The 144,179-nt window shown below is 31.3% G+C and overlaps 5 protein-coding genes, 3 long non-coding RNA genes and 1 pseudogene across 24 annotated transcripts in view; 5 read left to right on the top strand and 4 right to left on the bottom strand.

The window, feature by feature from the left end:
• LOC125370121 overlaps nt 1-10,424 on the top strand; it is an 11,426-nt gene extending 1,002 nt beyond the window's left edge. The window contains exons 1-5 of one of the 6 annotated variants that reach the window (XR_007216001.1): nt 113-164; nt 774-857; nt 4,761-4,877; nt 5,118-5,201; nt 9,178-10,424. This is a non-coding gene — a long non-coding RNA (uncharacterized LOC125370121). Of the gene's footprint in view, nt 1-112; nt 165-661; nt 858-3,681; nt 3,745-4,429; nt 4,497-4,542; nt 4,878-5,117; nt 5,202-9,177 lie in introns of those variants that run through there. The other 5 variants (XR_007215998.1, XR_007215997.1, XR_007216000.1 and 2 more) reach the window with 5 other exon arrangements.
• Nucleotides 10,425-16,182: 5,758 nt separating this feature from the next.
• LOC125370122 lies at nt 16,183-32,481 on the top strand. 3 transcript variants are annotated; one of them, XR_007216003.1, is made up of 4 exons: nt 16,183-16,409; nt 16,682-18,576; nt 19,115-19,198; nt 32,160-32,481. It is a non-coding gene; the product is annotated as an uncharacterized LOC125370122 (long non-coding RNA). The 3 variants fall into 3 exon arrangements; XR_007216004.1 differs by lacking the exon at nt 32,160-32,481 and adding an exon at nt 19,891-19,942; XR_007216002.1 differs by lacking the exon at nt 32,160-32,481 and having other exon boundaries at nt 19,115-19,523.
• A 7,215-nt stretch (nt 32,482-39,696) lies between these two features.
• LOC125370125 lies at nt 39,697-43,021 on the top strand. The gene is made up of 3 exons (XR_007216008.1): nt 39,697-40,048; nt 42,120-42,165; nt 42,721-43,021. It is a non-coding gene; the product is annotated as an uncharacterized LOC125370125 (long non-coding RNA).
• A 6,650-nt stretch (nt 43,022-49,671) lies between these two features.
• LOC107262579 lies at nt 49,672-52,898 on the top strand (annotated as a pseudogene).
• Nucleotides 52,899-74,088: 21,190 nt separating this feature from the next.
• On the top strand, nt 74,089-89,788 carry LOC8258911 (mediator of RNA polymerase II transcription subunit 23). 4 transcript variants are annotated; one of them, XM_015728290.3, is made up of 21 exons: nt 74,089-74,517; nt 74,636-74,679; nt 75,032-75,131; nt 75,211-76,194; nt 77,255-77,489; nt 77,793-78,010; nt 78,247-78,454; nt 79,259-79,536; nt 80,210-80,293; nt 81,714-81,808; nt 82,179-82,341; nt 82,432-82,677; nt 83,715-83,885; nt 84,243-84,356; nt 84,472-84,597; nt 85,465-85,613; nt 87,119-87,359; nt 87,476-88,250; nt 88,613-88,794; nt 88,917-89,020; nt 89,118-89,788. In XM_015728290.3, exons 1-21 carry the CDS (start codon nt 74,410-74,412, stop codon nt 89,317-89,319), a joined length of 4,827 nt encoding a protein of 1,608 aa, XP_015583776.2. In that variant the 5' UTR covers nt 74,089-74,409; the 3' UTR covers nt 89,320-89,788. The 4 variants fall into 4 exon arrangements, with proteins under 4 accessions (XP_015583776.2, XP_015583777.2, XP_015583780.2 ...); XM_015728291.3 differs by lacking the exon at nt 75,211-76,194 and having other exon boundaries at nt 74,101-74,517; XM_015728294.3 differs by lacking the exons at nt 74,089-74,517; nt 74,636-74,679; nt 75,032-75,131 and having other exon boundaries at nt 75,231-75,332; nt 75,451-75,619.
• Nucleotides 89,789-94,847: 5,059 nt separating this feature from the next.
• LOC125370101 lies at nt 94,848-95,669 on the bottom strand. Its single transcript, XM_048374143.1, has 2 exons — nt 95,099-95,669; nt 94,848-94,910 (listed from the first exon to the last, which is right to left on the bottom strand). The coding sequence occupies exons 1-2, from the start codon at nt 95,667-95,669 to the stop codon at nt 94,861-94,863; spliced, it is 621 nt and encodes a 206-aa protein (XP_048230100.1). The 3' UTR covers nt 94,848-94,860.
• Nucleotides 95,670-98,681: 3,012 nt separating this feature from the next.
• On the bottom strand, nt 98,682-102,034 carry LOC8258910 (protein TIFY 6B). The gene is given in 8 exon segments (XM_015728295.3): nt 98,682-99,073; nt 99,076-99,125; nt 99,370-99,427; nt 99,596-99,932; nt 100,028-100,112; nt 100,201-100,490; nt 100,757-100,953; nt 101,722-102,034. Coding segments are annotated over 8 exon segments (1,239 nt in total). The 5' UTR covers nt 101,810-102,034; the 3' UTR covers nt 98,682-98,939.
• A 16,004-nt stretch (nt 102,035-118,038) lies between these two features.
• LOC8276140 (probable isoprenylcysteine alpha-carbonyl methylesterase ICMEL2) lies at nt 118,039-123,656 on the bottom strand. Of its 4 annotated transcripts, XM_015728032.3 has the most exons (12): nt 123,530-123,656; nt 123,072-123,371; nt 122,283-122,359; nt 122,058-122,136; nt 121,863-121,943; nt 120,802-120,876; nt 120,347-120,448; nt 120,128-120,268; nt 119,393-119,458; nt 119,127-119,270; nt 118,720-118,810; nt 118,039-118,394 (listed from the first exon to the last, which is right to left on the bottom strand). In XM_015728032.3, exons 2-12 carry the CDS (start codon nt 123,350-123,352, stop codon nt 118,233-118,235), a joined length of 1,299 nt encoding a protein of 432 aa, XP_015583518.1. In that variant the 5' UTR covers nt 123,353-123,371; nt 123,530-123,656; the 3' UTR covers nt 118,039-118,232. The 4 variants fall into 4 exon arrangements, with proteins under 4 accessions (XP_015583518.1, XP_002533641.1, XP_015583519.1 ...); XM_002533595.4 differs by lacking the exon at nt 123,530-123,656 and having other exon boundaries at nt 122,058-122,127; nt 123,072-123,487; XM_015728033.3 differs by lacking the exons at nt 121,863-121,943; nt 123,530-123,656 and having other exon boundaries at nt 123,072-123,489.
• A 12,750-nt stretch (nt 123,657-136,406) lies between these two features.
• On the bottom strand, nt 136,407-142,504 carry LOC8276139 (transmembrane protein 33 homolog). Of its 4 annotated transcripts, none has more exons than XM_002533594.4 (9): nt 141,995-142,504; nt 141,074-141,191; nt 140,817-140,923; nt 140,178-140,303; nt 139,965-140,085; nt 139,754-139,838; nt 137,816-137,929; nt 137,681-137,720; nt 136,407-136,872 (listed from the first exon to the last, which is right to left on the bottom strand). In XM_002533594.4, the coding sequence occupies exons 1-9, from the start codon at nt 142,169-142,171 to the stop codon at nt 136,720-136,722; spliced, it is 1,041 nt and encodes a 346-aa protein (XP_002533640.2). In that variant the 5' UTR covers nt 142,172-142,504; the 3' UTR covers nt 136,407-136,719. The 4 variants fall into 4 exon arrangements, with proteins under 4 accessions (XP_002533640.2, XP_015583521.2, XP_048230351.1 ...); XM_015728035.3 differs by having other exon boundaries at nt 140,817-140,917; nt 141,995-142,469; XM_048374394.1 differs by having other exon boundaries at nt 141,969-142,106.
• Between the last annotated feature and the right edge of the window lie 1,675 nt (nt 142,505-144,179).

The following is a 144,179-nucleotide window of genomic DNA, read 5'->3' as shown; positions in this document are numbered from 1 at the left end:
TTGTAATTTAGTGTGATGATTGTTAATTAGAAATAGAAAGTTTATAAACTCTAATTTGTTAAAATGTTATGTGCTTGAAGGTTGGAGCTCGAAGAACATAGGGTTTGCGTCGGCACAAGTTAAGTTGAAAAACTTATGATCAGTTAGAAGCTGATACTTGAAAGGTTAAATTCTTTATTCTTTAACTAAATATGACTTTTTAATTTTCTTATTTTGTTTACTATTTCAATTTTTATTTCAAAGGTTAGTACCTCTACCTCGTCTTTAAATAATTCCATGATAGGGTTAGTAGCTAATTTTTAATTTTATTAAGTTGCATGGTGGTGTTCCTTCAAAAGTCATGTTGGGTTATTTTACTTCTTTTGTTTGCTAATTAGAAATAGAAAATTTATAAACTCTAATTTTTGAAAAATGGCATACGCTTGAAGGTTGGAAATCGAAGAACATAAGGTTTGCGTCGGCACAAGTTAAGTTGAAAACTTATGATCGCTAGAAGCGATACTTGAAAGGTTAAGTTCTTTATTCTTTAGCTAAATATGACTTTTTGATTTTCTTATTTTGTTTACTATTTCAATATCTATTTCTAAGATTAGTACCTCTACCTCGTCTTTAAATAATTCCATGATAGGCTCAGTAGCTAATTTTTAATTTTATTAAGTTGCATGCTAGTGTTCCTTCAAAAGTCATGTTCGGTTATTTTCCTTCTATTGTTTGCTAATTAGAAATTGAAAATTTATAAACTCTAATTTCTGAAAAATGGCATGCGCTTGAAGGTTGGAGCTTGAAGAACATGAGGTTTACGTCGGCACAAGTTAAGTTGAAGAACTGATGATTAGTTAGAAGCCGATACTTGAAAAGTTAAGTTATTTATTCTTTAGCTAAATATAACTTTTTAATTTCATTATTATGTTCACTATCTCAATATCTATTTCTATGGTTAGTAGCTCTACCTAATCTCTTAATAATTTCATGATAGGGTTAGTAGCTAATCTTTAATTTTATTAAGTTGCATGGTGGAGTCAATCCAAAAGTCATGTTGGGTTTTTTTAATATTTTTGTTTGAATAACTTCTTTTGTTTGATGTTTGAACTGAATTGTTTGTAATATAGTGTGATGATTGTTAATTACAAATAGAAAATTTATAAACTCTAATTTGTTAAAATGTTATGTGCTTGAAAGTTGGAGCTCGAAGAACATAAGGTTTGCGTCGGCACAGGTTAAGTTGAAAATCTTATGATCAGTTAGAAGCTGATACTTAAAAGGTTAGGTTCTTTATTCTTTAGCTAAATATGAATTTTTAATTTTCTTATTTTGTTTACTATTTCAATTTTTATTTCAAAGGTTAGTACCTCTACCTCGTTTTTAAATAATTCGATGATAGGGTTAGTAGCTAATTTTTTATTTTATTAAGTTACATGGTGGTGTTCTTTCAAAAGTCATATTGGGTTATTTTACTTCTTTTGTTTGCTAATTAGAAATAGAAAATTTATAAACTCTAATTTATGAAAATTGGCATGCGCTTGAACGTTGGAGCTCGAAGAACATAAGGTTTGCTTCGGCACAAGTTAAGTTGAAAACTTATGATCGCCATGTCGATACTTGAAAGGTTAAGTTCTTTATTCTTTAGCTAAATATGACTTTTTAATTTTCTTATTTTGTTTACTATTTCAATATATATTTCCAAGGTTAATACCTCTACCTCGTCTTTAGATAATTTCATGATAGGGTTAGTAGCTAATTTTTAATTTTATTAAGTTGAATGGTGGTGTTCCTTCAAAAGTCATGTTGGGTTATTTTACTTCTTTTGTTTGCTAATTAGAAATAGAAAATTTATAAACTCTAATTTTTGAAAAATGGCATACGCTTGAAGGTTGGAAATCGAAGAACATAAGGTTTGCGTCGGCACAAGTTAAGTTGAAAAACTTATGATCAGTTAGAAGCTGATACTTGAAAGGTTAAGTTCTTTATTCTTTAGCTAAATATGACTTTTTGATTTTCTTATTTTGTTTACTATTTCAATATCTATTTCTAAGATTAGTACCTCTACCTCGTCTTTAAATAATTCCATGATAGGCTCAGTAGCTAATTTTTAATTTTATTAAGTTGCATGCTAGTGTTCCTTCAAAAGTCATGTTCGGTTATTTTCCTTCTTTTGTTTGCTAATTAGAAATTGAAAATTTATAAACTCTAATTTTTGGAAAATGGCATGCGCTTGAAGGTTGGAGCTCGGAAGAACATGAGGTTTACGAAGTTAAGTTGAAGAACTGATGATTAGTTAGAAGCCGATACTTGAAAAGTTAAGTTATTTATTCTTTAGCTAAATATAACTTTTAATTTCCTTTTATGTTCACTATCTCAATATCTATTTCTAAAGTTAGTAGCTCAACCTAAGCTCTTAATAATTTCATGATAGGGTTAGTAGCTAATCTTTAATTTTATTAAGTTGCATGGTGGAGTCACTCCAAAAGTCATGTTGGGCTTTTTAATATTTTGTTTGAATAACTTCTTTTGTTTGATGTATGAATTGAATTTTGTAATTTAGTGTGATGATTGTTAATTAGAAATAGAAAGTTTATAAACTCTAATTTGTTAAAATGTTATGTGCTTGAAGGTTGGAGCTCGAAGAACATAGGGTTGCGTTAAGTTGAAAACTTATGATCAGTTAGAAGTCGATACTTGAAAGGTTAAATTCTTTATTCTTTAACTAAATATGACTTTTAATTTTCTTATTTTATTTATTATTTGAATTTCTATTTCAAGGTTAGTACCTCTACCTCGTCTTTAAATAATTCCATGATAGGGTTAGTAGCTAATTTTTAATTTTATTAAGTTGCATGGTGGTGTTCCTTCAAAAGTCTTGTTGGGTTATTTTACTTCTTTTGTTTGCTAATTAGAAATAGAAAATTTATAAACTCTAATTTTTGAAAAATGGCATAAGGTTGGAAATCAAGAACATAAGGTTTGTTGTTGAAAACTTATGATCGCTGTCGATACTTGAAAGGTTAAGTTCTTTATTCTTTAGCTAAATATGACTTTTGATTTTCTTATTTTGTTTACTATTTCAATATCTATTTCTAAGATTAGTACCTCTACCGTCTTTAAATAATTCCATGATAGGCTCAGTAGCTAATTTTTAATTTTATTAAGTTGCATGCTAGTGTTCCTTCAAAAGTCATGTTCGGTTATTTTCCTTCTTTTGTTTGCTAATTAGAAATTGAAAATTTATAAACTCTAATTTTTGAAAAATGGCATGCGCTTGAAGGTTGGAGCTGGAAGAATATGAGGTTTACGCAAGTTAAGTTGAAGAACCGATGATTAGTTAGAAGCCGATACTTGAAAAGTTAAGTTATTTATTCTTTAGCTAAATATAACTTTTTAATTTCCTTATTATGTTCACTATCTCAATATCTATTTCTAAAGTTAGTAGCTCAACCTAAGCTCTTAATAATTTCATGATAGGGTTAGTAGCTAATCTTTAATTTTATTAAGTTGCATGGTGGAGTCACTCCAAAAGTCATGTTGGGCTTTTTTAATATTTTTGTTTGAATAACTTCTTTTGTTTGATGTATGAATTGAATTTTTGTAATTTAGTGTGATGATTGTTAATTAGAAATAGAAAGTTTATAAACTCTAATTTGTTAAAATGTTATGTGCTTGAAGGTTGGAGCTCGAAGAACATAGGGTTTGCGTCGGCACAAGTTAAGTTGAAAAACTTATGATCAGTTAGAAGCTGATACTTGAAAGGTTAAATTCTTTATTCTTTAACTAAATATGACTTTTCAATTTTCTTATTTTATTTATTATTTGAATTTCTATTTCTAAGGTTAGTACCTCTACCTCGTCTTTAAATAATTCCATGATAGGGTTAGTAGCTAATTTTTAATTTTATTAAGTTGCATGGTGGTGTTCCTTCAAAAGTCTTGTTGGGTTATTTTACTTCTTTTGTTTGGTAATTAGAAATAGAAAATCTATAAACTCTAATTTTTGAAAAATGGCATGAGCTTAAAGGTTGGAGCTCGAAGAACAAAAGGTTTGTGTCGGCACAAGTTAAGTTGAAGAACTGATGATTAGTTAGAAGCTGATACTTGAAAAGTTAAGTTATTTATTCTTTAGCTAAATATAACTTTTTAATTTCCTTATTATGTTCACTATCTTAATATCTTTTTCTAAGGTTAGTAGCTCTACCTCATCTCTAAATAATTTCATGATAGGGTTAGTAGCTAATCTTTAATGTTATTAAGTTGCATGATGGAGTCACTCCAAAAGTATTGTTGGGTTTTTTTAATATTTTTGTTTGAATAACTTCTTTTGTTTGATGTTTTAATTGAATTTTTATAATATAGTGTGATGATTGTTAATTAGAAATAGAAATTTTATAAACTCTAATTTGTTAAAATGTTATGTGCTTGAAGGTTGGAGCTCGAAGAACATACGGTTTGCGTCGGGATAAGTTAAGTTGAAAAACTTATGATCAGTTAGAAGCTGATACTTGAAAGGTTAAGTTCTTTATTCTTTAGCTAAATATGACTTTTTAATTTTCTTATTTTGTTTACTATTTCAATATCTATTTCTAAGATTAGTACCTCTACCTCGTCTTTAAATAATTCCATGATAGGCTTAGTAGCTAATTTTTAATTTTATTAAGTTGCATGCTAGTGTTCCTTAAAAAGTCATGTTCGGTTATTTTACTTCTTATGTTTGCTAATTAGAAATAGAAAATTTATAAACTCTAATTTGTGGAAAATGGCATTCGCTTGAAGGTTGGAGCTCGAAGAACATAAGGTTTGCGTCGGCACAAGTTAAGTTGAAGAACTGATGATTAGTTAGAAGCTGACACTTGAAAAGTTATGTTCACTATCTCAATATCTATTTCTAAGGTTAGTAGCTCTACCTAATCTCTAAATAATTTCATGATAGGGTTAGTAGCTAATCTTTAATTTTATTAGGTTGCATGGTGGAGTCAATCCAAAAGTCATGTTGGGTTTTTTTAATATTTTTGTTTGAATAACTTCTTTTGTTTGATGTTTGAACTGAATTGTTTGTAATAGTGTGATTATTGTTAATTAGAAATAGAAAATTTATAAACTCTAATTTGTTAAAATGTTATGTGCTTGAAGGTTGGAGCTCGAAGAACATAAGGTTTGCGTCGGCACAAGTTAAGTTGAAAATCTTATAATCAGTTAGAAGCTGATACTTAAAAGGTTAGGTTCTTTATTCTTTAGCTAAATATCACTTTTTAATTTTCTTATTTTGTTTACTATTTTAATTTTTATTTAAAAGGTTAGTACCTCTACCTCGTCTTTAAATAATTCCATGATAGGGTTAGTAGCTAATTTTTTATTTTATTAAGTTACATGGTGGTGTTCCTTCAAAACTCATGTTGGGTTATTTTACTTCTTTTGTTTGCTAATTAGAAATAGAAAATTTATAAACTCTAATTTATGAAAATTGGCATGCGCTTGAAGGTTGGAGCTCGAAGAACATAAGGTTTGCTTCGGCACAAGTTAAGTTGAAAAACTTATGATCAGTTACAAGCTGATACTTGAAAGGTTAAGTTCTTTATTCTTTAGCTAAATATGACTTTTTAATTTTCTTATTTTGTTTACTATTTCAATATCTATTTCCAAGGTTAATACCTCTACCTCGTCTTTAAATAATTTCATGATAGGGTTAGTAGCTAATTTTTAATTTTATTAAGTTGAATGGTGGTGTTCCTCCAAAAGTCATGTTGGGTTATTTTAATTCTTTTGTTTGCTAATTAGAAATAGAAAATTTATAAACTCTAATTTTTGAAAAATGGCATACGCTTGAAGGTTGGAAATCGAAGAACATAAGGTTTGCGTCGGCACAAGTTAAGTTGAAAAACTTATGATCAGTTAGAAGCTGATACTTGAAAGGTTAAGTTCTTTATTCTTTAGCTAAATATGACTTTTTGATTTTCTTATTTTGTTTACTATTTCAATATCTATTTCTAAGATTAGTACCTCTACCTCGTCTTTAAATAATTCCATGATAGGCTTAGTAGCTAATTTTTAATTTTATTAAGTTGCATGGTGGAGTCACTCCAAAAGTCATGTTGGGTTTTTTTAATATTTTTGTTTGAATAACTTCTTTTGTTTGATGTTTGAATTGAATTTTTGTAATTTAGGGTGAAGATTGTTAATTAGAAATAGAAATTTTATAAACTCTAATTTGTTAAAATGTTATGTGCTTGAATGTTGGAGCTCGAAGAACATAAGGTTTGCGTCGGCACAAGTTAAGTTGAAAAACTTATGATCAGTTAGAAGCTAATACTTGAAAGGTTAAGTTCTTTATTCTTTAGATAAAGATGACTTTTTAATTTTCTTATTTTGTTTACTATTTCGGTTTATATTTCTAAGGTTAGTACCTCTACCTCGTCTTTAAATAATTCCATTATAGGGTTAGTAGCTAATTTTTAATTTTATTAAGTTGCATGGTGGTGATCCTTCAAAAGTCTTGTTGGGTTATTTTACTTCTTTTGTTTGGTAATTAGAAATAGAAAATCTATAAACTCTAATTTCTGAAAAATGGCATGAGCTTGAAGGTTGGAGCTCGAAGAACATAAGGTTTGCGTCGGCACAAGTTAAGTTGAAGAACTGATTATTAGTTAGAAGCTGATACTTGAAAATTTAAGTTATTTATTCTTTAGCTAAATATAACTTTTTAATTTCCTTATTATGTTCACTATCTCAATATCTATTTCTAAGGTTAGTAGCTCTACCTAATCTCTTAATAATTTCATGATAGGGTTAGTAGCTAATCTTTAATTTTATTAAGTTGCATGGTGGAGTCACTCCAAAAGTCATGTTGGGTTTTTTTAATATTTTTGTTTGAATAACTTCTTTTGTTTGATGTATGAATTGAATTTTTGTAATTTAGTGTGATGATTGTTAATTAGAAATCGAAAGTTTATAAAGTCTAATTTGTTAAAATGTTATGTGCTTGAAGGTTGAAGCTCGGAGAACATAGAGTTTGCGTCGGCACAAGTTAAGTTGAAAAACTTATGATCAGTTAGAAGCTGATACTTGAAAGGTTAAATTCTTTATTCTTTAACTAAATATGACTTTTTAATTTTCTTATTTTGTTTACTATTTGAATTTCTATTTCTAAGGTTAGTACCTCTACCTCGTCTTTAAATAATTCCATGATAGGGTTAGTAGCTAATTTTTAATTTTATTAAGTTACATGGTGGTGATCCTTCAAAAGTCTTGTTGGGTTATTTTACTTCTTTTGTTTGGTAATTAGAAATAGAGAATCTATAAACTTTAATTTTTGAAAAATGGCATGAGCTTGAAGGTTGGAGCTCGAAGAACATAAGGTTTGCGTCGGCACAAGTTAAGTTGAAGAACTGATTATTAGTTAGAAGCTGATACTTGAAAGGTTAAGTTATTTATTCTTTAGCTAAATATGACTTTTTGATTTTCTTATTTTGTTTACTATTTCAATATCTATTTCTAAGATTAGTACCTCTACCTCGTCTTTAAATAATTCCATGATAGGCTTAGTAGCTAATTTTTAATTTTATTAAGTTGCATGCTAGTGTTCCTTCAAAAGTCATGTTCGGTTATTTTACTTCTTTTGTTTGCTAATTAGAAATTGAAAATTTATAAACTCTAATTTCTGAAAAATGGCTTGCGCTTGAAGGTTGGAGCTCGAACAACATGAGGTTTCCATCGGCACAAGTTAAGTTGAAGAACTGATGATTAGTTAGAAGCTGATACTTGAAAAGTTAAGTTATTTATTCTTTAGCTAAATATAACATTTTAATTTCCTTGTTATGTTCACTATCTCAATATCTATTTCTAAGGTTAGTAGCTCTACCTAATCTCTTAATAATTTCATGATAGGGATAGTAGCTAATATTTAATTTTATTAAGTTGTATGGTGGAGTCACTCCAAAAGTCATGTTGGGTTTTTTTAATACTTTTGTCTGAATAACTTCTTTTGTTTGGTGTTTGAATTGAATTTTTGTAATTTAGTGTGATGATTGTTAATTAGAAATAGAAACTTTATAAACTCTAATTTGTTAAAATGTTATGTGCTTGAAAGTTGGAGCTCGAAGAACATAAGGTTTGCGTCGGCACAAGTTAAGTTGAAAAACTTATGATCAGTTAGAAGCTGATACTTGAAAGGTTAAGTTCTTTATTCTTTAGATAAAGATGACTTTTTAATTTTCTTATTTTGTTTACTATTTCAATTTCTATTTCTAAGCTTAGTACCTCTACCTCGTCTTTAAATAATTCCATTATAGGGTTAGTAGCTAATTTTTAATTTTATTAAGTTGCATGGTGGTGTTCCTTCAAAAGTCATGTTGGGTTATTTTACTTCTTTTGTTTGCTAATTAGAAATAGAAAATTTATAAACTGTAATTTGTGGAAAATGGCATTTGCTTGAAGGTTGGAGCTCGAAGAACATAAGGTTTACGTCGGCACAAGTTAAGTTGAAGAACTGATTATTAGTTAGAATCTGACACTTGAGAAGTTAAGTTATTTATTCTTTAACTAAATATAACTTTTTAATTTCCTTATTATGTTTATTATCTCAATATCTATTTCTAAGGTTAGTAGCTCTACCTAATCTCTAAATAATTTCATGATAGGGTTAGTAGCTAATCTTTAATTTTATTAAGTTGCATGGTGGATTCACTCCAAAAGTCATGTTGAGTTTTTTTAATATTTTTGTTTGAATAACTTCTTTTGTTTGATGTTTGAATTGAATTTTTGTAATTTAGTGTGATGATTGTTAATTAGAAATAGAAAATTTGTAAACTCTAATTTGTTAAAATGTTATGTGCTTGAAGGTTGGAGCTCGAAGAACATAGGGTTTGCGTCGGCACAAGTTAAGTTGAAAAACTTATAATCAGTTAGAAGCTGATACTTAAAAGGTTAAATTCTTTATTCTTTAGCTAAATATTTCTATGTCACTACTTCTACCTAATCTCTACCAAACATTACTTTTGAAGTAACTCCACCATGCAACTTAATAAAATTAAAGATTAGCTACTAACCCTATCATGAAATTATTTAGAGTTGAGGTAGAGGTACGGACCTAGGAAATAGAAATTGGTACAGTGAACAAAATATAGTTTGATGATTGTTAATTAGAAATATAAAATTTATTAAACTCTAATTTATTAAAAATGGTATGTGCTTGAAGATTGGAGCTCGAAGAACATAAGATTTGCCTCGGCACATGTTAAGTTGAAGAACTGATCATCAGTTAGAAACCGATACTTGAAAAGCTAAGTTGTCTATTCTTGAGCTAAACATAACTTTTTTTATTTTCTTGTTTTGTTAACTTTCTCATTTTCTATTTCTATGTTAGCACTTCTACCTCATCTCTACCAAACATTACGTTTGAAGTAACTCCACCATGGAACTTAATAAAATTAAAGATTAGCTACTAACCGTATCATGAAATTATTTAGAGTTGAGGTAGAGGTACGTACTAGGAAATAGAAATTGAGACAGTGAACAAAATATAGTTTGATGATTGTTAATTAGAAATAGAAAATTTATAAACTCTAATTTGTATATTTGTGACTAGATAACCCGGAGTCATTAAGTGCGGCGGATGGAGGTTAGCTCTAGAGCGTCTTACTGTGAGTAGTATATTAGACATATGTATGTATATGCTTTTTCTCCTCTCTCCTTTGCAATATGCATGCGTTTTAATGCGAATGAGAATGACCAAACTTAGTGATTAAGATGATATGCCCGCAGGCATTATGTGAAAAAGTAGATTTTAACTGCATAACTAGATTGAGTTAGAACGTCCTAGACGATGGGGTAATCATCGGACATAAGCGCATATGCTTGACACGTGATATTAGGCTTAGAGTGCTTTGTTATTGTTATTTTGATCAGTATTGCTAGGTGTTTATTGATGTTGATGTGATTGTCTGTGTTTGCATCTTTATTATGATCTCAATCACCGTCAGAAAGAAATGCCGCCACTATCCAAATAGACTGATTGGGTTAGTAGCTAATACTTAATTTTGTTAAGTTGCATGGGGGAGTTACTTCATAGTTCTTGTTGGGTTATTTTAGTTTTTTTGTCTGAATTACTTTTTTTGTTTGATGTTTGAATTGCATTGTTTCTAATATTGTCTGATGATTGTTTAATTAGAAATATAAATTTTATTAAACTCTAATTTATTAAAAATGGTATGTGCTTGAAGATTGGAGCTCGAAGAACATAAGATTTGCCTCGGCACATGTTAAGTTGAAGAACTGATCATCAGTTAGAAGCCGATACTTGAAAAGCTAAGTTGTCTATTCTTGAGCTAAATTTAACTTTTTTTTATTTTCTAATTTTGTTAACTTTCTCAATTTCTGTTTCTATTTTAGTACTTCAACCTCATCTCTACCAAACATTACTTTTGAAGTAACTCCACCATGCAACTTAATAAAATTAAAGATTAGCTACTTTTGAAGTAACTCCACCATGCAACTTAATAAAATTAAAGATTAGCTACTTTTGAAGTAACTCCACCATGCAACTTAATAAAATTAAAGATTAGCTACTAAGCCTATCATGAAATTATTTAGAGTTGAGGTAGAGGTACGGACCGAGGAAATAGAAATTGGGACAGTGAACAAAATATAGTTTGATGATTGTTAATTAGAAATATAAAATTTGTTAAACTCTAATTTGTTAAAACTGGTATGTGCTTGAAGATTGGAGCTCGAAGAACATAAGATTTGCCTCGGCACATGTTAAGTTGAAGAATTGATCATCAGTTAGAAGCCGATACTTGAAAAGCTAAGTTGCCTATTCTTCAGCTAAATATAACTTTTTTTATTTTCTTATTTTGTTAACTATCTCAATTTCATTTCTATGTCAGTACTTCTACCTAATCTCTACCAAACATTACTTTTGAAGTAACTCCACCATGCAACTTAATAAGATTAAAGATTAGCTACTAACCCTATCATGAAATTATTTAGAGTTGAGGTATAGGTACGGACCTAGGAAATAGAAATTGGGACAGTGAACAAAATATAGTTTGATGATTGTTAATTAGAAATATAAAATTTGTTAAACTCTAATTTGTTAAAAATGGTATGTGCTTGAAGATTGGAGCTCGAAGAACATAAGATTTGCCTCGGCACATGTTAAGTTGAAGAACTGAGCATCAGTTAGAAGCCGATACTTGAGAAGCTAAGTTGTCTATTCTTGAGCTAAATATAACTTTTTCTATTTTCATATTTTGTTAACTTTCTCAATCTCTATTTCTATGTTAGTACTTCTACCTCATCTCTACCAAACATTACTTTTGAAGTAACTCCACCATGCAACTTAATAAAATTAAAGATTAGCTACTAACCCTATCATGAAATTATTTAGAGTTGAGGTAGAGGTACGGATCCAGGAAATAGAAATTAAGACAGTGAACAAAATATAGTTTGATGATTGTTAATTAGAAATAGAAAATTTATAAACTCTAATTTGTATATTTGTGACTAGGTAACCCGGAGTCATTAAGTGCGCCGGATGGAGGTTAGCTCTGGAGCGTCTTACTGTGAGTGGTATATTACACATATATGTATGTATATGCTTTTTCTCCTCTCTCCTTTGCAATATGCATGCGTTTAAATGCGAATGAGAATGACCAAACTTAGTGATTAAGATGATATGCCCGCAGGCATTATGTGAAAAAGTAGATTTTAACTGCATAACTAGATTGAGTTAGAACCTCGTAGGCGATGGGGTAATCATCGGACATAGGCGCATATGCTTGACAAGTGATATTAGGCTTAAAGTGCTTTGTTATTGTTATTTTGATCAGTATTGCTAGGTGTTTATTGATGTTGATGTGATTGTCTGTGTTTGCATCTTTATTATGATCTCAATCAGCCGTCAGAAAGAAATGCCGCCACTATCCAAATAGACCGATTGGCTTAGTAGCTAATACTTAATTTTGTTAAGTTGCATGGCGGAGTTACTTCATAGTTCTTGCTGGGTTATTTTAGTTTTTTTGTCTGAATTATTTTTTTTGTTTGACGTTTGAATTTCATTGTCTCTAATATTGTCTGATGATTGTTTAATTAGAAATATAAAATTTATTAAACTCTAATTTGTTAAAAGTGGTATGTGCTTGAAGATTGGAGCTCGAAGAACATAAGATTTGTCTCGGCACATGTTAAGTTGATGAACTGATCATCAGTTAGAAGCTGATACTTGAAAAGCTAAGTTGCCTATTCTTCAGCTAAATATAACTTTTTTTTCTCTTATTTTGTTAACTATCTCAATTTCAATTTCTATGTCAGTACTTCTACCTAATCTCTACCAAACATTACTTTTGAAGTAACTCCACCATGCAACTTAATAAAATTAAAGATTAGCTACTAACCCTATCATGAAATTATTTAGAGTTGAGGTAGAGGTACGGACCTAGGAAATAGAAATTGGGACAGTGAACAAAATATAGTTTGATGATTGTTAATTAGAAATATAAAATTTGTTAAACTCTAATTTGTTAAAAATGGTATGTGCTTGAAGATTGGAGCTCGAAGAACATAAGATTTGCCTCGGCACATGTTAAGATTTGCCTCGAAGAACATAAGATTTGCCTCGGCACATGTTAAGATTGTAGCTAATCTTTAATTTTATTAAGTTGCATGGTGGAGTCACTCCAAAAGTCATGTTGGATTTTTTTAATATTTTATTTTAATAACCTTTTTTGTTTGATATTTGAATTGAATTGTTTGAAATATAGTGTGATGATTGTTAATTAGAAATGAAAAATTTATAAACTCAAAGTTGTGAAGGTTGGAGCTTGAAGAACATAAAGTTTGCGTCGGCACAAGTTAAGTTGAAAAACTTATGATGAGTTAGAAGCTGATACTTGAAAGGTTAGGTTGTTTATTCTTTAGCTAAATATGACTTTTTAATTTTCTTATTTTGTTTAATATTTCAATATCTATTTCTAAGGTTAGTACCTCTACCTCGTCTTTAAATAATTCCATGATAGGGTTAGTAGCTAATTTTTAATTTTATTAAGTTGCATTGTGGTGTTCCTTCAAAAGTCATGTTGAATTACTTTACTTCATTTGTTTGCTAATTAGAAATAGAAAATTTATAAACTCTAATTTGTGAAAAATGGCATGCGCTGGAAGGTTGGAGCTGGAATAGCATAAGGTTTGCGTCGGCACAAGTTAAGTTAAAGAACTTATGATTAGTTAGAATCTGATACTTAAAAAGTTAAGTTATTTATTCTTTAGCTAAATATAACTTTTTAATTTCCTTATTATGTTCACTATCTAAATTTCTATTTCTAAGGTTAGTAGCTCTACCTCATCTCTAAATAATTTCATGATAGGGTTAGTAGCTAATCTTTAATTTTATTAAGTTGCATGGTGAAGTCAATCCAAAAGTCATGTTGGGTTTTTTTAATATTTTTGTTTGAATAACTTCTTTTGTTTGATGTTTGAATTGAATTTTTGTAATTTAGTGTGATGATTGTTAATTAGAAATAGAAAATTTCTAAACTCTAATTTGTTAAAATGTTATGTGCTTGGAGCTCGAAGAACATAGGGTTTGCGTCGGCACAAGTTAAGTTGAAAAACTTAAGATCAGTTAGAAGCTGATACTTGAAAGGTTAAGTTCTTTATTCTTTTGCTAAATATGACTTTTTAATTTTCTTGTTTTGTTTACTATTTCAATTTCTATTTCTAAGTTTAGTACCTCTACCTCGTCTTTAAATAATTCCATGATAGGGTTAGTAGCTAATTTTTAATTTTATTAAGTTGCATGGTGGTGTTCCTTCAAAAGTCATGTTGAGTTACTTTGCTTGTTTTGTTTGTTAATTAGAAATAGAAAATCTATAAACTCTAATTTTTGAAAAATGGCATGTGATTGAAGGTTGGAGCTCGAAGAACATAAGGTTTGCGTCGGCACAAATTAAGTTGAAGAACTGATGATTAGTTAGAAGCTGATACTTGAAAAGTTAAGTTATTTATTTTTTATCTAAATATAACTTTTTAATTTCCTTATTATGTTCACTATCTCAATATCTATTTCTAAGGTTAGTAGCTCTACCTAATCTCTAAATAATTTCATGATAGGGTTTGTAGCTAATCTTTAATTTTATTAAGTTGCATGGTGGAGTCACTCCAAAAGTCATGTTGGATTTTTTTAATATTTTTATTTTAATAACCTTTTTTGTTTGATATTTGAATTGAATTGTTTGAAATATAGTGTGATGATTGTTAATTAGAAATGAAAAATTTATAAACTCAAAGTTGTGAAGTTTGGAGCTTGAAGAACATAAAGTTTGCGTCGGCACAAGTTAAGTTGAAAAACTTATGATAAGTTAGAAGCTGATACTTGAAAGGTTAGTTTGTTTATTCTTTAGCTAAATATGACTTTTTAATTTTCTTATTTTGTTTAATATTTCAATATCTATTTCTAAGGTTAGTACCTCTACCTCGTCTTTAAATAATTCCATGATAGGGTTAGTAGCTAATTTTTAATTTTATTAAGTTGCATTGTGGTGTTCCTTCAAAAGTCATGTTGAATTACTTTACTTCTTTTGTTTGCTAATTAGAAATAGAAAATTTATAAACTCTAATTTGTGAAAAATGGCATGCGCTTGAAGGTTGGAGCTGGAATAGCATAAGGTTTGCGTCGGCACAAGTTAAGTTAAAGAACTGATGATTAGTTAGAATCTGATACTTAAAAAGTTAAGTTATTTATTCTTTAGCTAAATATAACTTTTTAATTTCCTTATTATGTTCACTATCTCAATATCTATTTCTAAGGTTAGTAGCTCTACCTAATCTCTAAATAATTTCATGATAGGGTTTGTAGCTAATTTTTAATTTTATTAAGTTGCATGGTGTAGTCACTCCAAAAGTCATGTTGCGTTTTTTTTAATATTTTTGTTTGAATAACTTGTTTTGTTTAATGTTTGAATTGAATTTTTGTAATTTAGTGTGATGATTGTTTATTCTTTATCTAAATATGACTTTTTAATTTTCTTATTTTGTTTACTATTTCAATTTTTATTTCAAAGGTTAGTACCTCTACCTCGTCTTTAAATAATTCCATGATAGGGTTAGTAGCTAATTTTTTATTTTATTAAGTTGCATGGTGGTGTTCCTTCAAAAGTCATGTTGGGTTATTTTACTTCTTTTGTTTGCTAATCAGAAATAGAAAATTTATAAACTCTAATTTGAGAAAATTGGCATGCGCTTGAAGGTTGGAGCTCGAAGAACATAAGGTTTGCTGCGGCACAAGTTAAGTTGAAAAACTTATGATCAGTTACAAGCTGATACTTGAAAGGTTAAGTTCTTTATTCTTTAGCTAAATATGACTTTTTAATTTTCTTATTTTGTTTACTATTTTAATTTCTATTTCCAAGGTTAATACCTCTACCTCGTCTTCAAATAATTTCATGATAGGGTTAGTAGCTAATCTTTAATTTTATTAAGTTGAATGGCGGTGTTCCTTCAAAAGTCATGTTGGGTTATTTTACTTCTATTGTTTGCTAATTAGAAATAGAAAATTTATAAACTCTAATTTTTGAAAAATGGCATGCGCTTGAAGGTTGGAAATCGAAGAACATAAGGTTTGCGTCGACACAAGTTAAGTTGAAAAACTTATGATCAGTTAGAAGCTGATACTTGAAAGGTTAAGTTCTTTATTCTTTAGCTAAATATGACTTTTTGATTTTCTTATTTTGTTTACTATTTCAATATCTATTTCTAAGATTAGTACCTCTACCTCGTCTTTAAATAATTCCATGATAGGCTTAGTTGCTAATTTTTAATTTAATTGAGTTGCATGGTAGTGTTCCTTCAAAAGTCATGTTCGGTTATTTTACTTCTTTTGTTTGCTAATTAGAAATAGAAAATTTATAAACTCTAATTTCTGAAAAATGGCATGCGCTTGAAGGTTGGAGGTCGAAGAACATGAGGTTTACGTCGGCACAAGTTAAGTTAAAGAACTGATGATGAGTTAGAAGCTGATACTTGAAAAGTTAAGTTATTTATTCCTTAGCTAAATATAACTTTTTAATTTCCTTATTATGTTCACTATCTCAATTTCTATTTCTAAGGTTAGTAGCTCTACCTAATCTCTAAATAATTTCATGATAGGGTTAGTAGCTAATTTTTAATTTTATTAAGTTGCATGATGGAGTCACTCCAAAAGTCATGTTGGGTTTTTTTAATATTTTTGTTTGAATAACTTCTTTTGTTTGATGTTTGAATTGAATTTTTGTAATTTAGTGTGATGATTGTTAATTAGAAATAGAAAATTTATAAACTCTAATTTGTTAAAATGTTATGTGCTTGAAGGTTGGAACTCGAAGAACATAGGGTTTGCGTCGGCACAAGTTAAGTTGATAAACTAATGATCAGTTAGAAGCTGATACTTGAAAGGTTAAATTCTTTATTCTTTAGCTAAATATTTCTATGTCAGTACTTCTACCTAATCTCTACCAAACATTACTTTTGAAGTAACTCCACCATGCAACTTAATAAAATTAAAGATTAGCTACTAACCCTATCATGAATTTATTTAAAGTTGAGGTAGAGGTACGGACCTAGGAAATAGAAATTAGGACAGTGAACAAAATATAGTTTGATGATTGTTAATTAGAAATATAAAATTTATTAAACTCTAACTTGTTAAAAATGGTATGTGCTTGAAGATTGGAGCTCGAAGAACATAAGATTTGCCTCGGCACATGTTAAGTTGAAAACTGATCATCAGTTAGAAGCTGATACTTGAAAAGCTAAGTTGTCTATTCTTGAGCTAAATATAACTTTTTTTATTTTCTTATTTTGTTAACTTTCTCAACTTCTATTTCTATGTTAGCACTTCTACCTAATCTCTACCAAACATTACTTTTGAAGTAACTCCACCATGCAACTTAATAAAATTAAAGATTAGCTACTAACCGTATCATGAAATTATTTAGAGTTGAGGTAGAGGTACGGACCTAGGAAATAGAAATTGAGACGGTGAACAAAATATAGTTTGATGATTGTTAATTAAAAATAGAAAATTTATAAACTCTAATTTGTATATTTGTGACTAGATAACCCGGAGTCATTAAGTGCGGCGGATGAAGGTTAGCTCTGGAGCGTCTTACTGTGAGTAGTATATTAGACATATGTATGTATATGCTTTTTCTCCTATCTCCTTTGCAATATGCATGCGTTTAAATGCGAATGAGAATGACCAAACTTAGTGATTAAGATGATATGCCCGCAGGCATTATGTGAAAAAGTAGATTTTAACTGCATAACTAGATTGAGTTAGAACGTCCTAGACGATGGGGTAATCATCGGACATAGGCGCATATGCTTGACACGTGATATTAGGCTTAGAGTGCTTTGTTATTGTTATTTTGATCAGTATTGCTAGGTGTTTATTGATGTTGATGTGATTGTCTGTGTTTACATCTTTATTATGATCTCAATCAGCCGTCAGAAAGAAATGCCGCCACTATCCAAATAGACTGATTGGGTTAGTAGCTAATACTTAATTTTGTTAAGTTGCATGGCGGAGTTACTTCATAGTTCTTATTGGGTTATTTTAGTGTTTTTGTCTGAATTACTTTTTTTGTTTGATGTTTGAATTGCATTGTTTCTAATATTGTCTGATGATTGTTAATTAGAAATATAAAATTTATTAAACTCTAATTTATTAAAAATGGTATGTGCTTGAAGATTGGAGCTCGAAGAACATAAGATTTGCCTCGGCACATGTTAAGTTGATGAACTGATCATCAGTTAGAAGCTGATACTTGAAAAGCTAAGTTGTCTATTCTTGAGCTAAATATAACTTTTTTTATTTTCTTATTTTGTTAACTTTCTCCATTTCTATTTCTATGTTAGTACTTCTACCTTATCTCTACCAAACATTACTTTTGAAGTAACTCCACCATGCAACTTAATAAAAATTAAAGATTAGCTACTGACCCTATCATGAAATTATTTAGAGTTGAGGTAGAGGTACGGACCTAGGTAATAGAAATTGGTACAGTGAACAAAATATAGTTTGATGATTGTTAATTAGAAATATAAAATTTGTTAAACTCTAATTTGTTAAAAATGGTATGTGCTTGAAGATTGGAGCTCGAAGAACATAAGATTTGCCTCGGCACATGTTAAGTTGAAGAACTGATCATCAGTTAAAAGCTGATACTTGAAAAGTTAAGTTGTCTATTCTTGAGCTAAATATAACTTTTTTTATTTCCTTATTTTGTTAACTTTCTCAATTTCAATTTCTATGTTAGTACTTCTACCTCATCTCTACCAAACATTACTTTTGAAGTAACTCCACCATGCAGCTTAATAAAATTAAAGATTAGATACTAACCCTATCATGAAATTATTTAGAGTTGAGGTAGAGGTACGGACCTAGGAAATAGAAATTGAGATAGTGAACAAAATATAGTTTGATGATTGTTAATTAGAAATAGAAAATTTATAAACTCTAATTTGTATATTTGTGACTAGATAACCAGGAGTGATTAAGTTCTACAAATAGAGGATAGCTCTTGAGCGCCTTCCTGTGAGTGGTATATTATACATATATGTATGTATATTCTTTTTCTCCTCTCTCCTTTGCAGTATGCATGCGCTTAAATGCGAATGAGAATGACCAAACTTAGTGATTAAGATGATAAGCCCGCAGGCATTATGTGAAAAAGTAGATTTTAACTGCATAACTAGATTGAGTTAGAACCTCGTAGGCGATGTGGTAATCATCGGACATAGGCGCATATGCTTGACAAGTAATATTAGGCTACATGTGCTTTGTTATTGTTATTTTGATTAGTGTTGCTTGGTGTTTGTTGATGTTGATGTGATTGACTGTGTTTGCATATCAGTCGCTAGAAAGAAATGGTGCCACTATCCAAATAGACTGATTGGGTTAGTAGCTAATATTTAGTTTTATTAAGTTGCATGGCAGAGTTACTTCAATATTCGTGTTGGGTTGTTTCAATTTTTTTTTGAATGACTTTTTTTATTGGATGTTTGGATTGAATTGTTTGTAATATAGTTTGATGGTTGTTAATTTTAGATAGAAAATTTATAAACTCTAATTTATTAAAAATGGTCTGTGCTTGAAGGTTGGAGCTCGAAAAACATAAGGTTTGCGTCGGCACAAGTTAAGCTGAAAAACTGATGATTAGTTAGAAGCTAATACTTGAAAGGTTAAGTTCCTTATTCTTGAGCTAAGTATAACTTTTTAATTTCCTTATTTTGTTTACTATCTCAACTTCTACTTTAAAGGTTAGTACATCTACCTCGTCTTTAAATAATTCCATGATAGGGTTAGTAGCTGATTTTTAATTTTATTATGTTGCATGGTAGAGCTCCTTTAAAAGTCATGTTGGGTTATTTTACTTCTTTTGTTTGATTCTTGAATTCAATCGTTTGCAATATAGTATGATGATTGTTAATTAGAAATATAAAATTTATAAACTCTAATTTGTTAAAAATGGTATGTGCTTGAAGATTGGAGCTCGAAGAACATAAGATTTGCATTGGCACAAGTTAAGTTGAAGAACTGATTATTAGTTAGAAGCTGATACTTGAAAAGTTAAGTTATTTATTCTTTAGCTAAATATAACTTTTTAATTTTCTTATTATGTTCACTATCTAAATTTCTATTTCTAAGGTTAGTAGCTCTACCTCATCTCTAAATAATTTCATGATAGGGTTAGTAGCTAATCTTTAATTTTATTAACTTGCATGGTGGAGTCAATCCAAAAGTCAGGTTGGGCTTTTTTTAATATTTTTGTTTGATGTTTTAACTGAATTGTTTGTAATATAGTGTGATGATTGTTAATTAGAAATAGAAAATTTATAAACTCTAATTTGTTAAAATGTTATGTGCTTGAAGGTTGGAGCTCGAAGAACATAAGGTTTGCGTCGGCACAAGTTAAGTTGAAAAACTTATGCTCAGTTAGAAGCTGATACTTGAAAGGTTAAGCTTTTTATTCTTTAGCTAAATATGATTTTTTAATTTTCTTATTTTGTTTACTATTTCAATATCTATTTCTAAAGTTAGTACCTCTACCTCGTCTTTAAATAATTCCATGATAGGCTTAGTAGCTAATTTTTAATTTTATTAAGTTGCATTGTGGTGTTCCTTCAAAAGTCATGTTGGGTTATTTTACTTGTTTTGTTTGCTAATTAGAAATAGAAAATTTATAAACTCTAATTTGTGAAAAATGGCATGCGCTTGAAGTTTGGAGCTCGAAGAATATAAAGTTTGCGTCGGCACAAGTTAAGTTGAAGAACTGATGATTAGTTAGAAGCTAATATTTGAAAAGTTAAGTTATTTATTTTTTAGCTAAATATAACTTTTTAATTTCCTTATTATGTTCAGTATCTCAATTTCTATTTCTAAGGTTAGTAGCTCTACCTCATCTCTAAATAATTTCATAATAGGGTTAGTAGCTAATCTTTAATTTTATTAAGTTGGATGGTGGAGTCACTCCAAAAGTCATGTTGGATTTTTTTTAATATTTTTATTTTAATAACTTTTTTTGTTTGATGTTTGAATTGAATTGTTTGAAATATAGTGTGATGATTGTTAATTAGAAATGGAAAATTTGTAAACTCAAAGTTGTGAAGGTTGGAGCTTGAAGAACATAAAGTTTGCGTCGGCACAAGTTAAGTTGAAAAACTTATGATAAGTTAGAAGCTGATACTTGAAAGGTTAGGTTGTTTATTCTTTAGCTAAATATGACTTTTTAATTTTCTTATTTTGTTTAATATTTTAATATCTATTTCTAAGGTTAGTACCTCTACCTCGTCTTTAAATAATTCCATAATAGGGTTAGTAGCTAATTTTTAATTTTATTAAGTTGCATTGTGGTGTTCCTTCAAAAGTCATGTTGGATTACTTTACTTCTTTTGTTTGCTAATTAGAAATAGAAAATTTATAAACTCTAATTTGTGAAAAATGGCATGCGCTTGAAGGTTGGAGCTCGAAGAGCATAAGGTTTGCGTCGGCACAAGTTAAGTTGAAGAACTGATGATTAGTTAGAATCTGATACTTAAAAAGTTAAGTTATTTATTCTTTAGCTAAATATAACTTTTTAATTTCCTTATTATGTTCACTATCTAAATTTCTATTTCTAAGGTTAGTAGCTCTACCTCATCTCTAAATAATTCCATGATAGGGTTAGTAGCTAATCTTTAATTTTATTAAGTTGCATGGTGAAGTCAATCCAAAAGTCATGTTGGGTTTTTTTAATATTTTTATTTGAATAACTTCTTTTGTTTGATGTTTGAATTGAATTTTTGTAATTTAGTGTGATGATTGTTAATTAGAAATAGAAAATTTCTAAACTCTAATTTGTTAAAATGTTATGTGCTTGGAGCTCGAAGAACATAGGGTTTGCGTCGACATAAGTTAAGTTGAAAAACTTATGATCAGTTAGAAGCTGATACTTGAAAGGTTAAGTTCTTTATTCTTTTGCTAAATATGACTTTTTAATTTTCTTGTTTTGTTTACTATTTCAATTTCTATTTCTAAGTTTAGTACCTCTACCTCGTCTTTAAATAATTCCATGATAGGGTTAGTAGCTAATTTTTAATTTTATTAAGTTGCATGGTGGTGTTTCTTCAAAAGTCATGTTGGGTTACTTTGCTTGTTTTGTTTGTTAATTAGAAATAGAAAATCTATAAACTCTAATTTTTGAAAAATAGCATGCGATTGAAGGTTGGAGCTCGAAGAACATAAGGTTTGCGTCGGCACAAGTTAAGTTGAAGAACTGATGATTAGTTAGAAGCTGATACTTGAAAAGTTAAGTTATTTATTCTTTATTTAAATATAACTTTTTAATTTTCTTATTATGTTCACTATCTCAATATCTATTTCTAAGGTTAGTAGCTCTACCTAATCTCTAAATAATTTCATGATAGGGTTTGTAGCTAATCTTTAATTTTATTAAGTTGCATGGTGTAGTCACTCCAAAAGTCATGCTGGGTTTTTTTTAATATTTTTGTTTGAATAACTTCTTTTGTTTAATGTTTGAATTGAATTTTTATAATTTAGTGTGATGATTTTTAATTAGAAATAGAAAGTTTATAAACTCTAATTTGTTAAAATGTTATGTGCTTTAAGGTTGGAGCTCGAAGAACATAAGGTTTGCATCGGCACAAGTTAAGTTGAAAAACTTATGATCAGTTAAAAGCTGATACTTTAAAGGTTAAATTCTTTATTCTTTAACTAAATATGACTTTTTAATTTTCTTATTTTGTTTACTATTTCAATTTCTATTTCTAAGGTTAGTACCTCTACCTCGTCTATAAATAACTCCATGATAGGGTTAGTAGCTAATTTTTAATTTTATTAAGTTGCATGGTGGTGTTCCTTCAAAAGTCATGTTTTGTTAATTTACTTCTTTTATTTGCTAATGAGAAATAGAAAATTTATAAACTCTAATTTGTGAAAATTGGCATGCGCTTGAAAGTTGGAGCTCGAAGAACATAAGGTTTACTTCGGCACAAGTTAAGTTGAAAAACTTATGATCAGTTACAAGCTGATACTTGAAAGGTTAAGTTCTTTATTCTTTAGCTAAATATGACTTTTTAATTTCCTTATTATGTTCACTATCTAAATTTCTATTTCTAAGGTTAGTAGCTCTACCTCATCTCTAAATAAATTCATGATAGGGTTAGTAGCTAATCTTTAATTTTATTAAGTTGCATGGTGGAGTGAATCCAAAAGTCATGTTGGGTTTTTTTAATATTTTTGTTTGAATAACTTTTTTTGTTTGATGTTTGAATTGAATTTTTGTAATTTAGTGTGATGATTGTTAATTAGAAATAGAAAATTTCTAAACTCTAATTTGTTAAAATGTTATGTGCTTGGAGCTCGAAGAACATAGGGTTTGCGTCGGCACAAGTTAAGTTGAAAAACATATGATCAGTTAGAAGCTGATACTTGGAAGGTTAAGTTCTTTATTCTTTTGCTAAATATGACTTTTTAATTTTCTTATTTTGTTTACTATTTCAATTTCTATTTCTAAGTTTAGTACCTCTACCTCGTCTTTAAATAATTCCATGATAGGGTTAGTAGCTAATTTTTAATTTTATTAAGTTGCATGGTGGTGTTCCTTCAAAAGTCATGTTGGGTTACTTTGCTTTTTTTTTTTTGTTAATTAGAAATAGAAGATCTATAAAATCTAGTTTTTGAAAAATGGCATGCGTTTGAAGGTTGGAGCTCGAAGAACATAAGGTTTGCGTCGGCACAAGTTAAGTTGAAGAACTGATGATTAGTTAGAAGCTGATACTTGAAAAGTTAAGTTATTTATTCTTTTTAGCTAAATATAACTTTTTAATTTTCTTATTATGTTCACCATCTTAATATCTATTTCTAAGGTTAGTAGCTCTACCTAATCTCTAAATAATTTCATGATAGGGTTTGTTGCTAATCTTTAATTTTATTAAGTTGCATGGTGGAGTCACTCCAAAAGTCATGTTGGCTTTTTTTAATATTTTTGTTTGAATAACTTCTTTTGTTTAATGTTTGAATTGAATTTTTGTAATTTAGTGTGATGATTGTTAATTAGAAATAGAAAGTTTATAAACTCTAATTTGTTAAAATGTTATGTGCTTTAAGGTTGGAGCTCGAAGAAAATAGGGTTTGCGTCGGCACAAGTTAAGTTGAAAAACTTATGATCAGTTAGAAGCTGATACTTGAAAGATTAAATTCTTTATTCTTTAACTAAATATGACTTTTTAATTTTCTTATTTTGTTTACTATTTCAATTTCTATTTCTAAGGTTAGTACCTCTACCTCGTCTTTTAATAACTCCATGATAGGGTTAGTAGCTAATTTTTAATTTTATTAAGTTGCATGGTGGTGTTCCTTCAAAAGTCATGTTTTGTTATTTTACTTCTTTTGTTTGCTAATTAGAAATAGAAAATTTATAAACTCTAATTTATGAAAATTGGCATGCGCTTGAAGGTTGGAGCTCGAAGAACATAAAGTTTACTTCGGCACAAGTTAAGTTGAAAAACTTATGATCGCCATGTCGATACTTGAAAGGTTAAGTTCTTTATTCTTTAGCTAAATATGACTTTTTAATTTTCTTATTTCGTTTACTATTTCAATTTCTATTTCTAAGGTTAGTACCTCTACCTCGTCTTTAAATAATTCCATTATAGGGTTAGTAGCTAATTTCTAATTTTATTAAGTTGCATGGTGGTGTTCCTTCAAAAGTCATGTTGGGTTATTTTACTTCTTTGCTTTGCTAATTAGAAATAGAAAATTTATAAACTCTAATTTTTGAAAAATGGCATGCGCTTGAAGGTTGGAGCTCGATGAACATAAGGTTTGCTTCGGCACAAGTTAAGTTGAAAAACTTATGATCAGTTCGAAGCTGATACTTGAAAGGTTAAGTTCTTTATTCTTTAGCTAAATATAACTTTTAAATTTTCTTATTTTGTTTACTATTTCAGTATCTATTTCTAAGGTTAGTACCTCTACCTCGTCTTTAAATAATTCTATGATGGACTTAGTAGCTAATTTTTAATTTTATTAAGTTGAATGGTGGTATTCCTTCAAAAGTCATGTTGGCTTATTTTACTTCCTCTGTTTGCTAATTAAAAATAGAAAATTTATAAACTCTAATTTGTGAAAAATGGCATGCGCTTGAAGGTTGGAGCTCGAAGAACATAAGGTTTGTGTCGGCACAAGTTAAGTTGAAGATTTGATGATTAGTTAGAATCTGATACTTGATAAGTTAAGTTATTTATTCTTTAGCTAAATATAACTTTTTAATTTCCTTATTATGTTCACTATCTCAATATCTATTTCTAAGGTTAGTAGCTCTACCTAATCTCTAAATAATTTCATGATAGAGTTAGTAGCTAATCTTTAATTTTATTAAGTTGCATGGTGGAGTCACTCCAAAAGTCATGTTGGGTTTTTTTAATATTTTTGTTTGAATAACTTCTTTTGTTTGATGGTTGAATTGAATTTTTGTAATTTAGTGTGATGATTGTTAATTAGAAATAGAAAGTTTATAAACTCTAATTTGTTAAAATGTTATGTGCTTGAAGGTTGGAGCTCGAAGAACATAGGTTTTGCGTCGGCACAAGTTAAGTTGAAAAACTTATGATCACTTAGAAGCTGATACTTGAAAGGTTAAATTCTTTATTATTTAACTAAATATGACTTTTTAATTTTCTTATTTTGTTTACTATTTCAATTTCTATTTCTAAGGTTAGTACCTCTACCTAGTCTATAAATAATTTCATGATAGGGTTAGTAGCTAATTTTTAATTTTATTAAGTTGCATGGTGGTGTTCCTTCAAAAGTCATGTTGGGTTATTTTACTTCTTTTGTTTGCTAATTAGAAATAGAAAATCTATAAACTCTAATTTTTGAAAAATGGCATGCGCTTGAAGGTTGGAGCTCGAAAAATATAAGGTTTGCGTTGGCACAAGTTAAGTTGAAGAACCGATGATTAGTTAGAAGCTGATACTTGAAAAGTTAAGTTATTTATTCTTTAGCTAAATATAACTTTTTAATTTCCTTATTATGTTGATTATCTTAATATCTATTTCTAAGGTTAGTAGCTCTACCTCATCTCTAAATAATTTTATGATAGGGTTAGTTGCTAATCTTTAATGTTATTAAGTTGCATGGTGGGGTCATTCCTAAAGTCCTGTTGGGTTTTTTTAATATTTTTGTTTGAATAACTTCTTTTGTTTGATGTTTTAATTGAATTTTTATAATATAGTGTGATGATTTTTAATTAGAAAGAGAAATTTTATAAACTCTAATTTGTTAAAATGTTATGTGCTTGAAGGTTAGAGCTCGAAGAACATAAGGTTTGCGTCGGCATAAGTTAAGTTGAAAAACTTATGATCGCTAGAAGTCGATACTTGAAAAGTTAAGTTCTTTATTCTTTAGATAAATATGACTTTTTAATTTTCTTATTTTGTTTACTATTTCATGATAGTGTTAGTAGCTAATTTTTAATTTTATTAAGTTGCATTGTGGTGTTCCTTCAAAAGTCATATTGGGTTACCTTACTTCTTTTATTTGCTACTTAGAAATAGAAAATTTATAAACTCTAATTTGTGAAAAATGGCATGCGCTTGAAGGTTGGAGCTCGAAGAGCATAAGGTTTGCATCAGACAAGTTAAGTTGAAGAACTGATGATTAGTTAGAATCCGATACTTGATAAGTTAAGTTATTTATTCTTTAGCTAAATATAACTTTTTAATTTCCTTATTATGTTCACTATCTAAATTTCTATTTCTAAGGTTAGTAGCTCTACCTCATCTCTAAATAATTTCATGATAGGGTTAGTAGCTAATCTTTAATTTTATTAAGTTGCATGGTGGAGTCAATCCAAAAGTCATGTTGGGTTTTTTTAATATTTTTGTTTGAATGTTTGAATGTTTTTGTAATATGATGATTGTTAATTAAAAATAGAAAATTTATAAACTCTAATCTAAGTTGTTAGTAGGGTCGATACTTAAAAGGTTAAGTTGTTTATTCTTTAGCTAAATATGACTTTTAATTTTCTTATTTTGTTTACTATTTCAATTTTTATTTCTTAATAATTCCATGATAGGGTTAGTAGCTAATTTTTAATTTTATTAAGTTGCATGGTGGTGTTCCTTCAAAAGTCATGTTTTGGTTATTTTACTTCTTTTGTTTGCTAATCAGAAATAGAAAATTTATAAACTCTAATTTGAGAAAATTGGCATGCGCTTAAAGGTTGGAGCTCGAAGAACATAAGGTTTGCTTCAGTACAAGTTAAGTTGAAAAACTTATGCCGCCATGTCGATACTTGAAAGGTTAAGTTCTTTATTCTTTAGCTAAATATGACTTTTTAATTTTCTTATTTTGTTTACTATTTCAATATCTATTTCCAAGGTTAATACCTCTACCTCGTCTTCAAATAATTTCATGATAGGGTTAGTAGCTAATCTTTAATTTTATTAAGTTAAATGGTGGTGTTCTCTCAAAAGTCATGTTGGGTTATTTTACTTCTTTTGTTTGCTAATTAGAGATAGAAAATTTATAAACTCTAATTTTTGAAAAATGGCATGCGCTTGAAGGTTGGAAATCGAAGAACATAAGGTTTGCATCGTACAAGTTAAGTTGAAAAACTTATGATCGCTAGAAGTCGGTACTTGAAAGGTTAAGTTCTTTATTCTTTAGCTAAATATGACTTTTTGATTTTCTTATTTTGTTTACTATTTCAATATCTATTTCTAAGATTAGTACCTCTACCTCGTCTTTAAATAATTCCATGATAGGCTTAGTTGCTAATTTTTAATTTAATTGAGTTGCATGGTAGTGTTCCTTCAAAAGTCATGTTCGGTTATTTTACTTCTTTTGTTTGCTAATTAGAAATTAAAAATTTATAAACTCTAATTTCTGAAAAATGGCATGCGCTTGAAGGTTGGAGGTCGAAGAACATGAGGTTTACGCCGTACAAGTTAAGTTAAAGAACCGATAATTAGTTAGAAGTCGATACTTGAATAGTTAAGTTATTTATTCTTTAGCTAAATATAACTTTTTAATTTCCTTATTATGTTCACTATCTCAATTTCTATTTCTAAGGTTAGTAGCTCTACCTAATCTCTAAATAATTTCATGATAGGGTTAGTAGCTAATTTTTAATTTTATTAAGTTGCATGATGGAGTCACTCCAAAAGTCATGTTGGGTTTTTTTAATATTTTGTTTGAATAACTTCTTTTGTTTGATGTTTGAATTGAATTTTTGTAATTTAGTGTGATGATTGTTAATTAGAAATAGAAAATTTATAAACTCTAATTTGTTAAAATGTTATGTGCTTGGAGGTTGGAGCTCGAAGAACATAGGGTTTGCGTCGGCACAAGTTAAGTTGATAAACTAATGATCAGTTAGAAGCTGATACTTGAAAGGTTAAATTCTTTATTCTTTAGCTAAATATTTCTATGTCAGTACTTCTACCTAATCTCTACCAAACATTACTTTTGAAGTAACTCCACCATGCAACTTAATAAAATTAAAGATTAGCTACTAACCCTATCATGAATTTATTTAGAGTTGAGGTAGAGGTACGGACCTAGGAAATAGAAATTGGGACAGCGAACAAAATATAGTTTGGTGATTGTTAATTAGAAATATAAAATTTATTAAACTCTAATTTGTTAAAAATGGTATGTGCTTGAAGATTGGAGCTCAAGAACATAAGACTTGCCTCATGCACATGTTAAGTTGAAGAACTGATCATCAGTTAGAAGCTGATACTTGAAAAGCTAAGTTGTCTATTCTTGAGCTAAATATAACTTTTTTTATTTTCTTATTTTGTTAACTTTCTGAATTTCTATTTCTATGTTAGCACTTCTACCTCATCTCTACCAAACATTACTTTTGAAGTAACTCCACCATGCAACTTAATAAAATTAAAGATTAGCTACTAACCCTATCATGAAATTATTTAGAGTTGAGGTAAAGGTACGGAACTAGGAAATAGAAATTGGGACAGTGAAAAAATATAGTTTGATTATTGTTAATTAGAAATATAAAATTTATTAAACTCTAATTTGTTAAAAATGGTATGTGCTTGTAGATTGGAGCTCGAAGAACATAAGATTTGCCTCGGCACATGTGAAGTTGAAGAACCGATCATCAGCTAGAAGTCGATACTTGAAAAGCTAAGTTGTCTATTCTTGAGCTAAATATAACTTTTTTTATTTTCTTATTTTGTTAACTTTCTCAATTTCTATTTCTATGTTCGTACTTCTACCTCATCTCTACCAAACATTACTTTTGAAGTAACTCCACCATGCAACTTAATAAAATTAAAGATTAGCTACTAACCCTATCATGAAATTATTTAGAGTTGAGGTAGAGGTACGGACCTAGGAAATAGAAATTGAGACAAAGGAACAAAATATAGTTTGATGATTGTTAATTAGAAATAAAAAATTTATAAACTCTAATTTGTATATTTGTGACTAGATAACCCGGAGTCATTAAGTGCGACGGATGGAGGTTAGCTCCGAGCGCCCATCGTGAGTAGTATATTATACATATTTGTATGTATATGCTTTTTCTTTTCTCTCCTTTGCAATATGCATGCGTTTAAATGCAAATCAGAATGACCAAACTTAGTGATTAAGATAATATGCCCGCAGGCATTATGTGAGATAGTAGATTTTAACTGCATAACTAGATTGAGTTAGAACCTCGTAGGCGATGGGGTAATCATCGGACATAGGCGCATATGCTTGACAAGTGATATTAGGCTTAAAGTGCTTTGTTATTGTTATTTTGATCAGTATTGCTAGGGGTTTATTGATGTTGGTGTGATTGTCTGTGTTTGCATCTTTATTATGATCTCAATCAACCGTCGGAAAGAAATGCCGCCACTATCCAAATAGACTGATTGGGTTAGTAGCTAATACTCAATTTTGTTAACTTGCATGGCGGAGTTACTTCATAGTTCTTGTTGGGTTATTTTAGTTTTTTTGTATGAATTACTTCTTTTGTTTGATGTTTGAATTGCACTATTTCTAATATTGTCTGATGATTGTTTAATTAGAAATATAAAATTTATTATACTCTAATTTGTTAAAAGTGGTATGTGCTTGAAGATTGGAGCTCGAAGAACATAAGATTTGCCTCGGCACATGTTAAGTTGATGAACTGATCATCAGTTAGAAGCTGATACTTGAAAAGCTAAGTTGTCTATTCTTCAACTAAATATAACTTTTTTTTTCTTATTTTGTTAACTATCTCAATTTCTATTTCTATGTCGATTTCTACCTAATCTCTACCAAACATTACTTTTGAAGTAACTCCACCATGCAACTTAATAAAATTAAAGATTAGCTACTCACCCTATCATGAAATTATTTAGAGTTGAGGTAGAGGTACGGACCTAGGAAATAGAAATTGGGACAGTGAACAAAATATAGTTTGATGATTGTTAATTAGAAATATAAAATTTGTTAAACTCTAATTTGTTAAAAATGGTATTTTCTTGAAGATTGGAGCTCAAGAACATAAGATTTGCCTCAGCACATGTTAAGTTGAAGAACCGATCATCGTGCAGGCCGATACTTGAAAAGCTAAGTTGTCTATTCTTGAGCTAAATATAACTTTTTTTATTTTCTTATTTTGTTAACTTTCTCAATTTCTATTTCTATGTTAGTACTTCTACCTCATCTCTACCAAACATTACTTTTGAAGTAACTCCACCATGCAACTTAATAAAATTAAAGATTAGCTACTAACCCTATCATGAAATTATTTAGAGTTGAGGTAGAGGTACGAACCTAGGAAATAGAAATTGAGACGTTGAAAAAATATAGTTTGATGATTGTTAATTAGAAATAGAAAATTTATAAACTCTAATTTGTATATTTGTGACTAGATAACCCGGAGTCATTAAGTGCGACGGATGGAGGTTAGCTCCTGAGCGCCATCGTGAGTAGTATTTACACATATATGTATGTATATGCTTTTTCTCCTCCTGTCCTTTGCAATATGCATGTGTTTAAATGCGAATGGGAATGACCAAACTTAGTGATTAAGATGATATGCCCGCAGGCATTATGTGAAAAAGTAGATTTTAACCGCATAACTAGATTGAGTTAGAATGTCCTAGACGGGTAATCAACGGACATAGGCGCATATGCTTGACAAGTGATATTAGGCTTAAATTGCTTTGTCATTGTTATTTTGATTTTAACTCGCATAATTTGTTACTCGTTTTAAGCATGACAAATTAACTTGAAAAGCTAAGTTGTCTATTCTTGACCTAAATATAACTTTTTTTTCTTATTTTGTTAACTATCTCAATTTCTATTTCTATGTCAAGATTTCTACCTAATCTCTACCAAACATTACTTTTGAAGTAACTCCACCATGCAACTTAATAAAATTAAAGATTAGCTACTAACCCTATCATCAAATTATTTAGAGTTGAGGTAGGGCACCTAGGAAATAGAAATTGAGACAAAGTGAACAAAATATAGTTTGATGATTGTTAATTAGAAATATAAAATTTATTAAACTCTAATTTGTTAAAAATGGTATGTGCTTGAAGATTGGAGCTCGAAGAACATAAAGTTTAACTCAAGCACATGTTAAGTTGAAGAACCGATCATCAGCTAGAAGTCGATACTTGAAAAGCTAAGTTGTCTATTCTTGAGCTAAATATAACTTTTTTATTTTCTTATTTTCTTATTTTGTTAACTTTCTCAATTTCTATTTCTATGTTAGTACTTCTACCTCATCTCTACCAAACATTACTTTTGAAGTAACTCCACCATGCAACTTAATAAAATTAAAGATTAGCTACTAACCCTATCATGAAATTATTTAGAGTTGAGGTAGAGGTACAGACCTAGGAAATAGAAATTGAGACAGTGAACAAAATATAGTTTGATGATTGTTAATTAGAAATAGAAAATTTATAAACTCTAATTTGTATATTTGTGACTAGATAACCCGGAGTCATTAAGTGCGACGGACAGAGGTTAGCTCGAGCGCCTTATCGTGAGTTGTATATTATACATATATGTATGTATATGCTTTTTCTCCTCTGTCCTTTGCAATATGCATGTGTTTAAATGCGAATGAGAATGACCAAACTTAGTGATTAAGATGATATGCGATGCATTATGTGAAAAAGTAGATTTTAACTGCATAACTAGATTGAGTTAGAACCTCGTAGGTGATGGGGTAATCATCGGACATAGGCCCCTATGCTTGACAAGTAATATTTGGCTACAAGTGCTTTGTTATTGTTATTTTGATTAGTGTTGCTTCGTGTTTGTTGATGTTGATGTGATTGTCTGTGTTTGCATATCAGTGGTTAGAATGAAATGGCGCCACTATCCAAATAGACTGATTGGGTTAGTAGCTAATATTTATTTTTATTAAGTTGCATGGCAGAGTTACTTCAATATTCTTGTTGGGTTGTTTTAATTCTTTTGTTTGAATGACTTTTTTTATTGTATGTTTGGATTGAATTGTTTGTAATATAGTTTGATGGTTGTTAATTTTAAATAGAAAATTTATAAACTCTAATTTATTAAAAATGGTTTGTGCTTGAAGGTTGAAACTCGAAGAACATAAGGTTTGCGATGTTGTCGAAAACTGATGATTAGTTAGAAGTAATACTTGAAAGGTTAAGTTCTTTATTCTTGAGCTAAGTATAACTTTTTAATTTCCTTATTTTGTTTACTATCTCAACTTCTATTTTTAAGGTTAGTACATCTACCTCGTCTTTAAATAATTCCATGATAGGGTTAGTAGCTGATTTTTAATTTTATTAAGTTGCATGGTGGAGTTCCTTTAAAAGTCATGTTGGGTTATTTTACTACTTTTGTTTGATTCTTGAATTCAATCGTTTGCAATATAGTATGATGATTGTTAATTAGAAATATAAAATTTTTAAACTCTAATTTGTTAAAAATGGTATGTGCTTGAAGATTGGAGCTCGAAGAACATAAGATTTGCCTGGGCACATATTAAGTTGAAGAACTGATCATCAGTTAGAAGCTGATACTTGAAAAGATAAGTTTTTTATTGTTGTGCCAAATATAACTTATTTAATTTTCTTAATTTGTTCATTATCTCAATTTCTATTTCTCTGTCAGTACTTCTACCTCATCTTTACCAAACAGTAATTTTGAAGTAACTCCACCATGCAACTTAATAAAATTAAAGATTAGCTACTAACCCTATCATGAAATTATTTAGACACGAGGTAGAGGTACGAACCTAGAAAATAGAAATTGAGACAGTGAACAAAATATAGTGTGATGATCGTTAATTAGAAATAGAAAATTTATAAACTCTAATTTGTTAAAATATTATGTGCCTGAAGTTTGAAGCTCGAAGAACATAAGGTTTACGTCGGTACAAGTTAAGTTGAAAACCTTATGATCGCTAGACGATACTTGAAAGGTTAAGTTCTTTATTTTTTAGCTAAATATGACTTTTTGATTTTCTTATTTTGTTTACTATTTCAATATCTATTTCTAAGATTAGTACCTCTACCTCGTCTTTAAATAATTCCATGATAGAGTTAGTAGCTAATTTTTAATTTTATTAAGTTGCATGGTGGTGTTCCTTCAAAAGTCATGTTGGGTTATTTTACTTCTTTGTTTGCTAATTAGAAATAGAAAATTTATAAACTCTAATTTTTGAAAATGGCATGAGCTTGAAGGTTGGAGCTCAAGAACATAAGGTTTGCGTACAAGTTAAGTTGAAGAACCGATGATTAGTTAGAAGTCGATACTTGAAAAGTTAAGTTATTTATTCTTTAGCTAAATATAACTTTTAATTTCCTTATTATGTTCACTATCTTAATATCTTTTCTAAGGTTAGTAGCTCTACCTCATCTCTAAATAATTTCATGATAGGGTTAGTAGCTAATCTTTAATGTTATTAAGTTGCATGGTGGAGTCACTTCAAAAGTCATGTTGTGTTTTTTAATATTTTTGTTTGAATAACTTTGTTTGATGTTTTAATTGAATTTTTGTAATGTAGTGTGATGATTGTTAATTAGAAATAGAAATTTTATAAACTCTAATTTGTTAAAATGTTATGTGCTTGAAGGTTGGAGCTCAAGAACATAAGGTTTGCGTCGGCATAAGTTAAGTTGAAAACTTATGATCAGCTAGAAGTCGATACTTGAAAGGTTAAGTTCTTTATTCTTTAGCTAAATATGACTTTTTAATTTTCTTATTTTGTTTACTATTTCAATATCTATTTCTAAGATTAGTACCTCTACCTCGTCTTTAAATAATTCCATGATAGGCTTAGTAGCTAATTTTTAATTTTATTAAGTTGCATGCTAGTGTTCCTTCAAAAGTATGTTCGGTTATTTTACTTCTTTTGTTTGCTAATTAGAAATTAAAAATTTATAAACTCTAATTTCTGAAAAATAGCATGCGCTTGAAGGTTGGAGCTCAAGAACATGAGGTTTACGCTCTAGTTAAGTTGAAGAACCGATGATTAGTTAGAAGTCGATACTTGAAAAGTTAAGTTATTTATTCTTTAGCTAAATATAACTTTATAATTTCCTTATTATGTTCACTATCTCAATTTCTATTTCTAAGGTTGGTAGCTCTACCTCATCTCTAAATAATTTCATGATAGGGTTAGTAGCTAATTTTAATTTTATGAAGTTGCATGGTGGAGTCACTCCAAAAGTCATGTTAGGTTTTTTAATATTTTTGTTTGAATAACTTCTTTTGTTTGATGTTTGAATTGAATTTTTATAATATAGTGTGATGATTATTAATTAGAAATAGCAATTTTATAAACTCTAATTTATTAAAATGTTATGTGCTTGAAGGTTGGAGCTCAAGAACATAAGGTTTGCGTCGTACAAGTTAAGTTGAAAAACTTATGATCAGCTAGAAGTCGATACTTGAAAAGATAAGTTCTTTATTCCCCGAGCTAAATATAACTTTTTAATTTTCTTAATTTGTTTAATATCTCAATTTCTATTTCTATGTCGATTCTACCTCATCTCTACCAAACATTACTTTTGAAGTAACTCCACCATGCAACTTAATAAAATTAAAGATTAGCTACTAACCCTGTCATGAAATTATTTAGAGTTGAGGTAGAGGTACTAACAAAATATAGTTCGATGATTGTTAATTAGAAATATAAAATTTATTAAACTCTAATTTGTTAAAAATGGTATGTGCTTGAAGATTAGAGCTCGAAGAACATAAGATTTGCCTCGGCACATGTTAAGTTGACGAACTGAACATCAGCTAGATACTTGAAAAACTAAGTTGTCTATTCTTGAGCTAAATATAACTTTTTTATTTTCTTATTTTGTTAACTTTCTGAATTTCTATTTCTATGTTAGTACTTCTACCTCATCTCTACCAAACATTACTTTTGAAGTAACTCCACCATGCAACTTAATAAAATTAAAGATTAGCTACTAACCCTATCATGAAATTATTTAGAGTTGAGGTAGAGGTGGACCTAGGAAATAGAAATTGGGATGAACAAAATATAGTTTGATGATTGTTAATTAGAAATATAAAATTTATTAAACTCTAATTTGTTAAAAATGGTATGTGCTTGAAGATTGGAGCTCAAGAACATAAGATTTGCCTCGGCACATGTTAAGTTGAAGAACCGATCACCGCTAGAAGCCGATACTTGAAAAGCTAAGTTGTCTATTCTTGAGCTAAATATAACTTTTTTATTTTCTTATTTTGTTAACTTTCCGAATTTCTATATCTATGTTAGTACTTCTACCTCATCTCTACCAAACATTACTTTGAAGTAACTCCAACATGCAACTTAATAAAATTAAAGATTAGCTACTAACCCTATCATGAAATTATTTAGAGTTGAGGTAGAGGTACGGACCTAGGAAATAGAAATTGAGACAAAGTGAACAAAATATAGTTTGATGATTGTTAATTAGAAATAGAAAATTTATAAACTTTAATTTGTAATTTGTGACTAGATAACCCGGAGTCATTAAGTGCAACGGATGGAGGTTAGTAGTATATTACACATATATGTATGTATATACTTTTTCTCCTCTCTCCTTTGCAATATGCATGCGTTTAAATGAGAATGAGAATGACCAAACTTAGTGATTAAGATGATATGCCCGCAGGCATTATGTGAAAAAGTAGATTTTAACTGCATAACTAGATTGAGTTAGAACCTCGTAGACATGCTTGACAAGTGATATTAGGCTTAAAGTGATTTGTTATTGTTATTTTGATCAGTATTGCTAGGTGTTTATTGATGTTGATGTGATTGTCCGTGTTTGCATCTTTATTATGATCTCAATCACCGGAAGAAATGCCGCCACTATCCAAATAGACTGATTGGGTTAGTAGCTAATACTTAATTTTGTTAAGTTGCATGGCGGAGTTACTTCATAGTTCTTGTTGGGTTATTTTAGTTTTTTGTCCGAATTACTTTTTGTTTGATGTTTGAATTGCATTGTTTCTAATATTGTCCGATGATTGTTTAATTAGAAATATAAAATTTATTAAACTCTAATTTGTTAAAAGTGGTATGCGCTTGAAGATTGGAGCTCAAGAACATAAGATTTTCCTCGACACATGTTAAGATGATGAACCGACTGTCGATACTTGAAAAGCTAAGTAGCTAATTTTTAATTTTATTAAGTTGCATGCTAGGGTTCCTTCAAAAGTCATGTTCGGTTATTTTACTTCTTTTGTTTGCTAATTAGAAATTGAAAATTTATAAACTCTAATTTCTGAAAATGGCATGCGCTTGAAGGTTGGAGCTCGAAGAACATGAGGTTTACGACAAGTTAAGTTGAAGAATTGATGATTAGTTAGAAGTCGATACTTGAAAAGTTAAGTTATTTATTCTTTAGCTAAATATAACTTTTAATTTCCTTATTATGTTTACTATCTCAATTTCTATTTCTAAGGTTAGTAGCTCTACCTCATCTCTAAATAATTTCATGATAGGGTTAGTAGCTAATTTTTAATTTTATTAAGTTGCATGGTGGAGTCACTCCAAAAGTCATGTTAGGTTTTTTAATATTTTTGTTTGTTAATTAGAAATAGAAATTTTATAAACTCTAATTTGTTAAAATGTTATGTGCTTGAAGGTTGGAGCTCGAAGAACATAAGGTTTGCGTCGGCACAAGTTAAGTTGAAAAACTTATGATCAGTTAGAAGCTGATACTTGAAAGGTTAAGTTCTTTATTCTTTAGATAAATATGACTTTTTAATTTTCTTATTTTGTTTACTATTTCAATTTCTATTTCTAAGGTTAGTACCTCTACCTCGTCTTTAAATAATTCCATTATAGGGTTAGTAGCTAATTTTTAATTTTATTAAGTTGCATGGTGGTGTTCCTTCAAAAGTCATGTTGGGTTATTTTACTTCTTTTGTTTGCTAATTAGAAATAGAAAATTTATAAACTCTAATTTGTGGAAAATGGCATGCGCTTGAAGGTTGGAGCTCGAAGAACATAAGGTTTGCTTTACAAGTTAAGTTGAAGAACGGATGATTAGTTAGAAGCCGGTACTTGAAAAGTTAAGTTATTTATTCTTTAGCTAAATATAAGTTTTTAATTTCTTTATTATGTTCACTATCTCAATATCTATTTCTAAGGTTAGTAGCTCTACCTAATCTCTTAAATAATTTCATGATAGGGTTAGTAGCTAATCTTTAATTTTATTAAGTTGCATGGTGGAGTCAATCCAAAAGTCATGTTGGGTTTTTTAATATTTTGTTTGAATAACTTCTTTTGTTTGATGTTTGAACTGAATTGTTTCTAATATAGTGTGATGATTGTTAATTAGAAATAGAAAATTTATAAACTCTAATTTGTTAAAATGTTATGTGCTTGAAGGTTGGAGCTCGAAGAACATAAGGTTTATGACAAGTTAAGTTGAAAGTCTTATGATCGGTTAGAAGTCGATACTTAAAAGGCTAGGCTCTTTATTCTTTAGCTAAATATGACTTTTTAATTTTCTTATTTTGTTTACTATTTCAATTTTTATTTCAAAGATTAGTACCTCTACCTCGTCTTTAAATAATTCCATGATAGGGTTAGTAGCTAATTTTTATTTTATTAAGTTACATGGTGGTGTTCCTTCAAAAGTCATGTTGGGTTATTTTACTTCTTTTGTTTGCTAATTAGAAATAGAAAATTTATAAACTCTAATTTATGAAAATTGGCATGCGCTTGAAGGTTGGAGCTCGAAGAACATAAGGTTTGCTAAGTTGAAAACTTATGAGTTACTTGCTGAACTTTATTTACTATTTCAATATCTATTTCCAAGGTTAATACCTCTACCTCGTCTTTAAATAATTTCATGATTGGGTTAGTAGCTAATTTTTAATTTTATTAAGTTGAATGGTGGTGTTCCTTCAAAGTCATGTTGGGTTATTTTACTTCTTTTGTTTGCTAATTAGAAATAGAAAATTTATAAACTCTAATTTTTGAAAATGGCATACGCTTGAAGGTTGGAAATCAAGAACATAAGGTTTGCGTCGGCACAAGTTAAGTTGAAAAACTTATGATCGGCCGATACTTGAAAGGTTAAGTTCTTTATTCTTTAGCTAAATATGACTTTTTGATTTTCTTATTTTGTTTACTATTTCAATATCTATTTCAAGATTAGTACCTCTACCTCGTCTTTAAATAATTCCATGATAGGCTTAGTAGCTAATTTTTAATTTTATTAAGTTGCATGCTAGTGTTCCTTCAAAAGTCATGTTCGGTTATTTTCCTTCTTTTGTTTGCTAATTAGAAATTGAAAATTTATAAACTCTAATTTCTGAAAAATGGCATGCGCTTGAAGGTTGGAGCTTGAAGAACATGAGGTTTACGTCGGCACAAGTTAACTTGAAGAACTGATGATTAGTTAGAAGCCGATACTTGAAAAGTTAAGTTATTTATTATTTAGCTAAATATAACTTTTTAATTTCCTTATTATGTTCACTATCTCAATATCTATTTCTAAGGTTAGTAGCTCTACCTAATCTCTTAATAATTTCATGATAGGGTTAGTAGCTAATCTTTAATTTTATTAAGTTGCATGGTGGAGTCAATCCAAAAGTCATGTTGGGTTATTTTAATATTTTTGTTTGAATAACTTCTTTTGTTTGATGTTTGAATTGAATTTTTGTGATTTAGTGTGATGATTGTTAATTAGAAATAGAAATTTTATAAACTCTAATTTGTTAAAATGTTATGTGCTTGAAGGTTGGAGCTCAAGAACATAGGGTTAGTTCGCCTATAAACTCTAATTTTTGAGAAATTTTTGAAGAAGGTTAAGGGATCTCCTTTCAATACTCTGTTGCTTCTTAATTTCCTCACTATCTCAATATCTATTTCTAAGGTTAGTAGCTCTACCTAATCTCAATAATTTCATGATTTAGTTTGAATAACTATCTCTACCTCAAAACATAAGGTAGGTTGGTTAGTACCTCTACCTCGCCTTTTAAATAATTCCATTATAGGGTTAGTAGCTAATTTTTAATTTTATTAAGTTGCATGGTGGTGTTCCTTGAAAAGTCATGTTGGGTTATTTTACTTCTTTTGTTTGCTATTTAGAAATAGAAAATTTATAAACTCTAATTTTTGAAAATGGCATGCGCTTAAAGGTTGGAGCTCGAAGAAGAACCTCTAAATAATTCTATAATAGGCTTAGTAGCTAATGTTGAATGGTGGTGTTCCTTCAAAAGTCATGTTGGGTTATTTTACTTCTTTTGTTTGCTAATTAGAAATAGAAAATTTATAAACTGTAATTTGTGGAAAATGGCATGCGCTTGAAGGTTGGAGCTCGAAGAACATAAGGTATTCTTTAGCTAAATATAAGTTTTTAATTTCCTTATTATGTTCACTATCTCAATATCTATTTCTAAGGTTAGTAGCTCTACCTAATCTCTAAATAATTTCATGATAGGGTTAGTAGCTAATCTTTAATTTTATTAAGTTGCATGGTGGAGTCACTCCAAAGTCATGTTGGGTTTTTTTTAATATTTTTGTTTGAATAACTTCTTTTGTTTGATGTTTGAATTGAATTTTTGTAATTTAGTGTGATGATTGTTAATTAGAAATAGAAAATTTATAAACTCTAATTTGTTAAAATGTTATGTGCTTGAAGGTTGGAGCTCACTACTTCTTGAAGTAACTCCACCATGCAACTTAATAAAATTAAAGATTAGCTCGAAACCGATACTTGAAAAGCTAAGTTGTCTATTCTTGAGCTAAACATAACTTTTTTTATTTTCTTATTTTGTTAACTTTCTCAATTTCTATTTCTATGTTAGTACTTCTACCTCATCTCTACCAAACATTACTTTTGAAGTAACTCTACCATGCAACTTAATAAAATTAAAGATTAGCTACTAACCCTATCATGAAATTATTTAGAGTTGAGATAGAGGTACGGACCTAGGAAATAGAAATTGAGATGGTAAACAAAATATAGTTTGATGATAGTTAATTAGAAATAGAAAATTTATAAACTCTAATTTGTATATTTGTGACTAGATAACCCGGAGTCATTAAGTGCGGCGGATGGAGGTTAGCTACATATGTATGTATATGATTTTTCTCCTCTCTCCTTTGCAATATGCATGCGTTTAAATGCGAATGAGAATGACCATACTTAGTGATTAAGATGATATGCCCGCAGGCATTATGTGAAAAAGTAGATTTTAACAGCATAACTAGATTGAGTTAGAACGTCCTAGACGATGGGGTAATCATCGGACATAGGCGCATATGCTTGACAAGTGATATTAGGCTTAGAGTGCTTTGTTATTGTTATTTTGATCAGTATTGCTAGGTGTTTATTGATGTTGATGTGATTGTCTGTGTTTGCATCTTTATTATGATCTCAATCAGCCGTCAGAAAGAAATGCTGCCACTATCCAAATAGACTGATTGGGTTAGTAGCTAATACTTAATTTTGTTAAGTTGCATGACGGAGTTACTTCATAGTTCTTGTTGGGTTATTTTAGTTTTTTTGTCTGAATTACTTTTTTTGTTTGATGTTTGAATTGCATTGTTTCTAATATTGTCTGATGATTGTTTAATTAGAAATATAAAATTTATTAAACTCTAATTTGTTGAAAGTGGTATGTGCTTGAAGATTGGAGCTCGAAGAACATAAGATTTGCCTCGGCACATGTTAAGTTGATGAACTGATCATCAGTTAGAAGCTGATACTTGAAAAGCTAAGTTGTCTATTCTTCAACTAAATATAACTTTTTTTTTCTTATTTTGTTAACTATCTCAATTTCTATTTCTATGTCAGTACTTCTACCTAATCTCTACCAAACATTACTTTTGAAGTAACTCCACCATGCAACTTAATAAAATTAAAGATTAGCTACTAACCCTATCATGAAATTATTTAGAGTTGAGGTAGAGGTACGGACCTAGGAAATAGAAATTGGGACGGTGAACAAAATATAGTTTGATGATTGTTAATTAGAAATATAAAATTTGTTATACTCTAATTTGTTAAAAATGGTATGTGCTTGAAGATTGGAGCTCGAAGAACATAAGATTTGCCTCGGCACATGTTAAGTCAAGAACTGATATACTTGAAAAGCTAAGTTGTCTATTCTTGAGTTAAATATAACTTTTTTTTTCTTATTTTGTTAACTATCTCAATTTCTATTTCTATGCCGATTTCTACCTAATCTCTACCAAACATTACTTTTGAAGTAACTCCACCATGCAACTTAATAAAATTAAAAATTAGCTACTAACCCTATCATGAAATTATTTAGAATTGAGGTAGAGGGACGGACCTAGGAAATAGAAATTGGAACAAAATATAGTTTGATGATTGTTAATTAGAAATATAAAATTTGTTAAACTCTAATTTGTTAAAAATGGTATGTGCTTCAAGATTGGAGCTCAAGAATATAAGATTTGCCTCGGCACATGTTAAGTTGAAGAGCTGATCTATTCTTGAGCTAAATGTAACTTTTTATATTTTCTTATTTTGTTAACTTTCTCAATTTCTATTTCTATGTCAAGATTTCTACCTAATCTCTACCAAACATTACTTTTGGAAGTAACTCCACCATGCAACTTAATAAAATTAAAGATTAGCTACTAACCCTATCATGAAATTATTTAGAGTTGAATAAAATATAGTTTGATGATTGTTAATTAGAAATATAAAATTTGTTAAACTCTAATTTGTTAAAAATGGTATGTACTTGAAGATTGGAGCTCGAAGAACATAAGATTTGCCTCATGACATGTTAAGTTGAATAACCGATCATATACTGAGAAGCTAAGTTGTCTATTCTTGAGCTAAATATAACTTCTTTTATTTTCTTATTTTGTTAACTTTCTCAATTTCAATTTCTATGTTAGTACTTCTACCTCATCTCTACCAAACATTACTTTTGAAGTAACTCCACCATGCAACTTAATAAAATTAAAGATTAGCTACTAACCCTATCATGAAATTATTTAGAGTTGAGGTAGAGGTACGGACCTAGGAAATAGAAATTGAGACAGTGAACAAAATATAGTTTGATGATTGTTAATTAGAAATAGAAAATTTATAAACTCTAATTTATATATTTGTGACTAGATAACCCGGAGTCATTAAGTGCAGCGGATGGAGGTTAGCTCTGGAGCGTCTTACTGTGTGTAGTATATTACACATATATGTATGTATATGCTTTTTCTCCTCTCTCCTTTGCAATATGCATGCGTTTAAATGCGAATGAGAATGACCAAACTTAGTGATTAAGATGATATGCCCGCAGGAATTATGTGAAAAAGTAGATTTTAACTGCATAACTAGATTGAGTTAGAACCTCGTAGGCGATGGGGTAATCATCGGATATAGGCGCATATGCTTGACAAGTGATATTAGGCTTAAAGTTGTTATTATTATTTTGATTAGTATTGCTAGGTGTTTATTGATGTTGATGTGATTGTCTGTGTTTGCATCTTTATTATGATCTCAATCCGCCGTCAGAAAGAAATGCCGCCACTATCCAAATAGACTGATTGGGTTAGTAGCTAATACTTAATTTTGTTAAGTTGCATGGCGGAGTTACTTCATAGTTCTTGTTGGGTTATTTTAGTTTTTTTTGTCTGAATTACTTTTTTTGTTTGATGTTTGAATTGCATTGTTTCTAATATTGTCTGGTGATTGTTTAATTAGAAATATAAAATTTATTAAACTCTAATTTGTTAAAAGTGGTATGTGCTTGAAGATTGGAGCTCGAAGAACATAAGATTTGTCTCGGCACATGTTAAGTTGATGAACTGATTATCAGTTAGAAGCTGATACTTGAAAAGATAAGTTGTCTATTCTTCAGCTAAATATAACTTTTTTTTTCTTATTTTGTTAACTATCTCAATTTCTATTTCTATGTCAGTACTTCTACCTAATCTCTGCCAAACATTACTTTTGAAGTAACTCCACCATGCAACTTAATAAAATTAAAGATTAGCTACTAACCCTATCATGAAATTATTTAGAGTTGAGGTAGAGGTACGGACCTAGGAAATAGAAATTAGGACAGTGAACAAAATATAGTTTGATGATTGTTAATTAGAAATATAAAATTTGTTATACTCTAATTTGTTAAAAATGGTATGTGCTTGAAGATTGGAGCTCGAAGAACATAAGATTTGCCTCGGCACATGTTAAGTTGAAGAACTGATCATCAATTAGAAGCCGATACTTGAGAAGCTAAGTTGTCTATTCTTGAGCTAAATATAACTTTTTCTATTTTCTTATTTTGTTAACTTTCTCAATTTCTATTTCTATGTTAGCACTTCTACCTCATCTCTACCAAACATTACTTTTGAAGTAACTCCACCATGCAACTTAATAAAATTAAAGATTAGCTACTAACCCCATCATGAAATTATTTAGAGTTGAGGTAGAGGTACGGACCTAGGAAATAGAAATTGAGACAGTGAACAAAATAGTTTGATGATTGTTAATTAGAAATAGAAAATTTATAAACTCTAATTTGTATATTTGTGACTAGATAACCCGGAGTCATTAAGTGCTGGAGGTTTGCTCTGTGAGTAGTATATTACACATATATGTATGTATATGCTTTTTCTCCTCTCTCCTTTGCAATATGCATGCGTTTAAATGCGAATGAGAATGACCAAACTTAGTGATTAAGATGATATGCCCGCAGGCATTATGTGAAAAAGTAGATTTTAACTGCATAACTAGATTGAGTTAGAACCTCTAAATAATTTCATGATAGGGTTTGTAGCTAATCTTTAATTTTATTAAGTTGCATGGTGTAGTCACTCCAAAAGTCATGTTGGGTTCTTTTAATATTTTTGTTTGAATAACTTCTTTTGTTTAATGTTTGAATTGAATTTTTGTAATTTAGTGTGATGATTGTTAATTAGAAATAGAAAGTTTATAAACTCTAATTTCTTAAAATGTTATGTGCTTTAAGGTTGGAGCTCGAAGAACATAGGGTTTGCATCGGCACAAGTTAAGTTGAAAAACTTATGATCAGTTAGAACTGATACTTTAAAGGTTAAATTCTTTATTCTTTAACTAAATATGACTTTTTAATTTTCTTATTTTGTTTACTATTTCAATTTCTATTTCTAAGGTTAGTACCTCTATCTCGTCTATAAATAACTCAATGATAGGGTTAGTAGCTAATTTTTAATTTTATTAAGTTGCATGGTGGTGTTCCTTCAAAAGTCATGTTTTGTTAATTTACTTCTTTTGTTTGCTAATGAGAAATAGAAAATTTATAAACTCTAATTTGTGAAAATTGGCATGCGCTTGAAAGTTGGAGCTCGAAGAACATAAGGTTTACTTCGGCACAAGTTAAGTTGAAAAACTTATGATCAGTTACAAGCTGATATTTGAAAGGTTAAGTTCTTTATTCTTTAGCTAAATATGACTTTTTAATTTCCTTATTATGTTCACTATCTAAATTTCTATTTCTAAGGTTAGTAGCTCTACCTCATCTCTAAATAAATTCATGATAGGGCTAGTAGATAATCTTTAATTTTATTAAGTTGCATGGTGGAGTGAATCCAAAAGTCATGTTTGGTTTTTTTAATATTTTTGTTTGAATAACTTCTTTTTTTTGATGTTTGAATTGAATTTTTGTAATTTAGTGTGATGATTGTTAATTAGAAATAGAAAATTTTTAAACTCTAATTTGTTAAAATGTTATGTGCTTGGAGCTCGAAGAACATAGGGTTTGCGTCGGCACAAGTTAAGTTGAAAAACTTATGATCAGTTAGAAGCTGATACTTGGAAGGTTAAGTTCTTTATTCTTTTGCTAAATATGACTTTTTAATTTTCTTATTTTGTTTACTATTTCAATTTCTATTTCTAAGTTTAGTACCTCTACCTCGTCTTTAAATAATTCCATGATAGGGTTAGTAGCTAATTTTTAATTTTATTAAGTTGCATGGTGGTCTTCCTTCAAAAGTCATGTTGGGTTACTTTGCTTGTTTTGTTTGTTAATTAGAAATAGAAAATCTATAAACTCTAATTTTTGAAAAATGGCATGCGTTTGAAGGTTGGAGCTCGAAGAACATAAGGTTTGCGTCGGCACAAGTTATGTTGAAGAACTGATGATTAGTTAGAAGCTGATACATAAGGTTTGCGTCGGCACAAGTTATGTTGAAGAACTGATGATTAGTTAGAAGCTGATACTTGAAAAGTTAAGTTATTTATTCTTTAGCTAAATATAACTTTTTAATTTCCTTATTATGTTCACCATCTCAATATCTATTTCTAAGGTTAGTAGCTCTACCTAATCTCTAAATAATTTCATGATAGGGTTTGTTGCTAATCTTTAATTTTATTAAGTTGCATGGTGGAGTCACTCCAAAAGTCATGTTGGCTTTTTTTAATATTTTTGTTTGAATAACTTCTTTTGTTTAATGTTTGAATTGAATTTTTGTAATTTAGTGTGATGATTGTTAATTAGAAATAGAAAGTTTATAAACTATAATTTGTTAAAATGTTATGTGCTTTAAGGTTGGAGCTCGAAGAACATAGGGTTTGCGTCGGCACAAGTTAAGTTGAAAAACTTATGATCAGTTAGAAGCTGATACTTGAAAGATTAAATTCTTTATTCTTTAACTAAATATGACTTTTTAATTTTTTTATTTTGTTTACTATTTCAATTTTTATTTCTAAGGTTAGTACCTCTACCTCGTCTTTTAATAACTCCATGATAGGGTTAGTAGCTAATTTTTAATTTTATTAAGTTGAATGGTGGTGTTCCTTCAAAAGTCATGTTGGCTTATTTTACTTCTTCTGTTTGCTAATTAGAAATAGAAAATTTATAAACTCTAATTTGTTAAAAATGGCATGCGCTTGAAGGTTGGAGCTCGAAGAACATAAGGTTTTTGTCGGCACAAGTTAAGTTGAAGATTTGATGATTAGTTAGAATCTGATACTTGATAAGTTAAGTTATTTATTCTTTAGCTAAATATAACTTTTTAATTTCCTTATTATGTTCACTATCTCAATATCTATTTCTAAGGTTAGTAGCTCTACCTAATCTCTAAATAAGTTCATGATAGGGTTAGTAGCTAATCTTTAATTTTATTAAGTTGCATGGTGGAGTCACTCCAAAAGTCATGTTGGGTTTTTTTAATATTTTTGTTTGAATAACTTTTTTTATTTGATGTTTGAATTGAATTTTTGTAATTTAGTGTGATGATTGTTAATTAGAAATAGAAAGTTTATAAACTCTAATTTGTTAAAATGTTATGTGCTTGAAGGTTGGAGCTCGAAGAACATAGGTTTTGCGTCGGCACAAGTTAAGTTGAAAAACTTATGATCACTTAGAAGCTGATACTTGAAAGGTTAAATTCTTTATTCTTTAACTAAATATGACTTTTTAATTTTCTTATTTTGATTACTATTTCAATTTCTATTTCTAAGGTTAGTACCTCTACCTCGTCTATAAATAATTTCATGATAGGGTTAGTAGCTAATTTTTAATTTTATTAAGTTGCATGGTGGTGCTCCTTCAAAAGTCATGTTGGGTTATTTTACTTCTTTTGTTTGCTAATTAGAAATAGAAAATCTATAAACTCTAATTTTTGAAAAATGGCATGCGCTTGAAGGTTGGAGCTCGAAAAATATAAGGTTTGCGTTGGCACAAGTTAAGTTGAAGAACTGATGATTAGTTAGAAGCTGATACTTGAAAAGTTAAGTTATTTATTCTTTAGCTAAATATAACTTTTTAATTTCCTTATTATGTTGACTATCTTAATATCTATTTCTAAGGTTAGTAGCTCTACCTCATCTCTAAATAATTTTATGATAGGGTTAGTTGCTAATCTTTAATGTTATTAAGTTGCATGGTGGGGTCACTCCAAAAGTCCTGTTGGGTTTTTTTAATATTTTTGTTTGAATAACTTCTTTTGTTTGATGTTTTAATTGAATTTTTATAATATAGTGTGATGATTTTTAATTAGAAAGAGAAATTTTATAAACTCTAATTTGTTAAAATGTTATGTGCTTGAAGGTTAGACCTCGAAGAACATAAGGTTTGCGTCGGCATAAGTTAAGTTGAAAAACTTATGATCAGTTAGAAGCTGATACTTGAAAAGTTAAGTTCTTTATTCTTTAGATAAATATGACTTTTTAATTTTCTTATTTTGTTTACTATTTCATGATAGTGTTAGTAGCTAATTTTTAATTTTATTAAGTTGCATTGTGGTGTTCCTTCAAAAGTCATATTGGGTTACTTTACTTCTTTTATTTGCTACTTAGAAATAGAAAATTTATAAACTCTAATTTGTGAAAAATGGCATGCGCTTGAAGGTTGGAGCTCGAAGAGCATAAGGTTTGTATCGGCACAAGTTAAGTTGAAGAACTGATGATTAGTTAGAATCTGATACTTGATAAGTTAAGTTATTTATTCTTTAGCTAAATATAACTTTTTAATTTCCTTATTATGTTCACTATCTAAATTTCTATTTCTAAGGTTAGTAGCTCTACCTCATCTCTAAATAATTTCATGATAGGGTTAGTAGCTAATCTTTAATTTTATTAAGTTGCATGGTGGAGTCAATCCAAAAGTCATGTTGGGTTTTTTTAATATTTTTGTTTGAATAACTTCTTTTGTTTGATGTTTGAACTGAATTGTTTGTAATATAGTGTGATGATTGTTAATTAGAAATAGAAAATTTATAAACTCTAATTTGTTAAAATGTTATGTGCTTGAAGGTTGGAGCTCGAAGAACATAAGGTTTGCGTCGGCACAAGTTAAATTAAAAATCTTATGATCAGTTAGAAGCTGATACTTAAAAGGTTAAGTTGTTTATTCTTTAGCTAAATATGACTTTTTAATTTTCTTATTTTGTTTACTATTTCAATTTTTATTTCAAAGGTTAGTACCTCTACCTCGTCTTTAAATAATTCCATGATAGGGTTAGTAGCTAATTTTTTATTTTATTAAGTTGCATGATGGTGTTCCTTCAAAAGTCATGTTGGGTTATTTTACTTCTTTTGTTTGCTAATCAAAAATAGAAAATTTATAAACTCTAATTTGAGAAAATTGGCATGCGCTTGAAGGTTGGAGCTCGAAGAACATAAGGTTTGCTTCGGCACAAGTTAAGTTGAAAAACTTATGATCAGTTACAAGCTGATACTTGAAAGGTTAAGTTCTTTATTCTTTAGCTAAATATGACTTTTTAATTTTCTTATTTTGTTTACTATTTCAATATCTATTTCCAAGGTTAATACCTCTACCTCGTCTTCAAATAATTTCATGATAGGGTTAGTAGCTAATCTTTAATTTTATTAAGTTGAATGGTGGTGTTCCTTCAAAAGTCATGTTGGGTTATTTTACTTCTTTTGTTTGCTAATTAGAAATAGAAAATTTATAAACTCTAATTTTTGAAAAATGGCATGCGCTTGAAGGTTGGAAATCGAAGAACATAAGGTTTGCGACAAGTTAAGTTGAAAAACTTATGATCGCTAGAAGTCGATACTTGAAAGGTTAAGTTCTTTATTCTTTAGCTAAATATGACTTTTTAATTTTCTTATTTTGTTTACTATTTCAATATCTATTTCTAAGATTAGTACCTCTACCTCGTCTTTAAATAATTCCATGATAGGCTTAGTTGCTAATTTTTAATTTTATTAAGTTGCATGCTAGTGTTCCTTCAAAAGTCATGTTCGGTTATTTTCCTTCTTTTGTTTGCTAATTAGAAATTGAAAATTTATAAACTCTAATTTCTGAAAAATGGCATGCGCTTGAAGGTTGGAGCTTGAAGAACATGAGGTTTGCGTCGGCACAAGTTAAGTTGAAAAACTTATGATCAGTTAGAAGCTAATACTTGAAAAGTTAAGTCATTTATTCTTGAGCTAAATATAACTCTTTAATTTTCTTACTTTGTTTAATATTTCAATTTCAATTTCTAAGTTTAGTACCTTTACCTCATCTCTAAATAATTCGATAATAAAGTTAGTAGCTAATCTTTAATTTTATTAAGTTGCATGGTAGAGTTACTTCAAAAGTCATGTTGGGTTATTTTAATTTTTTTGTTTGAATGACTTATTTTGTTTGTATGTTTGAATTGAATTGTTTGTAATATAGTATGATGATTGTATAATTACAAATAGAATATAGGTTTCCCATTTACCAAATGTGAGGAATTTTAAGCTAGCCATTCACAATAGGAGACTTCCAAAATAACCAAAAGTATTAGAAGGGCTTAAAGAAGATTTCCATAGGCTGTTACACACTATTTAGATAAGCGCTTGATTGGAATACTGAGTAATTTATTTTGTGTTAAACTAAGTACTAGATATTAGAAGAAATGCTATTAAAACAATTGATACCAGTGTTTATGATGATGACATATAGTATAATTATGGCTTATTTAAAAGAATTTGGTTGATAAATCTTTACCCTTTTAGGAGGGTGAGTGGGAAAGCAATAACCGAGGTATTTCCAGGAAGAACGTCTTTGATGTTTGATTATAGAATCATGGTTTTATTGGAATATCTAATTCTCTAGTACTCTGACGGCCATAGATAGCCCGTCTGGCCGCACCTACTTGTATTTTAGTATGCATTCTGTCATTGAGTAATTATACAAGCTAAGGCCCTGTGATTATGTTGTTTATTAGGAGTAGAATTATCGAACATAAATATCAATAGTGCCTGGAGGTATTTTTGTGGCATACGGATGGGTCTCTTTCATGTAATTCTTGGATTTTTTAGCTATTGATTGCTTGATTCTATGACAATATGGATAATAAGCTCATTATATCTATGCGGTTTTAACTAGTCATTCTTTAAATGACTAGTGAAGCTAGTGAAAATGACGAAATGGAGTCTTTTTATTTGTGATCAGTCATTAATAATATAGCATATGTTTCCCTTTTGATTATTCTGACTAATAATCGCCTATTCTTTGGCATTTCTTTTATTGATTGCTATCGAACATGTGTTTTTCTTAGCGTTGATTTCTTGGCGGTTTAAATTTGGGCTTGAAGGTTGCCTCTGGATGTTGTGAGGCCATACGCATTCGCGAAGGTGAAAATGAAGCTTTTATCACAAAGATCACAGAGGAGAATGTCAGTTCATTCCTTGCCTTTTATTTCTTTTTTGTTTATATTTTCTATGGAATATGTGAAATTAATATTCTATTCCATTGACAATATACAAGAAACACTACCCACCTGCATTAAATGATGATGTATGGAGATTGGAGAAAATTGGCAAGGATGGATCCTTTCATAAGAAGCTAAATAATCAATGAATATTCACAGTTGAAGAATTCTTAAGACTTTTGGTCAGGGATGCTCAAAGATTACGAAATGTAAGTGGAGGTTTGGGTTTTTGATTCAGTATGTTCCTGCCGTATTCATATATTCTGATTTGCCTTTATTTGGATGTAGATACTGGGGTCTGGCATGTCAAACAAAATGTGGTATGCTCTTGTAGAGCATGCAAAGACTTGTGGCCTCAGTGGAAAGCTTTATGTTTATTATCCTGAAGATTCCACGGACGTTGGTGTTGTTTTTAATAATATATATGAACTAAATGGCCTTATCTCTGCGGAACAATATTATTCAGCTAGTTCTCTTTCTGATGATCAAAAGGTTGGTCTTGCATTCTTCTACATATGTATATTTTGAATAGTCTTTTATTATTTTATCCTTCTTAGGTGTTTTAATGTCTCAGCACTCTATGGTTTTTGTTTTGCATGGTTTTACTGTGAACAATTTGAATCACATACAAACTTGGGAGTGAGTAAAATTGTGCTGAATTTGTGTTTCATCTGTTAAATCATAGAACGACCTAATTGACCTTTTTCAGGCTCAACTCTAAATGTCAAATTATAAACTTAAGTGATCTTAAGCTATTATCTGTAACACTACTTGTATATTGCAAGAATGAATGTGTCAGTTTCTTCATGGTAGTTGTTTATTGTTTTCTTTATGGTGAGTATAGACTGATGTGTGACATTTTCTGTGTGAATCTTGATGTACTAATTATATGTTTTATTCCCTATTGAAGTATGATAATTAGATAAAATGTACACTTGTAGTTCCAGTATTGGAGTTTTTATGGATCTTTTAAATATCACGGAACATATAGAAGCATTTTACATGTATAACTACATGTTGGAAAAAATATTATATGGTTTGAGAATCTTATATATTAGTTTCTTGAATTTATGGATATCCACTGGCTGTTTGTTATAAAAGTGAGTTTTAAAGACCTTCTAGAGATGTGTCCTCTCAGTGATATTAGCAATAGCAGTGATATCCATGGGTCTTTCGTTTCAGATTTATTTTAATTACTCATATTATAGCATGTTGCAGAAACATAAACTATTGCTTGTGCTGGGCATTGCTTTGAGTCTACGGTCTCAATGATGAGACTATATCTGATGCAATGTACTCATTTTGCATGGTCTTTGAAACTAAATCTTTGTCCAAAGGAGCTTACTTAATTTTTAACTAACAAACTCGGTTGGTCCTGCTTAATTTTCTTTTCTTAGACATGATTTTACTCATTAAAATTTGTTTTGTAGGTATATGTAGATACGTTGGTTAAGAAAAGCATATGACAGTTGGAATGAGGTTATAGAGTATGATGGCAAGTCTCTTCTGAACTTTAAGCAAAGTAAGAGGTCAAACACTTACCGAGATGAACCTCAGATAGGCCAAATAGGTTACCCTAATGCTTCAGACCATCAAATGCAATTGTCGAGGTTACCAGCTTCAATTACTACTGGCGAAACTGCATTCGTGCCTCCAAGTTGGAGGTAAGTCCTTATAGATATTCAGTAAGTAGTTAATAGGGGTATATTAATTTTAAAATTCTCATCTTATTTGGGTTTTCTTGTCTTGTGTCAGGGAATAATGATAGTATGGGAGCAGGATTCTCGGCCCAATCCCAGCTTGTGAATCCAAATTCAAGTACCTAGTTTGACAGCACCTCATTCACAATACATGAACTTTTGATCAGCAACCCTCACCATGCTCAAGGGATGAGAAATGATAATAGTGTTGGTCTAGCTCTTGGTACTCCTCAGTCATATCTAGCTCAGGGTTTCAAGCTCTTAGCTCTTACATGCAGCCATCTGGTCTCAATCCTTTTGATGACTGGACCAACAACCGGGACAAGGGAGTTGATGAACACTTTACTGAGGAAGAGATTCGCATCCGAAGTCATGAGATGCTTGAGAATGAAGATATGCAACACTTGCTTTGACTCTTTACCATGGGGGGCATTGCATTGTAAATATACCGAAGATGGATTCTCATTCCCACCTTATATAGCAGCATCACCAATGCCAAACTATGACGAGAATGGCGTGCGTCCTAATAAAGTCATTGTTGGTCATTTGAAGATCAAGGCAATGAGATGGGGGTTCTTTATTAGGAAGAAAGCAGCTGAAAGGCAAGCACAACTTGTTGAATTGGATGATGAATAGTAGTTGGAGGTTGTTGTTGTCAAAAGACTATTTGCAGCATCAAAAAAGGTAGGTGAAGATGCCAAATGCCTTTCCTAGGCCAACAATATATTTTTTGAGGTCTCGGGACTGCATTAAATTGTTTGTTTTGAAAGTCTCAAAAGACCTCTTGGTGTTTATGGGCATTTAAGTATCAGAGAAATCTCTTCTTGTACAGCTGTACAGTATATTGTTCCTTCCTTTAGCTACTCTTTCTTAGAACTTAGCAAGAAGCTTCTCTCTAATTACTTTTATCATCGTTGGGGTGTATTTATAATAATATGTTTGAAAGATTTTTAAGGGGTGAATTTGTCTTTCAGTTGATGGCTCCTCTCATTCTTGTTGACTGATTAGGAAAACCTTTTTCTAATCATTGGGGTGTATTTATAATAATTACTTCCCATTTTTTTGTTTCAATCAGCATTTGCTATAAATTGTTTGTACCATTAATGGTTTGAGTTGCCTTTGTTTCTTTTGTTTTTGGATGAGCATACTTCTTTCTGATCACTTTGCCCCTGGTTGCATTTGGGTTTGGTGTGCTAAATTATCAATTTTTGTTTTCCAAGAGAAAAAAAAAAAAAAAAATTCTTGCAGCTCTTGATCATCCTTTTGACTCTGCATTTAGAGACTCACCATTATCTTATACTACAATTGCAACATATATTTTTTGTGCTGATCAGGTAGCACAGTGAAGTGATTGCAATATATATCTTCCCAATCCATTTTCTGATTTCTAATTTTCTTATAACTTTATTTTTATTTCTTAAAACTTTTTTAAAATCGATTTTTAGAAATTGCAAAAAAAGAATAAGAAAAGAAAGAGAATCAGAATCCCTACTTAGAAAAGTTATATCAAAACAATTTTCGAGCTAAGAGGTTTAGAAAAAATTATCCATCGGTCTGTGCTTATATTTTAATATTTTTATTTTTGAATTAATAGAGTATCTATTATTTTTTGGTCTATTTTTATTGGTATGACAATCAAAAGTGGATCTTTCTAGGATAAAAGTTATTATTAAATTGCCATTGCCATTGTACGGAATTAATTAAGAATATTTCATTTCTGATAATTAAATAGTTCGTACAAATTATAGATATGTGAATAATTTAAAATAAAAATAAAAATAGAAATACTAATATAAAAAATTAAAATATTAATATCAATTAGATAAAACTTTAATATCAACGAAATAATTTATTCAAAATTTAGTGTCTAAGTCTAACATAGAGAAATTCTATACAAATCATGAAAATCAAAATAAGCTTTATTTATTTTTATCTTTTTTGTGTAAAAGAGTGTTTCCTTATTCATATAAATGTCCACAAGCTTTGTTTTGTTCTTAAGAACTAATAAGTATTAATTAAATCATATACAAATACTTTTTGATTTAGACCATAACTTAAGCGTATTTATTAATTAAATTATGTATTACTCTTCCTGCTTATTTTAAAGTATATATAGGGCATCATAAATGATAAAGCCACACATGTTTTGTTAATGCTAGATTATAAAATAAGAAATATATAAAAGATATTCATTAATAAGAAAATATGAGATAATTTTTTTTTTTTTTAGTTTTCTCACAATTATCTAGCTGTCTTGAAAGACCTAATCATATTGAAAATTGACTTTTATTATTCATACGCCTGAAATTAATATTCTAAAATTAATAGGATGAAATTCTTTAATATAAAATCCCTACGTTGCATATGTACTGCATTTTTTGGAAAGAGCCATTAAGATAGACCTGACTTAAGAGATCTAATAGAGCAAAGAAGCAGGCACATGACAGGTGGCATCATCTAAAGATAATAATACTACCGGCCAATAGAAAAGCTACAACACAAGAAGGAAGCAAACAATAAGAAAGAAAATGAATGGACCAATAGGGTAAAAGAGACCTTAAAACTCTAATTGCTTTATATATAAAGACCATGATGGATAAGGTAGAATACGAAGTTACTCATTTTAACTCTAATCTTATTATTTCTCTTTCTCTTTCTCTATCTGACTTGATAGTTGGAGTGGGTCAGTTAATCTTTCTTTGATGCTCCTATCTCATTGATCATTCTCTTGTAGGATCAAGCTAGAAAAAATCTCAATCATGAATTATCAAATATAAAGTCATAATGAAACATGCCAACTAATAATAAACAAAATAATATATACATAAATGAGAAGACTTTATAATTTAATTTATATGAGTAAAACAAATAATTATAAAACAATAAAAAATGTATGTCGTTAATCTAATTTATAGTAAATGTTCCACATGTTAAAATATTTTTTTGAAACAATTTTTTTTTAAAGTAAAAAATGCATATATAGATTAACATAAATTATGGGCTGTTTTTGTAGCCTACGTATCTTTTTAGAAGAATTAAAAAATATTTTCTTACAAATTTTTTTGTCAAAATTTTTGCTTTCTTATAATTGGCTATAGATTTTCTTTATTATTTTTCAAGAAAATAGCGAGTGATGTGAATCTCTTATTTATGAGTATTTGAAAAACTAAGTTTATTTGAATAAATCTTTGTTACATGTATTAATTTGAAAAAAATTGTGAGTTTCTGATTTGTTGATTTATAGTAAAAAAAGAAAAAAAAATAATTACAACTGATATTTAAAACATGCACCTAAGGTGTTTGATGAATCTTCTGAATGAGTTTTATTTTGCTCTTAGTGATGGTTTTAATGGTTGTGATGCCAATGGATTTGATATTATACTCAAAATAGTATACATATACTCTCTCTTTATATATATATGAATAAATACCAAAATATCTATATAATACTATTTTGATATGCTAGAAATTTTTATATATATATTGTGCATATATTATTATCTCTTTTTTTTTTTCTATGCTTAGAAATACACAGTGAAGAATAAGTGAGAGGAGAATAAAATTTATAGAATGATCAAAGGAAGAATAAGTGGATCATTATACAACTAGTAAAGAAATGAAATGACATGAGATATTAATTCAAAATTTGTTGACATGAGACAAAAATACCAAAATACAAAAAAATGATTTCTGATTTAAAAAAAGAAAACTGAAAGAACTGTTTTAAGATGGTGTCTTACTTTACATTAAAAGCTAATGCATGTTTTGATCTAAGCCTAATGTATGATTTAAAAAAAAAAACTGAAAAGGCTCTTTTACTTTAAAAGATTGATTTTTACTTTATATTAAATGCTAGACACAAATAAAAAACATTAAAAATGAAAAAATATAACAAAAATACCAAAATGCAAAGAAATAATTTTTGATTTAAAATAAAAAGAACTAAAAAGACTTTTTTAAAGATGGTTGTTTTATTTTATATTAAAAGCTAATGCATGTGTTGATTTAAACCAAATTCTGACTAAAAAAAAAAAACTGAAATGGCTCTCTTACTTTGAATAATAGATTTTTTTACTTTGCACTAAATGGGGGATAGAAATAGGAAGCATAAAAAGCAAAAAATATAATAGAAATACCAAAATACAAAGAAATAATTTCTTATTTAAAAAAAGAAAACTAGAAGGACTCTTTTAAGGTGGTTGTTTTACTTCACATTAAAAGCTAATGCATTTATTCCCTTAAATCTAATATCTGATTTGAAAAAAAAAATCGAAATAGCTCTTTTACTTTGAAAGATAAATATTTTACTTTACATTAAACGCTAGATACAAATAGAAAGTATAAGAAATTAAAAAATATAATAGAAATACCATAATATAAAATAAACAAAAAACTTTAAACAATTGAGTGATGCCACTTTAAACCCCTACTTATTGCTACAAATACTGTTTACCCTTAGATAGATTAGCATTAAACATTAGATCCAACTATATTACTTCAGTAAGTAGAAAGAAACCTTCTTCGCATAATGCATAAGGTGTAGACAATTTCTCAATACCTAACAACAAAATCCAAATTGACTCATAAAAAATGCAGCAGACACCAAAAGAGATCTAGTATCCTTGACGTTGATAACAATATTTCAATAGACACTTATCTTCCCACATTTCAAGAACAAATGAATTCAACTTAACACACAAAATGTAATTAAACACTCAAAATAGTACAATATAACACTACTCAACAATCAAACTTTGCACAACCAATTATAACAATTTATAGAACAGATACTTATTCGCTTTTTGTTTTTGGAAGAAGGAGGTGAAAAGAGATGTTAGGGCAGCATATTCCATCACTATTGCTCGACTGTGCAATTTAGCTTGGAACCATGGGAACTAGGAATCAAATAAGAACCTCATCCAGGAAATTTATATTTTCATATTAAAAGAAAAGAATATATAGAAGCTATCGCTTCCATTTCTAGCCAATTGAGAAAGTTTCAAACCAATTTACTTTTGAATAGATATGTCAAATATTTTGATGTCAACTGTTGTACCATGAGAAGCAGATCTTACAACAAATTAATGGCCCAAGGTATCATCGGAATATAAGATTTCAATTTTCACTAAAAAAATGAACATGCTAATAGTAGTAAACAGAATATTACTTTGCCAATGATGTGATCTTCCCTCTTTTTTCTCCCATTTATATTGGAGACAAAGTACATAGTTTTCACTTTTTTAGTTATTGTGAAAATCAGCAGACAAATGTTCACTTCTAGCCAAAACTTTTGGTTCTTAGAAAAGAAATCAATTAATATGGATATTAGAACCGTGGCATATGGTGGTCAACAGTCAACTATATTATGTAGATGATGGATGACTACCTGCAAGAAAGAAACAAAAATTAAAAATATAATTTCCACATACCTCCCTAAACATTCTTCGCTCTGAAATGATATTAAGGTTTATGCCGGGATCTTTGAACCATTTAATGGATTTGGCTGCTGCTAAGACATAGAGTGCTGAGACATTAAAACACCTAAGAAGGATAAAATAATAAAAGACTATTCAAAATATACATATGTAGAAGAATGCAAGACTAACCTTTTGATCATCAGAAACAGAACTAGTTGAACAATATTGTTCCGCAGAGATAAGGCCATTTAGTTCATATATATTATTAAAAATAACACCAACGTCCCTGGAATCTTCAGGATAATAAACATAAAGCTTTCCACTGAGGCCACAAGTCTTTGCATGCTCTACAAGAGCATCCCACATTTTGTTTGAAATGCTAGACCCCAGTATCTACATTCAAATAAAGGCAAATCAGAATATATGAATATGGCAGGAACATACTGAATCAAAAACCCAAACCCCCACTTTCATTTCGTAATCTTTGAGCATCCCTGACCAGAAGTCTTAAGAATTCTTCAACTGTGAATATTCATTGATTATTTAGCTTCTTATGAAAGGATCCATCCTTGCCAATTTTCTCCAATCTCCATACATTATCATTTAATGCAGGTGGGTAGTGTTTTTTGTATACTGTCAATGGAATAGAATATTAATTTCACATATTCCATAGAAAATATAAACAAAAAAGAAATAAAAGGCAATGAATGAACTGACATTCTCCTCTATGATCTTTGACAGTAAAAGCTTCTGTCTTCACCTCGTGAATGCGTATGGCCTCACAACATCCAGAGGCAACCTTCAAGCCCAGCCTAAACTGCCAAGAAATCACTGCTAAGAAAAACACATGTTCGATAGCAATCAATAAAGGAAATGCCAAAGAATAGGCGATTATTAGTTAGAATAAACAAAAGGGAAACATATGTTATGTTATTAATGATTGATCACAAATAAAAAGAACATTTAAAGAATGACTAGTTAAAACTGCATAGACATAATGAGCTTATTATCCATATTGTCATAGAATCAAACAATCAACAGCTAAAAAATAATGAAAGAGACCCATCCGTATGCCACAAAAATACCTCCAGGCACTACTGATATTTGTGTTCGGTAATTCTACTCCTAATAAACAACATAATCACAGGGCCTTAGCTTGTATAATTACTCAATGACAAAATGCATACTAAAATACAAGTAGGTCGCCATCTATGGCCGTCGGAGTACTAGAGACTTAGATATTCCAATAAAGTATCACGACCCCACCTGGGCCGTGACTTCAGGGAATGGGTAGGCTTAAGGCCACCGAAACCCGTAGTAAGCCTGACACTCACTGATTTAAACAAATCTCATCTCAAATTAATATTATTAAAACCACAAATTATCTTAATAGTTACACTTTACAAAATTACTTCGGTCTACCAAAAAAACTAGGCGAGACCCAAGCTCGGAAAATTTACAACTGATACATCTACTAATTACTACTCATGGAGAATCTAAGATTTACCAATTTACATACCAAATCAAATACATCACCCGATGATGAAGGAGTTCTTGAATAAGAGTCGCGGGAGAACTAATAAATACAAATCCGAAAATAAAAATGAGACCGGTCTAGAGTGAGTTAAAATCATATATCTAAAACAGTTTCAAATATCTCAATGTCACCTTATTTAATTTTAAAATAATTAATAAATCACGCGAACCATACGTGTCATGTTAAAACATATGTGTCATGCCATGCTTAAACAAAATTTATTCCACATGCAACGGGACGAAGTACTTCAGTAGAACTCTAATCCAACTCTAAAATCTCGATTATTTCAACACTTATGTCTCAACTAACCTCAACTCTATCATCTCAAACCTCTCATTCCAATAGGACTGGCGCCTGAGAGCAAAGCTCGACCAGGGACCTTACCTCCAGTCCACTTAACTCTCGGCCTTAGCCTTTCGGGCTCTCTTATCCAATAAGATCGGGCGCCCCGAGAGCATAGCTCGACCAGGGACCTTACCTCCAGTCTGGTCACTTAAATTTTCAAATAAGCCGGCGCCCAGAGAGCAATGCTCGACCAGGGACCTTTACTCCGGCAACCACAAATCACTAAGCCCAGAGAGCGATGCTCGACCAGGGCAGGTCCTAATCTTTCTTTCTCAAAATTTTTACCTCTTTACCCTTTTCCTATCTCTCTCATATTATATTAGACACTCATCCAACTCCTATGTTCTACTGCCGTCCCATCCTGAGTCATCATGCAATATTAAAATTGGTGATAAAGGAAAAATATATTTAAATAATGATTAATAGCATCAAGAAAATAATGATAATAATTAAATGAAAAATTAAAATTGCAAATGAATAATCATAGTAGCAAATCAAATTTATGCATGACACGTGCATAAGCGATATATGACTTTAACTCACAGGTTTGGCGACCTCCTAGCTTTGCTCCGGTGCCTTGGTAGGAGCGAGCCGAACGAACTGACAATCTAGTCACGGAAAACAATTAATCAAAACGATGAAACAATTACAATAGATCCTAGGTCTAGATTCCTAGGACTGACTGTCTAAGAATCTCGACTCAGGAACTACCGAAAATTTGGCAGAACCTCCCCTACAACACGAACATTACCCCCCGTAAAAACGAGTCCAGGACCTGCCAGAAAAACACTCCAAATGCTTAACGATTCAAACAATAGGAGTCGGGTCCCCAAACTTCACTATTTCCGACTCGCCACACAAAGACAAAAATATGAGGCGTAACCGAGGACAATTATTTTGACTCACAATAACATCAAATACTCAATATAAACCATTAGACACAATTAAACCAAGAATTCCAAAATTAACGGGCCAAACATAATTACCGCCGATCGCCGGTCGACTTCGCTTGGGAGTCCGATCGACGATCCGAACACACCATCGGACTCACAACGACGCTACCGATGACGATCCCTCGCCCCGATTTTTCGATCCGACACTCGATCGTCCGGAGAGATTTGTGGACGATCTCGACCGTCGATTCGCAAACGAAGCCCAATCGCCACGAACCCGGTGCCAATGCGAAGCTTGAGCCGAGAGTCGGGATACGCCCTCCGATCGTCCATCCTCCGGCCGGATCTCGAAAAAACTCAAAAATGCCATTTGCCACCATTTTCTCTCTCCACCGGATCTTCCGTTTCCGGCCACCACTGCCGACACTGGCCGCCAAAACAAAGCCGAGGGCCGAGAGGAGTCGATCGGCACCAAGATCGGCGACCGCCGGCAAGGAAGCTTCGGCCATCTTCCTCCTCGCGAGGCTGCCGTCGCCATTGGTGCTGCCACGCCTGACCAGCGCCCGGTCGACGGCCCCGACTCCTTCCTCCGCCTCCTCCCTCTCCCAGACATCTCTCTTCCTCTCTTCTTCTTCCTCGACTTCCATTCCTTTCAATATCGACATTAGGCCCCCGAACTTTTCCTTATTACAACTTGATCCATCAACTTTCTTAATTACTTACAATTTCATCCCGCAGAATTCCAATTTGACCCCCAAACTTCTTTTTAGCCTTTCAATTAAGCCCCTAACTATTTAATTTGGGCCAAATCCGAATTATTGAAAATACACAATTAAATTAAATAATCAATTTCCAACTTAAAATTTAATACTACTAATCAATTATAATACCAATTCTCCCAAAATTCTTTTATAAAAACATCCTTTATAATTTCTTCCAAAATTTTTCAATATATAATTTTACTTATATAAATATGCATTTGGAAAAAAATTTGAATAACCAAAATATAATCATTTCTCAAATAGTTTACTTAATTACTCCTTAAAAATCAAACTAATTGGATATGAAAAATAACTCATTTATTTATCTAACATGAACATTCAAAATTTGTATTTAAATCATTCCAATTAAACCGAATAAAAATAAAGCTAAAATTAACTTAAATAAAAACTCATTATTAAATATATAAAAAAATTCCGAGTGTTACAAAAACCATGATTCTATAATCAAATATCAGAAATGTTCTTTCTGGAAATACCTCGGTTATTGCTTTCTCACTCACCCTCCTAAAAAGGTCAAGATTTATCAACCAAATTCTTTTAAGTAAGCCATAATTATACTATATGTCATCATCATAAGCACTGGTACCAATTGTATAGCATTTCTTCTAATATCTAGTACTTAGTTTAACACAAAAAAAAATTACTCAGTATTCCAATCAAGCGCTTATCTAAACAGTGTGTAACAACCTATGGAAATCTTCTTTAAGCCCTTCTAATACTTTTGGTTATTTTGGAAGTCTCCCCATTGTGAATGGCTAGCTTAAAATTCCTCACATTCGGTAAATAGGAAACCTATATTCATGCTTTTGCAGGTAATTAAAATATCCTACCTGTAAATAATTATAGTTTTGTAGATTGCACCACTTTAGTGAACTTCCATTTTTTTCAGTTCATTGAGCATAGGCCACAAGAAGGGGAGTAGCCTATCACCCTTCCTAGTCCCTACCACATCTGAATTCAACTACAGCTCTCCTTATCCATAAAGAAACCAGAGGCCCAAGGTACAATCCATAAGGATATCCTTAACCTAGAAAAATAACGCATAGGAATTGCTGTCTTACAATCATAAGGATATCCTTAATCAGAAATATCTTTTTTTTTTATGAGAAAAATAAAGCTTCTTTTGACTTTCATGATTTGTATGCATTTTCTCTATATTAGATTTAGACACCAAATTTTGAATAAATTATTTCGTTGATAAATTTTTAAAATTCTTATCTAATTGATATTAATATTTTAATTTTTTATACTAGTATTTCTATTTTTATTTTTATTTTAAAATTCTTACATATCTATAAGTTGTACGATCTATTTAATTATCAAAAATGAAATATTTTTAATTAATTCCGAACAACGTCAACGTCAATCTACTAATAACTTTGATCCTAGAAAGATCCACTTTCAGAAGTCATACCAATAAAAATAGACCAAAAAATAATAGATACTCTATATTGATTTAAAATAAAAATATTAAAATATAAGCACAAACCGATGGACAATTTCCCCGAACCTCTAACCCCGAAAACTGTTTTGATACAACTTTTCTAAGTAGGGATTCCGATTCTCTTTCTTTCTCTTTTTCTCTTTTGCAATTTCTAAAACTTGATTTTAAAAACTTTTAAGAAATAAAAATAAAGTCAAGAAAATTAAAAGAAAAATCGGAAGATGGATTGGGAAGACAAATATTACAACCACTTCACCTTTGGTGCTACCGATCGTACAAAAATATATATTGCAATTGTAGTCTAAGATGATGGTGGGCCTTTAAATGCAGAGTCAAAAGGATGATAAAGAGCTGTAAGAAATTTCCCTTTTTTTCTCTTGGAAAACAAAAAATGATAATTCAGCACACCAAACTCAAATGCGACGGGGCAAAGTGATCGGAAAGAAGCACGCTCATCCAAAAACCAAAGAAACAAAAGCAACTCAAACCATTAATGGTACAAACAACTTATAGCAAATACTGACTGATACAAAACCCACTCAGTTCTTCCAACAATGAAACTCAACACCAATCTTCCTGGTATGAACTATCCAAAATTCAGTTTGAGGTTCCATGAACTATTCAAGCTAACAATTCAAAATTGAAAGACTTTCCTCGCATATTCACAATAATTAATAACTAGTGAACATTGAGATTTCATTCATACATTATATCAAACTAGAAAAAGACATAATGAGGGAGAATTGCAGTAGAGGTAATTGCAATTAAATGCACATGTATCAACAATTTATGGTACAATAGTTGAACCAGATAAGCAACAATATAGCTATAGCAGGGGCAAGAATATCCATTGTTAACCAATTCCCAATCTTTTTCTTAATCTAAATGTTGGATCAGCACATAAACCAACCGTCTTATTCTTAACTCGTCTCTACACATGAACATCACACGGTGGCATAAATGGAAATTCACATACAAAGGCTATTCATTGATCAAAATAATGTACACTAATTTTAAAATTATGAAAAAAAATTTTAAGACGTAAATAGTAAAAAGAGTGAAGATAAGTACCAATAATATCTGTATGTTCTTGGAAAAACAGAGGGTTTTTTCACAGGCCACCACATGCAAGCAACATGTCAATCTGCCAGGAATAAAGAAATAAAAGAAAGAATAGAAAGTGTTAAAAAAAATTACATTTTGTGATATAGTCATCATTCCATTAACTAAGAAACACATAACTGAAAAGATAAACTATTACAATATAAAAGAAATCTCTTAATAACACTAGTCAACTAAAAATATGAGGTCCAGTTATATATTTATACATAATATAAAACATGTAACTGCAGAAAAAAAAAGTGCATGAAGATGCTTTCTTACTGTGTGACCATGAGCATTGCAATGCTCCATAATATGGCGTGTACCATATGCAATACCCTGAACAGCAGCAAGGTATAGAAGAGCCAATTGTCTATCACTTGTGTCAAGGGTCATGCCAGAAATAATTCTCTTTTTGCTTTTGGATCTGCAGTAGGAGACCTGTAGCATGAAGAATTTAACAGCTCAAAGATGTATAACAAAACTTAGGCACTCTAACCTGAAAAGCCTTATCATCATTAATCACATACATGTTTCCATGGAAGTCGGGAAGAACATCTACATGTTATGAAAAGGCCTATCATGTACACTTTACTCACAATCACCATACAGTTTAGTGTAACGTTTTGAGCGCCAAACATCATCCATACAGAAAACTTTGACCCATCGAGTCTTGTTCGAACCGTTCAATATACTTTAATAATTTTCAGTAAAATATATTATTAGTATACTTTTCATTTTCGCTTTGTTTAAAACTTGCAGCATTATGTCCAAGACCGACCGATCAATATGCTACTCGGCGTATTTGACATGAAACTTATATGATGCATGAGTGAACATATGCGACTGGATGCATATGAAGTGTACTGAAAGACCATAGGGCACAACGCTCAAGTTTAAAACTTTGCGAAAATGATAAAAATTTATGGTTTTACACTTGAATACAAAAATTTAATTAGTGATTTTGCAACTCAAAAAAAAGCAAGAAAAACTATTTTAGATAATTTCTATAAAATATTTTTAGTATTGGAGAGCCATCAAATAAACCCCTACTTATTGCCACAAATACTGTTTACCCTGAGATAGATTAGCATTAAACATTAGATCCAACTATATTACTTCAGCAAGTAGAAAGAAACCTTCTCCGCATAATGCATAAGGTGTAGACAATTTCTCAATACCTAATAACAAAATCCAAATTGACTCATAAAAAATGCAAGCAGACACCAAAAGAAATATAGTATCCTTGACAGTGATAACAATATTTCAATAGACACTTATCTTCCCATATTTCAAGAACAAATGAATTCAACTTAAAACACAAAAATGTAATTAAATACTCAAAATAGTACAATATAACACTACTCAACAATCAAACTTTGCACAACCAATTATAACAATTTATAGAACGATATTTATTCGCTTTTGTTTTTGGAAGAAGGAGGTGAAAAGAGATGTTAGGGCGTATATTCCATCACCATTGCTCATAATGTGCAATTTAGCTTGGAACCATGGGAACTAGGAAATCAAATAAGAACCTAATCTAGGAAATTTATATTTTCATATTAAAAAGGAAAAAAATATATAGATAAGCTATCGCTTCCATTTCTAGCCAATTGAGGAAGTTTCAAACTAATTTACCTTTGAATAGATATGTCAAATATTTTGATATCAACTGCTGTACCTTGAGAAGCAGATCTTACAACAAATTAATGGCTCAAGGTATCATCGGAATATAAGATTTCAATTCTCACTAAAAAAATGAACATGCTAATAGTAGTAAACAGAATATTACTTTGCCAATGATTTGATCTTCCCTATTTTTTCTCCCATTTATATTGGAGACAAAGTACATGTTTTCACTTTCTTAGTTATTGTGAAAATCAGCAGACAAATGTTCACTTTTAGCCAAAACTTTTGGTTCTTAAAAAAGAAATTAATTAATATGGATATTAGAACTGTGGCATCTGGTGGTCAACAGTCAACTATATTATGTAGATGATGGATGACTACCTGCAAGAAAGAAACAAAAATTAAAAATATAATTTCCACATATCTCCCTAAACATTCTTCCCTCCGAAATGATATTAGGGTTTGTGCTAGGATCTTTGAACCATTTAATGGATTTGGCGGCTACTGCGCATCCCATAGCATGAGCAGAGTAGGAGTGTCCATGCAAAAGGGCATTGAGCTACAACCAGAATCAAATGAATATTTTAAGTACATTTTTTATGCTTCAGGGATAAAAAATCAATTGCACCTCCAATAAATCACGTTACATATTTGATGCAAAAAATCAAGTAACATAGTATAAGAGTATGTAAAAAGTGGATCCTCATCATGAATTTCTCTAAGAAACTAACTGAACACTGTGAGATATAATAGCATATGTAATACCAAATACTAATGATTCTCTTGCCTGGTTCTATAAGTAAAGCTCCAATATGGGTAGTTCCTTTTAATCCTAAATATTGTGATAACAGCTGTGATACATATGATGAATACAATCCATAAAGATCTGAGGAGTCCCTGTTCCTATCAAAAAGTTCATCGCGCGAGCCAAACACTGCAGAAGTTAGAAGATAGGAAACTATAGTGACAATAAAGATAGTAGCTAGAGTCAAAAGAAAGAATAGAAGACTTCATGTTTACTAACCCATGACTTTATCAGTTGCAGTTTCAGAATGCATTGCATCAGGTAAGTTTAGATTCCATATGCTGTTGCACATAAAGATTGTAGGAGGATCTAGAAAAAGGCCTCTTCCAGTGTACTTGTCAAATTACAGAGGGCAAATGATTGATCAAATTAAACCACTGATGGCTTCATTATTTTTCAACTACTAAAAATTGTACGCAACTACATTTTGCATTAACGCCAAATGCCATTCTGTATGACAAGAACATTACATTTTTAGGAATCAATAAAAATAAAACCATTGAATTTCCAAGTCAAAAGCGTATAAGAGAGCCAACACACTGACTCGCCTATAAGAATGCGCTTACCATGCTAAACTGAAGAAGCTGTAAACCCTAGACTAAAATATTTAAAACAACAAAACTTTACATATGGACCTTATGTAAGCTGTCTGCATAAGTTGAAAATCCATCTCTCAATTCTCCCCACTTCCTCTATTGCCCCGACTGTACCCTCCTCCCAACTCACCCACCCTAATTATGTTAAAGATCGTTGAAAAGTTTGTCTCACATGACGGATAAAAATTTCCAAAAGCAACAAGTTTTCCATCCTTCCACAAATTACGTCATGTAATTAGTGACATTGTGCTGCTTCACATTACTTCCCTTAGGATTTGTTACAAGTTAAAATCAAAAAGAATTATTCTCATAATTATAGAATTGCACTATAGCCACATTCTCTCCCTCAATTGAGGAGACAAAAGAAGAACTCTTAATCAATATATGCATCATAATCTCTGCTACCCCTAGCAACCAGCTGATGACTGCAGTTGTTATCTGCACCACCTCCTCTCAAGTATTTATCCTGTTACGGTATCGATTTTTCCATAGTTTTGTGCAGTGCTATAACCATATCTAAATGCCTACTTGCTGAGGCAACTGAATACCTATGCCCTAACAAACTGACTGCTTGATTTCAAACTTTTACCTAATTTAACTTCAAGTAATACTTACTCTAGTTACCCCTTCGAGCAAACTAGATTGTTTCCAGTTTTGATCCAGCTAAATAAGCATGAAAAATGATAATATATTTTCCTCCAAAAAGAGGTTGGGGCTCTTGTAAATGTTCCAACATGCAGTCACATTGCTGCAAAAATGGACTAGTACAGATCTTATGTAACAATCATGACCGCCACAGATGTTTCAACTAGTGAATTGAATCTCTCATATTTTCTGGGATTCAACCTTTATGCTGAAATGCTAATGCTTTCAATGAGTTTGATAATTTCTAGTGGAATTAATAAATTGTGAATCTTTCACTTATCATTGCCATATGACTTTCAACCAATATCATATCATTTGCATTTGGAAAGTATGTAATAAATACTAAAATTAAATAAACATGGGGCTACACATTAGCCAGCTAAATGTTGTACTAAGCACAAACACTTACAAGACAGTGTTACATATTCAAATTGACTTGATGTTCTGGCTTTAGTAATAAAAAATTATGCTTCTAGGACTAAAATAAGAATCCATACCATGGTTGCTGAAGGAAACCTGTATAAGATGATGGCGCTTGTGCTTCCGTAGCTCCCAATGTATTAACATGGTAAGACCCTTTAAGAGCTAATACCTGAAAGTAAACCACAACCAAGTGACCACTAGTTAACAAAAAATGTTCCATAACGGCTACATTAACATGTAAAATATATAGTAAAATAGAAAATAAAGCACAACATCTAAGATAGTAAAATAGTATCTATCTGACCTTCAGACATCATTACAGAGAGCGTAGAGAAACATTAACATGTAACAACGAGGACCTGTAGAGTAGCATGAGGCCCTTGGGTCCACCAACTAGCTCATGCATCTAACTATTCAGTTTTGGACTTATTTTGAGCCTGTAATTGAAAGACAATGAAATTAGCTTGAGTTGTTAGAGAAATAAGTGCTTTACATTGGAACTTCTCACACAATCGACAACAAGCACGAAAAACATAAATAATTTGTCTATAAACCTAGACAAAATAATAAATACAGCTCACTTTATCAATTGGTCAACATGAATAAAAGTTGAAACCAGGTTTGTAAACAGTGATTCATTTGTTTGTTACAACACTAACCTTGTATACTGCAAAATTCTCTCCACACCTTGAATCAATAATAGTAATAGTTTCTTCTGGAACAAGTCTATGCTGAGTAAATGGCCACCATAAGACATCCCTTGCCTTCTTCGGCATATCATTCAATCTTTCTGTTCTCTTTTAAAAATCAGATACCATTATGTCCTTCAAGGAATTAAAAATCTTTTCAGAATCTGCAAACCATTCCACCAGGTCATTTGACATATCTTTTGGAACAGGTGGCAGTAATATCACAGGCACCCTAGCAAAATACAAAACATTAAAAGAATTAAAAAGACTTGACTTATAAAGGCAAACTGACCTAGTTTGGAATGATTATGTGCAAGAATTCAAATCAACTGAATTCTTGCAAAATGATTTAGTTTATTGTACGATTTCATTTCTTTCAAAATGCCTTATTTTCTTGAGTTGAAAGAATTGTATTCTAAAAAATAAGACATTTCCAAACATGAGAATATATTAAATAGAATTCAATTCATTTGAATTCTTACAATCTTTGACTTACCCGAACACTATAAAAGTGATTCCTAATAAGACCTATAATATAGAAGAAAGTACCAATTGAGCAAAAAATTGCTTCAAAATTACTACCTATTACGCAAATATGAGAGTAGTGGGACCTCATTAACAAGGCCATGATCTTCAAAAACAACAGCAACAATATCATAACCTCGAAGTTTTAAACTTTCATAAGCAAAAATTGTTCCTGAAATACCACCTAGCCTCCCATCTCCCACAAGTACACCAGGGAACCGAAAAGGTCTATTAACATGTTTTAAAATAAAATAAATTATTAATAAAACAATTCAAGCTTATTAAAACACGCAAAAGGAAATATTACATACCTATACAAATCACACTGTAAAGTACCAGAAGGACCGGGACTAGCAACACCACCAGTAGTCTCAACAATACAAAAAGAATTGAATTTTCCATTTTTATCTTTGTTAATTACTTCCAGCTCATTTTTTTTAAGCTCTCTAAAACAGCAGCATCCTCCATAATTTCATTCTCTCTCTCCGCTGCTAAATGTGGAGAAACAGCGTCATTCCATGCAAACAAGGTTTTACAAATTAACTCCGAATTATCAGCTCCTCCTCCATCGTTACTTAACGCCTTATTGTAGAAAATGTAATTTGTTGCTTTATTAATCTGTGATGAAATATATAAGCAAGAATTCTAAGATTACATGCATATGAATGTTCTGTTATATACAAGTTTGAGTATAACGGTCTTCTTGCTATTAGTAGCTTCCCTATGCTCTATGTCAACGTCCCTTTCTAGGCTGGGAAAGGCGGAAGCGACCTTTCTTTGTTAGGAAACAAAGGTTGCTCCTTTTCCCTGATTTAAGGCCTGTGATGATCTGTACTAAGGCCTTGACCTTTAGTCCTTGATTGTTGGTTCTTGTTGTCTTGTTTCTGTGATGACCTTTATTGGTTTGACTTCTATTTTTCCTGTTTCCTTTAATAGGTCAAGAACGTACTTTCTTTGAGACAAAAATAGACCTTTATGTGATTTGGCTATTTCTATCCCAAGGAAGTATGATAGTTGACCTAAATCTTTGATATCAAATTCTCTTTTTAGTTTTAGCTTAACCTTTTCAATTTCCTCATTATTGTTACCGGTTATGATAATGTCATTGACATAAACGAGAATAATAATAGTGTATGTATGAGTGTGCTTTACAAACATAAAGGAATCAGAGGCGCATTTATTGAAATTGATTTTAAGAGAAAATGGCTTAGCTTGGCATACTATGCTCTTGGAGTCTGTTTCAATCCGTAGATTGCCTTTTTCAACTTACATACCAGAGAATGATCGGAGGTAGATTTGTGACCTGGAGGAAGGATCATATAGACTTCTTCTTCTACGGACTCTTGGAGGAATGCATTTTTAACATCCATTTGAAATAGGCTCCATCCTGAGTTAGTAGCAACAGACAATAAAATACAAACAGTACTCATTTTAGCTACTGGAGCAAAGGTTTTCTGATAATCCACCCCTTAAGTTTGAGTGAACCATTTCGCTACCAACCTAGCCTTATATCTCTCAATTATTCCATCATGCTTGTATTTTATTTTATACACCCATTTACATCCAACGAGCTTTTTATTCAGTTTTAGCAAATTTACAAATGTCACAACAACTAGAATTCAGTTTTAGACAAAAAAGCTGATCTAAGGCTCGATCGGACGGATGCCCAAACCGCCGATGTATCAACATTTCTTGATTGACAGGGTTGTTCGAGACAAGACACTGGTTAGTGGAGGCTGTGAGATAATACAGGCCATTTTTAAAGCGACCCTCACCAATCGTCTTCCCCATGGTTCGATCCTGAAACAATATTGCAGTCGGTGAGAATATAACATTACAATTTAGAGTTCTAGTTATCTTACCGACAGATAATAAGTTAGATTTAAAATCTGCCAAAAAAAGAATATTATGGATATTATTATGCAATAAATTTGAGGAGCCAAAATTAGAGATTTCAGCTTGATCGTCGTTGGCAACGATCATATGTTGGGAATTAGTAGGTACAAAATTGTGCAATTTTATTGCATCCCATGTCATGTGATCCGTTGCCCCGGAATTGATGATCCAATTTTGAGAGGCATTTAAGGAAATTACATAATTTTTAGATACCAAACCTGACCCATGGGGTTGCTGGAGCTGAATAATTGACTGAAGCTGAGAAATCAATTGAGAAAGTTATGATTTTTCTGTCGGGTCGGGTCTGTAGAACAAAATGGGTCAGATCCGGGTCAGCCCAGTTGCTGGAGTTGGGTCGGGTCGGATCGCTGGAACCGAGTCAGATTAAATTAAAAGAGACCGACCCGTTACTTACCTCCCGACTCGATCCAGACGCCTCCTCATAACCCTTAGGGTTAGAGGAGTTTGTGATGCCTAAGCCGCTAAATCTCCTTCTCTATTCTTTCTCTCGTCTCTCGCTTCTTCCTCTCTCAACCCTGCTAAGACCCGGCCGCAGATGGGGATGGAGATGCCAGCAGCGGTCCTGAGAGTGCCCCTGCCTCCTGCAGTGGTCGCACCTCTCGACGCTGGCAGGCGCTCCTCTCACTCGAGCCGTCTTGCGAGGGTGTAAGAGGTAGGAGATGTAGGCCTTATTCTCTGTGTTGTCGAAACTGTTAGTTGTGCTCATAATCATGCGTCTAGTCTTCTCCTGCTGGATGATGGCTATGACAGCGTCAATTTTGGGGAGGTTGCTCAACAGTAAAATCTGTAATCTCAGAGCTTATAGCTCGAATCCAACCCGCCCAGGTAAATATACACCAAATCTTGCTCTGCTTTTCTTCTTGCCTCTTCTGGGTCAGTTGTTGGTGGGAGATAACTTTGCAGTTCCTCCCATCTGGTCAGTATCTCTGTTGCGTAACTCGTGCTTGTCCGAGTCCCTTGTTTGATTTGTGCTAGTTCTTGCTTTAAATTAAAGACGTGAGCATAATTTTGCTCATGGCGACATAGGCCTTTCATCTTGTTCCATATAGCCTGTGAGGATTCCAATAGCATGCAAAGTCTGGCTATCTGAGGCTCCATAGTGTTAGTGAGTACTGACATGACATTATGGTCTATCGTCTGCCACTCCTCTATAGCTTCCATTTCTTCTTTGGTTGGTTGATTCGGATTGATTGGTTGAGGTTTGCTTCGACTTCCTGTGATGAACCCTAATTTTTTTTTGCCATTTAGGCTGATGTAAACTGACCTCGACCATTCAAAATAATTTGGATTGCCTTTTAACACAGTGTTGGTTAATGTTGTGATATCACTGTGAGACATGGTGAAAAAGATTTTTTCTGTGTTTGTGGTTGGTTTGGATTGGTAGGGGATGATAGGATCAAGCCTGCTCTGATACCATGTAGAAAATATAATTTGTTGCTTTATTAATCTGTGATGAAATATACAAGCAAGAATTTTGAGATTATATGCATATGAATGTTCTGTTATATACAAGTTTGAGTATAACGGTCTTCTTTCTATTAGTAGCTTCCCTATGCTCTATGCCAACGTCCCTTTCTAGGTTGGGAAAGGTGGAAGCGACATTTCTTCCTTAGGGAAGAAAGGTTGCTCATTTTCCCTGATTTAAGGCCTGTGATGATCTGTACTGAGGCCTTGACCTTCAATCCTTGACTGTTGGTCCTTGTTGTCTTGTTTCTGTTTTAGTTCCTCAACACTTGTTGTCCTCATGGAAGTTCAAATCGTACATTCCGAATTTAAATTTGAATTCATTGGCGTCAAAATCTAGAGAAAGGTGAGATTTGGCGGCGGGAAGTGAGGATTTGAGGACGGAATTCGAGGAGAAGAGAGAGAAAGGAAGAGAAGTACGGCGAGAAGCGAGAGAGTAAATTTTTGTGAACAGAAAATGAGAGTCAGAATTAGAGGGGAAACCGGTTTGAACTAGTTTAAGGTGGAGGAATTTACGAGTGCCGGGAGAGGAGAGGAGGAAGGAGGAGGCGAGGCCGGTGGAGATAAGAGTTTTATCGAGGGAAGTGTTGGAGCCCCAAATTAAAAAGGTTGGATAAGGGAGTGGAAACGATAATGGTGATGGATCTGAAATTGAGGTTGAGGAGAAGAATTTGCGGTGGTGGATGAGGAGCACTAGGCGGGAGCGACAATTGAGGTGGCAGAGGAGGAGAGGGAGCATGATGCTGAGACGTGGAAACCCTAAAGGTAGGTAGTAGTGAGCGAGTCTAATGAAGAGGGAAGTTGAAGTTTGGCAGTAGGAAAATTTGAAATGGTGAAGAGTGATGGTTGTGGGGCGGCAATTTCTGGTTGAAGAATTTATGACTTTTGGGTTCTCATTTGGTATGAGACACGTCATACGTCTATCACGAGTGATATTGACCCCATAAAATATGTATATTTATGAATATGAGAAAACAACCCCGTAAAAGTAGTGTAATTGCGAGTATGAGAAAACAGTCTTGTAAAAGGGATAAATTTTTTAATATGAGAAAACAACCCTGTAAGAGGGATATATTTATAAATATTAGAAAACAATCCTGCAATACAAAGATATTTATCAATCGGAGAAAATAATTCCGTCATTTTGGTATATTTGTGAGTATGAGAAAATAACCTCTTAAATGGGTTAATTTTATAATATGAGAAAACAACCCCGTAAAAGGAGTATATTTGTCGATATAAGAAAATAACCCCGTAAAACGTGTATATTTATAAATTTCTGAAAATAATTCCATAATATTGTTAATAATTTAATATGAGAAAATGACCCCGTAAAAGTGGTATATTTATCAATATAAGAAAATAAGCCTGTAAAATATGTATATCTATGAATCTAACATATAAATTTTTTGTTTTGACATGTATACTTACTTTCGGCACATGTGATTCAAGTTATGTATAATTTTATAAGTTTTTTCTATTAAATAATTTATTCATAATTAAGGACCGACTCTAATCTTAAAAACTAAGATATTAATTATATTCTAATATTATATTAACTAATAAATAGTTTTCTAACTAGATAATTATACTAATTCTATCTTAAAAAGTAGCATATTAATTATATTTTAATATTATATTAACTAATAAATTAATTTTATAATTAAATAATAATTTTAATTTTTAAAAATAATATTTTAAATTATTTTTTAATATTATATTTAATAATAAAATAATTTTTAATTATATAATAATTTTTTATTTTAAAAAATAGTAATATCCATTATATTGATATATTAATTTATGTAATATTAAAATTAAGTAATAGATAATTTTTATATTATTATTATTAATAAAATTTTAAAATTTTATAAAAATTAAAAATATTTAAAAATAATTAATTTATTATTATTTTAAAATTTTGTAAGATAATATTAAATATTAAATCTCTTATTAAATAGTATTTATTCAATTTAATTTTAGAATTAAAATAATAATAAAACTATGTAACACACAAACAAATGACTGATTATTTATAATTTTAAAAATAAGTAAGACATAAAAAAAAAAAAAATCATTCTCGAAAATACACTAATACGGCAAGATTTTTCATTGTTTCATTTTTCTCATTCCCCCGATTGGCCACATTATAGCTTGCCAGAACTTGCACGAGCTGTCGTTTAAGAACAGGCTAAGAATAGTCGCCTCCACGACATGCAGTTATCACTAAATTGGATATCGGGCCCCGACCCAAAATTCAAAAGAAGAAAATCATACCGGAATTACCCGTCTAGACTTTCAAACTGCAGCAAGTGAATTGTTCTTCACTGGTCGCTTAACAAGAAAATTCTATTTCTATACAGAAAAATGAAGTGAGAAAGAAATCCAGAAGAAAAATGGACCAAAACCAGAGATCAATAGCAGCTACAACAGCTGCTTCTCGTGGTTACCAGTTCCAGCCGGCCCGTGCTGCCATTATCGATCTCTTTAATCTCTATTTAGGAGTAATTTACTTCCCTATCCGTGTCACCTTTTTTTTTTTCAATCTTATTTATTCGTGTCAAATTCAATTTAATTGTATCGATTTATTTATTTATTTATTTTTTCAATTTTTTCTTGCAGAGAAGTAGCCGCCAAAAACATGACGATTCAACACGCGAACCACCGTGAGTTAATCATGTAGTTTCTTTTAATTAGGGTTTCTTAGATTCCTTTTAATTGAAATTTCACACTTTAAAAAGAAGTTGCTCTTTTAGTTCTCTTGCTAGCATAATGCCAGTTTTTTTTTTTATTATTTATTTTCCGCATTGTTTAGAGTAAATCAATTGCGAAAAATTCATTTGAATTGAAGTTACTGCAAAATCATGTCAATGCATTTTTTAAATAAAAAGAGATTGTAAGTATTGAATTCTAGCATTTCTTTACTTCCCAGACGCTATGTTAATTCATTTTCGAAACTTGTTATAGTTTGCTTCTGTTTATTGGTTGTTAATTTAACATGAACATACCTTTTCTCAGGAACAAAACACAAAAGCGAGTACTTGCTCTCAACAGAGAGTTACCTCCCCGAAACGAGCAATTCCTTATAAATTTTGAACAACTGCAGAGCCAGTTTCCGGTTAGAATCAATCATAAACCTTATTAATCATGTTTGTTTCTATAATGGCTGTTAACGATGAGACTTGTATTTAATTCAGGATCAAGATCAGCTGCGATCTGTCACAGAATCAGTGCTTATATCTTTAGTTATTCAGTGTTGTAACCATGCCCCTCGTGCAGAATTTCTCCTTTTTGCACTGAGGAGCTTATGTAGTATAGGGTATATTAACTGGGATACCTTCTTGCCATCTCTGCTTTCTTCTGTATCCTCTGCGGAAATGTCAGCTGGTCAAGCTGGTCAAACTGTGTCAGCTATCTCATCTATGAATTCCTCGCAGAATGTGATACTTCCTTCTTCTAGTGCAATCCCTAATTCGTCAAATTTTCAACCTTCGAATCCTACATCTCCATTGGCTTCGGTACATGGTATTGGTTCTCCTGTTCAGTCTGCAATTGAACCGTCTTTGCTTGCAACAGTGTCTCCTGTTAAATCTTCTGATATTTCTGGTAATGGGCAACCTTCTACATCAAGGGTTAACTTATCTAGTAGGGATAATGCTATAAATAGCCTACGCCAACTATGCTGTAAGATTATTTTAACTGGTCTTGAGTTTAATTTGAAGCCAGCTACTCATTCTGAGATTTTTCATCATATGTTGAATTGGCTGGTTAATTGGGATCAAAGACAACATGGAGTTGATGAATCTGATAGTGTGAGATCCTGGAGACCTGAAAAAGCTCTGATTGAATGGTTGCGCAGTTGTCTAGATGTTATTTGGCTGTTAGTTGATGAGAATAAGTGTAGAGTGCCCTTTTATGAGTTATTGCGCAGTGGTTTGCAGTTTATAGAGAATATACCAGATGATGAAGCTTTATTTACACTTATCTTGGAGATCCATCGGAGGCGAGATATGATGGCCATGCACATGCAAATGTTAGATCAACATCTTCATTGTCCCACGTTTGGTACTCATCGGATTCTCTCACAAACAACTCCTAACATTTCAGTTGAAGCGGCAGCTAACTTGCGCTATTCACCAATCACATATCCAAGTGTCCTTGGAGAACCACTGCATGGAGAGGTGATAAATATTTCCCAAGACTTTGTATACATTCTGAAAGAATGATGCTTATTCTAGTAAATTATAGCATTATAGATCTGCTACCTTTTTCGCTGAAGTTCTTTTTATGCAGCATACTGTGTTTTCCAATAATTGTAGCACTGGGAAAATGAATATAGATATATTCTCTAGATATCTGACTTGCTTTTTTTGGGCTGTCAACCTAGCTTCATGGATCTACAGGCATTTCAGAACTTTTATGCTTATATTTATTAGTGTCCTAGGTTCTCATACCAAAGAACTTTTATGCTTATATTTTTAGTCTCCTAGGTTCTCATACCAAGAATACTACAATAATCACTAACAATTCTGGCTTCATGCAGGCAAGTTGGAGCCTGCAATACAAACTGAGGACAGGATTTTTGAGTTACCTCAGTCGCCCAGGTCAACCAAAAATCCCTAATTTGCCTGTAAAGATTACATCCTCATGTGGAGAAATAAAATAGAAAATTGCTTAACAGTCCTACAAAATATGAAATTACTTTTCCTTTTTAAGTTCCCTACTACTAGAATTGCTAATACAAGAATTATAATTGTGAATAATCCTGCTGAAGATGGGCTTGGGTCATGATCACGTCTGGTTTACCTGTCGAAGAGAAGCTTTGGTCATGGTTAAGATTTGATTTATGCCTATACAGAGTAACTACATACTACATCACTTCATCACCCCTCCCCATTCCCATTGTTGGATCTTTGTTGTAAAGGAGAACTTTAAACCACTTTGATTTCTACTGAAATGACCTTTAAGTTACACACATGGAGAAAAGAGCCCTGAAAACATAAATTTGATTCATATGGTATTTGACTCTAGCTAGTATTTCAAGTGATTACAGAGTTTTATGGTAAATTGTCACACATAGTATTACTGTTTACTGTATGTGAGCCTGTTACCCATATTACACATGGGAAAAACCTCCACCCAACAAGCTTCCTTTGTGCATAAAATCCTGTCCCCTTGATAGACATGCCTTGTTGCTTGTTATGGTGTAATGATCAAGTTCTATATCTCTCTATTGTGTAGGATCTTGCAAATTCCATTCAGAGGGGAAGTTTGGATTGGGAAAGAGCTTTGCGGTGTATAAGGCATGCTCTTCGCACTACTCCATCACCTGACTGGTGGAAGCGAGTGCTACTTGTGGCTCCCAGCTATAGGAATCCTGCTCATGGGCCTACTCCTGGTGCTGTTTTCGTTTCTAGCATGATTTGTGAGGCAACAATTGATAGAATTGTTGAACTACTGAAGCTAACAAATTCAGGCAAATGTTTATTCCTTTTTCATTTGCTGTGGCTATATGTGGTTATTGAGGATTGTTGACTCTTTTCATAATTTTTTTTGTAATGTTGAATTTTTGATTCTATTGCTAAGCCTAAATCATGATGTTAGACCAAGAGATGTAGTAGATCGGTTTCTCATGGTAGCACAGTATATCAACTGGATAAAGCTGCTCATCATTTTCGTACTGTTAATGTTGAATTCATATTATTTATATGATTTCTTTGATGCAGATGGTCTAGAAAAATATATTAACTCTTAGACCTTCTCCTTTGGTAAACTGCAGAAGTTAATTGTTGGCAGGAGTGGCTTGTCTTCTCCGACATACTATTTTTCCTTATGAAGAGTGGATGTATTGATTTTGTTGATTTCGTGGATAAGCTAGTTGCACGTCTCACAGAAGGTGATCAGCACATTCTTCGCACGAATCATATGACGTGGCTGCTTGCACAAATTATTCGAGTCGAGATTGTGGTGAATGCATTAACTACAGATGCTAGAAAGGTTGTTTTTCAGTGTAAAATTTTAATGCCTTCTACTGCAGCAATACACTATTGCATCTTCTCCTTCACATTCACTGCATAGCTGACTTCATTTGGTCTTTCCTTGTTCATATCTATCAGCTTTTACACATTTGTTGGTAGCAGTCAACTGTCACTTATTAAGGGTAAAATGCTTCCTGTTTGTTTGGGATTCTACTTCCTCACATTCAAACTTTGGCATTGCAATTCTGGTGGCAGGTAGAGACAACAAGAAAGATTATGTCATTTCATAGAGAAGATCGAAGTTCAGACCCTAATAATCCTCAAAGCATATTGCTTGATTTTATAAGCAGCTGTCAGAACTTGCGTATCTGGTCATTGAACACATCGACGAGAGAATATCTGAATAGTGAGCAGCTTCAGAAAGGAAAGCAAATAGATGAATGGTGGAGAACAGTGACCAAAGGTATATTTCTCTCCAATGTAATTCCAGTTGAAATTTTTTTATTATTTAGTTATTGTTGGTGATTAGGATTAGAAACTTTTATTGAATATCCAGCTAATTTACTTCTTTTACTTTTCTACTTCACATCATCATTCTGTGGTCATAGAATACTGATTTTAGGTTCTTCTCATCGTAAGTCATGTACAAATTGCACATGTCTTAGTTTGTGCTATGTGTTTTTTCACGTGTTTTATTTTTGTCAACGTTTTTATGTTCAAATAAATCATAATTATGACCAAGGACGTGAAGGAAAAAGGTGAAAATGATATATTGTAGGAATACAATGTTCTTCTCTAAAAGGTCGCAAAGAAGAAATCAAAGCATAAAATTAGCTGCATTACAGCTTTCCAATGCTGTTGGACCTCATGCAACAGATATGATAAGAGCCCAAGTGGTAATATAATGGCACTTAATGTGCTTATTGTCCATAACAAATTTAACTTAGAATTGTTGGTGACACGTTTATTCAATATTTTTATCTGTATAGATAGGTGGTATAAAAATTAGATGCAAAAACACATTAAAAGTGCATGCTTGTAAATCCTTCCTTCCTACAAAAGCCTAACATCCTCAACAGTCTCATATTTTCTTTGGTGTTTTCTTTCAGAACAGGATTTAACACTAATGGCATACTTAAAGCCATCTTTCTGATAATATTTCTTGGTGATACAATAATTAAATTGAGATTTATTACTACCTAGGGAACATGATGAAGTACCATATGGTAAGTTCAGTATTTTTAATCTTTTTTACTTTCCATTTCAGGTGATCGCATGATTGATTACATGAATATGGATGATAGATCAATTGGAATGTTTTGGGTTGTGTCCTACACTATGTCACAGCCAGCTTGTGAAACAGTGGTGAATTGGTTATCCTCTGCTGGAGTTTCTGAGTTAGCAGGGACAAGTATGCAGTCCAATGAGAGATTAATGGTGATGAGGGAAGTAAACCCGTTACCAATATCGTTATTATCTGGCCTTTCACTGAATCTATGTCTAAAGTTGGTCTTTCAACTGGAAGATTCTTTATTTGCTGGGCAGGTACTGCTTTTTATTCGAAGTCAAATTATGAAGATATCTCATGCCAAAATAATGCAATCAGTTAATCAATGACAATCAATTTCCTGAAATACAGAGAAGAAAAGTTTTAGGATATGGTGCATATTATGAAATGCTTTATTTTGTTATTGAACCATATTTTAGGCATGAAAAAAATTGCTAAGACAAGATTTGCTCCATAAATTGGTTGCAAGGAAATTTGAGATTTCATTTTCACAATCTTCAAAAGCAACTTTATATGAAAACTATCTTCTCTTAAAAAAATCTGGCATAAAGTAGGAATGCATTTTCCGGAAGTGCATCTTTAGTCTAGCTAACCAAGTTTGACAATTTTGTGGGTATATGCTTCTGGAGGTTTTAGGGGGATTTTCTTTGAGTGTTATTACCTTAAACTTCGTTCTTGTGTGTGTCTTTATAGCTGTATGTTGAAGATTATAGGATACCTTATCCTCCATATTGGACTCTCCTTTCATCTTTCTTTCTTTTTTTCTCCATGAAATTTCATTTTTTTATGAAAAAAGAAGTTGAAGCAAACAAGCACAAAGTGTTAGTGAAAATGAATTCTCTGAACAATTGCAATCCTAGAATGCAAAGATACATAAGATGTCTAAATGTTCGACAATTGCTTCTGATATGATTCTAATATGTGCTGCAGGTTATTCCTAGCATTGCAATGGTTGAAACATACTGTCGATTGCTGCTCATTGCACCTCACTCATTGTTTCGTTCGCACTTCAGTGTAATTTCTTTTACCTTCTAAATTGTGGTTGGGTGATAAAATGCTGTGGCTTGATGCAAATATGTAGGTAGAGGACATGCCAGGTATAGGTTTAAGAACTACCAATTTGTTGATGGTTTCTACTTGTCTTATACATTCTTCTCCCCTAGTGGCATGGTTTTGAATCATCTATGCATTTATGTCATGGACATGATTGCAGTGCCTCAAATTTATGCCATTCCACATGCATGTAATGGGCCATGGCCATCATGGGCTTGAATCTCTCTTTCTTTTTGTCTTTCCTTTTTGCAATTCATTCTGCTTCCTGATACATAGATTGGCAAGATTTTGACTAGAAAGTAGCAGGTACTACATTACTAGTATTCTCAATGGATTTTAGTTATATTTTCTCAGAGCTAAAAACAACTTTTCTTTATACTTTATATCTTTCATGCCATAGAAGAAAGTAACAGCAAACATTTTTCAAATAAAGAATCAGTAGATCTTTAGAGCCTAGAGAGACATGATTGAGACAAACTCAAAGCTTGAAATTTTAAAATTTCATTATAATTCAGAAATTGGAAATGTTCAAATTTAAGTTTTTTGAATATGATGCCAAAAACTGAGTAACTAACAAAATCATAAATCCACATTTATTTAACAATATTATAGAATAAAAATTTTACTGCGATGCATGCAACAAAAGTCAAGGATTTGGGAAAAGAAACTAAATTTTTTTTTTTTTTTAATATTTTTTTGAGGGTGTTTTAGCAGATACTTTTCACTTGAATCTAGACCATAGATTTTGTAACACTTGAGACTAGTAAATAAAAAGAATTAATAGGAAATTTCTCCTTTTTTCTTGATTTGTCAAAATTATTTGTAATAAGATGTTGGCTACAATTAAGAAGGTTTTTCTAGTTTCTTGTCATTCTGGGATCTAGGCATAGGTAATGTTACTTTTTTCATATTTCTTTCAAAATTGACATGCTCAATTACATTTATTCGTTTAGCAATAGGAATTTAGCTATTTGTGCAAAGAGAGGAAATGGGAAAAGAATTGAAGGCAAAATCATTTTAGACAAAGTAGAAGGGAATAGCTGTGTTCTACTCTTCATTCCTGAGAATAAGATTAACTTTCTGATTTTGACAAAAGGTAGAATGAGAAGATGATTAACTAAATGGCTAATATTTTTTATTACAAGCACTTCCTGCTACCCTACTAATTGTTGTAATTTTTATCTGTAACAGCTGAAGGATCCTTTAAATTTTAATTTCATACCCTTTTGTGATTTATGTGCCCACTCCCCTCTCCTTACTCTGTAATCTTCTCTGCACTTGTGTTAATGTTCAGCCATTTTTGAATTTCTAATGCTTGTATATGATATGGGGAGATGTGCTAGTTGATGTGAAAATAACATGCCTTGAGTTTTTTTTGCAGCATTTGGCACAGAGGTATCCATCCTTATTGAGCAAGCCTGGAGTGACTCTACTGGTGTTTGAAATTGTGAATTACCGATTACTTCCACTATACAGGCAAGAACATGTGGAGTCCATCTGATGAAGCTAATATTTTCTTTCAGGGAAAATGATAATTTGCACAATGTGTTGAAATTTAAAAACATAGTATTTCTGAATGCGGGCATCTGAATAATCTCTGTTTCGGACTCTTGACTGTAGGCTGTCTTGTTCCTGGTGTTTCTTTGTTTGCTTCCCATATACATATGCTGTGTCCTATTGGAACTTTCCAATTTAGTTACTTATTACGAACAATGCTGTAACAATTCATTGTTCTTATCAGAATATAGGGCTTCATATGCTCGTCAATAGGTAGCTTGTATCTTACTTCTTTAATCTCAAGATAAGTGCAAACTTAATTTGCTCGTGACATGTCCATTATTTGTAGGTACCAAGGGAAAAGCAAATCATTGATGTATGATGTTACAAAAATAGTTTCTACTTTAAAAGGGAAACGAGGAGATCATCGTGTATTTCGGCTTGCAGAAAACTTGTGCATGAATTTAATTTTATCGCTGAGAGATTTTTTCTCTGTGAAAAGAGAAGGGAAAGTATGATCCTGTCATCACCAATTGGATTATTTTTTTCTTATTTCTCTCACATGAGCCAAACTAACAGTTTACTGCTGAATCTTTTTCCAGGGTCCAACTGAATTCACTGAAACTTTGAATCGTGTCACTGTAATTACTCTTGCCATTATCATCAAAACCCGTGGCATTGCTGATGCTGATCACTTGCTCTATCTCCAGACTATGCTAGAACAGATTATGGCAACTAGCCAACACACATGGTCAGAGAAAACACTGCGCTACTTTCCTTCTCTTCTTCATGATGCCTTGAGTGGGAGGATAGATAAAAGGGGGCTAGCTATTCAAGAATGGCAGCAGGTTTAGCATTTAATTGTTTTTCTTTCTCTTCCTTTTTTGTTTTCACAATGCTTGTGTTGTTTAATTGTTTTTGTGCTTCTGATTGAGTTTCATTGTTAGTCAAGGCTTGAACTATTATAGCTGGTTGGAGAAATTATCCAATGGGGATCTTTCACTGCTCATTAGTGTTTAATCAGTTATAAGAGCCTCAACCTTCAATGTCAGATGAGGTTGAATGATGGGTAGAGTATTAAATTTCCTAAAATTCTAGGATTGTGTTTAAATAAGAAGTCTGTAGTGTGTTTAATTTAAGAATGTTTTATTAGCTGTAGATGGTGCAAGTTCTCCTTATTATAGTCGGAATTAGTTATTAACTTCCTAAAATAAAATGGCACAAGATGCCTATATTTACATGCAGTAGGTTTACTGGAAAATATATAAAAACTGAGAGTATCTTTTCTATATACCAGTGTCTTTTAGGTTTCTTCTGCTTCCTGGTTTCATGGTTAAATAATTTGAGTGGGAGCTGCACTAACTAAGCCAGCTGAAGAAAGGCCACGTAAACTCTAAAGTTCACAAATTTGTGAAAGAAACTAAAGGAATCTCCATTTTGGTGTCTAGTGAAATGGTAAAATCAAGGAATATGGAACTTAAAGGGCACTCTCCTAGAATTTTTATACGACTTAAATGACTTCATGGTTGACGCAAGGATGTGCCTTTATGCTTTAGAACAATTGAATAAATCCTTCCTAACAAATTGTATGAGGATGCGCCTTGGTCTTTCATGATCGGAAGGTCACAAGTTAAATTGTGGAAACTGTTACAAAAGGATAGGGGTAAGGTTGCATATAATGGATGACCTTAATTTCTCAAAATTATAGTCCTGAGAGTTTCTGAGACTTGGCCCGCCATTATTGAGGAGTATCCTGCAAACTCGAACTTGAAAGTTATCTTCTTTTCTCTTTTGCAAATTAGAAATCATGCAAAACTTGCAGAAATCTTAAATTCAGGGAGATTAAACTGTGAAATAAATGTTATATTATCATATTGTTTTGCAGACAGAGACAACTGTTATCAACCAATGTACCCAGCTTCTCTCACCATCTGCTGAGCCTGCTTATGTTATGACTTACATCAACCATAGTTTCCCTCAGCACCGACAATATCTGTGTGCTGGTGCATGGATACTGATGCAGGGGCATCCAGAAAACATCAATAGTGTTAATCTGGTATGACTCTACCATCTTTTAATTGCTTTTTTTTTTTTGTTTAAATCACAATTCACATAAAAAAAGAGACACAGAATCATATGGTGAGGTGGTTATTTTCTGGATGAAGTGGATTGTACCCACAATGTGACCTCCTTGTTCTTTTAATTTCTGGAGCTAGGTTGCTCATCAACTCCATCATTAGAACTGAAATCCATATTTGTTAAAAAAATAAAAAATTTGAGATCCATATGAATGACGCAAAAAGTGGTCAGGAAAAAATATGATTGTCGTATGGTAAAATGTTGATTGCATTAGTTATTTGTTAAAGATCCTTAAACATGGGATGTAAGGAATACTTTGTCTGATGGTGTTCAGGCACGTGTTTTGAGAGAATTCTCTCCTGAAGAAGTGACTTCAAATATTTATACTATGGTGGATGTTCTACTTCATCGTATTCAAATGGAACTTCAGCATGGACATTCCTTACAGGTTTATATTTTCTTCCTTGGTTACTCCAGATTCTATGTACTAAAGCCTGCATATTAGTTTAGAATATCCAAACTTTTTCATGTTATGTTATTGTTGTTTTCCCCTCAATTTTCAGGACCTTCTGTTGAAAACTTGTGCAAACCTTGCGTTTTTTGTTTGGGGTCATGAGCTGCTTCCTTTGGATATCTTGCTTCTTGCCCTCACTGACCGTGACGATGATCCTCATGCTTTGCGAATTGTGGTATGTTATCTTTACAATTTCATCTTGTATTTTGCATTTGCATATTGTTAAATCTGTGATTATGTCTGCAAGGCTCATTGTTTTTTCTAATAAGAAAAGAAGCTTTATTAAGGAAGAAGAAAGATGACAGATAAAAATCATCTTAATTTTAGGTTCATTTATAGTTTGTTCTCTTATTCTGCATTCTTTTTGTTTTGCATTCGACTGAAGACTTGATTTTGATGATGTATAAACTTTACTTGAGATCATCCAACCTTGATCTCTAATTGGTTGGTGTTGGCTATTTGAAATCTTTTCTTCATTACTATCATCTTAGAACTACATTTTAAGTAAGATGTGTTGATACAGAATCTGATGAGATACTGTATGATTTTATTGAATCATGGATACTTGATGCAAAAATAAATTTTGGTTCAGGATGTCGTGGCAAAGGGTCTGAAGTGGGGGCATGATTGTTTATAGAGCCACTGCATTAAGTTTTTGAGGTTCGAGGATGAGGCCTGGTTTTGTATCTCTTTAGATTAGTTTATGGAGATAAGGGATTCATTTGGAAACATTTAGTGGCAGAATTATGGATTAGATGCATGTGACAAGTACCGTAATAGTTAGGAGTTGAACTTTATACTAGGCACTTAGGCCCCACCACACCCTAATTGTTAGGACAATAGTCCACATGCACTCTTAGTTTAAGGAGATTATTGATCTTGATAGTTAATACCTTGATTTCAGGAAAGCCACTGTTCAGATTTCTATAACCTATCTCCAATAGATATGCTTATGTGGTGTTTATTGGATCTATGCACAAGTCATGTTTGACTTGTTTGTTGTGCTTATACTCATGTGATAGTATCATAATGCATGTTGCAGATCAGTCTACTTGACAGGCAAGAGCTTCAACAAAGAGTGAAATTATTTTGTATGAATCGTGGGCCTCCTGAGCATTGGCTTTTCTCTGGAGTTTTCAAGCGTCTTGAGTTGCAAAAAGCACTTGGAAATCATCTCTCATGGAAGGACAGGTCAAATCTTGTTTATCATGTGTTCGCTAATTGGAATTATATATGGTTTCTCTGCTCTTGTACTTGAGGTTCTGTTGGTCCATTTGATTTTTAATTCATGGAACTTAAGAACCGAATAAAAATTTAATCGTGGATATTCTATTAAGGCTCTTAATGAAGCTGATATCTGGAGCACTTTTAATGAAGTCTTTTGGTTAATTATCAAAAATGGATGCACATAAAATGCAAGGGCAACAGCAGATTGTAGCATCTAACAAAGTAAAGCTGCAATTCAAGGAGCAAGCTTGGTTGACAATCTTTTGTTTTTTTTGTATCTGCTATGTCTTACCAAATCTTCACAACATAGGAAACTAGGTTCATAGAGATGTAACCATAAGCATGTGAGTTCATTGACAATATTTAATGATTGGTTGAGCTAGTTGAGCTATGTGTTATTTATGAATGTGAGGTCATTGAAAATGTCTGTGATGGGTTGATTTTTTGCTAGAAAGTCCAAAGCAAAAAGAATGGCTAGCTATGCCATGTGTTAAGAATAATTAAGTCAGATTTTTCAGTTTTTGTACTTGAAAAAGTGTGACCCGGACCCACTTGAACATGTGTTTAGTTTTTCTTATGTCATAACTCATAAGCAGGAAGTGGACTCTTTATCAGTTTGATGTCAAGAAACAAAATCTTCAGGATCTTGCAACTTGATACTTCAAGATGCTGGAAGTGACGTCTATGTTTAAACTAATGTGAAAGTGATTGTTTGAATTCAGGGGCTGAGAAGAAAGAGTAGCATCACATCTAGTGTGGCCACAAGCTAGCATTTGTTTAACTGGGAAAGCTTTGGCACCAAATATGTAGCTTTGAAAATGAAGATACTTTAATACTAAATCTTAGGGTGTGTTAGCTGTCTGGTCTTGGTTTGAAACCATTTGTTCTGCATTATTTATGAACCAGAAAACAAAAATGCCATTTTGAAATTTTTTTTGTGAAATCTTCTGTAAAATTCTGTATTGCTGAAAATTATCTATGCTTATGGCAAGCTTGCCGGATTACTTTTAATTAGCTGAATAATTTCAATTAGTAATCTTGGACCAAAATTTTGTTATTGTACGTCAAAACATTGTGTTGTAGATTGAACCTTTTAGTGATAAAATTAGGGTTTCACTGAAATCATGAAAGTGTAGCATGTGAAGATGCTTTAAATATTTTGATTGGATGTTTTATAAGCTACTGCTTTATCTTAATTACTTAATAGAATATAGAGGATGTTTTGCCAAAAAGAAATTGGAAGTGGATCTTACACCTTTAACCATCCATTCGTATGTGTGTGTGATTTGGGAGCTACACTTCAACTGGGAAGATGAGAAGGTTATTCTTTTTTTTTTTTTTCTGGGCGTGTATTCTCTATCAATGTTATATTTAATGCATTTTCTTATGAAAACTGAAGTTACTTTTCTAACTGAACCTACACTTCTGAAAGGTGGCTTAATTGACACTGTTTGTTATAAGCTCTGTAGGTATCCCACATTCTTTGATGATATTGCAGCTCGTTTGCTTCCTGTCATCCCCTTAATTGTTTATAGACTCGTTGAAAATGATGCCATAGATCCTGCTGATAGAGTTCTGGCCATGTATTCTCCATTTCTAGCATATCACCCCTTAAGATTCACATTTGTTCGTGATATACTTGCATATTTTTATGGTCATCTTCCTGGAAAGCTCATTGTGCGGATACTAAATGTATTAGATCTCAGCAAGGTATTTACCCTCTCTTCCTTGCTTCTCATTCCTGTTGTATTTCTTTATATATTGCTTTTGCATGCTACTTTACCTTCCTGCTTCTATTTATCTTTATTACAAAAAAATTGTTTCAGATACCATTTTCCGAGTCGTTCCCACAGCACATTAGTTCATCGAACCCTGTTATGTGCCCACCTCCTGAGTATTTTGCAACTCTGTTGTTGGGACTTGTGAACAATATGTTACCCCCATTAAATACCAATTCCAAGTATGGATCACTTGGAGATGGTTTGTGCAATTCACTACGGAATCCGAACACCAAAACTCCAGCTACGTCTCAGTCTGGGCCAACAAATATTTCTGATGCCCAGAAAGCTTTCTATCAAATTCAGGATCCTGGAACTTATACTCAACTGGTTCTTGAAACTGCAGTAATTGAACTGCTATCGCTTCCGGTGACTGCATCCCAGATTGTATCATCTCTAGTTCAAATTGTGGTTAATATACAACCAACTCTAATACAGTCCAGCAATGGTCTGCATGGAGCTTCTAATGGCGCTGGGCAAGGATCAGTTTTACCAACATCCCCTTCAGGGGGAAGCACAGATTCCTTAGGTGCAAGTAGATCAAATCCTTCAGTTTCCGGAATCAATACTGCTACTTTTGTTTCTCGAAGTGGTTATACTTGCCAGCAACTATCTTGCTTATTGATCCAAGCTTGTGGTCTCCTACTGGCTCAGCTTCCTCCTGATTTTCACTTGCAACTTTATATGGAGGCATCTCGTATAATAAAGGAGAGTTGGTGGCTCACTGATGCCAAAAGATCACTCGGGGAACTAGACTCTGCTGTTGGCTATGCTTTGTTGGATCCAACATGGGCTGCTCAGGACAATACCTCAACAGCCATTGGTATGGTATTTTTTGCTTAGTTCTGTTTCATGTTGTTTCTGCTACTGCTGGTATTAAATTCACTATTATTATGTTATTTAAATAATGATAATCACTGGGATAATCTTACGTATGCTGGATCTAACCCAGTAATTGCATTCCCATAAATTATGTCCAAGACTTTTTTGTTTGGTCATTTTACGGTAAGGATCTGGGTGTTCAATCATAACCCCAACCTGCAATTACCTGTAGGTGTACAAATTGGCCTAGCTCCAATTGGTATTACCTTCCCCTATGATATTTTAGTTTCTCCCTACTTCTATTTGTAGATTTATTAATTACTGACATGGACAATGGCCATTGTGCGCATGTTGTATTGCCAGGTAATATAGTTGCCTTGCTACATTCTTTCTTCAGTAACCTTCCACAGGAATGGCTAGAAGGGACGCATGCAATTGTTAAACATCTCAGGCCAATAACATCTGTTGCAATGTTGAGGATAGCTTTCCGAATAATGGGTCCCCTGCTACCAAGACTTGCCAATGCTCACTCTCTCTTCAATAAGGTATAGTAGAACTGCTCAGTATTTTCTACCTTTTACTTAACTGCCTACTCGGTTGTATTTACTTTTTTACAAGGTGTGCTTGTTTATTTTCTTATCTTATGATTTTCACAACCACATTACAGACCCTCTTATTGCTTTTAAACACAATGGTTGATGTATTTGGGAGGAATTCACAGCCATCAACTCCAGTTGAAGCATCGGAAATAGCAGATCTTATTGACTTCCTGTAAGTTTTAGTTTCTTGCTCCTTTAACTGTGTATGGGTTGGCTTTTCATGGTATGATTGCTTCTAAAAATTTATTTGAATAATCATTGTGTTTCAGCCATCATGTTATCCATTATGAAGGGCAGGGAGGGCCTGTCCAGGCTAATAGCAAGCCTAGAGCTGAGGTCCTGGCTCTTTGCGCGAGAGCTGCAGAAAGTCTTCGTCCAGATATACAGCATCTTCTTTCACACCTGAAGCCTGATGTGAATTCTTCTATATATGCTGCTACTCATCCAAAGTTAGTGCAGAATCCCTCATGACTGTCAAGTTGAATTAGCATTCCTCATAGCCTGATAGTGAGATAGAAAGACTTTTTGGGCTCAGATGTACTTGATTTAACTAGCTTCATAGTATAGATTCTGCTGCTCTGTAGTACCTTTAAATTCTGAGGCATTGCTTGAAGTAAAGTAGCAACGAAAGGATTAGAACTTGATTTACCCGCAGCCCTAACAAAGGAAAAACAAATTTTACTTCGAAGCTTTGGAAGTTGGGAGGTTCTGCACCCTGTCCTTTTCGGAGCAGGAAGGTCTTAAACCAGCACTCTTTGCCGTGGAAGATGTATAAATTTTTGTCCCAAGTTGAAAGGATGAACATTGCTTCCCTTCCTTTTCTATTTTTCCTTTGAAGAAAAAGAATATGTTTTTAATTAACCAACTGTAAATATGTTTTTGCACATATCCTGTGATGTGGTGTTAAATTAAGAATATTAATCTTAGAGCTAATTTGGTATTTGCTGATTTTCATTTTTTTAAGTTTTTTTCTGGTAGTTACTTCTTGAAATTCGATTTTTGGAAGAAATAAATCACACTCTTGGAAAGCTGGTCTCAAAAAGGGGAAATATTAGAAGAATAAAAAGTTAAGGGGCGCCTTAGCCATTCAATTCACATATAATCAGAATGAACAAGAAGATCTAACGAGTCTGAATTTCCTTTCAACTCTGGGAAATGGTTTTTCATCATCTTTGCTTGAATGCAAATTTCACGTGTTCTTTTATCTTCATCTGTCCATGTTCAACCATATATTCTTTATTGCCAGCTACTTGTGTTTTCTTTTCTATGAGCGATACTTGCCCATGTTAGTGAAAAAGATCACACCTTTCCCTCCAGTTTTCCCTACTCAAAGTTTTAACCTAACCTCAGATTGTAAAGTTAAAGTTCGAAATTTGGAAAGGAAAAAAAGAGAAGATAACAATAAATTTTCAAATCTTTTTAGCGAAGCTGTTGGTGATAGTTGGTAGTTGACAGCTCTTGCTGTTAGCTAATAGCTTATTAATAATTGTTTTAGTAAAATTATCTATAAATTCTTGTTGTTTATGTGTTTAGTGACAATAGACATCAATTATATAATCTATAGTTAAAACAATAAATTTAAAATTACGTGGATGACTAACTATATCTTGTGTATATATATATATATATATAATAAGCTCAGAAATTATATTATAGATAAAAAATCTTTAATTTATCTATAAAATACTATATATAATATTTTGTATACTGATTAGTTATATATAATATATTTCTAATTAAAAAAAAAAAACAGTTTTTCTTATTCTTATATTGAACCCACATGGATAGGTAAGAATTATAGCAAATTATCACTAAATTCAATTCATAAAAGTCACATACCAGACAATGCAATGAGAAAGTATAAAAAAGAAAAAAATAAGTTAATAAAGTAAAAGAATAATTTAGTAATTGTATTTAAATTAGTACAATTGGTCACAAAATGCTCTAATTTGTAGCTAATATGCCCAGTAACTGTTATGAGTACTAAAAGCTATTAGCAACTGCTTCAAAAATTAAATAAATGAAAGATCTGTCTGAAATTAAAATATTAAACCAATAAATTCTTGATTTTTACTTTTAATTTCAATTTTTATATAAAGAACCGAAGTGAATTAAATCAAATAATTATTAATTATTTGTAATGTTTATATTTATTATACACTTAGTATTAATTTATAAAAATATATTAATTAATAAATTAGTTTTTTAATTTAAAAAGATTTTATTTAGAAAAATAGTATATTGATTATTATTATTATTATTAACTTATTAAATAAATTTTTTTTTTAAAAAAAGAAAAGATTCTACTACAAAATTTAAAATTTAATATGATTTAAAATATAAAAAATTTAATTAATTGCATTGTAAATATCAGTTAGTCATACTGACAGTTTAGATTTGAGATTCATAAATTTATAAAATAATATAAATATAACTAGATTTTAAAAATTGACCAACGAATCGGTGATTGCTCCAATGGTCGAAGTACAAATCACACACTTTCAAAAGGTAAAGTTACAATGTTCCACGCGTCCGACATGCATAAAAGGAAAAAAAAAAAAAAAAGATATACTCTATGCATCTTGAGTCACATGTCACGTGAGTTTTGTTTTCTAACCAAAACCTTGCCCATTTCTCCGAAAGTCAAGATAGGCTAGTCGACTACCCTTGATTGCCAAACCCGAATGATAGCAAATCGCTAGCGGAAGTAAATTCACGAAAGTGGCACAAAGAGACGCAAGAGTTGTGGAAGTGTATACTTGTATTGATTAATTCGCACTAAAGCTACTTACAATGAGCACATTTTCTCTCTCTACACAAGCTCTCTTCCTAACCTTTTCAAATGATACAAGGAAGGGGTATTTATAGTTTTCCCCCATGGCCGTGTTCCGCTGGGAACATGGCCATGCTCAAGGCCGTGTTGGGAACACGGTTTTGGGTAATTGGCCGTGTTACCTACTGTGGCCGTGTTTCCCGAAGCTTCTAGGTCCTTCGCATTTATATTCAACCAACACGGGCGTGTCCTTGGGCGTGTTGGCAACACGGGCAGTGTTGAAATCCAACACGGCCGTGTTGTGCAGCCTTCCCTTGCTAGCTGCGAGGCGGGGCGTGACATTCTCCCCCACTCAATCTGGCAACGCCCCCGTTGCCTGCTCCTCGTAAGCTTTAATTTTCTCCTCAAATTGCCACAAGTCGCGAATTGGCTCCCAGCTTGCCTCACTCTCGGGGAGTCCCTTCCACTTGACTAGAAACTCCGTCATAGGAGGTTGATTGGACTGTGGCACCTTACGGTAGGAGATGATGTAGTCCACTTCTTTGTTATACTGAGCCCGCACATTCAAAGGAGCTCTCGTAGACTTGCCTCGGCTTGGGTCATCATGATCCTCCTTGTAGGGCTTCAACAGGCTTACGTGGAAAACAGGATGGATCTTGATGCCTTGGGGAAGTTCAACCTTATACGCCACCTTTCCCACTCGTTTAATAATGGGGAAAGGCCCATCATACCTTCTTTGGAGCCCTCAATGAAGTCCGTCGGCTTTCCCATGCAGGTTTAGCTTGACGAGCACTTTATCCCCTTCTTGAAACTCCATTGGTCTCCTCTTCCTGTCCGCCCACTTCTTCATCCGCTTAGATGCCTTTTCCAAGTAGGCTCTTGCGACATCGGCTTGCTCCTTCCATTCCTTCGCAAGCTTAAAGGCGGGTGGACTGCGGCTTGACCAATCTAGGGCAAGAGTACTAGGCGTGTAGGGTTGTTGGCCTGTAACTATCTCAAACGGACTCTTGCCGGTCGACTCGCTTCTTTGTAAATTATAGGAGAATTGGGCAACATCAAGCAACTTCGCCCAATCCCGTTGATTGGCACTCACGTAGTGCCTTAGATAGAGTTCCAAAAGTGCATTGATCCTCTCCGTTTGCCCATCAGTCTGGGGGTGCATACTCGTAGAGAACCTGAGGTCGGTGCCTAATAGCTTGAATAGCTCCGTCCAAAACCGACCCGTGAAGTGAGTGTCCAGATCGCTCACTATGGATTTTGGCACACCCCAATATTTCACCACATGTTTCATAAAAAGACGGGCAGCTTCTTCGGCGGTGACGGCCTTTGGAGCTGGAATGAAGATGCCGTATTTAGAGAACCGATCCACCACCACAAAGATCCATGCACATCCTTCTGACAAAGGAAGCCCCACAATAAAATCCATGGAGACACTCTCCCATGGTCTCTCAGGAATAGAAAGTGGCTCTAGTAGACCACCCGGGGCTTGTTGCTCCATCTTGTCTTGTTGGCACACAAGACAATTCCTCACATAGGCCTCCACATCTTCCCTCATGCGAGGCCAATAGTAGGCATTCTCCACAAGTGCCATCGTCTGTTGAATGCCGGGATGACCTGCCCACTTGCTGTCGTGGCACTCTTTAAGTATCTCCTTCCTTAGATTATCATGGAGCGGCACATATAACCTCCTCCGTGTAAAGCAAGTCTCCTTCCAGCCAAAATCTTCAAGTCTTACCTTCTCGAATAAGAGCAAAGAAGTTATTGGCCATTGGATCATGCTTTAACCCCTCCTTGATGCGCTCCGCCAAGTTGCATGCAGGACGGCTTATTTCGGCTAGCTCCCCTCTCCTGCTTAGGGCGTCGGCAACAAGGTTTGCTCTTCCTGGCTTATACTCCATGATGTAGTCAAATTCCGCAAGGAAATCCTGCCACCTAGCTTGCTTAGGTGTGAGCTTCTTTTGTGTCTGAAAGTAGCTAGTGGCGACATTGTCGGTTTTGACAACAAACTTGCTCCCGAGCAAGTAGTGCCTCCAAGTCCGCAAGCAATGGACTATCGCGGTCATCTCTTTTTCTTGCACCGTATACCTCATTTCGGTGTCATTCAATTTCCGGCTTTCAAAGGCTATCGGATGCCCCACCTGCATAAGTACTCCACCAATAGCAAAATCAGAAGCATCCGTGTGGATCTCGAACGCCTTTGTATAGTCGGGGAGTGCTAAGACTGGCTCCTCCATAATCACCTTCTTTAGCCCTTCGAAGGCTTCTTGGCACTTCGTAGACCAGTCCCAGGCACGACCCTTCTTTAGTAAATCCGTTAAGGGAGTGGCAATGGAAGAATAACCCTTAATGAACCTCCGGTAGTAGTTTACTAATCCAAGGAAATACCTCAACTCCGTCACCTTAGCCTGCGGCTCCCAATCCTGGATGGCCTTCACCTTTGAACCGTCCATCCTCAACTTCCCATTGCCAACGACATGCCCAAGGAATGCCACTTCTCGTTGGGCAAACAAGCATTTCTCCCTTTTAACGTAGAGCTCGTTAACCCGCAAGGCTTTGAACACTAGCCTTAAATGCTCTACGTGCTCCTCCAGCGTGTTGTTGTACACAACAATATCATCTAGATAAACAACAACAAATTGATCAAGGTAAGGAGCAAGTACCTTGTTCATCAACGTGCAGAATGTGGCCGGCGCATTTGTGAGGCCAAAGGGCATGACAAGGAATTCATACGATCCATATCTCGTCACGCACGCCGTCTTTGGCTCATGTCCTTCGGAGATGCGTACCTGGTAGTACCCGGACCGTAAATCCAACTTGGTAAACCACTTAGCACCACCAAGTTGATCAAAGATGTCCGCAATGTTAGGAATCGGGTACTTATTCTTGATTGTAATCTTGTTCAGCGCTCGGTAGTCAATGCATAACCGAAGAGACCCATCATGCTTCTTCTGGAACAACACAGGCGCACCATACGGAGCTTTGGGCCTTATATAGCCCTGCATCAAGCGTACTCCTTAAATTGCCTCCTTAATTCCTCTAGCTCGGGGAGGCGCCCATACGGTAGGGGGGCAAAGGCGGGTGGTTTGGCTCCGATTCCGAGCTCAATCTCGTGGTCCACTTCTCGGCGTGGAGGAAGCTTCTTCGGTAGCTCTGGCGGCATAACATCTTTAAACTCATCTAGTACGCCTCGGATAGGGCTTGGAAGTGTAGCCTCACTAGCATGGGTACCTTCTTCCACTTTAAGGGTTGCTAGGAAGGTTGGCTCCTTCCTTTTTACCCCTTTTGAGAGCTGTATGGCCGACACCATCTTATCTTGACTTAACTCCCTTTTTATCGGCACAACACAAGGTTGGCCATTCTCCATTATGCACATGGTGTTGGCGTAAGGAACCAAGAATGCCTTCACCATGTCGAGGAAGTCCATACCAAGATAAAATCGTTGATCATCAATAGGAGCAATTGTGATATCGACCTTACCTTGCCATTGGCCTATTCGGATGTTAGTTCCTCTCGCAACGCCAATGATAGGTAATCTCTTTGCGTTCACCCCTTTAATGAAGCCCTTTTCCTTCTTGTAAGGCAGCTTAATAGAGTCAGCCACCTCTTTCGCCATGTATACCGTGTCAGCTCCAGTGTCCACCATGGCTTGAATACTCCTGCCTCCGATATTGGTCTCCACGTACATTCGCCTATGAGGCTTTTGCTCCACTTTGGCTTGGATAGCATTAAGGAGTCGAAGGGAAGCAAGTCTTCGCTCTTCTTCTTGCCTTTCCTCTTCGGTAATCACTAGCGCCCCAAGCTTTCCTCGCTTTGGACAATCATATACCCGCTGAGGTCCGTCGCATATGAAGCAGGCAAGCTTTCTCGGGGAAGAACTACGCCTGTCTTCCTTCTTCCATTTGCCCTTGTCTTTATATGAAGCCTTACCATCCTTGGTGGAAGATTTTCCCCTATCTCCACCACCTTTGTCACTACCTTCGTATTTCTTTACCTTTGGTTTAAACGAGTCCTTCCTCTTCAACTCTATCAAGGACTCGGCAACCGCCATCGCAGTGGCAAGGTCCTACACACCTCACCTTTCTAGCTCCAACTGAGCCCACCGAGATAACCCATCAATAAAGGCATAAAAAGCTTCCTTCTCCCCCAAATCGGGAATCTCCAACATCAATTCGGAAAACTCCTTCACATACTCCTGAATATGACCATCTCTATATTGGAGACGTCGAAGCTTTGACCTCGCCTCCTTCTCGGCATTGTCGGGATAGAATTGCTTCTTAAGCTCCCGAACAAAATCTTCCCAAGTATTAATGGTGCAGAGGCCCTTTTTCACATCCTCGCACCTCCGTCTCCACCAGACGGTAGCAATATCACACAAGTAGAGAGATACGGACTTTACCTTAGTGGTGTCGTCCACGATGCCCACTGCCTCAAAGTATCCCTCCAGGTTCCACAGGAAGTTGTCGATCTCCCTCGCATTCCTCGCCCCACCGTAGGCCTTTGGTTTAGGAGCATCGACTTTGTGGACCGTCGCTACTTGCGCTCCCCCACTCTTTGCCAATGCGGTCTTGCACAAATTAAGCTCCACCTCAAGCTTATCGACCTTCTCTAGGCATTGGACAAGCAATTTCTTGAGAGCCTCATTGTCCCTTGATAAATTGTCGGCAAGAACATTCAAGGTACCTTGCATCTCCTCGCGAAGCTCTCCGTCGTCCCCCTTGGACTCTAGCTTCTCGATGCGTAGGTCCATGTCTTTGATTTTATCCCACCAATCAGACATGGTAGTCTCCACCCTGACTAGCCTCTCCTCCATCGCGCCAATCACGTCGCGGGACTTATCCCTCCGGCCCTTTCCGCTATCCTTTCCTCCTTCCCTTGGAGTAGGAGGAGCGGTAGAAGTAGATTGCTCACCAACCTTGGCCATTATCTCGTGCAAGAATTCTCCCAAAGAACTTATCCGCGCTATACTTCCAACTGTGGCGTGATACCAACCTGCTCTGTCTCGAACTTGGCTTTGTCTCGAACCTGCTCTGATACCAACTGTCACGTGAGTTTTATTTTCTAACCAAAACCTTGCCCACGTGCGGCCTAGCTTGCTTGATTTCCCCGAAAGTCAAGATAGCTAGTCAGCCTACCCTTGATTGCCAAACCCGGCAGAATGATAGCAAATACGCTAGCGGAAGTAAATTCACGAAAGTGGCACAAAGAGACGCAAGAGTTGTGGAAGTGTATACTTGTATTGATTAATTCACACTAAAGCTACTTACAATGAGCACACTTTCTCTCTCTACACAAGCTCTCTTCCTAACCTTTTCAAATGATACAAGGAAGGGGTATTTATAGTTTTCCCCCTGTCCGCCAACATGGCCGTGTTCCAGGCCGTGTTGGGAACATGGCCGTGCTCAAGGCCGTGTTAGGAACACGGTTTTGGGTAATTGGCCGTGTTACCTACTGTGGCCGTGTTTCCCGAAGCTTCTAGGTCCTTCGCATTTGTATTCAACCAACACGAGCGTGTCCTTGGGCGTGTTGGCAACACGGGCATTGTTGAAATCCAACACGGCCGTGTTGTGCAGCCTTCCCTTGCTAGCTGCGAGGCGGGGCGTGACACACAGCATAGATAAGGTTAGCTAATGTAACATGTAATTGGGGGCAGCGACAGACGAAGTCATTGTCAGCCACCGTTGGCAGTCGTCGGATTTCTCTTGTGAACCCCTCATCGTCGTAGCCTTGTACGACAATTGGATGGCAGCTTGTTAAAAATGGACCACGTGAATTAATCAGAGAAGAGAAAACACATTATAAAATAAATAATAAATAAATAAAAGTTGGACCCAGTAGTATAGTTGCACCCATTAAACATAGTATACGAAAAGCTTAGAGAATGACCCAACAGCAAATAAGAACTCATTATCCAAAAAAAAAAAATTATATTTAAATTTTATATATATTTCTATTTATATACTAAATTAATAAATTATTAATATAAATTATAAAATATATATTAATTATCTAATATTAAAATATAAAATATTTACACATATATATTATTTTTTATTAATTATTATACATACGCTAAATAGTAATTTTTCAAACATATTTATTATTTTAATCGGTTTCTTGACAAAAAGATATTCCAGTGTGGCCCAACTCAACACCAGAGTAGAGATACACAGTAATTGAAAGTGCTGTGCCCAAAGAAAGAAAAAGGAAAAGGAAAATGTTGGACCATGATCATGTTCACCAATAAAACCCTCCCTTAAAATTCTTCTTTTCTTTGGTTAAAAATCGAATAAGCAAAATATTTGTTTTAGAAAAAAGGGGGCAGTAGAAGAAAGTATAATCATCCCTCGCCAATTGATTTGTTTCTCTCTAAGATGCTTCATGTCTGCCACACTTCTATTTTTTTACTTCAAATTTTAAGATATTCACTTCAATTTCTCTTTTTTACTTTCAGATTTCAAATTTCAAATCCTTTACTTTTCAGAATTTCAATAATGAACTAAAGAGTCTTTTTTAAGCTCTTAATAATTATTTTTTCAACTATAAATCAATTTATCAGAGTGAGTTAAAATTAGAAAAATACTATACATATTTTCTTAAAGAAGGACACTATTATTGAATTCAGTGAATATAAATTCCATAAAGCATTTTTTGGGATTCTAATTAATGAACCGTCATCCATATTTTCAATACAAACTAAAATCCGAGTCCCCACAAAAGAAACACGAAATGAAATTAAATCATCCAACTTTCCGAATTAAGTACGCGACCAGCAGAAATAGCGTCATAATGTGCGCTTTAACAATATCTACTCCCGAGGAAGTGTGAGCTCAGAAAGGACAAAGCCACTCAAGCTGCAATCTATCTAACAGAGACTGAGAACTAGAAGGAACCTCTTCCAGACAATTTACAAACTCCAAGAAACACACCCAATCACCCATTTTTGTTGACAAAATGGTTTGAAAATTTATAATAACATTAGAAATGAACGCCTGATAATTAAGAACTGCTAAACTCTTGGTCTTGCCACACATAATGGGTTCACAAAATATGATGCAGATACTACACATAATCCTAATCTGATATTAGTTTCCACAATTTAACACAAGTTGTGCAGCTACAAAATGCACTTAAAATATCATCTTGGAAGGAAATGATCCGAACGGATTAACAGAAAGGGGAACTGAAATCTGAAAAAGGAAAAATATGGGAGATAACCCTACAGCACCTCTATTTATATGCTATACATACGCGCAATAAGTTTCCTGAAGCCAAAGAAAGGGATTCAATTATTCTAGTTAGAAAACAAAAATACATTTGCTTACATCTTTAGTTTACTACTTAAATTGCAATGACTCCCTTCTAAGTTGGCACCGTTTGTTTTGGTGCTCTCCATACTTGCCGAGAGCGAACCATCTCCTATTCGGGAGTACTTTAATCCATTGGATTCTGGATAGAAGATTCAAGAGAATTCTTGCAGAGGTTGTATGGTGCTGCACTCATCATCCTACATGCACAGAAAGAGGCCACAGCATCAGATACGAGTCTTAATCAAAATGATTACGTGAGGCTTGCAGCAAAATCTTAACATTATGATTAGTAGATGGATCATGTAGGGATTATATTTAGATCATTTAGTATTTAGATGCCTAATTACTTAACGGATTGCAAGACATTTCCACGGATTATTGCCCTTGTTAAGAGATCTTATATGAAAAGCAACACCTTTTGATTTAATCTAAATACCTTACCTCTCCTTGCGCTTCTCCAAAAACCGAGCCAAGGACGCCTTTCGCGCCTGAGGCACTGCTGAACAAGAAGTTAGATATCAATTATACATCGCAAATATTGTATTCATAACTCGAATCTTTGTACAATGCATTGTGTGCTCAATGAATGAGTAACATGCAATTCAGAAGTCTTCAAAATTGGAAAGTTTCTAATGGAAAGCTGTCCTTCTAGAGAGCAAGGTCATACCAGATGGCATCATAATTGCTGCAGGTGCAGATCCCATGGCACTTGCAAGTTTTGGTGTGTCCGGTTTGCTAACAGGAGTGGTTGGAACTCCAGAAGGTTTAACTGCCACAATTTCTTCAGTACTAGTAGAGCCGCTCCCTGACTGAGCACCAGTATGTGAGGAAACAGACAAAGGGCTTGAGAGACGGGAGCAAGGTGGTGTTATTACAGGTTGGTTGACCGGACTAACAACAGTTGCTACTGCCTTTGAGTTTGGTGCCTGGACTTGAATTTTTGGCTGTGACATGTTAGAAGGAATTGAAGATCCATTTCCAGCCAAGAACATGATAGCTTGAGCCTGATAAAATTCCAAAATGAATTTATTTCAGTAGAGGTCTATAGGATGATAAATAACCAGCATAATGCTTTATCAGGAAGAGAAAGATAAAGAACCTTCTCAGGCGATATATCATCATACACATTAACTGTCCCACCATAAAAGATGGTCAGTTGAGCAGGAGATCCAGAGGTTTTCACACTGTTTTCAGAGGAAAATATCAACTAAAACTCTTACTAAGTTCGATAATATAATACTACATTCATATTTAGTAAAAGTTATGCATTACCATGAATCAAATTTTCGATTGACAGAACTAATATTAGGAAGAATTGTTTGTGGAGCTGTCACGGGAATTCCTCCAAGGAACTGTGGCTTTGTAGTAGTGGCGACCATACTCGGACCAGTGGTTGCATAATGATTCTTGAAGAAAGAGTGGCTCGTGGAAATTGAACTCGTATAATTAGGGACTGGAAACACCTTCACATCAGGATGATGCACGGAATGCACATCATGTTGTAAAGGATAAGAAGCTAATGTAAAATGATTGCCACCTTGCCTTTCAAGATTAAATGATCTCTACATGGTAAAAGAACAATAAGAATAATTATATCATCAGTTGATACTTGTAGAAGAGAAAACAACTATACACCAATCAAATCAAACGGTTGCCGGAATCCTCCAGTTAATTACGAAAGACAAATATGAACAGCATCATTTATTCCTTTACAACTATCAACTAAGGCTATAATGAAGACTTGTTTATATCCAGAATATAACAGAAGAGAAACAACTCAAACCATAGAACAAGAATATAATCAAAAAGAGAAGGCACAAAATTATACCTGAATTTCAGCCACCTGTTTTTGGCTAGGGTCCAAAGCATCTACAGTTGCGATGGACAAGAATCCAGAGGGCACTATAGAATCAGATACAATCCTCTTGGTCTTATCTTCTTGAGCAGCCTTGAAAGGCATCAAATGAGGAAGGGAAGAGACCTTGTTGAGGAAGGGCCACTGTATCCCTGAAACTTTACTAAAACCTTAAGATTTCGAGAAAAGAATAAACAGTATTAACAAGCTTAATATTAAAACCAACAAAGAAAAAATTTATGGAAAATTTCTCTAGCACTTAACCGTAGTCAACTTATAAGGAAACTAAATTAAGACTCCAGAATTGCAGAACTCTTTCCACTTAGATGGATCATGAAACATTATAGTTCCAGTGAGAACAATGAATTTTTTTGTAATACTCCACAAAATCTTAAGGTTACTATAACAGAAAAACTAATGAAGATGTTATAAATCTATACACTTGCATTCATATAACAAAAGATACACCTACTGACATATTCTTATCCAAATAAATCTGGAGTGATAACAGATATTATACATATGTAAGCCAATTAATAGAGAAAAATTAAAATATAGCTAGTTATAGTTAACAAACTACAATTACAATTAACTTTGTCTGGGTCATTAAAATAACCACTTCCAAATTAAACACATACTTTTCTAATTCATACTAACAAAAAAAGAAGAAGAAGGAGAAGATAGTGGTTTCTTAACTTTTGCTTTCTCACTTGTTCAGTTAGTTAATCATAGGTTTACCAATTTCGCATACAAAATTAACAAAGTACAAACAAATATCAAAATTCAAACTTTAGACAAACCATATTTCAAATTCAAAGTTACATAGTTTCCATATCAGGATATCTCAGATTGCACAAACTAAATTAACCAATACTATTGAAAGTAGCCAACAAAAAGTAATCACAAGATAATAAAAATACTTATATATATATATGTACCTATCTCTTTATACCCATCAGAGTTAACCTCTTCCTTAACAACGGCCAATGAATCTTGACAATTCAACCCCAGAAAATCTCTCTCCATCTCTCACCTCTCTAATGCAAACACAAAAGAAACACAACTCTCAAATAAAAACCACCTCAATAAACAACCTCAATAACCATAAATTCACAGATCAATCTAATCCCACTGCTCCACCAAACCTTAACTTAAAGAAAGCAAACACAAAAAGACCACCAAAAAGAAAGCTTCCAACGACAACAAAAGAGAGTATTTTCTTTTTTACTCGCAGCATAAGATCTTGACCGTTGAATTTTTTAAAAGAGAAAAATAAAAGACCAGATATGTATTACCGGTATATCCAGTTATGTGACTGGTTTATTCGGTAACTGAGCACGTGCGTAAGGGATTTTTGTTTTTTTATTTGTTTTTTACAGTTTTACCAGCAAGTTGCTGCTTGGTGCCCACTTGTCGGTGGGAACGCAACACGTGTGCTATGGATCCAGTAGTAAGTCGACACGTTATTTTTTCACGTGAAGAGTATTTTCGGCTCGTGAAGTAAATATATGATTGGCTACTTAATTTAACTTTGGATTGCACATTGACACGAGGATATAATGATAAAGCGAAAATGATATGTGCTTTGTTTTTGTTTTTATTAATTACTAATATTTCTTAAGAAAGAGACCGCTGTTTCAGTTTTTATTTTTAAGAAAAAAAACTAGAAATCAATATTATTCCAGATTTATCAACTCTTCAGGTTTCAATATTAAAAGAGTTTTTCTTTTTAATTTGAGAGATTCAATATTAAAACAGTTAAATGGAAGGCTTCATTATATAAGATTATGAATAAAAATCCATTTTATTCTTATGCATTATAATTTTTAGTTACAATTAAAATTTTAAGTAACCTTTTTATAATTAATAGTAAAAAGATTTGAATATTAATTCTTTTTATTTTTTATTCACAATCAACAAAGATTTAATTATGTAAAACTCTCACTAAAATTATTTTTTGATATGCATATATAAATAATACCAAATTGATAAATATTATTAATTCTTAAAATATATTATAACAATATCATTAAATTTTTATAAAATAAATATCTTTATATTTAAATATATAAGCATTTTGAGTATGTTATGAATATTGATCATAATAATAAGTTTTAAATTTTTAATTGCAGTAAAAAATAAAATTACAAGAAAATTATAAAAAATAATTTAATCATAAATCGCTGTAATATATTATTATATGCATATTATTTAAGTCAACGTTGAAATTTTAAATAAAAAATACATAAAATAATAAAAAATTATGTTTTAATACATAGTGTATTTTATTTTCTTTATTTATTAATTTTTTTACTAAAAAGTACATGTATTATAAAAAAATAAAATACAAACAAATACAAATTTCCTATTATAAATAAGAATTTTTAATAAATATTATTAAAATATAAATTACTATAAGAATACCAAAATAAAATTTTACTTATAAAAATATTCTAATAAAATTTTATTTATAAAAATCTCTCATTTGACCTTTTTTAGGTGAATAGATATATGTTAAATGTAGTTTGAAGAATATATATATATATATGTTAGTATATTTTCACAGATAATAAATTTAAAATATATTAATTTTATAAAATATTATCGCATGTTATCTGATTTTATTATATTAATGATAAAAGAATAAATAAATTTAAAAAATATTTTTAATTTAAAATATTTAGAAGTATTTTGGGAATATCTTATATGCAAAATGTTAGAAATTGCTATAAAATGAAAAAAAATATTGAGTATAATTGAGAAAAATATATATATATCGTATACTTTTAATATAAACTAAATAAGTAATGTATTAATTTTTAATTATATATTTAAATAGTAATAAAAAAGATATTAATTTTTAATATTAAAGTATTTATTTTTTAAAATAAATAATTTAATCTATATTTATAAATATTCTAAAAAATAAAAAAAGAATGTGAAATATTAATGAAATAAAAATAAATAACAATATAGAGTATTATATTTAACAAAAAATAACATATATTTTATATCTGTACTGTATTGCAAATCAATTTTATAAAAGTAGAAGAGAGGGAGAATTTTCTAAAAAAAAGTAGTGGGAAATTTTAAATAAAAAATAAAAAAATAAAAGAATTAATAATTATTTTAAGAGAAATATGTAAATGGTGAAATTTTATCTACAAATAAAGCCTTTTTGGGCCTGAGTATGAGCATGTTGGTTACATTACAGCCTCAAGTAGCAAAATTGAAAGAACAAATTAAGGAACGGAGACTGTAAAACACAAAAAAAGAAAACTTGTTGAAAAATGACTTGTAACAGTTTCAGCACATAAGAGTCCCACTCGCACGTAGCGGTAGCGATCATTCTCACCACCTGAAGGGAGAAAGTCTCCTTCGAAAGCCCACTGCATTTACATTTCTAACGCCAGAAATTCAAGAATTATTGCCAGTTCTCTTTACTCAATAACTATTTTTACATTCAATACTGCATCATATTTCTTTTTAAGATCAAATAGATTGTATTTTACAAAGAAACTATAACTTAAAAATGCCACATAATTATAAGAAGGGAGGTGAATTATCATTGGTCGAAAGATATATTGTTCTATAATTTCTAATATTTAATTATATAAATTCATTACCGCTAGATTTTAAAAAATATTAATTTAATTTTTATAACAAAATGTTCGTGATAAGCATTGGCTATTTATTATGTGTGGGGACCAATTGCATACAGCCGTGCGAATCAAATTGAAATCTGCATACCATCTAGAAAATTACTTCATAGGAATTTCTTGTTCGTGTATGGAACCAAACAAAGTTTTACGTTGTCCTACTAAAAATAAGATTTGTTTACTCAGATCAGTTTTTTTAAAAACATTTTAAATAAAAATAAAAAATACAACTTTGTGTTTACTTGTAGTATTTTCTAAAAATTAAAAAAAATATAGTTTTTTATATTTTTAAATTTATAACTAAACTTTTAATTTTCTTTTTTCAAAAAAAATTTTAAAAATAAATTTAATATATTTTCTTTATATAAGAAGTCATTTGTTTTTAAATGAAAACATGGAGTTTTCACTTCATTTATTTTAAGTCTATTATCTATATTTAAAATATTATCTAAATAAAATATAAAATATTTTTTTTATAAAATAAACATATTCTGCAAATATTCTATAAAAATAAAAAATAAAAAATGAAGAAGATTCTGTACGAGTAAACATAGTTACATACCAGAGTTAGTTAATATTTGAATTGACAAAAAGGCTCTTGGTAAGTTGAATATTTAATCTTAATCTTCAAGAATTAAATTAAAATTTACTAAACAATCATATTTCAAGACAATCCAATCATATCTTGTGATATAGATAAAAGCACACCATCTACTGCCATTCACTAATCATTTATTGAACTTATTAAATATCTTTCCACCTATTATATTCAAAAAAGTTATTATGATGTGCATTTGCCTTTTATGTTTATTGGTCTTAAATTATAACTTTTGTTAAAATAATTATCTCAAATATATAAAATTATTAATTTTTTTATTAATATCATGAACAATGTTAAAAATTACTTGGCTCTACTATTATTTTAAAATTAGATATTCAGATTAAAAAATAATATCATAGTAATTAATAATATTATGAACTAATAAACAATATTAAAAAATGTAGGGTAAATATGATATATTTGTTGTTTTTCTATTGGATATTTTCTTATATCTATTTCGGAAAATTCAAGTTATTAATAATTAGTGATAAACAACATCGCTAAACTCATTCTAATTAATAATTATTGGTACATCCGCACATAGCCAACTTTTGTAGTTGATGATATATAAAATATGTATTATTACATCCTACCGAAATGTACTGTAAAAATTCATTTATTTTGTCGCAATTGGAACTAGTCGGTCGGAACAAACAGAAAGTTATGGAGAAATACCAGCAGGTTCCCAACTCTTGAAGCAACCAAATATTTATTATTTAATGATAATTTAATTTTGTGTAACTTTTTGGATTTTTTTATTTTTATTAATACTACTTTATATGATTATAACTAAAATATCTATCATAAGATATTCTTAATTAAATAATAAAACTAATTTTAGAAACAGTGACTCGATTATATTCATTCAAATTATAAAACATTAAAGAAATTAAGAATTTCCAATTTTTTCATTTCTAAGATTTTATAATATACATTGTATTTACTGTTAATCAAATTTTATATCTAACTATATTTTAAAATGAAAATATATTAATTTTAATATATAATAATAATTATTCTCACAATAAATTGGTAGGCCAAAAACTAAATTATTTTTGACATGAATAGGTTGATGTACAAGACTTTTATGTTAATGTTAAACTTGAAGCTACACCAGCTAGTCTCGTCAATAAATCTGAGAAATAGATTTACAATTTTAATTAATTGAGTCTAAAATATTGAATTAAAAAAATAATAAAAATGTTTTGAAGAAGATACGGGGACATCCTTGCCAACCAATCCTTTGATTATTGCTTGGCCCTTTATATTTTGAATATTCTCTCTATATTATGTACGCCGATATATAAATTATTTATGTTTTCAATTTTAAATGCACGACTTTAGTAAATAATTAAACGTGTGTATTTTAACTCTTAATAAGAAATTTAACTTTAAAATAGAGAAGCATGACAGTTGCAATTAAGTTAAAGTAATTTATTTCTTTATAAAGATAATTACAAATATATATATATTTTTTTATTTATTTTTTTGTCTTAATATTTAAATTATTTTTATTTAATAAATATCTTAACTCATTTTACTTCAATTATGTCCCATTCAAGTCTTTATTACTGAAATTAGTTTTCATAATATTTCAATTTATTAGTTTATTTCATTATTCATATGAATAAACAAATTGTGGTTTTTCTCTTAACGTAATTTTATTTTCTTATATTAGTTAATATATTATATCATTTATGTCAAGTTTTAAGTAATATTTATTAAATGTTTAATGATTAATGATTCAAAATTTATATATTAATACTGATTTAAAAAAAAATATATAGATATTTTGTTAATGAAAATTAATAAAATATCTTAATCTAAAAGATAAAATTAAATATCAAACAACATCAAGAAATACATAAAGAAAAAGATAATTATGCTCTAATTGATGACATTAAACATATATCAATTTAATAACTTGTTTTTTGATAAGTCCGATTGTTTAAATATCGAATTGAATTTCTTTATTTTTTATACCATTTCCACAGATAGAGAACTCAATAACTACATTATGACTTTTATAGAGGTAAAACTCGACACACCCATAATAAAATACTATAAAACACTTTAAAAAGTATATTAGTATAAGATTAACTAATTAAAATAAAAGGAAGGGATAAGTACAAAACAAATAATTGATGGTTTCACCGTTTCATAATTTTGAGTATATATTTTTTTCTAAATAAAGAGAGCCATGTGGTTACAAATCGTGACAAAGAAAAATATCTTACTATTAAGAAGTTTCGATTTATAAGGATTCTATTACTTTATTCCGATAAGCCATTAATACAATATTGCATGTATTTGATAATATGAGTTTGGAGTTTAATAATTATATTATATTATTTGGTTGTTGAATTAGAGTTTAAGAAGTTATTAACCCGATGAGATCGATTTGACAATCAAACAATCACGTTTTGAGTTGTTAAACTCTAAATCCATATTATCAAATACGGAAAATATAATAATGATGACTGATCAGAGTGAAAATAACTAAAATCTTGCTAATTGATACTTTTTAATGATGAAATACTTTTTTTATCATAATTTTTAACCACATATTTTTTTATTTAAAAAAATCACTCATACTAAAAATTATCAAATAATGAAATTATATAATAACTTTTATATTTATTTTTAAAAAAAATTATACCATGCCGATGTAAAATATCAGTAATACAACGAAAAATAAAATTTTAATGAAGAAAATAAGAAAAAGAGAGAAACAAATATAAATTTTTTATATAACGCTGATCATATCGATAAACAAATATGTATTTTAAAAATAGATAATAAGGTAATTTTCATTTCAGATTAAGATATCAAATTAAAAAAAATTAATTGCCACTAAAAAATAAAGAAGAATAGAAAAATATACATTATAATGTGATATTTCTCTATTTCTCTTGTTTGGATTACGGGGAAAAAATGAACATAGAAAGTAAGTTGTTCTTCACTCGGCTTGTATTTTCTTTTATCTTTAAAAGTAAAAAAAGAAACTAACAAGAGAATTTTAAATTATTAAGTTTTTATTAGAAGAGGGTAAAGTAATAAATTTATAATCTCTCGGAGGAAGGAAATAACATCCTTTACTAGGCAAACAATATTTGGAAAGAAAGTTTTCACTGTTTTTTTTTTCATATGAGCAAATTTATCCAAAAAAAAAAAAAAAAGAAATCATATGAACAACTTAAATCTTGAGACTTTCATTCTCCTCTTTTTCAATGTGGCCCAATATTTTATATAGGTAAAAGATACTAATACATCTTTAAATTTTTGGTTAAATCTCAATTAAGTATTTAAATTTTAAGATGGAACAATTAAGTTCTTAAACTACATAATACAGAACAATTAGGTCTCTCTATACATCTCACTCTTATCGCTGACTATTTTGGAGAAAAGATACGGATAACCTCCTAAACTTTTGAATAAGTATCAATTAAGCTCTTAAACTATAAGTTAGAATAATTAAGCCCTTAAATTAAATAGTACAGAACAATTAAACCATTTATGCAACTCTGTTGCTACTATATATAATTATTTTTATTGATAACGACAAATAAAATGACAAGTAATAGCCTAAAGTCACATAGATTATAAATTCTATTCTTTTATATTTCTACAAAATAAAAAATAATACAAAAATTAAAATAATTATTTCAAAAAAAAAAAAAGATAAAACCTGCGTGTGAAAAAAAGAAAGAGTTAAGATAAAATCTAGGTGTAAAAAATGAAAGGTTTTTATCTTTTTCCTTTTGTTGAAATAATAATATTTTACTTTAAAGGATTAATTGTTCTATCTTATAGTTTAAGGGATTAATTGAGATTTAGTCAAAAATTTAAGAGATTATTCATACCTTTTGCCAAAAGCAATGGAGTTGCATAAAAAAACTTAATTGTTTCGTATTATTTAGTTTAAGGGCTTAATTATTTAGATTTAAAATTTAAAAACTTAATTGAGATTAGAAAAAAATTTGAGGGATTATATGTAACTTTTACCTTTTACATATATAAACAAAGAATTGCATAATTTTGATAATGAATTCATAGAGCACTAATAATTGCTATTTTGAACGAAAAGCATGTGCTATGAGGGTCTTTTTCAACATTTAAAATCATTTCAAATAAAGCTCTATCAATTTCTCTACAATCTAATGGACATAATTGTAGAAGTTGACCACTGGATTGATTGGATGTGCCTGTCACACACTATATATAGTTTTGAATAGGAAAATAATTTCAAGCCTCCATATTTTATTTTGGTCTCCACCAACATCATTTTTACATTATTCGTACCCAACCTACCGCCCACTGCCATAATTTAAATCTTATAAAAAATTGCATGTTACTCATTAGTTTCTCTAAATCAATTATTTTAATTTGACTCCACGATAGATACTGGAATGGCATAACTGTGCCAATTAATTAATATCTATATCTAAATGGCATGAATCATCTCTATAATCTGCAGTCATACTATACATATGTAATTCATGTGAAATATATTTGAATGCAAATCAATGAGGCTTAAAATGCAATGTTGACGCAGCTATTCTCCACCAGCAAAAGACCATATGCTTCCTGGCTGCGAGAACTATGTCCAAAGAGCACCTATCGATGTCAGTAAAATTAGCAGAAGCTCTGAGTCTAAAGCAGGCTCTTAGCTGGATTAAAAACTTGCAATTCATCCAGTTGAAGTAGAATTAGATGCTTTGAATGTCGTATGCATTAAGATCCAGACTTATCAATTCTAAGTCTACCAAAATAATTGGAGATGTTTCAAAAATAAAATAAAAAATAGACATACGGCGTACAAACCACCTAACAACTATTCCATTTCCGTTGTTCATTGAGCCTGTTCTAAATAATCCATCTTCTGTTTGGATTATTGTTGATATAATCATAAAAAAACCAACTTTTTTTCGAGATTTTAGATCAAACTTCAGATAAACTTTGCTAGGGCTTTTGTTTCTTGGACTGGTCTGCAGGAGTGGATTTCTATTCCCCTTTTATCATGGATGTTTTGAGTATTGATCAATAAAACTCTTCATTTTAGCCTAAAAAAGTATATTTCCTCTATCAACGTACTTATTTCAAAGGCAACCTGTTGATTAGATTACAGTGGGAAGACTTCTTTCTATTTGATTAGGGCTGCTAATCAAAGTCTTATATCCTTGGAGATATACATTTGCTTATTGTTTTGTTAGGGTCCGAAAGGGTCTTACTTCTCTATGAAATTTTTATTAGTTCGTAATTTGTCTTAATTAATCGGTGGAGCCATCAACGTTTTGCATTATGAGAAGATATACTAATGCTTATTGATTAAATAAATAATATTAGTGCGTACGTATTCAAATGTTAGATGTTAAAAATATTAGCAAAAAATAAAAGTCAAAATAATTTTCGATATATGTAAATATCTAGAATGTAATTAAACTATGCTGAGTGGATAAAATAATCCCAGACTTGAATTTAAGAGTAAGGTTTAGTTCAACTTAATTCATTCGTGCTTGACCTCAACTCAATACTTTAAATTGTAATTTAAATTAAAAAGATATCAACTTAAATCAGAAGAACTATCACATGGAGGTTTCCTCTGTCCTTTTATTTCCTTCTATGGTTTTATGAGTCTCCTCTACAACTATCACATGTTGCCTTTGTTTCAGTAATTGGGTATAAAGAGAGAAAGCAATTAATGCAGAGCTTGTTTAGAAGAAGCACACCTTGTTCATACCAAAGGTTCAAAGGCAATGATTCGATTAGTTGACGTGCTGTTGCGGGCTACTTTTAGAAACTCAATGTTAATTGTGAGAGACACTTTTTTCTTGGGGGTAAATCACTATCAAATCCTCGCGGTTAGCTCATAATTATAAGCAGGTGCTTGATCTTTGACAATTGAATTGAGTATGCCCCTAGGTTTGGTTTCGTTAACTAAAAAGTCCTTCAGTCCAATTTTTATCAATTGAAATATATTTTGCAGCCTGAACAGTAAAAATAAAACTTAAGATACCTATAATACCCTTATTTAAGGTATAAGAATAAAACTCTCTCCAAATTTTCTCATCTTTTTCTCTACTTCTTTTCCAAAATAAAAAAAGTTGGAAAAAAAATTATTGGGAGCGTTGATACTATTGAACTTTGTTATCGGCGATTGAAGTAATTTATGCCAATTAATGATTAAAAAAAACAAGAAGAGTAGGGATTTTTGTTTTATTTATTTTTTTCCTAATATTATAATCTTCTTACATCAGTTATAATATTAAAAATAAAATAAATGTCGAGCATCAAACAAAAAGATGTTCTCATTGTCAAATTGCAAAGTCTCAAGTGTCTATAATAATGTCTTTGCGAGGCAGTTAGAAAAATTGTTCTCAACTATCAACCACTTTTTACATAATAATAGAGTAGTTAATTAGATAAAACAATATTAAGTAAATATAAAAGACTTACAAATAAAACAAAGTTAAGTGTTTGACTAACTTTTTATCTATTTGACAAAAAAGTAAAAGGCCACTCTTAATGTAGTCCTTCAATAAAACTAACTAAAAAATCCAATTATTCAATTATTAGAATATTTATACGAGGGCAATTTAAATAAATATACATCAATACTAACGGTAAATTCTGCAAAAATAAACGGAGTGACTTAATAATTCATAGGCATAAACTATAGGGATATAGTAATTCAATTTTTAAAAGATGAGAATCTACTTATTGTTATGACCTAATCTTAGGGATTTGATAGTAATTTGCCTTCTTCTTTTGACCCATCACATTGATGTAGTGTTGATTCTTCAATTATTTTGTGTTTTGGGTCACATGCCCATATTCCTATGCTTTTCCCAATATCACTTGGCACCCAATAAAGGATTTTCCATGTGACATGCTCTTGTTTTTGTACTACCCAAGTGGCACTGGCAGTGACTTTACATTTGTAATAACTTCTGCTGCTTATCCTAATTTGTCCATTCTTTTTCTTATCGCTGCAAAGAAGAAATTTATGGAGAATACGACCTATAACCATAAGCACAAACCTAACTCAAATAAGCTAAGAAATAGACAATATATTACATAAATATGGTAGCTAGTTCAAAGTTAGTAAGTAGATACACTCTACGAATCACAATAGTGTATGGACAACACTTGATATATATATATATATATAAGGAGGGTGAATAGTAATTCTCAAGTAACACCTCCAAGACTGAATGATTTAAATTTATATTTCATATCTAAAGGCAATTTCATAAATTGCCTAATGTTCAGTGGAAAAACATTCACAAGTTAAATAAAGGAAAAGGATTAACCTATGAGATAAACAAGATTACTGATTATTTATATTAATATTATCAACAATGATCTTCAAATAAATATTCTCATGAATTAGTGAATATTTTTTGTTCAGACCTAACTTGAGCTTAGCTCAAAAGACTCATTGTCCTTATTGTCAAACTCATAGGCCATCGTAGCCGATTAAGAGAAATCCGATTCTAAGTGGGCTATTTTTTTAAAAATTATTTACATAAATCGTATTTAGTTGAAATTTATAAAATTTATTTATAAATTTAAAATTTAAGTGCTTTGAATGAATTAAAAGTTAGTCTAGAATTCTACGTAATCAAATTTGTATTGAATCGGTTCTAATTAAATTAAATTTTAACAAAATAAATAAATTTTTTAAATAAATTCGATATTAATAAATAAGTATATTTCATAACACCAAAATATCTCTTTCAATTTTATTATTATTTTTATTTAATTTTTTTTAAATAAAATAAATTTTCTAATAAATTTCAACCAAATCGGTATAACCTTTATTTTGGATGCTAGATATAAAAATATTCGGACGGGGCTAGGTCTAAGTCATCAACCATCTTTTTTTAGAAGAGGCCCATCAGCAAACCAATAATGGATGAAAATTTACTAAAGAAGAGTACGCCAAGCAGCTGTAGTCGCATGTTTCAGGCTTGAGTTATCGACTTCATGTATTCAGCCTTGAAAATCATCCATAATTAATTGGGTAGGGCAAATTCCAATTTGGTGATAAACACCTGCTACTGTTTCTATTTTACTTTATATGATTTTTATCTATATGCTAAACAAATATACAAATTGCTACATTTATATGTTAGTCCAATGAAGTTGCGAATTCATCCAATTAAGTAATGATTGATTCTGGTGGCAAAACTTGGTGATAGAACATGAGATTATAATGAAGAATGAGAAAGCATGCTGCATTTCTGACTTATATTGGCTTGCTAATCCATGCAGCCTCCACGCCCAGATGAGTGTGCTTTGGCTGGATACAGTATGCTCCTCAAACAATATGATCACATTCTAAGAAACATACACCAGGTTCAAAAATTATGCAATTCACATGCAAAGGAATGTAGCTGCTCATTCAGAAGGCAAACAAAACAAATTACAAGCATATGTAAGATAAATTGAGAGAGCAAAGAAAGTGAGGTAGCCATAAAAATTGTATTAAGCTAACCTTTGGGCCTGATTTGAACAGTGAGGCCAGTCTTAGGAGCCTTTACTTCCATGATACTCATCTCTAGTTCACCATCTTCTCCATGCCGATTGAAATACTTCCCCAACCCAATTTCTAGCCACCCGTCTTCTCTCCTCTTCGGACGCTGCAATTCCTGCACCCGACCCTGCCTACTACTTCTTCCAATACTTGCACTCGTCTGCAATAGATGCTGCCTCATCTGTGGTAGAATCTGCAGAAGCTGCGGCTTGATTTGCAGTAAATCCGGGCTCATTTGCTCCTTAGGGGACAAACAGACTTGTTCTATATTTTTTCGACCTCCTGCAATGCCTATTGAAACCTCTATTGGATAAAAGTGATCAAATCCACTTTTAGACCACTTGTATACAGGATAAGCTGCATAGCTTGTTGCAGGGGATAACATGCATGTGTCAATCTTTCCGCGAATTTCAAGCCACCTGATATATTTAAGCTCAGCTACCTCGGCGAATCTGTGGCAATTGATTACATAGAATATGATTAATCATTAGTCTCAAGTGAAAGAAATGGAATTATAAGGCAAAGGGAGGTAGACAGGAGAATACCTGGTGTCTGGAAGATTCATCCATTTCCTATACTGAGGAGTATCACCCCATACAATCACGAGATCTCTTGCGGCAAGCATGTAACTTTTTTTGCCACTTCGTTTGTCCAAAGAAAAGCTCTATTGGTTGGATAACAAGAAATGGATGCACATAAAAGAATGATTTAATTATTTACATGTTTTGATTTTGTTCAAAATGACATTATGTTTGCTCTGTCATTGAGAAATAGACTATTCGATTTGAATAAGTTGCCTTCTTGGCTTCATGGATGAGAATAGGATTATGGAAGAGGCCGAAAAAAAGCTCTTTCTTTGAAGAAAATGATGATGGAATATATACTTGATGGAATGAATTTCTCCCAAAGAACATCAGAATCAGAGGCTGATGGGAAACTTTTAGAAACAAGAGACAATCTGCAAGCATCAAGAGGACTTGTAAATGATAAAATTTTATTAATGGCTGTGTAATGAGTCAGAAGATGATTTCATAATTTACTTACACCCTTATATATAATTTAGTTTCATAATTTATATATAAATATATAAAAGTGGATTACTATAGTGAAATATGTAATGCATAAGATGATTTCTAAAGTTCGCAGTCCATCATACTGCATTTTATTTGTTACATTCCAGGAAACATACACCAAACATATTTTTTGTGAACATACACCAGCTTCAAACACTCAAATTAAAAGGATACACTGCAAATCCCTCAAGGCCAAAATTTAATACAAACATGAGATGATGAGATAGGAAAGAAGTGGGATTGAAGTCATTAAACTATCTTAGGCCTCATCTCAGTCCCTTGAACGATGAGGCCAGCTTTGGAAGCTTTGACTTCCATGACACTCATCTCTAGTTCACCATCTTCTCCATGCTGGTTGAAATGCTCCCCCAACTCAATTTCTAACCAGCCATCTTTTCTCCTCTTTGGACGCTCCAATCCCCGCACATTATTTGCATTCCTCCGGATTCGATTTGCACGTCACCGAGGTCTGCTCCAGCATAGGTAAGCCACGCACCATTTTCTTTGCTTCTAGTGCCTTAAGTGCTGCATGGCTGAGATGTCCATACCTCTTATGCCATAATGAAGTAACAGACATATTGTTTGCAGTAAAGAAACATCTTTCACCTTCCTTAGGATTAAGCACTTCTGGAAATACAAGAAACATCCTGTTTGCACTCATGGAAGTTTCAACTATTAGCTCCCTTATTGGATGGAAAATCTTGCAAGAACCTTCCTTAATTAATACAGTGAGTCCTCGCTCTTGAAATTGACCAAGACTTAAGAGGTTATTTCTAAGCTCAGGAATAAAGTAAACATCACAGATTGTATACGGCTTACCATTGAGTTTAATACGAATGTTACCTTTTGCCTGTAACTCTCATTCGTGTATTGTTCCCAAGCTTAACTGATGTGTTGAAGGTGGTATCCAGCCTTGAAAACCATTTTCTATCCTCACACATATGATTAGAGTAGCCTGAGTCTAGAAACCATGCATCATCCTTTCTGCCAGCTTGAGTAAGTGTCATGAGCATCATCCCATAATCATACTGTGTTGAACCAAAGTGTATGATGACTGAAACTAGTGTCAGTGGACTTGCTTTTGTTGAATCTGCTATTGCTGGAGCTATCGGCAATAGCTCTTCATCCTTTGCTATTGTCTGCTGATCAGTAACAGCTATAAATAGCAGTTCTTCCTCCTCTTCTTCAACATAATTTGATTCACGTTTCCAATCAGGACATTCAGATTGAAAGTGACCAAACTTGTGACACTTATAGCACTCAATATTCTCTTTGTAATGGCTTGTTCTTCTTCGGCCATGGCCTCTGCCTTTAGCTGCAAATCGTCCTCGACCTTTGCCTCCCGCCTTGTCGTCGTGTGTGGCCTTGAGTGCCTGCTCATCATCTCCATCCTTCTCTTTCTTGAACTTTTGCTTATGTACAAGCAAAGAACTTTGAAGTGAGTCCACCGATAGACAAGAAGTGTCTTTAGACTCTTCAATGGAACACACTACATAGTTCCACTTCTCGGTAAGAGACCATAGTATCTTCTCCACAATCTTCACATCTTCCATGTCCTCACCATAACTACGCATTTCATTAGCAATTACCATAGTTCGAGTGAAGTAGTTAGTAATGATCTCACCGTGTTTCATCGCCAGCATTTCAAACGAACCTTTGAGACGATTCAGTTGAGCCCTTCTTACTCGTTCATCTCCCTGAAATTTAATCTTCATAGCATCCCAAAGCTGCTTGGCAGTATCACATTTGGTGATAGTCTTCAAGGTGGACTTGTCAATGGCTGAAAATATGTAATTTTTGGCCTTCAAATCCTTTAGACGCAATTTCTCCATTACTTTACGATTGGTTGCTGACAGTACTTCGTCGTTGTCAGATGGAATCTCAATTTCAACGACACACCAATACTCCTTCGATCGCAGCAAGTTCTCCATGAGGAGACTCCAATGTTCATAGTCACCATTAAACCGTGGAATACACGACTGAGCAAAACTGCTCCCTCCTTCATTCTGCATCTCCAGTTGTTCTCCTTGTTTGAGTTAGACTCTATCGATAACTGAAGATGCTTAACCTGTAATGTTTCACTCACACTCAAAATTGTAACTTGAAGTTGGTCAGGCTTTCAAGTTAGTGAATGTCCAGGCTTACTACGAGATCTGGTGGCCTTAAGTCTATCCATTCCCTAATGCCAATCACGGGCCCACAGATCAAGTCGTGACAATATTAACTAATAAAGTAGTTTTCTAATTACATAATGCTTCTAATTCTATCTTTAAAAATAATAAATTAATATATATTTTAATATTATATTAACTAATCAATTTAATTTTCTAATTAGATAAGAATTCTAATCTTATAAAAATTATATTTTTAATACTATAATTACTAATAAGTTAATTTTTTGATTATATAGTAATTTCTAATTTTAAAGAATAATAATATGATAAATATACTAAAATATATAATACTAAAATGTAGATTCAAGGCAATAGTCCCACCTCCATTGATTTTATTGTTTTATGAAATTCCATTATTGGATTTTCGTTTTTTTGGCTAAGGCTCTAAACAATGGTGGGTTTTACTCAAATTTGCTTCATTATTTATCGTTATTGTGTTTCATATATATTTCTTTGTTTGTTTTTGTTATTATCTATAATTTTGTTAGGTAAAATTTGTTTGATAAATTAAATTCTTTTGATATGCATGCTCAAACTGTAAAATTTTTATTTTGATATATATACTTATTTTTTTGACACATGTAACTCAAGTTTATATGTCATTTTATAATTATTTTTATTAATTTATTGATTAATAAATTACTTTTTTAATTAAAAATTAATTATAATCTTTAAAAATAGTTTAATTATATTTTAATATTATATTAATTAATAAATTAATTTTCTAACTGGATAATAATTCTAATTCTATCTTAAAAATACATATTAGTTATATTTTAATATTAATTAAATAATAATTTCAATTCTATAAAGTAACATTTTAAATTATATTTGAATATTATATTCACTAAAAATTAATTTTTGAGTAGTATAATAATTTTCAATTCTAAAAGAATAGTAATATTAATTATAGTGATAGGATAAATTAATAAATTTCTAAAATAAGTTTTATACCATTTTACTAAAAAAAATTTAAAATATTAAAAAATTAAGAAGGATATTTAAAAATATTTAATCTGTTGTTATTTTTATTATATTATAAATAAATATTAAAGATTAAAGATTCTATTAAATCTTATTTTTATAATCAAAATAGCCTGAATAAACCACTAGTGTAATTTTAAATCTCGGTCATTCAATTACATTCTTAAAAAGGAACCATAATTTGAATAATTGGTTATTAATAATATTTAAATATTTATAACAACATAAAACTAAATCACTAGCATTCATTATACTAGCCGAGTAAATTCTACAATTTTCCAAGTAATACAGGAAGAGTTCCTTCAAAGAATGGCATGTGCTCAGCAGCCTTGAATAGCAAAAGGTATATACAAAAGGAGCTGGCTTAGAAAAGTATAAAACTTGTACATTTCATGTCGAACCAACTGCAGTTCAAAGACCTAAAATGGACTGATATGACCAGCCAACCTTAATAATAATTCAGGAACAAGACGTCTTCTTGGAGGTGCAATGGCATCCTTAGCAAGAGCATCCTTGTCACCTGCATGTATTTTAGCAACTATATGGTCGAACAGGTCATCTTTACCACCTCTTAAAGGATCCTGCAAGAACATCCCAGTAATTTTTGAGGGAGATGATGAATTCTTCGGTGTAATAAGAAAGAGTTTAATGAAATTGCTTGCCATGATTTACGTCAGGGCAAAACAACACTAACATGCCCAAGCAAGAGATAGTCAGCACAGTTCAAATGCTATTCATTTCTGCTGTATAATGCACCCAACATAATTTTGATTTAAGCTAATTCATACTGGATCAGTAAATGTTGGAATTTGAAAAATCGAACATGCAGGATAAAATATTTAAACTATGATATTAAATGGTGATGAGAACTACAGAAAGTAACACATGAATCAGCAGAGTGCACACCTGCAGAAACAAGTCTGTATGAGTTTTTCCCTTGTATAAAATTAATTCAGCCTTAGCTCCTAATCTCTGAAGAGCATCTACAAAAGTTTGACTGCAACAAAAAGAAAAAGAAAAACTGTCAATATATGAAAGTAGTTCATTAGGAAGAATCAGAGAACTTGCAGCACTGAAATTGATTAAGCTATTAGCATCTAGGTGGATTAGTAGGCATCTACATTATTCTTAACATGCTTCAGTAATCAGTATACTGTTGGCTTAAATGTGAAATTACAAAGTTACTTTGTGGAACTTTTGAATGAAATCGTCTTATCAAAATTGATACAATCCAATTATGCGTCTATCCTATATCATCATTTTAGAATAACTATATGTCATTCATACTGAAAACAACAAAATCCAATTCTGACCTGGAAGCTGATGGTATGGAATAATCTGCATTTCCATGAAAAAGAGTAATCGGAGGCAACAGTGAAACAGCATGTCTAAAGCTTGGGGACTCTATTCTAACTTCAGGAGAAAATAAATGCAGGGATTCTTCACCTTCCATTATGCTGTAAACATGTAAAAGAAAAGGGAGCTTATACAACACAACAAATTGTATGCAATGAAATATGTAACATAATTAGTAAGCATATATAGACTGCCAACCATTAAGAAATTATTTGGTGAGTACCTTAAGAAAAGGGAGCGATAAAGGCCCCGATTATTGAAGTGATCCACTAATTTGAATAAATTATATCTGCACAGAGTTAAAAGTAAAGTGCATAAAATAATGGAACACAATGCAATTATTAACAAATACATTAAAGAACACTTAGAAAGAAAAAATCATTGTCAATTGTCAGGACCCACCATCAACCTCCAAAACAGTTCCCGTTTCATCTTTTCACATTCAGGAAAAGTTCACATTCAGAAAGCTCCTATTGAGCTTCTTAGATGACTCTTAGAACAGATATGATCCATCATATTCTAAATACCAAACAACATAGGCCATGTACCTCAATGGGGCAATGAACTACAACAAGTTCTATGCATGTATTTCCTCTTCTAATATGTAAAATAGAAAAGTAGAAAAGAAAAAGAAAGAGAATAAGGAAAGAAAATCAGTAACAGAAAAATAAAACATTGACATTAGAAACATAGTAATACAGAGAAGAATAGGTAGATATTCCTAAGCTGATCCAGTGATGTGCCATTACTATTTGAATGGGCCACTAATATTTTAAGGAAAGGTGAAAACTCCTTCCAAACATCCAAAACACAAAAGTATCTATACAGCTAAGAAATGGGAATTTCTGCATTTTGACAATGTTGAATAGGAACGAACTACCAATTGTGCAATTTGGAATAGCCTAAGCAGACACTTCTCTCCTTTTCTATAGAGAGAGGAGAGGAGATGCAAAGTTACCCTCCGGATAAACCAAAATAAGCTTTGATCTGGGAGACACTCCAGGAAATGCTCTTTCCTCCCCTGGCTTCTCTGATTGCCTGATCCACCAGAACACAGGCCGAAATATGTGCACCAGCTGACTGACCCATTAGATAAATCCTAGCCAATAAGAATGAAGAAAATCAATACATAGATGTAAAAGGAAGATAGAAAAACCTAAGGACATATTTCTCTTACCTGTTGGGATCACCTCCGTATTCTGAGATGTTGTTAAATATAAATGAAATCCCCTGAGAAGCATCTATCACCATATCACTGATGGTTCCCTGAGGAAAATTTCTGCGAGAACATCTCATTGTCAGGCCAACATAATTGGTAAGGATAGATAAATAAGCAGTTATATGTGAATGCTAAAGATTAAACATTTTATTATACTACCAAAAGACAAAAAGGCTCCAGTTCTTGAAAAACAAGCTTAACATGGAAGAAATTGGCAGTAAACACTGCATTAATATTGGCTGAAGTTGATTTGGGTGAACAGTATATAGGTAATTGCAGACATATATGTATTCGATGTTCTAAGAAAACAAGGCTAACAGTACTAACTGTCTCGCTTGATATACTCTTTATCCCACAGAATAGTATATGTAGGTAAACATGAAAAATTATTTGCTATGAAATGTCCCCCATACCGGTAATCAATACATGCAACTATGATGTCTCTTTCTGCCAACTGCTTTCCTAGAAGAGAACCCCATGCTTTGTACCTACATCAAAATGAAGCTACAGACTTAAAGTCAAAGAAAAAGTAAATGGCCGACGCATGCAAAGAAATATGTAGGGGTATCTACAATATTTCATTCAATATTATTAAGGTCAAAGATGAAAAGTAAAGTTACCTCCTTGGAAACCCAAGTCAATACTATTTCCCACTTCAATGCATGAAACAAATACTAGACCTATATTGGGCATCAAGACCACTCCACTAAAACAAGTAGACTCCATTAAAGTTTTTCCATAAGAGCATCTTCAATGCACTCTTTTGCATGTCATATTATTATTTTAAACAGTTATCTTATAAAATAAAACTTCAATACTCTTTATTCTTTAAATATAAAGTAAAGACTTGATTTGATTCTATACATCTAAAGAGTCCAACTTCACTCAATTCTTTGAGTTTAATAAATACACTACAAGTTTTCACGCACTTTATCAATTGATTTTTAATTATAATTTCTTCAATTGGCAAAAGTTAAAAGAAAAAGGAGGAAAAATCAAAATAATTAATGCTTATGGAAATAAAACTAAAAAAAAGAGCAAAGTATAAAGATTCTATTACTTAAATAAGTTTTTTACTCTTTATATTTAAAAAATTCCTTAAAATACTCTTTGTTATAGAAATTATGTTTTCTAAAATAAAAAGCACCATTAGGGATGCTCTAATAGCAGAATTATATCTTCCATATCAGAAAAATATAATTATATAAGCATCTCACATCCTTGACACGATCTCAGATCCTGGTGGACAATCTTCTGCATCAATCAGGCAGCAATACCCTTTACTTCATTAGCAAGTGCGCAGGTATATTTATCGTACAATATTCACCTAAAACCCTTGGTAGCTTACTAATGAAATAAATTAAACTACACAACAAAAAAATTGCAAAGAAATAACACAATTTCATAAAAAGAAAATCATGGTAATCATAAAGGAAACATAAGCAACTATGAAATTGCTCATGAAATTGCTCACCCTATAATCCAGGCACCACCAGTTACAAATGCAACAACCGGCTTGGGCCCATCCATATTTTCTGGTAAATATAGATCCAACCTATAAAGTCATCATTGCACCAGCTATAACTTTTGGTCTCCAATATTGAATGCTACCAGATTACTAGATGATGGGAAATGAAACATAAACTAGGACCTCTAAAATTCACAGTACCTGTTTCTGGGTTGATCTCCATAAATGATACTACGGCGCACCTGGCTTGAAAAGAAATAATAGTATGCAACTGCAGAGACTAAAAGCAAGTTACTTTGACATCTTGATTGCTAATAAAAGCAGGGTTGGAAGGGAAGAAATATGGGCAATGCAGACACAGGAAAACAATAGAACCAACTCCAAATCCTAAGTTAACAACAAGCAAGCACATATAATGAATTATACCTTGCAGGAAGCCAGGCATAAGTAAAAAAGCATAGAATGCGAGGGCAGCTAGTCTTGTAATCCACCGGTAGCCTACCCTGAATAAAAATAAATGATTAAAAGATGACACATTATAACATGTTATAAATGAAGCTCCATTCAAGGGATACAACAAACCAATAAAGAGCACCAGTACTTTGTCCATAACTTCTTAAAGTACTGAGACCTAATGTACCTGGCGAGCCAGATCTGTCCAAGTACTGAGACCAAATGGAGGCTCAATAATCAGATCCGCATAATCCCCTGAATTAGGTAAAACCATTTTATATTTTTCATATTTTTAAGTCAACAAATTATAATCGTTATTCTGTTACTATAATCCGACCACATAGTGAGTAAAATATCAGCAAACATCCACTCATCCCAAGGAGCTGATTAATAGTTGCACCTGAGAAGTCAGAGCCACTCAAGAAATAACGCCCCCACTGCTAATATATTAAACAATTTATGCAATTCAAATTATTACGAACTTACATCTTTCAATCAAATTCAAAACCACAAAAGCAATTCATATAACTAACTGAACTCAACTACTTCAGACTCCAGATTGGCACAATTAAAAGCTATGAACTACAGACCAAGCTATCAACAATAATAGAACCATACAGTGATATTAAAGTTGCTTGTCTGTTTAGCTAATTAAACAATAGAACATGCACACGCCAGAAACATGTTAGATATTCAGTAACAACAAACTGAAATTAAATAATTTTATTTAAAAAAAAAAAGAACAAATGAATAAAATAATACCCGAGGTATCGAAGAAGAGTGAAGGTTAGGCGAGTAAGCAAGTAAGTTTCGCAGGCTGCATGTCCGATATCTCGGCTAAAAGACTGCTGCCTCTCTGGCTTAGCCGGCCTACCGGCTGCAGAGACTCGGCGACGCGGTTGTTGTTTAGTGTTACCACCACCATTGTTCATTTTACTGTTACTAATATTCTCACCGTTTGATGATGGTGATGATGATGATGGAGGAAAAGAACGGTGGAGATCCGGTGAGATAGGAGCCGCCGGCAGTGATGATGGATTCATCTTCCGCCGGCGATTGAATCTGGAAAGAAAGAAAAAAAGGATTTTGTAATGAAATGTGATGAAATGAGAATCTTTGGTTTTTGCTTTTGAATTTTATAACTGCACTAGAGACCATTGTTCTTTCTTATAACTTCCGTAAGGATTCACTTTTTATATTTTTATATATTTTTCAATTACCGTAGAAACTATTTCAGTTAAAACTGGATTAGCCGTGGCTCTAAGCTGTTGATATCATCGGAGGGACATTCTACATAGCAGTCGCAGTGGATATCTAATAATACTCTTTCATCTTTATTAAAATAAATAATAATAATTTCTATAATAAAGAATATTTTAGAAAATACTAATATATAAAAAATAATATATTTTATTTAAATTCAACAGGATTTTTATATTTTAATTTTATTCCTATAAATATTAATAGTTTTAATTTTATTTTTTTAGTTTTTATTGAAGTAAAACTTCAACATATTGTGGCTAAGAATATACTGCTATAACTGCAAATTACCCTAATCAATCAACTTATCTTAGCTACACACGTGGAGCAATACGAAGAAAATATTAACATGGGGTATATAGCTCATGATTACAAACATTAAGAGAAAGAAGAAAAGATAAATAGCAAATAAAAATGATATATTAACAGACACGACATGTAGTTTTCTTTCATAACACATAATTCTTCGTCAAGTCTATTCTAACCGGTAAAATATATATGTTAGTATTTTATATTTTAATATTGAAGAATTGATATATTATATTATTTAAATATAATAAATATATATTAATTATTTATAAATTTAGCGTATATAAATGGACATACACCTAGACCAAATAAAAATTTTCATAAGATATCATCACCTCATTATACAATGTCTAATGTGATAATAGATAGAATTTAAAACTTTACATTTAATTGCAAATGATATGTCAAATTGAATCTATTACATCTTGGTAGACATAACCATATAATGTTTTATACTATTAGAAAATGATTATATACATTTTAGATGCTATAATTATTTTTTTGTATCACTCATCTAATGTAGTAACTTATAATAGCTAGAAATAACTATTATTTCATTCTATTAAATATTTATGATATTTACATATAATCATAAGAAAAATATTTCAGTTTACAGTTAGATATTCAAACACAGTGTATATTTTAGCTTTAAAGTGAGATTATTTTACAGAGAAAAATTATCATATTTGAGCTTTTTTTTCTTAATTAGATAATGGAATATATTAGAATCAAACTAAAATAAAATTGGTTATTTAATGTATTAGAAATCCATTTATTTTGTTTTATTAAATTTAAGATATATTACCTTTTAAGATGCAGCTGTAGAAACAAATCTGCATGAAGGTATATTTTTCCGTTTTTATATATAATTCTGAACCCTTAAAATTATTTAACTAAAAGCAATAAATGATAAATTCTATTAAAATAACATCATAGTTTGGTTTATTAATTTGTAAATCCATCAAATTTTATTGTTAATTTTTTATTAGTAGAATTATAAGTAGATAGCCATATTGTGAAAAGTAAAAAAATCTACGATCAAGATTCTCTCATATTCATTCATGATAAGTTATATTTGTATAATCTTAATTATTGAATTCAAGATCAATGATTGAGATTTATTATTCAATAAATAACTACCTACATTCTAAGTTTTTAATAAAACATCATCCATTTGATTTAAAATTAATAGTGAATATTACAAATATGACTTATCATATTCAAATTAAACATGAAAGAATCTTAATCTTAAATTTTATTGATAATTTCTTTTACAAATTTTTTACAGAGAATTTTTCAGAAATATCTTAAAATTAACAAAAAATATTATTTTTACTGTGTAAATCTTTTTTCAAAAAATACAGTATGGTTGTTTTTCAATTATTTTTTAGTTCTTTAATTATTTTTTGGTTGTTTTACTAAAAAAAAAAACCAAAATCATCATTCTGAAAGGAAAAAAATTAAAAAACCGTATTGTTTTATATTTTAACATAATAAAAATGAAAAAAAATTAACAATATAAATTTAATAAAAAATAAAAGAAAATATAGATATTTTTATTATTTTTCTTTTTTATCCACTATTTTTAGGTATGACTTGAGGTGAAAAGTTTTTCATTTTCTACTTAAAAGAGAGTTTCTTTAATATCTTATCTAATGATTCAATAGAAAAAATATAGCATACGATCACCTCTCTTAAAGAACAAATATTTGCTCATTCAGATTGAAATAATAAGAAAAATTATAGGTAAAAAATGTAGACTTTAATGAATTTTATTTTATGTATTTATTGGGCCTATAAATAATTTTAGACCCAAAGAAGCAAAATAAAAGTTCAAAGGTCGTAAGTTTATAATCATTAATTTAATTAATTAATTAATTAATTAATTAATTAATTAGCTAGTTAGTTAATAATTAAAAGTAATAGCTAAATACACCACGTAGGTAATACAAGGAGTTACATAAGCAGTTATTCTTACTTTCCAAGTAAAAAGAGATAATTGGGTTCTATGACACAAAAAATGGAAGTATTCCTCAAGAAAAGTGAAAACCTAAGACTCTCCATAAAAAGCATAAACAAAAATGGAAAGAGATCCTAGCATCAATCGAACAATAACAACTACACTGTAATGTTCAAATACTCAAGCATAAATTCACTACAATTATTTTTTAATTTTCAACAAACTATTTCTTTTATTTATTTTTCTGTATTTATTTCAAGCACTCAGTTGTTTATGTAGATTTTTGATAATTTAAATACAAGTCCTTCAGTTTATTCCTTGATAGATATTTCCTGCTATTCATTTAACCTTGTGGTGTTATTTGAGGATCTAAGTAAACTATCAAGGGAGCTTAGGAATTTATAAAAAATCTAATTAAAAAGTCAATTCAAAGCGCATTAATTACTAGGATTTTTATACCTACACATGTGACATGTTCAACATAATTTTTCAGCAAATTTGGCATGCCCAGTGAGATCAATTCTCATGGCACCCAAAATAAGAAGTATTATTGGAAATAACATTGTAAGGTCTCAAAACGCTAGAGTCATTACTAATGAAGGAGGACAAGAAGGTTTTATTCTTTAGATTGTGGAACAAATTGAAAGGACCACGACACCTCAAGATGTTCAGCCACATGAGGCCCTAATACCTCTAATAGGAAATGTTGTTCTTGGGGGGTAGAATGATGTTTTACCTTTAGTCCAGATTTTTGATACTAACCTATTGATTGATGCTTTTATGATGCAAGTGGAGGGTGCTTATAAGTATATGGAAGAAGCTTAGATAAGCTCATGGAGAGCTAAAAGAAAGTAATTGATGATTTGATGCAGCAATTTAGCACCACCATGGCTAACATTGCTGAGAAAGTTACTTCCAATCTACCTCGAATAAATCTTATGCCAAGAAGCCAGGATGTTTTATCACAAACTTTGGCACAGAATGCAATTGGAGAGTTAGGGGGCTTCCGCCAATTCAAGAAGGGAATAATGCTCTAAGACCCCGAGCTCCATCTATTTTAAATAAAAGATACGTTCCCCCTACAAGAAGAATGAAGGCTTACAAAGAGGAGTTTTGCCTACTAGCCGCCCTTATATGAGTAGACCCATGTTACCATAATAAATTTTGATGCTACTAATCTTGTTAATCAACCAATGATGTATGATCAGGAAAGGATACAAAATCCTATATTGGGAGGCGTGCCTCTAGGAATGATAAACAATAGAGGGCATCAAGGTACCAACCAAGACCTCATGTCCAACCTCCACCTCAGGTGATGAATATAAAAGCTGTAAGGGATATGGTTTAAGAGCTTTATGGACTAGGTCTGAGGCAAGTGGGGAGGCTAGAATTTCACAAACTCTATCCCAATATAATTGACAGAGACAACCCATATCCTAGAGGGTACAAGATTTCATATTTTATATTACTTTCAAGAGAAAATGGTTAGTCAACTTTTAAACATATAACTCAGTTTATTATACAGTATTGTGAACTAGCTAATTATGAAAATTTTGCAAATTTTAAATTAAGGTTGTTTCCTAACTCTTTGACTAGTACTACATATACATGGTATGCTACTCTCCCTAGGAATTATATCCTAACTTAGAAGGAAATGAGAGACAGCTCCATACTCAGTTCTTTAGGGCTGAACCTGAAGTATGATGCACTGTTAAATTATCTAAGATAACTTAGAAGGTGGGAAAGACTACTAATCTCTTCATTGCTAGGTTCAAAGATCTAAGAAAATAGATGTAAGATTTTCTTGCCCGAGATAGAATTTGTGAAGATGTCATACGTAGAGTTAGACATTGAGCTTAGGAAGAAATTTCAAAGGATGGAGTTCCAGGACTTTTATTAACTTGTAGCAAAAGTGGCAGAATATGAGGAATTACTTAGAGAAAAGAATCAAAAGAAGAAGTTTACCATGAGGACATACTATTAGGATATCAATTCCCTAGAAGTAGCAGTAGTTGATTTCTCTAACACAGGGAGTTATGTTTGTCCATCTTTGGTGAAAAAGGTCCTTGTAAATTGGAAGAAGTCTTATTCTACTAATGCACATCCTCAATGCACAATTGATGTCTCTAAAGCTAAGGAGATATTTGATTTTTTGTTGTATGAAATTAAAGAAATAGATTACTGTAAGTATCGTAATACTTTCAATCATTCAACTAACTTATGTTGGGTTTTTAGGAATATGGATTAAGATAGAACTAATAAAGAAGTCCTAAAGTTTCCAGAGAAAAAGGAGGCCATTCGCATTGATGAGGATCCATTTCCACCAGTGGCACCTATCAACATTGCTACTTTTAATTTAAGAACCTTATTGATTGGAAAGGCAGAGCAAAAGAATAGAAAGGATATGGAGATTCAGCCGGGAACTATGTTCCACAAAGTTGGGTCCCTAAGAAATCTATACTCATTAAGAAGCCCTAAGAAGTGAAAAGGTTTACTGCTCCCCCTTTTTTAAGGAGCTTCAAAGGAGAATTAGATACTCCTCTTAAGGTCTAAAATTTCAAAGAGGACAACCTAAGTTCATTGTACCTCCTAGAGTGCAACAAAGCTATCAATGGTATAAGTTGCAACATGAAAATTTCCCTGACCCATTATTAACAAGGACTCATAAAAGGAGGACGCAAAGATAGAGGGCTGATGAGAAAAAGGAAGCAGGAAATGAAATCCTCAAGCAAAGAGAGAACATAAAAGGATAATGATTTGCTTTCTTCAATTAGAAGTTCAAATGACAATATATAAGAAGATCAACTCGTGGAAAGAAATTTTGTAGTAAGAGGAGTTTCTATTCCTTATGGATGTTCTACTACTACGATGACCTTGCCTCTCCCTTTTATGTCTAAAGAATGCAGATAAAGAGGATCTAACTAAGAACTAAGGAGAATCAAACACTAGGGGCAGACATTTGAAATACTATAAAAAGAATGTTACAGGGGCGTTACTATTCAAGTCACACAGGCTAATAAATCGAAAAAGGTAATATTTGAGAAACATTTCATGGAATTAATCTTGGTGTTTTTACATGTAGAAATCAATATTGGAAGTAAGACTTCATTTTCTAATTTTTGTGTTTTAAATTCTTCTGCTAGTATGCTTTATTAGGGAGATATTAGATTTACACCAATTGGTGTGTACCATCCTCTTTTAACCAGTTTTTGCTTTTTTGAAAAGATGATGAAGCAGAAGTGGTATGAGTAAATATGCAACCTTTTTCACTTATTCAGATGCAATAGAGGCAAGATATTATGATATGGACTTTGGGCCAATCAAGTTCATAGGAATGAAGTATAATGGAGATTCCAAACATGTTTACATGTCTAGGGAATAAACAAAGAACTAGATCAAAGCACTCCTCTAACCTACAGCTATCATGCCATACATGTCGATGTCTCAGCCCATCATAGAGGAGGTTGATGATTGAGTACTTTAATGAGGAGTTAGCAGCAGTCGCTACATTTAAGATATTTGTGCAGCAAACTTTTAAGAGACTTGAGATGGAGGAGCTCCAAGATATAAATAGAGCTGAAGTAATCTTTGAGAAAGAACCAAATGAGGATGTGGAAGCGATACAAATTGAAGACTTAGCAATGGCATTCTAGAAGTTTGAAGATATGAAACCAGAAGTCCGTGACTCTTTGGAAGAAATTAACCTTGGCACTCTAGAAGAGCCAAGTGTCACATATAATAGCATCCTATTACCAGAAGATTTTAAAAAAGAAATTGTGAAGACTTTACATGAATTCAGAGATTGTTTTGTATGGAGTTTTGAAGAATTGCCTGGGTTGAGCACCACCGCCTTTCCATCAAGGAGGACTTTAAGCCATATCAGCAACCAGCAAAAAGAATGTCCATAGACATTGAACTTAGAGTAAATGAAGAAATGTGGGAGATAAAGAGCTAGAAATTAAATTTTCTTTGGACTTTTTGGATTATTTTTCTTCAATTTTTTAATACCACGCGTCATATGGGTGATATTGGACTTTGAATCAAAAATTCTTTGACATTTTGGATTGGATAAGAAAATGAAGAATATAGAATTTAAAAAAAGAAAATTCAAATATATAGCATTGGCCAATAAGCTAGGCATATATACGAGGGAGACAATTCTTAGACTATATATAATTTTGGGCTTAAAGAAGTAAAATTGAAGCCCAAAGGCCGCAAGCGTATAATTATTTATCTAATTAATTAATAATTAAAGATAAGGATAATCACACCACGCAAGTAATGGGAAGAGTTATCACATCATGCAAGCAGTTATCCTTACTCTCAAAGTAGAATGAGATAATCAGGCTCTATGGCCCAAAAGATGGAAGCACTAGATCCAATAAAAGTAGAATTTATAAATTTCTATAGAAAGCAAAACAGAAATGGAAGGAGATCCCTAAATCAACCAAACAATTACAACTATATAGCAATATTCAAATAGTCAAGCACAAATTTTTTGCAAATATATTTTAGTTTTCACCAAATTATTTCTTTTATTTATTTTTTTATATTTATTTCAAATATTGAGTTGTTTATGTAAATTTTCAATAATTTAAATACAAGCCTTTTAGCTTATTCATTTTCAAATATTTACTGTTATTCATTTAATTCTTATTGTGTCGTTTGAGGATTTAAGCAAACTATTAAGTGAGTTTCGAAACATAAAACATCTAATTAAAAAGTCAATTTAAAATGCATTAATTACAATAGTTCGTGTACTTATACACGTGGCATACTTAGCATATTTTTTTTTTACCAAATAGTATTTTAAGATTTTGTACATATAAAATTTATTGAATATAATTAGAATTTAAGGGCAATTTTAAAAATTCTAAAAAGAAATCAGATGGAATTCGTTCTTCATTAATTTGGTAAAAACTCACGTAGCATGTAAATGATAAATTTTATACAAATTCATGAATTTTCATAATTTCTCATTAAAATTTATCAAATTAAATATTTTTACTTTCCACATTACACCTTCTTCCATTTTGAAATATAGCCTATTTTTTTAATTGTTAGCAATCTTTTTTAATTAATAAGTGATGTGTCTATTTTAGTACTCGTAAGTGTATGAACCGTTCCTATAGTAAGGGTAAGTTCACCACGAGGTCGATCTCTCAAGAAATTACGAGGCCACTTATTATAAAGACTAATTATCAATACAAAACAATAAAAGTAAATCTAAACGCTCTAAATCAGTATGTTGAGAGAGTAATATTCATAAAATAAAGTAACTAAATAATAAATAAATATGCAATGCAAATGCAAATGCTTATGATCTAAAACTATATGCTAAAGATAGTATTTAATCTAGCCATTTACTTAGTAATCTACTTATTTTACTTTAAGCCTAGATTTAATGAATGAGATGGTGATGTGCCTCCCTGAGTCACTCAAGCTAATGATGCAACTTAAGTTTCTTATACCAATATAGATTAAAGTAAAAATGATATTTGTAATACTTTTAACCTAAAGATTTTCATAACAAATATTACTACTAAATTGGTATGATGGTCAACCAATAATAATAGATGAAACTAATAAATATACGAAGGTAAAGAAATTATTCATTAAATAAATAAATAACAAGGTTCATACATAAGTAAAAAGACTAAACTAAACGCTTATGAAAATTAGCTTAATATATTTAACCCAATGATCATGGTATTAAATAGAAAGATATAAAAAAGTAAAAACTCCCTCTAGATCAAGAATTTCTTCAAGTAGGAAGAAGATTAGTCCTTAGTTTCCACTTTTTAAAAAGCTCTTTAGATCCTAAAAAGAGTAATGAAAACTAAAACTAGATGTTTTATGAAAAACTGTAGTGAATTATGGAGAGAATAATGGTGGCAAGTGTAAAGAGCATGTAGGAGAAAATTCATCTCCTTCTCTTTCCCTAATTAGGTTTTGGCAGATATTTATATAGAGAAGAGTCATCCTCTATATAAATCTCCCTAGAGACAAGTATACTTATATAAGTCTATTTAATAAATAAAACTTTAAGTATCTTAATCTCCACCAAATACTATCGCATAAATAACTCTTAATATAAATCCTAATAATTATACAAAATGATTAAAATATTCCTTGAGCCTTATAATTAGCAGTCCATACGTCTTAATCTTGGGTTTTGATACGAACATGTCCCATTAAACTTTTTTTAGCTCCATATTTTCCTCTTTTTGCTAACATTCTTAAAAATAGACAATTAAACTTAAGTGAGGTTACCATTTTATATATAAAAATATATCATTAAAACTTTAAATTACCATTAAATATCTATATATAATTCGGACCGATTAATAAATATTCTTCTCTACTCTTAAATTTCATCTTTAATCTTAAAATTATAATATAATCAAAATTATGATAAAAATATTTGAGAAAAAGAGTAACAACATTCAACTCATTATTTTAGGAATTTCCTTTATTTTTAAATATATTTTTGGACTATCGAAGAGAAGGAATGATGGCCAAGTGTCACGTGTTTTGGCATGTGGAGCGAATAGATGCAGGTTGGAGGTACCAATCCAATGAGATCCACACAATAATGTGGTTGCGATTGCGTGATGGTAATTAGACATTTTTATAGGTCTGCATATCTGTCCGGATCCTGATGGAGCTTATCTAATTTAATCTTTGTTGGAAAAATTAGACAAATTTTTTTATGGTTTTTATATTTAAAAATTATAATTTTTTAAATAATAAAAAATATCATATAATTTAATTTTTATATTTTTATTATTTTAATAAAATAAAATAAAATTAGAATATATTTAAAAGTTTTTTATAGTTGATTTGATGGTAAATTACCTATAAAATTATTTTATTATCAAAAATAAATATAATATTAATATTAAATTATTAAAAATTAAAAATATTGATTATAAAACAGTAAAAATATAAAAAATTAAGTCACAGTATATTTTTTATCACAAAAAATTAAAATTTTCTAAATTTAAAAGCGCCTAATCATAAAATATATTTTGATATTTTTTCTATTTTCATTTGTTTGACCCACCAAAATTTAATTATTTATAAAGAAAGTTTAAAATAATTAAAAAGAAATTGCTGTCAAAAGTAAATTTTCTGAAAAACATATTATTTTCTAAAATTACAAAAATATATTACATCAGCTTGTGTTGACTGTGTTGACTTTTTAACTAATTTTAGTTAATTTTATTGGTTTCTATCTAAATTTTATTGGGTTTATATTTAGCTAGGATTGATTTTTTTTTTTCATTATTAGATTTATATTTAGTTTCTAAAAGATACATTTCAAAAACATAAAAGAATAATAAATATTTTCTTAGTTTTGGTTAATTTATATTTAATTTATTTTATATTTATATTAGTTTATGTTAATTTCTATTGAATGTATATTAATTTATATTTAATTTTGGTAGATTTTTATTTATTATGAAAATAAGCAATTTTCATTATTAACGATTGGCTAATAAAAAATTGTTTTAGAATTTGAATGGCATGTCTCATCATTGAGAATTATCATTCCCCTTTCCTTAATGAATAAATTTTTTAATTTCAAATCAAACTAATTAATAAATACTCATACAACTAAAATAATAATTTATTATTTACATATTTTTCATGCTATATTATCATTATTATTATTATTATGACTAAATATTATTATTAGTGTCAAGAATGTGTAAACCTTAATTTCCATTTCACACCATATAAAAATAATAATTTTTATATTCCTCTATTTTTATTTATATCCTCGCTTTATTTCTGATCTTAAATCATATAGAATATAAATTAAATTCATATATAACAATTCATATAGAATATAAATTAAATTCATATATAACAATTCAATAAAAAATAATAATATAAAATAAAATGTATATTATATTAATTTTTAAAATTAAAAAATATTATTTAATTATAAAAATATTTAAAATTTAAACATTAATTATATATTATTTTATAAAATTAAAATTATTATTTAATTAAGAATTTGTGGCCATTACTAAGAATAGCTTACTTGAGAAGAAAGTTGCCTTAGAAAATTTATGGTGCAATTAAACTATGTAAATTTTTTAGAGTTTCCTATTCTTTTGTGCTAATTTTTAAAATAAAAATAAGAAATTTTTTTATATTTTTAGAATTATAGTTAATTTTAAAAAAATCGAAAAATTGTTTTAAATATATTTTTTATGTTTTTTTTATATAAAAAGTCATTCGTTATTAAATAAAATTCTTTTCATTTATTTCAAACTTATTCTTTAAATATAAAATATTTATCTAAATAAATTATAAGAAAAATTTATATAATAGCAAATAATATATTTTATAAATTTTATAACTTTTATAAAACTAAAAACTTCTTATTTAAAAAATAAAAATACAAAAATTCTTTACAGATAAAGATGCCCTTATCCTCCTCTTTTCTTTTTTGTCCGTCCTGTTCTGTCATCTCCTAGAAAACTCTAAAATGGCTTCTGTTTGGGAGCACATAAAAAACTTATCATTTTCTTGGGTTAGTGACTTAATGTTATCAGTTATTTATGTGGTGGGTGGCCATTGTTTGTTGCTTCCTTTCATAATAATTTATTTGGTTACATGCAACCTTGAAAATGACAAGAAGAGAAAAAGGGAAGAGGACAAAAGAAAGTTTTGAAAATAATATTACTAACTTAAAAAAAATACCCCTTAATTAATTGTTCCCTTCTCTTCAAAAGTAACATGAGTTTATTAAATAAATGAGAAGACTCTTATATCCTTGGTGCATGAATCTCACTCGTTAATTAAGCAAATGAAGAAAACAAAAATGAGAGACAAAATTTTGAGTTAGTAGTTTTGTTAGATAATGCTTAAAATCTATAAAATTTATTTATAAATCTAATTTTTATGTTTAGTTAAATTTATAAAATAAATTTATTTTTTTAAAAAATATGAGATAAAATAAATGAAAATAGATATTTTAATTTTATGGCATTTATTGATTTACTACATCTATAAATTTCATTATGTAAAATTCTAAATTAAACTTTCATTTCAATCAAAGCATATAAACTTTAGATTTACAAATAAACTTTATAAATTTTATGAATTTCAACTAAACACAATATAGATTTTTATGTGTTGTAAATAAAATAAAAATTGATTTAAAATTCTAAATAATTATATTTATGTGGAATGAGATATAGCCGAACTAAATTCTAACAAAATAGATAGAATTTTCAAATGAATTTTACATTCGTACATTAATATTTTTATAATACTAAAATATTTCTTTCAATTTTATCATTTCTATTTTATTCTTTTTAATATATCTTTCAAATAAAAAATAAATTTTTTAATAAATTTCAACTAATACTTTTATTTATATTAAAACATCATCGCTTAATTTATTGAGAAGTCTGAGCGAGTAAATTAATTTTTTAATAAAAAGAAGAACTAAATTGATAATTGAATCTAGTTTTAATTCAAAATTATATGTTAAAATGAATAAATTAAAATAACTATATTTCTTATTTATTACTAAAAATGTTAAATATATTATTAAGTTTTAATTCTTTGAAGGGATTTATGTAATTCAATTTTTTACTATTTTCAATTTGGCTTATTATTTGACTTGGTGGGTCGATTACTTGATTTTAATTGTAAATCTAATTTCAATTTGGTTTATATAAAAAGTTAATTTATTCCACAAGCCTACTAAATCAAAAAGAAAATGATTAAATCCTTATAAATCAAATTTTTTTAACAGATATCAAATAGAGAAAATATAATAATAATGAAAATCAAAGAGAAAATAATCGAATTCTTACAAATCAAATTTTTTTAACAATATATATTTTATCAATAATTTATAATTATATTTTTTTATTTGAATATAGTAAAATACTAAAATTACATAATACTTTCTTATCTCTCTTCTTTTTAACTCTTAGCTCAGTTCGGTTTTACCAAAAATTGAATAGGCAAGTTTTTTTTTTTTTTTTGTTAGTCAAACCGAATTCAAATATTACATATAACCGAATCAAAGAAATTGATTTTGAATTATAAATATTTATAATTTTGTTCAGCATTTAAATAAATCATCAATTATAAATAACTAAATAAATAATATTTTAAATGTTTATGGATATCTCGGTTGATTCAATTACAACCGAACCGGTGTTTGAATTAACCGCATGCTTAACAGTAAATATGATAAACAGGAATTAATCATAAAAATAATATTTTTTTATAGAATGAAATTAACCACCATAAAAGAATATCTTGAAGTCGAGACCTTACATATCAAGTAAATCCATAAACATGTTGAGATAGAGACAACTTTTATTTCTATATCCCAAGTCTTTCTTCTTTTGACATGTTTTAATTAATTCAACTACACAACAAACATGGACACGGACTCCATTGCTGATGTTTTCAAATCAACAAGCTGATCTTGTTGATATCAATTTCAAATCTCTCTAAATCATTTACTCGTATAAATAAGCCCAGCAACACATTCTATAATAATTTGCAGCAATTTTAAGCATAATCACTAATATCAAAGAGGAAGTTGCATTGCCATTTGACATCCAAAGTTGAAATCATACAGAAGAAATTTCATGATGCTTCCATCGCAACATAAATACAGCAATATTATCTGTGTGAGAAAAGAGACAGATAATATTAACCATAGCATTTATCAATCCAAAATATCAATATGGCAGCTGCTTGGCCATACATCTGAAGTTAGTGATGATGTTACTTCCAAAGGTTAATAGTGACAGTAAAAGATAAAATTGCAATTCGAATATTTCTATTTATTGTTTTTTCTTTTACCGGTTTCCATTCGCTAACTTCTTTAGCCATCTACCTCAACCACCACCTTTGAGCAGCAGAAATTGGAGTATTCAAGAATGGGCAATACCGGTGGACAAGTGGATTGACACTCCTCCCAACCTTTGCCCATACACTCTGATGATAACCAGCAGTGACAGGCGCATGATGCATAAGCTTCAAAAGCTGCCACAAAGAGTTCCAAAAGGGCAAAAAAAAAGGACAATTAATATTAGATCATCACCCTCAATAATATTTCATAATAGTGGAGTGTTGCACCCCAAACTGCTCTCTTGGAGTTGGAAAAACTTTAGCAACATCAAATACAACTAAAGATACCTCCTAATGTATATAGTGAAAACCCATCATTTGAATTGGGCTAAATTTTATAGACCATTATTGATACAGAAAACCAGAAACTACAAGTGGTAGTACCACACAAGAATATGACAATATCCTTTGGCATTGGCATGCTCCAATTCTTTCGGTGGAACAAAATTCAAGACGAATATTCATGTCCTCAAATACCTACAAGTTCATTTAATTTTGACCTGACAAGCATGAACCAACTTTAATCATGGCTTCAACTTCCTTGGTGGATGCATTTGCGTTTGTAAATTCATTATCCATCCAATATTCATTTGAAATATACATCACGCAGAATAGGTGCTTTCTCTATGGTCTAGACATTGATTGCCTAATTGGATTAGCAGGCAGATGGAAAAGCATATTACAAATGAACCATCTGAGCTTAGTTTGACAGGTGTGGAGATGGACACATTTGAAGATCATCACCACATGTTTCTAAGGGGATGTAAAGGAACATGAGATAAATTATTTTCATTCACAGAGAAAGGGGAAATAAGAGAGACGCCTAAAAGATGTTCTAGCACATGAGACTTCCCATATTACAGAATAAGTTAGAATTTTGAAGCCTTTTTTGTCTTATAAGGAGATTGCGCTTGTATTGAATCCATGAATGTTTGTATTTTACCTGCCAGTACATGAATGTTTGTATAATGTTTCGCTGCCACCTGCACATATACATGGGAACTTAGAGATGCTGTATGGTAAAAAAAAAAAATTCTTAAAAGAAAAGAATAAAACCACAAGGCTCAGGATAACTGACGAGAACAAAGAGAGAATTAAGAGGAAACCAAGTCCAATTTCAGCATGCGAGGAAAGAATACTAAGGGTAGCTGTGTTTGACTCCACCCACACGCAAGGGTCTTCAAGGTATTTCCTGTTCAGCACAATAGAACAATTGTTAGGGGAGAAAAAAAGAGAGGAGAAATTTGCACACAAAAATAAACAATAGTATTGCTAGGGGTAGTATCAGCAGTAATAAAAAAAAATGAGCTGCACTAGAAAAGAAAGCTATCATGCAGAAGAATAGCGGCTGTTTAAACTCTTGCACTCCAAAAAGTTTTGGAGACTTGACATCTAACGATCTTGTATAGAAGATACATTACATACTGGTGAATGATATTGCATGTGTAAACAGAGAGGAATTAGCATAAATCATCTTGCACATCATTCTCCTGGACAGATTTTCTAGCAAGTGTTTCTTCATTTCATTTTCTTCATTCCAGTTTCATGGACATTGGACACTTTCTCTTCCATTCATTCTCGATCTCGATTCTTTTATACCCTCTTTCTAAAGTCTTGGAGATAACCTCTACTTAGCACTGCAGTGTAGAGAACTTCTATGTCATGTTCAAACTGGTTCTTGCCGTTAATAGTACAATAACCAATGGCAAGGCAGCAGTAGCAGAGGAGAATCAAAGCTAGAGTTAATATCTATTTTTGATATGCTCTCTTCCCGCATGGATGCTACTTGCAAGGCCTTTTCTCTTTTACCTTATAATATTTTACTCGACTCTCTTTGTTACTAATGATTTTTCTTTTTCTTTGACCTTTTGTTTCTTGATTTCTCAAGTAGTAAGGCGTGCCACTTGATTTTAAATGAAGGAGAAGAATACTGATGCCTATTAAACTAATATCCAGAGTGTGGCAACACCTGCCTCTGCAAAAACTTCCTAAGCAATCTGGGTTAAGTTTAAAGAATAAACTAGACTGATCTGTTGGGTTTCAGCATTGACTAAGTTACATAGAAGAAAGACCACCTGTTTCTCCCCGTTCTTTGGCATCAAAATTTGCCTTGAAGACTCGAACTACACATGATTCTAACCTCCAAACATCCAGTATCATGAACAGCAGAAGCTGACAAATTCCCACCATGACATATTGAGTCATGCTATTTTCCTCCCATAGTTTTCTGAACCAAACCCCATCAACAGACAATGATAATCAATTTCCCTTTCCCAAGCTTCAAATTTGAAAGACGAGACCATTATCATATTTCATCAAAAGATAAAAGAGTCAAATAGCTAGGACATGATAACCATACGATGACTTTATAGTTACCAATTATTACTTACAAAGTATACAATTATGCAATTAGTCTGTCTCCGACAACACTTTGCTGCAAAGTACTAAAGATTTTTTTTTATCATGGCAAAAGGTCTGTATCCCATTAATACTGACTATTTGAAATACCACTGAAATTAAGTTAATATAACTATAACGACCTTGAAAGTAGAGCAAAATTCACCTTTACAAGTTCAGACGCATTCAATTATGAAGCAATACCACAAAGCAAGTTCTTAACCAGGAAACCAATTAGCTTTTGGACATGCAATTCAATGGTTGCTTAATTACACGATTAATTCTGTAGTAGCAACTTTTCCAATTAAATTTAATATACAAAGTTCAAATTTATGACATTACATAAAACACTATCATGGACCCAAACATTTTCATGACCAGAAGCAAAAAAAAAAAAAAAAAAAAAAAGTAGCAACTGCACATATTCTATTAAACAGCACAAGAAAGCCAGGAGAAGTTCGGTAATCAAGGTAACAAAACTAAAATTGACAATATAAAAAATCATGAAACATCTTCATAGCACATTAAAGTTAAATTACAAATATTTCATGACGAAACAAACCATTGTAAATTTAAAGGTAGTAGATTCATTGAAACATAAAATAGATATCTCTTCTACCTGTATAAGGTGGAACGACTGAAATTGTGCCTTAAGAATTTTGCAACCTGCTCCAGTGCTCGGCATAAAATGGGAATCAAAGCAACTTCAAAAAGGCCAGCATCATTAATCAATTACACATATTCCCATCATAAAAAACACAATTAAGATCTAAGAGCATTTGTAAAGATGTAAAGAAGAAAAAGAAAATCTGCAACAAAGGAATGCTCACATTTGAGGCAAAGATGTGAAGTGACAAATGTCAGACAGTAGATAAAGTAAATAAAATCTTTGGTTGCAATTATTGACTGAAAGTAAGCTTGCAAACCCTGCAGATTCAGTGCCCTTGGCCTCTATAGAAAATATAGATGTGGTTAGCAAACGAGAAAGTCCAGTAGATTAAGTAATTAAGGGAAGAGTAATAAATAAAAGAAATTTAGGTTACCCCATATAGCGTGTACAAGGAATACAGAGATGAACATGCTGTGCCCATAAACGACAAACGATACGCCCTATTTGAAAGATTTCTGGGTACAAGAGGAATGATGGCAAGCACAGCCACAACAAAAACCTGTAGAGAAAACATGAATAAGAAAAATCAACAAAAGAAATGCCATGCGGATAAGAGTTGTAGAGGCTAGAAGATAGAGAGATATTACTACTAAAGGGAGTTATGAATGGGAAAGTCAAGAGGTTCTTTCTTCCAACTATGCCTTGTCTTCATCACTTCTGAAGAGTTTGTTTGGCAAGAAAGGCAAGGGAAGTCAAAAAGACTTGCAGAAAATTTTCTTATACATTTAAGTAAGAATCTCTCCTACTCAAAAAACAGGCTCTTGGGGGAAATGGTGAGCCAATATTATTTCAGTCACCATAAAATAAAATAAAATAAAAAAACACTGGTTGCTCAGGAGCAACTCAAATAATTTAAATATTTACTAAATCGTTTACAAAATAAATAGGATGTTTACATTTATACGAGGATTGAAATTTCCAAGAAGAAATATTTACATGAGCATTTTTCACGACGATGTCGCATCTCAAAGTATTAAGCATAAGTGGAGAAAAGAGAAGAAGAAAGGAGTACCCAAGCATTGACAGAGAATTGTATAGTTTGACGATCCCAGCGGACAGAAGTAGGATTAGCATTTAGACCTGTAGTTGCTGATGCCCCAGATGCTCTAGCAGCTGACCCTATGATAAAATATTGGCTCCATTAATTAAGGAGGCAAGTCTCTTACCGGGAAAGACAAAACCAATATCGCTTTTATATAAATTAGTATGCAAATTCATCCGAAGTTTTTCCTTTCTGAGAATTTAATCAATAGAGAAAGTCTCCCCAACCTGTATTCCGTGACCGAGTGTGATCATTTGAAGTCCCTGATGATGCTGAAGATGAAGACGATTTTGTTGGTTGAGATGAACCAGTTGATGTCATTGCCTCAACAACAAGTTCAGGATCCTGCCAATAAAAAACTTCCGAGAGTTAGGCACACGCGCATGCACCACTATTAAGTTCCTATAGAAAAAAGAGCCTTCAAGAGAAAAATCAGTACTGCATTATACAATAGTTATATCCAACAATAATTTATTAAAACACAAATTCTATAACAAAATGGATAAATTATAGACATTTCAAGCTCATGCAGAATATATACAACAGCCTGCATGCAGAGCATGATAGCACATACTCCCTTCTCCCAATATTCCTATAGAACCCACCACAAGAAACTAAATTACACTTATTGCAGCACCAAACACATTCATTCGTCCTGAAAGAGAGGAAACTGAAATTGGGCCCACAATTACAAGAAACAAAACCGTGGGCTCATAGTCAATTTTCCTATCTCATCCATTTTCCTTTCTTCCCAAACAGATCAGCGACATCTCCCATCCATTAAGAAGGTACAACATTTCCGCAAGATCATTTGAATTGTACAAAAAACCCACATTTACACAGATTGCAAGACTTCAAATTCACAACTCACTAAGCAAAAATGGAGTCTGTCCATAGATAACGAGTTTCACATAACACAATTAGTTATACTAATCATGAACACTAGTCCCATGATATTAACCAAAATAATAATAATAATAATAATAAGGGTTTCAAAATTCCCAAAACCCCAAATCCCAAAATCTGGAGAAAACCCATATGGAAATTAACAATTTCCAATCCAAGAAAATTAGAAACAAAAATCAAGAAGAGAGAAATAAAGAAAAGAAATGGGTCTGTTACATAGAAGGAAAAGAAATAATACGGACGATGTAACGCTGATAGAACTTGCGCTTGAAGTGATCGACAACATCAGAGCGAGAAGCTAAGTGAGGCGGGATGAGAATATTAGACCAGTAATCAGCCCATCTTGGGTCGTTCTCGTAATCATATGCAGCCGCCGCCATTTTCTTTATCTTCTGTGCTTCTTCTCTCTCTTCTGCCATCTCTCTGTTTAAAGATTAATTTTTCTTGCTACTTCAATTGGTTTATGGTTTCGATTGATTCAATCTGAATTCTTTTGAGTGTTTGTCTGTCGGTTTACTTGGGTTGAATGAATAAGGTGAAGTCGTCAAGATATTCTTTTCACCGTGGAACAGGAAAGATCTAGCTAAACGACGTTCTTTTCCGTTCAAAACGACAGCTGTTTTTATATGTTCAAGTTAGGGAGAGTATTCACAGGCCTAATACATTCGTAGCCTCCTCCCTCAACTTTAAATTTAATCTATTAGACGCCTATACTTAAGTAATTGCTCGTGCATAAACTCTCTTGTGATTTAGAGAATTTTATCTTTAAATAAATTTATTTAATTTTATTTTTAAATAAGTTTATTTATAAGCCTTTTTCCGATAGTTCAATAGTCCGTTCAATAGTCTCTATTCGGACAGGAGAAAAAATCGCGAGCAGACAACTTGGCAATGGTGGTGCATCGAAATCCCAGTCAAGATCAACACTAAAGGGATATATACTGATTATTTATATAGCTATCAATAAAAAATTTGATATAATGTTAAAAAATCAAAATTCATATATATTATAAAAACATATTAATATAATTAACTAATCATACAATAATAGTAATATTTTATTTTAATAAAGTAAAATATAGCAAATACTTTTTAGTATGATGTATGTCATCTCTCTTTTACTTCAAAAATTAAATTTTTTTAATTCTAATCTTATATTTAAATTTAAATATTTAAATATATTTAAATCATTATCACTATTTATAATAAATATAATTAAATTAAAATTTGATAATTTATTTTTTAAATTTTTTAAAATGTAAATAAATTATTCAAATTATTATGAAAACATTTTAAAATTTTTTTCTAAAAATTTTATCAATTACTTTAAAATTAGTATCAGAACTTAATAATGAGTTAATGATTCATTGTTTAAATAATACATATTGCTTGTGGTATTATTAAATTAATTAATTAATAAAAGTTTTTCCAAAAAAAAAAAAAGAAAGAAAAATTCACCGACGCCAACATACTTAAATAGCTCTATTATACAAAATACATTTCTACTTCTATTCCTCCGTCATTTTATATCACAACTTATTTAATTTAGATTTTTTCAATTTTAAAATTCTATTTTTATAATCAACACTAATAAATTTTAATAAAGTTGGACTTTTAAAATTAGATATGTAATTAATAAATTACTAATATTATTTATTAATTTTAATTAATTCAAAAAAAATTCACCTATACCAACATACTTTTTATTTACTTCTTCTCTATTCAAGGGGACCTACTAAATAAATGAGACCCTTACAGATCTTTCTTTATTTTATAGATTCATTTAAGTGAAAATCCAAATTTGAGAATTTGCTCTTCTTTTTAACTATCAATATTTGGTTTAATTTTCCAATCAATATCTAAAGAAAATTAATATCTTTAAATATATTAGGTCAATAAAAAAAAAGTGTGTCCTTGAGATAATTCAATGAAAAAAGAAATTAAATGTTAGCATATTAAAATAAGACAAAAATTGTTAAGTGGTGAATATCCATTTAAAACTGTTTTAAAAAATATTATTCAATGCACTTATGACCATCAAATTACCATGGAATTACCGAATTAAAATTACTAGCGAAATGGTTATAGTTGGAAAATCCTAAATGAGTTAGACTTTTGAATTGGATATGTAATTAATGAATTATTAATATTATATATCAATTTTAATTAAACCTAAATAATTAAATAATCAATAAGACTCTTTTTAGTAAATTTATTTGTCTCATTCTTTGCACTTTTATATACTAATTTTTTTACTCACTTATGTTGCACGTGAATATTAACTATTTGACTTGTTTTCACTCAAAGAATAAAATAATATATTTTTTAATTTAGCATTATAAACATTTCTAGTGTTAAAATAATGCAAAATCCTTTTATTATAGTAAATTTACTATAAATACACCATTTTATAATTTATAAAATCTA

Source organism: Ricinus communis, chromosome 5, assembly GCF_019578655.1.
Source record: "Ricinus communis isolate WT05 ecotype wild-type chromosome 5, ASM1957865v1, whole genome shotgun sequence".
Taxonomy (NCBI): Eukaryota; Viridiplantae; Streptophyta; class Magnoliopsida; order Malpighiales; family Euphorbiaceae; genus Ricinus; species Ricinus communis.
Note: the sequence above shows the minus strand (reverse complement) of the source record. Positions and strands in the feature narration are given on the sequence as shown.

Coding starts and splice junctions, on each gene's coding strand:
- LOC8258911 (XM_015728290.3), top strand. CDS start 74,410: ATGGACCAAAACCAGAGATCAATAGCAGCTACAACAGCTGCTTCTCGT. Junction 74,518..74,635: donor TCTTTAATCTCTATTTAGGA/GTAATTTACTTC, acceptor TTTTTCTTGCAG/AGAAGTAGCCGCCAAAAACA. Junction 88,795..88,916: donor CTCACTCTCTCTTCAATAAG/GTATAGTAGAAC, acceptor ACCACATTACAG/ACCCTCTTATTGCTTTTAAA.
- LOC125370101 (XM_048374143.1), bottom strand. CDS start 95,669: ATGGCGGTTGCCGAGTCCTTGATAGAGTTGAAGAGGAAGGACTCGTTT. Junction 94,911..95,098: donor CCGAATAGGCCAATGGCAAG/GTAAGGTCGATA, acceptor TCGGCCATACAG/CTCTCAAAAGGGGTAAAAAG.
- LOC8276140 (XM_015728032.3), bottom strand. CDS start 123,352: ATGAATCCATCATCACTGCCGGCGGCTCCTATCTCACCGGATCTCCAC. Junction 120,877..121,862: donor GGTGGTGCCTGGATTATAGG/GTGAGCAATTTC, acceptor ATTTTGATGTAG/GTACAAAGCATGGGGTTCTC. Junction 119,271..119,392: donor TATCGCTCCCTTTTCTTAAG/GTACTCACCAAA, acceptor ACATGTTTACAG/CATAATGGAAGGTGAAGAAT.
- LOC8276139 (XM_002533594.4), bottom strand. CDS start 142,171: ATGGCAGAAGAGAGAGAAGAAGCACAGAAGATAAAGAAAATGGCGGCG. Junction 140,924..141,073: donor CACTCGGTCACGGAATACAG/GTTGGGGAGACT, acceptor ATTTTATCATAG/GGTCAGCTGCTAGAGCATCT. Junction 139,839..139,964: donor TTCACATCTTTGCCTCAAAT/GTGAGCATTCCT, acceptor GCCTTTTTGAAG/TTGCTTTGATTCCCATTTTA.